Source organism: Chlamydotis macqueenii, chromosome 9 (genome assembly GCF_036417535.1).
Source record: "Chlamydotis macqueenii isolate bChlMac1 chromosome 9, bChlMac1.mat, whole genome shotgun sequence".
In the NCBI taxonomy this organism is placed as follows: Eukaryota; Metazoa; Chordata; class Aves; order Otidiformes; family Otididae; genus Chlamydotis; species Chlamydotis macqueenii.
Window position 1 is genome coordinate 23,483,515 of NC_141564.1, and position 144,179 is coordinate 23,627,693.

Here is a 144,179-nt window from a genome sequence, read left to right on the forward strand (position 1 = left end):
ACACAAACTAAACCCACCTTTCGGCTGCTCCACTTTGTTTTGCTCTGCCAGCTCCATGCTGTATTCCAGCAGCTGGGAAACATGAATTTTCCTTTCTCTTTGACTCTCACTGGGGGAAAAGGGAGGCCCTGTCTTCAGCAGGAGACATTATGTGCTGTTGTTGCTTCCTCAGGCAAACAAAACTTATTAAAAAACTAAGTGACCAGGTGTAATTCTCTTGATTAAGGTAGTTTAATATTTCTGCTGATATCTTTAATGTCCTCTTTCAGACCTCATAGTTTTTAAATTGTGAAAGGTCAGCAGCTGAGCTTCAGTAGTATTCCTTCCCATTTTGCATGCTGCCTTCACCGTTTTGTAGAGCTACTGAATACAAAATGAAGCTGCAAGAGTGTGTTTGCTCTCCTGCTAGCAAAGCATGAAGTACTTCTTTCTACAGCTGCAGAGCACACCCCGAATATTCATAGCAGTGTCGCAGGAGATGAGATATGATTCAGTGTGTGACATTTAGTGTGCTATTGTGTGACACCAGATGATTAATGCTCACAGCAAAACAATTCAAACCACAGGCTGGTTTAAATAAACAAAATTAAATACATTTTTATGATTATAGAAATCATGTGTTACATCTCTGAGGGAACATCAGCTGCTGCTCCCAAATGCTTCTTATTTGTTGGCCTGTTTTTAAATGCTTTGATTGCATGTTGGGTTTTCCTACCACGGAAATCCATTGACACTTTGGCCCAAGGCGAGTAAGTGATTTGGACAGTAGCTTGGGACACAGTGGGTAGCTGCCCATCAGTCTCCATCTTGTTTTATGATCAGAAATTTACAGCATCATGGTGTTCCCATTTTTGGCCTTAGAAAGATATCATGAGAGTTTAAAAAGGCGGGGAATTTATCCCAGTGCCAAACTAGCAAGATTCTTCCTTCCCTGCCCCAAGGGCATTAGACAACTGTACTTGTCAGTCACTCAGCGTGAGGGTTGCTGTCTCTGCTCCAGCAATGTTATTTTTCTGCAGAATGAGTCACTTGGGCTACAGTCAAACAGGCGGATTAGAGGCCAGTTCTGAGCCCAGTGCGTGTCCTGGTCGTGCTCCAGCTGCGTATTGGAGCAAAACCATCTGATCTAAACCACCATCCCTCTGCACCTTCCCCTCCGTGGGAAGGAAATGCAGGCAGGCGAAGCACTAGATCGTGTCACGTGCTAGCCAGGTCCTGTCTTTGGTGACCACAGGCACAGGAGGTGAGGGGAAGCCAAAAGGAGTGGCAGCATCACAGCAGAGAGAGAGGCACCATCTCTGCGGGTAAAACAGCCCTTTCCTACAAAATAGCCTTGCCCCACGCGAAGCAAAATTTTAACCTGTGAGGCCGTAGGTATGTTCTGAGACTGAAGACAGGGGCAAAGATTGTGATTTTATACTCCTCTACCAACTGTGCTGGGGAAAACCAAGTCCGAACTGCCATGTCTGCGCAGATTTAGTGTTACAGCAGCTGAAGTAATCAGCAGCATTGTTGCCAAACTTCCAACGGCATGGCACACAAAAGCACGACACTGTCATTGATACACCGTAGTTTATCAGCAAATTGTGTCTTCCACATGTCTGTGCTGGATGTGAACACAGTTGCAAAATAATCTCCAATTTAAAAAAAGGCTTCGCACAGAAACTCTAAAAAATAAGCAGGGCTTTACAGCACTGAAGGAGATACAAACGTAAAAGCATGGTTTCCACTTGAAAACCTTTGTTTCTGGAGTCGTCAGGATGCATTCCCTGGGGAAACAACAAAGATTTCGATCTCTTTTTTTCTGGAATGCTGTTCAGATTATCACTCTAACAAGGAAGGGTGGAAAATGGGCTGCTAGGTGGTTAATGGCCCTTCTGAAAAATAGCATTCTATATTGCTTTTTGGAAATCACTTGTCATGGAACTGCTATAATATAATCTCTGCACTCCTGTTAGTCACAGAAGGAAGTATATTTTAAGCAGGTGTCATCAAGGCTAAGAGAGCCTGAGTTAACTTGCCGTAAGATACTTCTTAGTGCAGTGCAAGTAAACCTACTAATAAGTTGCTGTATCTAGAAAACACAGGCAAAGTAATACAAAGGCAGCAGGTAAGGGAATGAGTTCTACCAGCTCCTCAAACAGGGGTTGTGGCTCCCCTTCAGGGCTTGCCACTACCCATCGTGTTAAACACCGATAGCCCTTTATTTCCCCAGGATTCTCTGCCTTCATCTGTCTGCTTATATTTACCTTGTGAGTTCTCTATGCAACGATTGTAGGCAGAGGGATATGCTGCCGACTGTCTCAAGAGGCCTGAATTCATCTTATTTAACTTTAGAGACCTAAAGACGGGAACCAAGCCGAGCTGGGCTCCCTAAACAGTTACTGAGAAAGGGAGAGGGGTAACGGTCTTGTTACTCCATGACAGGCATCCTGCACCAAGGAAAAGTCCTCCAGCTTTTAAACCAAGAAGCATAGAGTGGCTTCAATATTTTATACTGCATTATCTTAAGGTTTCATGCAAAGATACTTAGGTTAGGTTTTGCTTACTGTCCCACACAGTTCTTTGTATTAATGCCTCACGGCATAGCCCGAGAGAAATCTGCACATGGTCCCAAACTGCCTGAAACTAATGGTGATCTTATTTCTGTGGACTACAAAGGGATTTGGAACAGGCTCCAGCTGACTCTGATTAAATTTAGCTTTTTCTGATGACACTCTTTGCTATGGGTGTTTTGGACAATATGTGATTGTTTGCTTGATTTAAACATTTAAGGTTATGGAACTAGACATTCCCTAATTTCTGCTTATAGGTAACTGCACTTTCTCCCTTAGGACGGTTTACGCCTACCTTGTTGTAATCATCCTACTGAAGAGGAAGTACTGGTAACGTCCTTGGCTTTTCTAAGTGCTCGATACAAAGCAAGCTATTTTACTCATGGTTCCAAGCTTTCTGTCCCATATAAGCCATGATTCAAGAGGTCAGTAATCAAGAGATCATCTCCTCAGGACACTTTGTTCCACAGATGTATACACATTAAACTTGGAATGACACTGAAAAATAAATTAATTTTAAAGTATTCAAGGTTAGCCTGATCAACTTGCACTGTATGAAACTGTAGCAGTAAGAGTAGCAGTGAAATACTGTGACAATTCACAAATAATTTCTGTTAAAAAAATCTGAAGGGAACTTATAAACATGGTCTCCAATCCTCTTTTGGTTTAGAGCAAGGAGAAAATTCTGTAGAGGAAAAATCAATGGAGACATGTAAAACAGGCAGCAGCAACGTGAGAACTGGCCTCTTTTACCTCTCTGAGTTTCACTGAGGGCTTTAGTAGCAGCTCAGCTAATGAAGAGATAGCCTTGGTTCAGAGCTGGCAGGAGATTTTTATTCATTTTCAGGTCCTGCCCCTGGAAAATGACAGACTGTCACCACACACTGGTAATTCCAAGCTGCAGCCTGACCCAAAGAGAACGTTTCCCAGGAGAGCCGATGAATTTTAAGACCAGTATTTATCTTGTAATAATCTTGGCAAGTTTTATTAACATCTGTGTCAAACTATGCCAAATTTCTGGCTGTTACCTTTAGAAATATACCATTTGCAACGAATATTGACAATTACAAAAGCCTCAAATACATATGCTTTTTGTATCCGACTGGTGAGATTTGGCATTGTCCAGACCATGATCCTTACAGGTCCCAGGGCAAGATGGCCTTCTTGATGTCTTTTATTTCTTAGCATGTTTTGACATAGTTCTTTCACTGTGTTCAGGAAATGCTATTACACAGTTAACTCCTGTAAGCATTCCAGCACTGCAAGTTGCTTGGTTTTAAAACATGACTCTTAACAAATACACATAAACAGAGTAAAAATGTTAAATGTGTTGGGTCTAAACTCTTTTGATAGCATTAGAATACTTGAAGGAATGGTTGAAGCCCATCTAAACTGTTCTAAAAAAAAAAAAAAAAAAAAAAGGATTTTCCCATGGCCAATTCCAATCCCTTAATGAGAGCACAAAAAACTTTTTCATTCCTTATTTAAAAGCACTTCTACACAAATACAGAATCATTTTTTTTTTCTGTAGGAATTCTTCCCTCAGTTTTTCCAAAAGATGACTCTTCCAAAGGAAGAGAAGATCTGTGTTTATGAGAGCTAGATAGTAAAACAACTTGTTATTGGTAAAGCATGGGTCATATCAGACACATCATTCATACTGTGATTCAGTGAGGCTGAAAAGATAAAAACTCAGGCAACAGGCTAAATTCCCCAGCTGCAGGAACAATTTCCATTTTTTTTTCCTCAGCCAGTCTGTAGCAGACGCAGAATTTTACTACCGCTATCTCCCAGATTAGTTTCCAGAACACAGAGATGCAAACATGTCATTAAGAAAAAAAACTTTCAGGCTATGTGATCACAATCAAAAATAGAGAGTGCCATGAAGACTTTTGCATACCATGCTTTTTAGGAAGAGCTGCCAATGTTTGGAGCTGCACCTATCTGAGAATGATTAGCTGCCTGACTGCCAGGCACAGCCATTAATGGAGTTTGGAAGCTGCATTTGTAAAGTGTTCTGAAAAAGTCTGAATAGTTTCTAAACCAGCAAGTGGAACTGAGACTCAGCTACTGTCCGGAAATTACATTTATCTTCACCACCTTTCTCCATTTACCTACCTGCCAGAGTGACTGTGAATAAGTCTGATATCCTTCATTAACCTTACAGCCTTGATTATTGCACTATGCTATTGTCTATAAACTGCATTAATTTCACTAGGAGCAATGAACTTAATCCAGCAATCTGTTATCAAGAATCAAGAGAAAAGTTTGCAACATAAAGCAGGGTCTTTGTTTGTTTCGAGCTCCTCACCCTGTCCCAATTATTAATCTCAAGCACCTGGGTCTAATTATGCTCTCAAACTCAAGCAACTCTCATTGATTTGAAGACCTACATAAAGCTGAGTCCCATTCAGGATATTCAGCTTTCCAGCACTCCCACAGGATTAATGTCAATGAGAAAGCACTTCTCAGCTTCTTAGGATAGAGTGACATCTTGTGGTTTCTTCTTTTGTCCATCATCGAAAAATAAAAATTAGTCACAAGCTTTCACTTTTTTTTTTTTTGTTTCTGATAGAACACTAAGATCTTATTTGTTTAAGGAATATCATGTACGTGATTCACAGAAACCAATTGTTCTGCCTTTTTAATAGTTAGTCTAGCTCCCATTAAGTACGGGTGTTACTGTCTTAAACAACAGTTTCCTTTGCCATCATCAAGGCTTTTGGAAGGATAATGAAAATTAGTGCTTGAAACAGCAACAGAAACATTCTAATGCATACAACATAACAATTCTTTGTTTGATCTCAGTAGATGCTGTCACAACATGGGTCACTTACACAGCACAACTATAGAAGTTTCAGTAATTTATTTTCTGATATAGCCTCCAACACAAAATACAGTTCTTAATTTTTAAGACTATACACCTAAACTCACATATAAGCCACTATTGACAAATTCCCCTTACAAAAAAAAACCAAAGAAAATTATTTTGCTAGTTTTGTCTCAAAAAAGCAATAACATCTTTGAAAATAATATTATACAAAATCTAGATTAAAAACCGCAATGAAATAGTATTCATATACCTCAATAAATTGGTAACAATATCTAAGATATTATCACTACTGAAAACCAGTATTGTTTGAGAGCTGTTCTCATGATCTACATATAGCATCTTTGCATAATTTGGTAATACATCAATTCATGTTGTTGAAAACTAGGTAATTCTCAATTTTCAAGAAACATGAAATGGCTATTTTGCATATGTAAGGACCAAGTCAGTATTGAGTGAAATAACTAGCGTTTGCACATCTGTTTCTGCTGGTTTTCCAATACGCCCATTGAGGCAATACTCAGGATCAGATTTGGAATATGGCATTCTGCATCATTCCACTTAGTACCTAAGCTTGGTCTAACTGCTAGGGAAGTCTCTGCACTTGCCTGATATCCTCTATAAATACTTCTGACTGGCAGCTGTCCTTCCATAATTCCATATCTTTAGATCAAATTTATCTTCAGTCCTTCCCTTAGTAAGACGCATCTATGCTGCAAGGAACTAAAGCAAAGAAAACACAAAATTGGTCAGGAAAAACTGTTGATGGACTGAAAATAAACGTAATTGAGGGTTGTCATCTGCTTTTGCGTGTCTTTCCAAATCAGAGTGAACACCTCAAAATGAAAAAATGTATCAGCTTAAAATTCAAGCTCCCATAAGGTTAAAACCACAAGCAACCCTCGGCATATGGGTCACTTTTACAGACGTTAGGTGCTGTTCATAGAATCACGTAAACATGAAGAACCAGCCCTTGCGTAACTCCCTGTCAAAGGAGTTGGTTTTACCTGTAGTGGACTAGTCTTAGAAGCACTCCCTTTTTTCCCCTCCCAAGCATAAGATTTTTAGCTATTAGAGACGTAAAATTAGAATTTTTGTCTAAATTTGAATACAGAAACTGTCTCACCAAGTCCAGACTATAATACACTAAGGGTAATAAGCAACAGCAATACACTAAGGAGTTCTATTTTTATTCTGTGCAATAGAACTAAACAATCAAGGAGGCAGGGCTAGAAATGAGTTGAAATGCTCTTACTCCAAGGGAGCATAACCAGCCCCCACAGAGAACATCCATCACTTCACAGTTTGATCTGCATGCCTTGCACCAGCAGTATAAAAAAAGTGATCAATGTGTCAAATTTTGGAAGTTCTCCTTGCATGAACAACTTGGTGAGCAGTATCTATGCTGTTTTGAAGTGTATGTATGCCAGAGAAGCCTATAATTACAATTAAAGCTCAGCCAATATGCATTTGTTCCCATAGAATTCAAAAGACAAAACTCCCATTAACTGAGAAGAAACCCACTTATTATCAAAAAGCCTGTATTTATGATCTGTTTCAAAGGAGCTCCTCCCTTCTTTTCTCTTATTCTCTCTTACCTTTTTAACAACGTCTGGTGTTTTTTTGTATTTTGCGCAATGAGGAAAGAAATAATGATATGCTTCTCTGGTGACAACTGGTACTTGCAAATGAAAACAGCAACTAATTCTCCTTGCTAATATTTACTTGTGGTATGTGTCATTCTTCTCTCTGTCAGTTTATTCTACATAAAAAGTTAAGGAATAAAAAGGATTATGTTGTTCCTTTAGATATTTATTTATGAATAGAATATTTTTAGACACTTAAAGGTTCGGTGTCTTTTTTTTTTTTTTACTTTGAGAAGGATCATTCTAGATCACTGAAGTGAGATACTGCAAATCTTAGGTTAAAGTAGAACAACTACTTTGGGGGAGAAAAATACGTCCACACAAATGCCATTACTATTCAACTATTTTACTTCAGTCACATACATAGTTATTCTACACTGACTAGTCTCAAATATTCATGCGATCAAATTTTATTGGCATCAACAGTTACGGAAGGTGAATTGCAGAGTCGCATGCAGGAGCATTCATAAAAGCAACATTTTAGAATCACATGTGGGAGAGTTCACACAAAGTCTACCACAGTTATAGAATAAAATCCACTAGGCTTCATTTGTTCCATTAGCTTTGATGATACAGCATGTTGCAGTCTGTTTACTGCTTTTACAGGAACAGGAAGAGCTCACATGTCCAGATTCTTCAATTCTATAAGTTACCATCAAGGTTTGCACACACTCCGCTCCTGTCTCATTGATCAAGTCAGTCTTTGGACTGTAAATAAATGATGAGTAATGAATTTGCAACTTTTTTTGCTTTACAATTCACTAGAACAAGAAACAGTTGTTGACATGTACACAATTTTATTTTAAGAACACAGCAATCACAATCACAGAAACAGAACAATTACTTTAATACTGTAAGCTTTCCTCGGGAAACTGACTTGCACAGAGTTAGATCTGAAAGCATTTTAAATAATATCTTGGGGGAAAACACAGCAAACCTTAAATATATTAACTTCAAACTTTATGTGCTTATATCCTCTTTATGGTAGCTGGTGGCAGCTAAAGCTCCTCAAAGTCATGGCCACTTGTATTCATTCCTTCTGGGTGCATTACTCTTCCCATGAATAACACGGTACCTGTGGGAAAAGTGGGAATGGAGGAATAGAAGATGTTAGAACCAAAAGGACAAGCTGAAATTGTAAGATGACAAATACTGGTAAGTTCTAGAGCATGTGGTGCACAATTTTTGTAGGAACATATGCCTGGGAGAATCTGGTAGCCACGAAAGGCAATGGATCAATAGCCCTCGGGAAGAAGACATTGTAGTATTCAGAACTGACACAGTATAGACAAAAACAGTGAAATCCTCTGCATTTCAGTGCCCCTCTGCTTCTTCTAAAGGCTTGATGGAAAACCCACCAGAAATCAACACAAAGGTTCACTCTCATTTCAATACTTCTGATGAAGTACTGCCACTGATGGCAAGTGGTTATGAGACAGTACTGGTCCTTAATATACTTGGAGTTCACAGCTCTACTCTGCTCTGATTTAAACTTTTCTTTAAGGGGAAATGTTTGTATATCAAGTATGGAAAAGTCAGCTACACTCCTCCAGACACACTTTTGTCTAATTGTGTGTCTACAATAGGAAGGACACTCAACTTAGTTTTGGTCAAAAAAAACACCGTAAGAGTTTGTATTGTGCCTTGCACACAAGTGACCCTACCTAGGCAGGCTGTAAGCATTATTGCAATCTAAACGGTTTAATAAACATTGATTCCTACAACGGGGAACTCAAATACAGAGAAAAACCCTGTGAAGCTGAACCTACCAGAGTTTGCTTGCAGAACACGCAAGATCCCACAACACACAGACCCGTATGATAGTCCGTGGGTGCACAGTCACGTTCTGTCACCCAGTCACATCCACATCATGAAGATAAATTACAAGTACGAAACTAAGGAATTAGTCATTGCCCATTTAGCTAGTTAGTGCTGTTCTTATCCCTTGCCTGCCACAGAACACTTCAAGAGCACAACAGAATTATTCATAGCTGTAATATCTATTCGTTACGCAAATCACCGGGTACCGGGAACATATCTCGCTGGACTTACTACAGCCAAACTCTTACAGAATACAAGGATTATAGACATTCAGGGCAGTAACACTGTGTTCTCTAAAGAAAAATGGTAATTTTTTTTCTTTCCCAGTGTTTTAAAGCATGTAATTGTGAATATTTTTCAGGATTACGTCAGCTTTTCGGTGTTTTACTTGGAGAAACATTAAGGGGACATAGAAAAGGCCAGCCTTTCAATATTAGGTATTTTAAGACAAATTAAGGAAAATTCATAATACAAAGCCACTTCATTGATGAAAATATGCAATTTTCTTTTGTACACTTGATGATGTACTGTGAAAAATGTGGAAGAGTCTGCAGTGTTCTCACCTGTTCTTCTGTTTCTGACCAAAAAGAAAAAGGGATGATCAACTATAACTTGGGGATACCGCACTGCCATTCTGCTAGTGGTAATCATTCCTAAAGGAAGAAGAACACAGGCAACCTGTTAAATATCACTGCACATTCTCCTCACCTTCATGAGAGATACTTTTGAAGCTCATGAGCAGACACTGAAGTCCCACACACTCAGCACTAAGCGTCATCAAGAAATAGCATGAAAAATCTAACTGAAAATGAGAGAGACCTACAGAGTAACTGGACGCCTATTTCTGCTTTAAGAATGATTAACAATGGAGAGTGGAACAATCGCCCAGGCTGAGCGAACGGCTTATAAATCGTAAGACCCAGAACCTTAAGAGGAGTTATGACTCCCGCTCACTCGTAGAAGGAAAATGCACGATGTTAGACAGCACTGCTGACCTGTCTCAAACAGCTTCAAGCCTGCAGTTGATAGTGAAAGGTAACCCTTAATAACTACAGAATATGCAACAACCTCAACGGGCTGATCTTGGAGCTTTTAGCTTGAGCCTTCAAATAATTTAGAGGCTGAAAGCAAAGTTAACTGGGCATCAGGCAGAATTTGGCTCTGTTATTATTATCTGGAGATGCATGAATTTCTCCAGAACACTATTATTATTTCCCAGTGTTTCATTTATTCTTACATTTTCACTGCACTGTTAATAAAGACTCGTGCATGCCAGTAATCTCTGTCCATATTAATGTTACAATTCAGCCCAGTTACTGATATTCATGACCAGGGAAGTAATTCTTCCTTTCCTCAAAGGCTGGTACAGTAAATTAGAAATCACCTGATGATACATATTGGCAACTAACGTAACTTATTTTCAGGAAAAGCAGGTGATAACCAAGTAAACCAACCACCCAGCCTCCCAGCATTAATAGGGGCCAGCTATGTCTTTGCATTTAGCACTTCCCATCTTGCATCTCTGTATATGAGCTTATTAAACTGCAATTACAATGACTCTCAACTCCTTCTAAATATTCGGATCAAATGTCTCTGATCATCACAATTAACAGACAAAAAGTTACAATTGCTTAAGTTCCATAAAGAAAATGTAAATTGCAGTCTGTACCCTCCTGACAATGACAAGCAAAATATGGAAGACCACGCTTTCCTCAGAATACTCAAAATTCTTCGTGAAACACATCATGTTAAAAAAAATGGCAACACTTCTCATTTCCAGAATCCTATTCTGAAAAGCAGTATACTTGCTATGCTGTGTCTTCATGCTACACACTATTTAGCTTTCCTGGCTGTACAGCAAGTCAGTCTTAAAAATTAATTAACACAGAACAATCAGACATGATTTCGTTTCGCTTTTCAGTCAGGTACCTGAGGCGGCAGCAGCTTCTGATCCTTCCTCATTAACTTCTAGGAATGCCTTGTGAAATGCCTTTGCAAGGTAAAGTTCTTTTTTATCTGGAGAGGAAAAGGAAATGTATTTCAAGTGGCTCAGTAGTAAGACTGTAGCATTTAAAAAACAAACAAAAAAACCCAAACACTGCCAAAAAACCCAATGCTGTTATCCACCGTCTATACCAAGCAGGGAAGGATAAGAGCTTTCTGCTTAGGAGTAGCATTGAAATATCTTCTGCCAATACCTTTAACAGCACCATTTACCCACTGAAATTTTTAGTGCTCTCCTACACTATGGATATTAGAATAGCTTGGCCCTGCCTCGAGCACCGGTATACCAGAGTGAAAGACAATTCTGGAACACAAGATTAGGTGCAATATAGACTTTCTCCAGGAAAATTGAGTATTTTCTTCCTTCTTGTCATTATATTTAAAAGAGGTTGAAGATAAATATTTATTGCAAAAACCAACACTGAACTAGTTTTTTTCAGTCTTGTTTGTTTTCCATCCTTTGTCAGTATTTAAATTTCAGTCCAAGCCTACGCCCGCTTAAGTCAGTGGATGTTTAATTAGTTTTCTTCAGTGGCTAAATGATCAGACCTACTGGAGTACTCAGCACCTTGCAGGAAGCAAGACACAAATTCATTTGTTTGACTTAGTTTCATCAATAATGAAATAATAACGACAGAGCACAACTAGCAGTTAAGAAAGAAACAGAACCATTAAAATCTAATCTAACCACCCCAGTGAGACCAGAGGAGGGCCATGAAGATGATGTGAGGGCTGGAGCACCTTTCCTATGAGGACAGGCTGAGAGAGTTGGGGCTGTCCAGCCTCGAGAAGAGGAGGCTCCAGGAAGACCTTAGAGCAGCCTCCCAGTACCTAAAGGGGGCTGATAGGAAAGATGGGGAGAAACTCTTCAGCAGGGCCTGTTGTTGTGACAGGACAAGGGGTAATGGTTTTAAAATAGAGGGAAGTAGATTCAAACTGGACATAAGGAAGAATTTTTTTACGCTGAGGGTGGTGGCACAATGGCCCAAGTTGCCCAGAGAGGTGGTGGATGCCCCATCCCTGGAAACATTCAAGGCCAGGTTGGATGAGGCTCTGAGCAACCTGATCTGGTCGGGGATGTCCCTGCTCCTTGCAGGGGGGTTGGGCTGGATGGCCTTGAAAGGTCCCTTCCAACCCAAACCATTCAACGATTCTATGAGACAGGTACACCATTTTGCTTTTCTAACCCTTCACAAAATGTTCAACGCCAAAACTCTGCCTGAAGGCTGACTAAGGAGGGAAAGCTTGGGAGTATTCATCTAATTGTTACCCATTTATTTTGGCTCTCACAATGATAGCCACTAGTTCTAGTATGAATCCAGGCCAAAACCACAGGAGAGCACAGTTTAAAATGTCTCTCCTCAGCAGATCTCATTACTGCTACACACACTCAGAACTGAATAAACCTCCTAGTTGAGCTGCTTAACTTATATCTCACCAAAAGCTCCAAATAATTTCCTTTGGGAACGTGTGTAGCAGAACATATACTAGATTGCTAAATATTGTACTAGTTCTAGGCTTCAGTTCAAAGCCTCCAGTAAAGCACAGAGGTGTGATTGCTTCCAGAGACAGACAATTAAGAACAGTTATTTCCCATCAGCTAAGGATCTATAGGGCTGACTAGGGAGTAACCTATAGAGCAAAAAAATAAATATACAGGGAGCAGTATACAAGCATAAATTAAAAGAACAGCAATCTTACGCTGATGTGTGCTTCTAGTCAGACGACTGTGTTAGCAGTCTGTGTAGACCTGAATTTTGCCAAAAAACACTGCTTGTGTGGCTACTTTTGTTACACAAAAATGAACCAAGTTCTCAGGCAAAGATGACAACTACCTTTTGTGCCACTTCAATACCTTTCAGGAGGTATTAAAAGCATAAATACCTAATTAGCACCTGAATTTCTAAATGTATTGGATATTTCAAATTCTGAAAATAAAGTGTTGACAACATATTGAAATAGGCAGGCAGCATATGTGACTACATTGCTTTTTATCTCAGAACTCTCTTTCCTGTGCTGCTTCTATACAGCAGGTATCTGGGGAGATGACTAATTGTACAACAGCTTAATGCTCATAATACTGTGAACAAACAGCCTCTGGAGAGAAGAGATGACAACCCCCTTGTCGTGCGAATCCCATTTGCCACCAAGGCACTGAAGCCATATATTGCTCTCTGTGGATCTGCCTCTTGCGTAGTATTACACTTTCTCTACATTTCTAACGTGATCCAGTTCTGAAATACTTAAGAGTGTGATTTCCCCCAAATCCCCCACCCCCCACACAAACCCTGATGGATTTCTCTCTTGCCCCAACCACTCTGAGAGCGAGCACACTCTTACATTATACAAAAATCCCAAAAGATCGAAAAATTGCTAGCAGTTTTTTTTTTCCTCCATAAAATCACTTTGAACAGCTTGTTGGTTACCTTTAGGTGATTTTAGTACTTTCTCACATGTCTTGAGAAAGCACACAAGAACCTCTTACCAGACATGGCAGTGAGATCAGCACTACTGCTGAACAGCTCTGTAACTCCAAGACCTCTCCAGACGTCCTTCAGATCAATTTCCTGTTCTACTGTGAACCTGGAGAATGTAACAGAAAATGACAAAAAGCCCAGAAGGTAAGCAGCACTTCTTGTTATTAGAAGGTTAAAATTTCTAGGTAATGGCAACTGAAACACCGAGGTAAATAATGTAAAGTAGGAGATTCCACGCTAGGAGTACAGCATAGTGACAGCTTCTACAAAAATGCTTACAAACTACTTGGATTTTTTTTTTCTAATGCAGAAGCAATAAAAAAATATGCTAATGGCATGTATAGTCCCTGACCATAAAGCCTCAGTGCAAAATTACGCAGTAGCTGATGTAAATGCTTACTGTTTTTATATGAAAGGTTTACTATAAGAACTGAATTTAATTGTACACATACTAGAACAGAGTAGCTAATAAGGCAAAGCACAGCACAAACTTCACAGACAGCTGCTGGCAAAGAAGTAGTGGGAAAGTAAGACAGACACTCCATTTTTATTTAGACAGTACAAGCAAAGACCAGCAGTTAGGAACACTAATATAAAGCTGACTCAGCTTCTAATTACTCTAGTGGCAAAGTTTTAAGTGCATTTTGATTGTGAGAAAAGAACAGGGAGAACAAATAGTTGTTAGCATAAATGCAAATGTGAATATAACCTGGCAGGATTTCAGGGTTAGCTTGCAAAGCCACGTTCTAGGCTATGCTACTATGATGGAAGGACAAATTGAGATTTATCCTAAGGGCAAGATTTTGGGCAAAAGCTTGTTCTATTTACAAAGACTGCTTTTCAGACATTATAAAAGTTATGCCTACTGTCAGTGTTCTGGTTCTGGCAGGAGCCGGAAAAAGACAAAAAAGACTCAAGTCCTTTATGTATAGCCACAAAGAGACTAGGCTAGAGAAACAAAGAAATATGCTCACAACAGTAAGAATGGCAGCCCCAACCAGAAAATACTGGAAGTCTACAGACAAACACAAGAAACTAATTATAAATGTTTGTTATAGGTGAGTTATGAGTTCTTTGTAGAAGGACCAAACAAATTATTAGTGATTTAAGTTATGCTGACAGTGACTGGTTATAACTGTACAACGCAAAATATGTAGTCCACAAGGTGTTGTTACAGTTTTTCCAGCACGCCATTCGACCAGAAACAACTCTGCAATAACACTGCTGTCCTTAGTGAAGTCTTTCCTGTGCTAGAACTAAAGAAAATAAAATGTGCATCTGTGCAACTGCTTGTAATAATTCTTTTCAGGACAAAACTTCCTTGACTACATGGAGGAACATGTTATTTTCAGAAGAAAGTACAGGTCAGAACTCTGAACGAAGAACAGCTGATGAAGAGCTGAGATGTATGATACCTTGGCACACAGAAGCCCTGGCAGCTTGAAAAAGAATTATCGGGATATCAAGAGACAGCTGGATAGGAATCAAGTGGATCTTCCTCATCTACAACATTTACACAGAATGAGAAAAATCCAATACACAATCTACATTCATAATGAACTTAGAAGTGCCATTAGAAGCCAAAAACCTATGATGGAATAGGTATTAGTCATTACTCAGAGAAGAACTTTATGCAAGTTAAAATAAGATCTGGAGATACTTCAGGATTGATAAACCACCGGTGGCACCATAAATCCAGATGAATTCCAGGATATGCCTGGAATAAAAACAGAAGAACTGATTCTTGTGATTTTATTGTTTCGGCAGTTCTCAAAAGTATCAGAAGAGATCAAAGATTTATGTACTGGAGGAAGCTTATGGCCTTCTGGCATATTCTGGGTCAGTGTGGCAGGACTTTAAAAAAAAGGCATTATCTTAATGAATGAGATGTACACAGATGAGATGACCAGAAAACAGCCAACAAGTCTGTAGGAAATAGAAATGTGTCCTCTTAGCTTTCTTCTTCAAAAGGAATCATCACTTACTTTCCTCTCAGAAAGCTGTGGACACCCACACTGATCAAAAAGCATTGGCAGGGAGCTCACAAGTCCTTCTGCGCAATTTTAACTTTAAGCTGAGACACCAATCTGCAAGTTGCTCACTCAAAATGATGAAAAGATGAATTAAGACTTGATTCCTCATGCCAGAGTTAGAGTTAAACAATATAGAGGTTCTGTCTGTGCACATTGAATAAAAATATCCAGAAGTATTTCCATCTATATTAAAACTACGCTATAACATTTTGAAAGCCACATGCAACTGTATCTACCTTACAAACATGCAGAAAAGACAAATTAACGTTAAAAGGTATTTTATAAAAAAAATCAGAATGGTGTATATCTCCCTTTTTTGGCTTTTCATCGCAATTAGTATTAAATGTATCAAGCTTTCAAGATAATTTAGCTATTAAGTAGCAATGTCAAACTAGTGAAGATATCAGGATAGGATACTAGCAAGAAAAGTCTGCATGAAAAGCAAAATTTGAGGTCACAAATAAGAAAACTAACTGCAAAAAAAGATTTTTTTCCAACTGCAGAGAATCACTGTCAGATACAAATGGAAACCAGGTGGGTTTAAGTCTCTGGACCACAAGGCAGAAAACACACTTATCTGCTGGGCAATGAGCTGTGACCCAGAAAGAAAGCATGACAGAAGATGCTTTTGCAGAACAATCAAGGAAGAGGTTTAGGAAATGTTTTTGAAGGGAAAAAAAAAAAAACCCAAAACCTGTAAAGCCTTTGCTGAATATGCATCTGGAAAAAGAAAATGCAAACAAGTTGATTTGTTATATTACGAAAGAATACCTACATGAAGGACAGCAGCGGTCACTTAATTACTGGACACACCTCTGACCTAAACCTCTGGGAAAGCAAATGCTGAGCCGATGGATAAGTGAAGGTCTCTACACAGTCTGTAAGAACGAGTTCCTGCTGAAAGTAGACTGAAAATACCATATGAACTGTATAAATACCAAACTACCCCTTTACAAAAATAAAACTAATTACTTCCCTTCTCTTTTAGTTTTGTCACACAGTAAAACCCCACACTAAACCTCTATTCAAAACAGCATCTCCCCTCCTTTCTCACATGCTCTGAGGAGCAGCAAGAGTTACAGATAAGCTATTATTAATGATATTTCAAGTATTTCAGCTGACATCAGAACGAGCCCCTTTTGAAAAATAATAGGGCTGCCTTACACTCTGAAATACAATTTCAGGCTATGCAAACAGACATAAACATTCGGTACGAGTTATCTTCCAGTCATATTTGGATTTCTTTGTGTTCCTTATATATAGTGATCTAGGTATTCAAAATCAAAGCTGAAAACCTAGAACACAGAAGAGACATTCAATCTCACTCCCCAAGCCAGGCATTTGCTGTACCTCCAGCCTTTGGAAATGCCAGGCTACGTGACGCTACCCCCGACACATGGTTATTTGCAGTGTTTGTCACGTATAACAAACCAGATGGTCACATTTTTTTTTCCCCCTAATCTTTTAGGTGCTTCTGATGCTAAAAATACTACGAAAAACCAATTTAAGTCTGAAAAGGCTCGTGTACTGAAGAAAAGATGAGGTATTTTCACTATAGGACCAGAACAGAAACAGAAAGACTGGTCTGTTGAGTCAAGAGGAGAGCTTCTGTACTTAAGCAGTTCTAGAAGGTTCATCAACACACATGTTCATGGATATGTGCTTCTACAGACCTCCTTAGAAAGCATTGAGCAGAAAGATAAGGGATAGTGATGCTGTCTATCAGCTGTTTGCCAAAGTTAAGGACAAGTCAAAATGTGCGTTAGCTCTATATTTATTTTTACAGTGTTCATTTGTAAAGTCTCCCTATTTCCTACAAATAAAATGCAGTCCAAATAGCTGAACAGAAATGCCTCCCTTGATCCACCGCCTTTGGATCTCTCCTACATGAAATGAAGGATAGAATGAGACACTCAGGAAGTAGAATTAGATTGAGAAACAACTGCTTCCTGGAGAGTTTATCAGAGAATGACAATATTTTCATGAAATTTAGAACTTAAGCAAGCATTAGATTAAGATGCTGAAATTACATCATCAGTCTCCTCCTTAGACAGGTATCTGAACCTTTAGGTTTTGGACAGAGCATTAACTTTAACATAGCATATCAGGCCATCTATCTTCTATTTTACAGACTTGCAACTCAACAAAAAAAAAGATGACTTCATCTTGTACAATGCTGTGCAATCCTTCTGAAATGCTGAATTTTTTTTGTGCAGAGCTTAGATGCTCAGGATCCACAGACTCAAGAAGGATTAGGGTACACTTTCTAGTTATAGAACAGAAGTGAACTAGACCCTCGTGTGATTCATCCCAAAGGCTATAATTTCAAAAATTACTTAGAGTTATGAATAAGCTAAAGCAAGAAATTCCAGGTTTTCAAATAGGTTCTAATACATTACATTCTGCAGAACAAAAAAAACCTAAGAAAGGAATGGCTCTATTGCTTGAAATAAACATGATTCTTGCTTGGAGGACAGGCCCTCAGGATCTGAATCACTATTTTAACCTAGCAAGCAGCCTACAATAGAAAGCTCTCTGATGATACAAGTTCTAACGTTTTGATTGGAATTTCAGCTACGTTGTCCTGAGGTGCTAGAACTAGCCTGCATGATTTAATAGCTTGAAAAGAAACAAACAAGTCACAAAAAAAAAAAACCAAAAAACAAAAAACCAAACCAAAACCAACAAACAACCCCACCAAAAGTAAAAGAAAAAAACCCATACAGCTGCTCTGACTAGGTGAAGCAAGCAGGTTATGGTTCTTTTTCTGGCAAGGTCTCTCTATCCAGGGCTAAATATGGGCTGCAGAAGTTGGGTAAGTGTGTATTTCAGTGGGACAGATTTATGCCTCTTCCATGCCTGTATTTCAAGAAAATCAGCACTAGCCTATTCCTCATAAAAAGGGCACTCGAGAGAGCATGTTAAAAAAAAAAAAAAAGAATGTCTGGGGTTTTTTTTTTTGAAAACAACCTTCATCTAAAGAAACTAATTTCAACACTGTCTTAAGGCATTTGAAAGGTATTTTATATGTACAAAAAACCAAAAAGGTCATTGTAGAGAGCCGAGCATACTGGAATTATCCTTAAGAGATCTGCAGACTGTAGGCACTGCTATTAGGCACTAGTTCCTCCTCTGCTCTTCAAATAATTTATGTTAGAGAGACAGCTTTGTAAATTAGATTCACGGACTGTTTCACTCCTATGCAAAAAGTGGATTAAAGTGTTGATCACTTTAGTCTGGGTTAAGCTGGAAATAATGATTTGAAAATGAAAATGAGAAAGTATAATCTAACAATTCTGTACAAATCTCTCCTTTGCTACTGAGAGAAATAATACACAATTTCATTTGCACACAGATAATGCAGACAGAAATTGGAAAGTTGTGATTAACTCCGCTTTGGCTAGTCATTCAGGTCCTATTACAAATGTATAAGTTTAAAAAATGTTCACTTTATAATTGGATAGCATCTTTAAGGATATTAAAATTTAATTTTATTCCACTGCTGCTTCCAGTTTCTCAGTGGACAGAGACTGTAGGCCACATTTCATAACATGCCTTTCTGAGTCAGAGCATAAAATATTTATGAAGTGTTTATTTAGAGCATTGATAAAATCCTGCAGAACACCTCTGAATCCCTAATGGAAATCCAGCACCTTGGGAGCATGCAATTAATCTTTGGAATTTTTGTAAGCAAACTGCAGTATTACTACAGGAATTTCAAGCTCATGATAGTTATCTCCTATAATCTGAAAATACTACAGGTAATCAGCACCTGGTTGTACCTGTTGTGCCTTCATATAGTTTTAATTCACAAATGTTCACCAAGTTCTTTGAGGCTCTTAGATAAGAGCAGCAGGCATGACTAGCCTGGGGACAGAATAGATAAGGGCATTATATGACCACAAAAAACCAAAGCTTCAAACCCATGTCTGAGAATCTGGCTACAGAGAATCCTGGTCTCTCTGCTTCTGCTTAAAAGCAAACAAACCCCAAAACTACCTCTATAAACTTAAGTCATAAACAAAATAAATACATGGATGTCATTAAAAACATTATATTTTAGATACCTAAGCTTCCTAAATTCGGAAGCTAGTTTTCACTGATCCCCTATACAATCAATGGAGAGACACTTTTGGTGTGGATCTCACACTCTAGAAATTATTTGAGAGATCTCTAAATTCAACACCTGATGCACAGGCTGTGAAATGCTCCAGTTATAAAAAGAAAGCTTAAAGGATGGAAGAATCCTCATGTTTTTCTTCTCATTAACATCTAGGTAAGGTTTGCTGAAGCCTGCAGGAGAAACAACCCAGGAGAAATGCCCCTCCCCTGCATCTTAGTGGACTGTTAACGCTAAAGCTCCTGAGACCCGAAGCTCCAAAACAAAAACAAAACCAAACCACAGGAATAGTGTACAGTAGGTTCAGTTTGTATAAAACCTGCAATGCAGCTCTTTGCTGCTCTCCTTGCTTCTTCAAGGGAAATGCTACTTAAAAAAAAAAAAGGTACTCTTACTAGGGCAGAGAAAAATAGGCCCAAAATGCTGCTATTCACTCACCACTCTGACTCCAAGGATAACAGCTTTTAAGAGAAGTGGAATTTCATCTCAAGTTGGAATCAGAGCATGCTGACAGAACCAGTCCATCTCAACCTAATTTACCCTGGCTAGCCTTGTTTTGTTGTGCTCAGCTGCAGCTAGCTTCTTGAAAGTGGTCTTTGCTTTGGGATGGAAGGTGATAAACTGCAGGGATTCTTGCCCTGCTCTTTACACGTGCAATATAACAACCTCAAATCTCCAAGACACCTGAAAACAAAGAACTATTTTGAAGGATTTACTATAGTTTATTTTTTCTACTGCCACGTACCCACTGCACACTGCCACAAAAACAGTGTAAGTGTAAGTGATCCACATCAAACTTGTGCCGTATTGTTATCTAAGCACTTCAACAAAATCATTATGAATCACTTGAAGGACATTATGATCCAACTATAAACTATTAGTGACGCTTAGTAGTAAACAACTCTGTTACTAAGTCAAGTGTAGGGCAAGTATGAAAAATATTTGAACGTAGATGAAAGAATTCTAAGAAAGATAACTAAGTTGTATATTTGAGCAAATATGCCACTGATCGCATACAGCTTACATCTACAGATGAACCGACACCCTTCTGGTAGTAATGTCTTATTATTCCATTGCTCCTCTAAGGAAGAAGAAATCAGCACTTATTACAACTAAGACAAAAGAAACAAATTGACTGGAATTCCCTCTCAACATTCAACCATTTGTATCTAAACAGACGCACACCATTAGAACTTTTTAATTAGCAGCATATACAAATCTAATTAGGACCTAAAACATTTTAGCTTTCGTTAATTCAGATTTGCAATATTTCTATGGCTCCTGTCTAAATGGCACTTATCCATAAAGAATTCTGCAACGCTCTGAACATCATTCAGGGTGGATATATTCCCGATGATGAAATTCTTCTTCCTGGAGCTTACATATGAAGGGAATGCAAATGCAGTGCTCGTTTGTTGTTCAAACAACCATCACTCTGCACTGCATCCTCCTTGGGCTTTCTTGTCCAAGCAAGCTTCACATGGATGCTACATAACTGCAGACTTGACCAGGATGTTAAAGTTTTACCTGCTCTGCTACTCCAACCAATCTGAATGCAACCTTTCCCCTTCTATTGACATGGGAGCATATTCTCACCTTGGTAAATACACTTCCACTTTTTGCTTCTTCACAGAAGTAGCCCATTCATTAATCAATGAGGCTTTGACCAGTGGTTCCAAAGTGACTAGTGGAACTTCCTGTCTGGAGAGAACAATCATCATACTCATCTCGTCTCCCTCATATGGTATTTCCAGAACTTGATAGATACCACCTGCTTCATTGGAGCCATCACTGAACTCGCCTACAGAAAAAAAAAAAACAACAAAAAAGTAATTTTAATTATTTTCTTTTGGTTTTACTGGAGATAAGTGAAAAATAGAAAGCTAATATTAAGCAGCATTTACTAGATAGCAAAGATAAAAATTACCCTCTTTATTCTATTCTGTATAAATTTTATATTGGTTTCTTCATTGCAGGATTTAAGGCTTACATCTGCTTTCTTAAAGAAAACAAGCTTATGCAATCATATAATTTGTAGGTATCTTACTTCTGAATCTATTACCTAACTTCCACTGATTAGACAGAGAAGTCTAAAAGCTGTTAAGGCTGCCGAGACTTTCATAGAAATGGGCAGAGATTTTGTTTTTTTTAGGAGGAATAATTTGTCAAGGATGAGACTGAGTGAAATAGTGCCAATGCTAGACACTGTAGAACTCACTTGGAGTTCAAGCTCAAGACAAAAACAACCACTAGTTCTGCTCTTCAAAGAATCCCTATTCTACCTTTCCAACATTACAACAGTAACGAGCAAACTTTATTCATTTTAGTATTTGGCCCAAGAAATCTTTTAGTGAGAAGCAGGCCTAGCTCAATAATTGTAAAGAGGTGTAACCATTCTGAAATCCACCACGTGCCACCAAACACATAGCTAAAAAAGTAATCAAGAAAGAGGTCATTATAAATGTTGCTATCTAGCTATAATACACATGCACACACACCACAAAAAGATACAAAAATCAGAGTTCCAAACACTACGTGTAAAGTTGTAGGTGAGAGAACACACAACCATACAAATGAGTATTACTGCAACAAACTTAAGGGAAGACTTGGAGCTTTAGCAATTTCAAGCTGATAACTCACCATAGTAAAACTCTCCCTGCTGGTACATCATTGGAATCTGCACTTCACTTTCATCATCTTTAGTGAAAGAAAAAGTTCTTGTATTTTCAGGTCTGAACTGTGATTTCCAATTGCCTTTAAAGTAGATTGCGTTGATCAGAGCCAAATGAGTTAGGGGACCAAAATCTCTTGAAGACACAAAATCTTTGATCATATCTGAGAAAAAAACCAGCTGTTAGTCTGCATGTCAAATTGAGCATTAAATCAAAACTTAAGACAGCTTGAAAAATGCAAGAAAATAAAAAGCTATGCTAACATGTAATTTCCAATTCAGATGTTCCATTAAATCTCACATTAACTGCCAGTGTTTTGTAAAACTTAAACACAGAGTAGGTGCATAAGCCCTTCCGCGAGTACATGACAGTCAAGTGTTTCCTGATCGCTACTTGAATAAACCCCACAATGAAACCACGTGGGAAAGGGATCACCTAAGGAATGTCTGAACTGTATTATAGCACCAGTGTAACAGTATCATCTTAAGGTTAGAACTTCTACAAACTTTGGCTCAGATTCAAAGAAGCACTTAAATGGGTGCTTAATTTAAAATGTATAAGTAAACCAATTGGAATCTCACCTCGGCCAGTTTGGAAGAAAGCGTTCAGTTTCAGTAATGTCCTACTGACTTCAAAGTAAAGACTAATCATAAGAAAGCCTCCATAAATTCACAGCATTTGTTGCACTGACATTAGCTCTTGAAGAATAAGAGAGAAAAAACCATCTAGCATCTGCTCTGTTCATGGGAGGTATGTCAGCCGAGCATGGCAGCTGCTTTGCTCCTACTCCTCAATAAGTCATTTACATCAGAAAACAGTCTGTTACCTGCTTTAGCTCATCTGAAATAGCTTGCTTTTCAGCAAAATAATTTTGAATTTGTTAAATTTGGTGCACTGACGAGATTTGTCATTATTCTTGAAGAATTACAGCCTACTTCAGATAGCTTTCTTGCATACTTCTATTTTTAACCGACATTGCAATGCAAGGTGTTAAAATAAACATCCCTCAGTCTGATTATTACTTCTTAATCCATCTTTAAAATACAGATTAATTCTGCTTTCTGGAGCATATGACACTAACTGCTGTGAAATTTGTGTATCACAGGGCAGTATTTCTTCTGGGTTGCTGTTTGTCCTTAGTTTTACCTAGAACATTCTTAGAAATGAGCTATGACCCATACTGCCATACTCACTCTCTGTCGGGGAGAAAAAAAAAAAAAAAAAAAAAGGAAAAATTAGTTTTTCCATTTCTATCTGGTACATCATATTCCCTTACATTTTTCAGTCACATCTTGTTAATACACTAATGTAACGTTAAGAATTTTTCTGGGCAAAGAAACCTTGACAGTTATGTTTTCTACTCTGAGCCTCTCATCACGCTTAACATGCTGGAATTGGAAACCTGCCTGTCTTGTGTCCCTTTCCTAATCAGAAAAGGAACCTTCTCCGTCAGAGCTGGCAGGCAGGAGAGAATCAGATCTAGTGGTCAGAGACTACCAGGCTGAGGGACTGTTACTGTCGCAACCCAGTGCGAGGAGACCTACAGCTGTCTTTGTTCGCTCTGCACAGCTCCTTTCAGGGCAACGGTTATGAGCTTGGGCAGCACATGTGGCAGGTATTAAGTAGGAGAACTTGCTGTTCTTTTGAAAAGAAAGAGAATTCTACTTTTCCTTCAGACAGATACTACATTTCTCTAAAAACACCCTGCAATCTGCTGCATCACTTACTACATTTCCTCTATGTCTGTAGCTTGAGATAAAGGGTAGGATTTATTATTAATATAATAGCTGCCATTTTCCCTTGGAAAAAAACCAGATAATCTCCAAAATGGAATAAAAGCATTCTAAGTGTTTTTCCACTTTGGTGCCATACATTTCCATAAAGCATTATGAATTCTTAAATGCTCAGACTACATGGTGATAAGTCCTTACAGGGGATTCCAACACTTGCAAATTTACAACGGTACAACTGATGTCAGAGCCAGACCCCTGCTGAACTACCCTTAAAATACCAACCTCCAGAGCGTGCCAGATGAACAAGAACGAGATTATGCTTTGATCCCTACAACGGGGAAGCAACTTCACTCCCATACTTCGAGACTCTGCATGTATTCAGAAAGTGTTGCGTCTCTGGGATTCCACAAGCTAAGCGAGCACTACATCATGCAGATCTGAATACGCGTATTTACACTGGTAATTTTGTGCTTACTCCCCCACTGCAAATTTTTGTTGTGAAACTCAGTGACAGTCATCTTAAAATCAACTACTCTCAACTGCTATCTAGTTTCCTCACACTGGAAAAGATTAAACTACAAGGCCTGATTTTGTTGTTCAAAATTAGTTATTGTATTTCTTAGTATTCTATTTCTCAGCACCTTGTAACTACGAGATCCTCAGAGAACCACTGATACTCCACACATTCAAAGCATAGGCCAGTGACCCCTTTGCAGACAACTTTTCTGCAGCGAGCAACAGTACTTATCTATTTTTTTGTCATTTAATACCAAAATCAGTATTAAAATACTATTAAAAGGCCCACCATTAAAACATTCTCCTTCAGTGAATGCTACAGGTACTTTAAGATAGTAAGATGGGGGATAAATTCAGACAGATACTACTGTATGATTAGCAATGGCTCATGTGACTTAACACAGACCATCCCTGCACAGGGAAAACCAAAATAATTTCACAAAGAGTTAATAATTTTCACAAAGATACTAGAATTCTTTTTATGGGAGGAGATACTTTAGTCTCAAATAGAACAGATAATAGCCAAGGCAACAATTCAACAACATTCTATAACTCTGGAAACACAAACACATACTGCAGGAAGTATATAGAAGAATCACGCGGACTCACTATTTGTGTGATTCTCAACCCACTTGTTGATGTGGGTAGCTACAGCTGCACTTCGGCTGAAATCTACGTTCTCTACTTCAGCTTTAAAGTATTTTTTCACCAACTGCAGAAATTTGTCGCTGATATGAAATCCATTCTGCACATAGAGAGCGTTAGCAATATTCAGAACATAGTGACTTTCTTCAGTAGTTGCCATATCAGAAAGGTCCTGCAAGAAGGTAAACTCTTCACCTGAGGAAAGAAAAACAGATTCAGTGTTCCAGAAAATGTTATTCCATGGTTTTTCTGCTGGAAATTCAAAAGACATTTTATGCAGAAAAAAAAAAATCTTTTCCTTTTTTAACAAACTTATCTCTAAGCCTACACACACCTTCAGATCTGAGAGAACAATCTACAAGGCAGAACTTATTATTTAGAGCTTATTTTTCTACTACCTGTAATTAATGTAATTAATGAGACACTTGAATCTTATCACAGACAAAGCTATCAATGGTAATCCTTTAAACACCAGAAGAGTAATTAAAAAAAGTTATTTTTATAAGTCACACTTTTATGTTTTGCCACCACAAATCCTTAACAGACTTTTAATTACATCCTAAAAGCCAGTTGTTTAAGGAAAAATTAACTGCAAGTTTTGAAGCCAGTGACTTCCCCATAGACTTCTCTCTGCACAGACAAGCCTAGAATTTCCTGGGATCTTGTGTGTGGTAGTACAGAATCGTTTGCTTGGCTAACAAGGAATCCTGAGTAGAATTAAAATAGTCTGCTTTGAGACAGGAAGCTTGTACTGTTGCATCGTCTACTGGAAGCTGAATTTTCTAATTTGAAAACAAAAAACAAAAAAAACCCAACAAACAAACCAACCAACCAAACAACCCCAAACATAAAATTGAAAGCAATAATATATTCCAAGCAGAAATTCGCTTGTGGATCTGTATGCAACTTTATGCAATGCAGACAGAACATTAGCAACGTAGAATTAGGGTAAAGAACCTACAGGTTTTACCTACAGGAACCAAACAAGTTGTGTCACAGTAAGAGACATTTCCAGTTAAATTACTCATATTTCCATACTTAACTGCCTTCCTTTTCAGGTTTCATTATAATCCCTAAAAATCTTCTTATAACTCTAGAGGCAAAGACAAGCTTATTTTGCAGAAGGAAACCCAGATCACCAGTTAACCACAATTGCTTAAGAGATTCACATGCTCAAGCCAGGATCGTATGTTAGCATCTCTCAGCTTATACAGAATCCACCTCAGCATGCTCAGGCCATCCAACAGGATGCCAAGAAGTCTACTGATTAATAATCCATGGACGTGACCAGGCCATTTCCATCGTTGTTCAGGCATTGCCATCTGTTTCTTTAAGACAAAAAGCTCCACAGTGAAACATGGCTGAAAGATCTTACCGTTTTTTAAGTTGTCAAAACCCAAGGAATGCCGAATTTCTTTCAGAGTGGTTCCATGGGCTCCGAGCTCTACCATTCCCATGGCTATTACAATGCTCAGAGGAGAGAAAAGAATATTCTCATCTTCTCTTGCAGCTCGCAGATGATTGTAAACATTCACAGAGAGCTCAGCAATGGTTTCATCAGGGAAATTTGTCTTGAAGGCTTTGCTTTGCAAAACAAGCAAAGACAACAGTCCAAGGAGATACATGTCTTGAGATTTTATGATCTGCAAGATAAGTTTTAGAGAAACTAAAGTTAGACTTCTTTAAGTAATAAAAGATTCAACTTTAGAGAGAAAATAATAAACTTTTTAGTCTTAAATCCGCATGGGAAAAAACCTAATCAGAGTTCAATGCACAATTCAGTTATTTGGAGGAGACACCAATACATACACTGTTCAAACTGAAGAAATCATCTATTTTCAAAAAAAAACCAAAAAAACAACAACCTACTTCATTATGTAACTGTGGTTTTGAAATCTTTCAGTCACAGAATAACAAAACACAGCTTCCACAGAAAAAGACTTCAAAGACATAGCAAGACCTTTCTTATTTTTACTTTTTAATTTCGCTGTTGTTGCCGTTAAGCAATGCTGATCTGGAATTAGTATGTGTTTCTGTACTTTTTCACCAAGGAGACATACAAACCCGCATTTCTTTCATTTGACCTTCCATTAAGATGCAACTTATTCATCTAAGTCACTCTAAGCCCCAAACTATTTCAAGCACTGTAAGAGAGCCTGCTGACACCAGTGACAAACGAAATGTACCATGATGTTGCTCAGTTGCAAAACACATGGCAAGCAGACAAAAATTCTTTGAAAGAAAAATAAATCAATGCCTTAGTTACCAAACTAAATCCCTTTTGTTAGTAAAAAATGGTGAAAAGTTATGCTAGCTAAAAGACAGCATCTGCTCAGAGATCTTTAGAGGATGAAGTTATTGTATCCACCAGGGAGAAAGTACCAACAGGGGAAACAAAGAACTACACAGAAGAAAGGGTTAGCACTAACGCTTTTGACTAATCCATCCTCCAAGCTACTCTGAACTGCTTCAGTAAGCACCAGTTCTCACTCTATCGGTTTGGCTCATCACACAACTACTGGTATTATTAAAATTCCAGCTCTCGGAGTAGTGTATTTATATCTCCATCCTTCAGAATTTGCATGCAGTCAGCCCAAGTGCCTCTGCCTTACGCTTCCCAGCTCTCCTGGGTCTGCAGCTGCCACGGGTTGCTATACACCTGACACAGAGACCCTCGGTAAGCTTTGTACAACATTTGCATTATGCGTTCAAAGGACCATGCAGCATTATCTAATTAACGTGCACAACACTGAATGAAATACATAATTTAAGCATTATTACTCAAATTTTATAGCTGAGAAAATATAAAAAGCAAGAGCACACAAGCGTGCCTTGGCAGCAAGCGATGCAGTCACTAGTTAAGATTCCTCCAGTCCCCTAACCACGGATCAGCCTTTTGTTTACTTTTTCACGGAGAAAATTAAATAGATGAACCAGTGCAGCAATCACACATGCTTCAGGGGAACAGGACGGGCTCTCAGCGCAACGCAGTAGCTAGTGCCTTGTTTCTCCCCTGCCCCACACCTCCTTTCTGCCTACTGCTTCCATACAGGTATGAAATATGCCCCTTTTCTCCATTTCCAATAAGCCCTCCTCTGTGCTGGCATCACTTTATCTTTCTGGACTACCTGAACAATCTCCCTCTGATTCTTAGCAAGATACCAAAAATCTCCACCGAAGGCTCTGTTTCTATTTAAGAATGGCACAGAATAAGTCATATAAGCCTAAAGCACCAGCTTCACACTGTGCTTTTTATTTGATGACCACATATTTCAGTACGCTTCTAAAACTATCCAGCACTTCGCTGCTGCCCGATGGAAAAACACTTCAGTCTGAGCCACGACCATTGCTAGTCACTTCATAAAGACTGAGACAATCTTTTCTTGTCCAAAACATTATCAACACACCACAAACTTCCCCAATAACTGCTTTTCTTTTACACACAGAGCTAAGCTTTTCCCCCACGTATCAAGAACGATTTGAGCTCACTTTGTGACCTGACAAAGTTACAACAGACATAAGATAATCTCCAATTTAAAAAAAAAACCAAAATTTCCCCAGCCTGTTAGTTGGAGAGACAGCTATTCAGCACTCCATCGCTGACCTTTGTCATACGTGCTATTGCCAGACAGGCTTAAATAATCGTAGGAGGGAGGGAGAGGGGAAATCTGTACATCTTAACGAAGTGCTTAACGTGTAGGTTAGACTATCTGAATGCTAATAGAACATTTGGTATCAGACAATGCTACCCCACAAAGTTTTATACAAATCAAAGTCCACTCCTGAAAAGCTCCTCATGTGAAATAATCAAGTTACATTTAATTATTTAGTTGGACAGAAAATAGAGTAAGTACGAAATGAAGACAAACAAGATTTATATTGAAATCCTCTTGCAAGACAAAGTACTCAACTCAAACTTTAAATACATGCTTAAATCCTATTGATGGCAATGCAAGAGTTTAAGCTGTGCAGAATTAAATTTCCTAGTAGGAATGAACTGAAGTCAGAGAATCAGAATCATAGAACGGTTACAGTTGGAAGGGACCTTCAAAGGTCATCTAGTCCAACCCCCCTGCAAGGAGCAGGAACATCTCCAACCAGATCAGGTTGCTCAGAGCCCCGTCCAACCTGGCCTTGAACGTTTCCAGAGGTGGGACTTCCGCCACCTGTATGGGCAACCTGTTCCAGTGTTCTACAACTCGCATTGTAAAAAAATTTTTCCTAATAACCAATCTAAATCTACCTGCCTCAATTTTAAAACCATTACCCCTTGTCCTATCACAACAGGCCCTACTGAACAGCTTCTCCCCATCTTTCCTGTAGGCCCCCTTGAGGTATTGGAAGACCGCTATCCGGTCTCCCCGGAGCCTCCTCTTCTCCAGGCTGAACAGCCCCAACTCTCTCAGCCTGTCCTCATAGGAAAGGTGCTCCAGCCCTCTAATCATCTTCGTGGCCTTCCTCTGGACCTTCTCCAACTGGCCCATGTCCTTCTTGTGCTGGGGGCTCCAGAACTGGACACAGTACTCCAGGTGGGGTCTCACCAGGGCAGAGTAGAGGGGGAGAATCACCTCCCTCGACCTGCTGGCCACACTCCTCTTGATGCAGCCCAGGATGCGGTTGGCCTTCTGGGCCGCAAGGGCGCATTGCCGGCTCACGTTGAGCTTCTCGTCCACCAGCACTCTCAAGTCCTTCTCCTCAGGGCTGCTCTCGATCCATTCTCCGCCCAGCCTGGATTTGTGCCTGGGATTGCCACAACCCAGGTGCAGGACCTTGCCTGGTTGAACTTCATGAGGTTGGCACGGGCCCACCTCTCCAGCCTGTCAAGGTCTCTCCCCTCCAGCGTGTTGATGGCACCACACAGTTTGGTGTCATTGGCAAACTTGCTGAGGGTGCACTCTATCCCACTGTCCATGTCGCCGACAAAGATGTTGAACAGGGCCGGGCCCAACACAGACCCCTGAGGGATGCCACTCGTGACCGGTCTCCACGTGGACATTGAGCCGTTGACCACCACTCTCTGAGTGCGGCCACCCAGCCAACTCCTTATCCACCAAGCGATCGGTCCATGAAACCCATGCCTCTCTAGTTTAGAGAGAAGGATGTCGTGTGGGACAGTGTCAAAAGCTTTGTACAAGTCCTGGTAGATGATATCAATTGCTTGTCCCTTGTCCACCGATGCTGTCACCCCGTCATAGAAGGCCACCAAATTGGTCAGGCACATCAAGTCAAACAATTTAGATTTCCCCCCACTTCCCTTTCCACATCACTTTTAGTCTAGAGAGGTTTTCTAATGGAGTTCACAGTGAAGTTCTACACAGGTCCGGGGAAAAGGAAGAGAAGCGGAGAGGCAGGAACAAGCACTCAGGTATAGGCAGAGGATGCGACCAGCTCTTTGGCTGGAAGTGCTCTTGAGATATTTGTGAAAATATAGCTTTCTCACCATGCAGGAATAAGAGTACAATGTAAGGGAAGGTGTTTTAAAGCAAACTGAAGATCTGTGGGTGAAGGCTAGTGGGTAGGAGGCTGTGAAACAGAACAGACATCTGATCAATCCTTGCTAGCCAGTGTGAAAATGGTCTAATTTTATCCATCTAATCTAAGATGTCTCTGGTAAATTCTTCAGTTCAGTTCCTCTTGCAGTTCTGGTACAAGCATACACTGTTCTACTGACAACTGGGAATCCAGCTCTTAATTATTATTCTGGTCATAACAGTTACTGCTTCTCTGATTCTGCCTTACTTCAGGCTGCATTACTTCTGGTTTTATGCTTCCTCATGCCTCCTCATGCAGCAGGTCTTCACCCAACCACAGCTGAGCACTTATTATGGTGCAGCACGTTCTCAGCACCTCTCTTCAGTAAGAGTCAAGGGTACTCTGTTTTGTTTCCGCAGCCATACAGAGAGCATTTTTTTTTTTTTTTTAAATTGACTGCACCCTATTCACAAACATACTTTAAGTGAAGGAAATGAAGCTCAGCATTATGTAATGTATGTCCAGGAAGTTAAACAACTCCCATGGGTATCATCAAACTTTTTAGTCAATCTTTTTAGACTGTACTGCCGATGACTGAGGAAGAATCTGTCATTGCTGTTCTGCATCACCGAAATCTAGTTAAATAATACTGCATCAGCTGAAAAGGAGTCAAAGTCCACATTGAACAATGTTTACAAATCAAAACCCATCAGTTTCAAATGTTACTGCATGGCTACCTACATGAATAAAAAAGCTGTTAAAATTACTTTTACTCCTCAATCACACAGATGTTAAGACCAAAGATGTTAACTTCTTGTTTGGGAGCCAGTCTCAGACAGAATCGAAGCTTTGTTTTATTTTATCTTAACTGATGTGTGAACAGCACTTTTTCCTACCAGGCAATCGAAGAATCAGTGCAAATAGACACTCTCCTTGCAACAGTCTCTTCTTGAAAAACAACTGTGCATCACAAATCATCACTTGCTACAGAGGTTTGTCAGAGTATGTTTTGTTCTTGCTTGCAACTGTTCTCGGGGGGAAAAAGCAGCAACAGAACACTAAACAATGCAGCATCACTTCAAAAACCTGAGAAGTACCTGTACCTCCAGATGAGACATTATTGCACAGCTATACCTGGCAAATCTGACATTTACCACAACCTCAATGTAAATGGGCTTCCCTAACACACATATACTTTACTTGAACACCAACTCCACTCAGTTTGACACTCCTACATAATTCTTCTGGTGTTTCTGCTCTTGGTACAGAGACACAGTCATTTTGTCTGGGGGCTTCTTTTGCTTTTACACAATGTTCTGTACAGGATTTAAGTTTCTTGGAGCCATCTTAAATGAAGGTGCTCCTGTCTTTGATTTTTCTTTTTTTTTTTTGTCACTTCTATCTTAAAATAACAAGAAAGAGATTCCAGATATATGTTGTTCAGTAGTTACTTGTATTGAAGTAACAGCTAGTTCAACTCCTGTGAAATTTTTTCATTCAAAATTTCAGACACTTTCTATAAAGATTCCATCAGTCTCGAAATTCAGCCTACCACGTTTCCAGAACAGATCACAACCAGCTCAGTGTAAAGGCAGCATCGCTGTTCGTTTGCCCTGTGGCCAGCACAGATGTACTCCTGTACACGGGCAGAAGGTACATCAGTTTGAATAACGTTTGAAGCAAAAGATTCCTAGGCTAGGATACAGGTCTGATTAACTACAGCTCCTGCCTTTCTCCAAGCATAAGGCTGGAATGACTAAGAGGAAGCAGAAAAACATCGCCCCCTCACACCCACACCTCTGAACTATTCAGTTCGTTACATATGCTTTCAGAAAAATGGAAAAGGGACAAGCATCCTCCGTAAGCCAAGATATTTTGAGAGATATCATATCAACAAACTCAAACTGAGTTCCCAGACACAAAGTACTGTGAATTTTGAACCAGTAAGAAGAACTGGACTCAATGTAGGAAGGTGCCAAAAATTCAGTTAGGGGTTGAATTCTAGTACCTTTGTGCATGCCAGACAGGTTGAAAATAGGGGTTATAATTTCCTTGTCTTTTACACCTTTACAGACTGTGGGTTTTATGAAGAAACTCATTTATGGCTTTAAAAACCTATGAAATAAAACTGTGATACATTGCCTTAGTTCTTCAGCACACAGACTAAACTAAGATTAGTTGCTTTAAAGATTACTCTTGGCTACATGCAAGCTAAACACGAAAGGTGTGGGAAGCACAAACGAGAGAAACTGCTGATTCCTTCTGATCAGCGTATAGAAGAAAAGCAAGTGTGGTAACAGGACTGATTACACTCTCTCTTGTAAAGAGAAGCATCTGCAAGAACAGACAGAAGTCTGGCAGAACAATTGTATAAAGTGAGAGACGAATTTACTTAAGGAGCAAGCCTCGCTGGTCAGAGGAAAAAAACATTATCTGGGTAGGAGCTAGGTGCCTCCTCCTTCCTCTCAAATCCAACCACAATTGTATCATGCTTGTGACAGGTTAATCACAAAAGGATAAACAAGTTCGGTGCAATTCAGCCACTATTACTTTGCCAGTTAGTAAAAACATGACAATTGCTGCAGGCACCTTTACCCTAGACGATTTCTTGTTGGCAATCTTATCAAACAGGGAGGGACTGTGTAACTAGTAATAATAATTTAGAAAATCAACACAACTCTCTCTCCAAAAAGAAACCAGTGAATACCAGTTGAGCAGAGGAGATGCACTGAGCAGTTAAGAGGATCGCTAGCGGTTAACCAGGACCAGGTGGTGGTTGTCATGGCTACCCTGAAGGATGTGCAAAGGAGGTACAGCAGTAGGGAAGAGCTCCTGGTCCGGCTCAGGCTTGCCTCAGGCACGCTGCCCTGCAACAACAGGGGCATGTGGCTGCTACCACAAATCTCAAGATTCTTACAAAACCACTCAAAACTGCATCACCAGCTAGCGCTACTGGAGCTAAAGTATTCTCACTGGAACACTGTGGTTTTACCTCTAGAAAATCCCACAGAAGTAACGCGGCACTTCCTCCCGTGAGTTGCTTACTTTGTTCATCGTCCTCTTCCTCCCAATCATTCAGCCACTCTCTCCCTCCAGCACAGGGAATGACAGTGTACTCTGAAACAAAGCTATAACTTGAGTCGCCTTAACCTGAAAAATTCTCTCTTTTACACAACAAGTGAATGCAGGCAGGTGTAGAGAGGACAGCAGTGCAAAGGCTAATCACCATAATCAGCCATCTAAATGGGCAATCTACATCCTAGGAGGGCTGTACGGTCCACTTACACAGTTCCCTAGGGCATGCTTACACGTGGAGCTGAGATACAGGAGAGCCTGCCTGAACGTGACAGGAGCTAAAGGAAAGTACCAATTGTCAGAGCAACAGCTATGCAATTCATGAGGCATTACTGCTTACAGCCAGGAGAGTATATCCAAGGAAACGGGAAAATAACTAGATGTCCATAAAATGTTTTAGGTTACAGCCAGCATGGACAGTGCAAGCAGTACATGAAGGTATCTATAAAGTACCTTGGTTATTAGAAGTAGTTTGGTTATTGGAAGCAGTGACAATAATGCAAAACCAAACGTGCCTCTTGATACCAGGCAGGCACATAAATGCTAGCCATGACATGCATTACAGTTAGCCAGCAAGTCAACTCCATCATATTAGGGTATGCATTTACATTTTCTGTATGGCAAAATATGTTTATCCCTAAAAATGTTTATCCTTAGCTTATATAAGCATATGACCTTGCCAAACAGAGATTCTACAGACACATCTAGAATCATTAAGCTTGTTCGAATCTGCTTGTTTCAGACATGTGCAATGACATCCATATTTCCATCTGCACAAACATCAGTAATAAAGTTATGGGATTTTATCACCGTCTGTCAATTATGGAATCATTACCGTCTGGAGCAGGAAACCTTGAGGTTAATTTCATTAGAAAGCAGCACAATAACAATAGAGCAAATACTGGAGTATTTAAACCTCTACTATATAGTGACCAAGACAGAGTCATTCTTTAAGAAGTGTTTGGACCATATAAAACCTTGCTCTCCAACACACAACAAGGCATGCCCCTCAGGATTCTTTATTTTCATTTTTTAAATGAACCCAGAACACCAGCAGCTTCCAGAAAGCCTGAAAAGAAAATGGTGCACTGACAACTTTCATATTGACAACTTCTACCATTAAATCCCAAATGTTTTTAAACTTTCATGGAGCTTGGCACTCAGTCACTAACCTGCTGAGGCAATTATGCAAGCCAAAGTTGTCTTAATTGAGCTTCCTCAAGCATAATCCCTCAGCTCCAATTAAAAAATAAAAAGAGATGCTGAGAAGCCATGTCCAAAATACTTAAATTTGAATAGCCTAAAGCAAACATCTAAATCCATGTCTAGACAATTAAGAAAAGGAGGTCTTATTCCAAAAACTACTACTATAAGGCCTGCAATTGTGAGGACCCATATACAATGTCTCTATTTGTTTCTTCTGTCTAGAAGAAAAAAAAATTCAGAAATTCTTTGGCAGAGTGCTTTTATTTGTGACAGTTACAATGTGCCCCACAAAGGAGAAGCTATAAATAAGAAAACACAAACCAGCTCTGTGAAGGAGAAAATTCAAAGTATTACAGAATCCGGGGATTCTAAAGGCTCAGAATTTGGGGTGCGCATGTGGCCCTTCCGAGAAAGTCAAAGTCTGACTGGGGAGAGCTTCAATGCCAGAGATTGAAATATTACATAGGATCTGCTGTCAACAGCACAAAAGGAGGGTCTACCAGTCAAGTTCCACAGAAGCAGCTTAATCAGGCATAGCTTGATTTTTTTTTAACATACATTTATGTTTCAGTGAGGGCTGTCAGTCCTGTACCCCACTCTGAATGAACGAGGTCAGTCTCACACATGTTGGTCTTGTGGTGAAGATGGTGACTTGATTTTACAATGGAAGGAAGGATAATGTCTAGGCACCTTTTGGATTTTTTTTTTTCCTTTTGAATGAACAGGCCAACACAGTACTCCACTCACAGTGGAACAATCTAGGGATAACCCAAACGAGACCGTAGCATTATTTTTCCTCCCTCAGATTTTCTTAGGGTGGTTTGAGAAAGGAAGGGAGGGGAAGCGTGTGGTCTGATTCTGTAGTCGTCATTTTCTATCAGAAGCAGCAGAAATAGCACACTGCAATCAGTTATTTTAAATACAAGAACAACTTCTTGCCTGCTCTTGCATGTACCGCAAATTCCCTTACTTACAATAAGTCACATTTCTGTTATTTTACTGTGAAATTCAGTTGATCAGCCAGCTCCCAGAAGCAAGCTCCCACAATAATGTAACTAAAAGGGCAGCAGTTAAGCATCACCATATGCAACTGCCAGATGCAGTCACTGCAGTTTAAGTCTAAAGGCGACGCTACTGCGTGTACTGGGCCATAGTTTTGTAAGCGATGAAAGCTGTCACTTATGTCACAGACATTGCTGTAATGCGTTATGATATTACAGTTTCAGCAGAACCAAAAAATATCAATAATACATTTTGTGAAAGCATTTACAGTGAGTGGAATACAATGTTTCAAGTGCAATACACTTTTTCTTGCAACTCCACATTTATGCATAAAGTCACTTGAGAAACGTTACATTAAACTATATACTCTGCCGGGCATTGTACAAGCTCTCACAGTCAATCTCAAGCCTTCAAAAGCTGGAGGACTGAAGGACACAGCTCATCAGGGACAAGCAAAACCAGAAGAGGAGCTCTTTACTATTCAGTGATTCACAGGAATATGGAATATTGCAGCAAAAGTACCTTAAAACTGTGTCTTTTTGGAAGAGACTTGCTGAATGCATTTCAAAGGCCAATCAACCAAATCAGGAAAGTTTTTAAAGGACCTTATCAAAATATAAGGAAGAATGTCAGTCTTGAAATCACCCCAAAATAACTAGATAGACAAGGTATATAGTAGCTGTGAAACACTATTTCAAAAGTTCAAAGCAGAACTTATTTATTCAATCCATTGTTCAGCTTCTTCACAAGGACTTCAGAAGAAAAATATCAGACTATGGACATAACTATGTCAAGAAGATGAGGAAAGTTAATTAAAGTGTATCGGGATTTCAGAAAAGGAGTCTATCACTTCATAATGAATGCAAGGGTAACAAACAAACCAGCTTGCCTTCCTACAAAACAGTATTGGCTTCAGACTTGCAATCAACATTGGGCTCTGTTTACATTTAGGTAAAGTCAGAATTGCCAAGAGAGTTCTTATTCACTTATGTTATCACTACTTAGAGGAGAATTAGTTTCTTACAGTACAGTAATAAGAGATACAGATTGCTTTAGGAAAAAACCCAACAATTAACCCTAGCATTAAAAGTAGGTGTTATACCCTGATTAATCACAAATGGCAGTCCATCATTACAAGGATTGTTATTTATAATGCACAGATATTGTTTCTCCAATGCTTCTCAGCTGCACAGTCTGTTTCTGCACATCAGATGCAAGACTGCAGCAGCCGCAGCCGCTGGTGAGCTCCCAGCCAGCTACAATTTCTCTTAGAAGCAACTGCATATATCAGACTGTCCTGACAGCCAACATCACAGCGGTATGAAACGCCGGCCCACGCTAACTCCGGAGCTCAGCTGCGTGCCAGCAGCGCCATCCCGCAGCCCTGGCACCTTCCTCGCTGGCAGCTGCTCTGGATCAGCCAGGGGACCGTGCTGGCAGCGGGGCCGGGCCATTACCAGCCAGTTAATAGAGCTGTCCTGGCACAGCAGCCGAGGCCGGACAGGGCCTGTGAAAGACCGTTTTTAAAACCAGTTGAAAGAGCTGTTTTGGTAAGTGTGCTGAGCGTGACCAACAGAGCCACAGTTGATAGAAAAATGGAAATGAAAACAGTCTGTAAAGCTGGTCTTGCACAAAGACTTCAAAAGACAAAAGGATGAGAAAGAAGAGTCGCTCTGATGGTGTTTACTTCTGAATCAGCAAAATCTAGTCAATTAAAAAGTACGTTTCATCAAAATCAGTACCTCTGAGAAAAAATTAGCACTACTAGGTAAGCTTCACCACTTCAAATGTTACTCTAAGATAATATCATAACATCTGTTATAAAATAAACTTTTTTTTTCTTAAAAACTGCAGAATAACCTGGATGAAAAATTCAGCTAGCAGCAGAACTTTTCATTCTATATTTCACAGTAGAAAACTCCAGCCAAGACATACGATAAGAATTTCTTTTTGATGTAAAGGGTGCTGATCACTGATATTCCCAAAGGAGTGAGAAGCACGGAAAGACCACGTGCAGAAGAAAATTAAATTTCTTCCTCCTGCCCCAAGGCCGATTCCAATTTTGCTTCTTAGGCTTCAACATCATTGCTATCTGCTCTGCTAGTAGTTTTCGTATATTTTCAAATATCTACATTTGTCTCTCTTCCTCCATGATTTCTTCAACTACAGAACTCCAATTTTACATTGCTTTCCCAGGAGAGTAGCCCTACAAGTATCCTTAAAAAATAAAAACAAACCGGAAAGCAAGCAGAGCATCTGCCTAATTACAGACACCAATGCAGGCCACTGATCAACTCACACAGTGTCTGGACAGGAGGAAGAATCAGCTAGTGTGGCATACTGGACAAAATCCTCACTTTTTTGTCCACATCATCATTCAAGTCCTTCCTCCCTCTCGCTTCTTCATAAGCGTCCATGAGCTTATCAGATTAAGAAAGAAAAAAGGAAAAAAAGAAAGGAAACAGTAGCAGCCTCATACTGTCTAAACTGGGTGAGCTGGCAGAATATGAAGACAAGAAGCAAATTCAGTGCCCTGCATGTTTTACTGAAATTGTTCACAGAGAATATCTGGAACAGCAGCAGTTTCAAGGGATAAACGGGAAAGCTGGAAACAGAAAGAGAGGAAAAAAACCAGTCCCTGCTGTGCAGGTATCTTACCCACAACAAGAGATATGCAACAACCAAAGAAATGCAGCTTCTTCAGTTAGAGACAAAAAGCAAGGCTCATTTTACTTGGGAAAAAGAAAAAAGAAAGAAACTATTCACATTTTTATTCTAATAGTTTTGTTTTTCTTGGCCTTGGAGACCTATAGCTGTCAATATATCCCTCTTGGCTCACCATGGACAAAACAGCTCAGTTTAGAGGCCAGTATTCAAGCTGCGCCTGAAAGGTGGAATCTGGCCTCGAAGCGCACTTCTGCGGATCACTGTTCAAGCCTCGTTGGTTCCTCTTTACGAGCACTGATGCTGTTCCAAGTATCCTCTCCATGATGAGCCATTTAAGCAACACATGCAGGGAGCTGAATTTGTCTTAATCCCGCTTATTCTCCCACACAGAGAAGTTTGGTTCATGTTAGATCTGATTCTAAATGCTGAAGCAATTCACATCAACAAGAGCAATCACAAAGCACTGAAGAAACAGTCCACTTCTGCTGCTCGCTGGCTCACATCTATGCAATCTCCCTGTGCCTGTATAAACACATCCATGGCATGTTTTACAGAGAGTGTTTGGTTTCTTTTTGTTCGGTTGGTCGATTTTTACTTTTTATCATTTTTTTTGCTTAGGTTTTTTTTTTTTTTTTAAAGATTTTGAAATGAGTTTTTAGAATTCTAAAACTCCCAATACCTTACAGAAAGTAATCAAGTAATTTCCAACACCCAGAATGAAAAATGAGAGTTGAAACCCCACTATCTCCTCCCCCCAAAATAGACTGTTTTCCAGCAAGTCTTAGGTGATTTTCCTTCTCTCTTCTGCTCTCCTGAGACCTCGCCTGGAATATTGTGTCCAGCTCTGGAGCCCAAAACATAAGAAGGACATGGACTTGTTGGAGCAAGTCCAGAGGAAGCCACAGAGATATGAGAGGGCTGGAGCACCTCTCCTATGAGGACAGGCTGAGAGAGTTGGGGCTGTTCAGCCTGGAGAAGAGGAGGCTCTGGGGAAACCTTAGAGCAGCGTTCCAGTGCCTGAAGGAAGCCTACAGGAAAGATGGGGAGAAACTCTTCAGTAGGGCCTGCTGTGACAGGACAGGGGATAACGGTTTTAAACTACAAGGAGGTAGATTCACACTTGATATAAGGAAGGAATTTTTTATACTGAGGGTGGTGGAACACTGGCCCAGAGGCCAGTGAGGTGGTGGATGCCCCATGCCTGGAAACATTCATGGCCAGGCTGGATGGGGCTGTGAGCAACCTGATCTGGCTGGAGATGTCCCTGCTCCTTGCAGGGGGGTTGGACTGGATGGCCTACAAAGGTCCCTTCCAACACAAACCACTCTATGATTCTAGGATTTCCTCTAGGATTTCCTACGGCAAGTTAGTATTAATTCAACCTTCTGTTAGAGAGACTGCAATACTACTCCCATTTTTTGGTATTATATGCTATGACTCATGTGCATCTAATACTTTACATTGGTAGGTAATAGACACATTCTTATTAAAAATTAGGTTAATCTTTTTAATTAGCGTGGCTTTGAAAACTAAATAGGCTAACCTGAATTCTTGTGCTTGTGTACAAGATTCCAATTTTCAAGCTTTCCACAGGTTATCTGACTGTTCTGTTTAAATTAAGTTGTTAAGTAGGCAAGGTGGACATCTGTACCTCAAAGTAAAGAATTTAGACCCAGTTTGTACCAACCAGTTCCATTAAACATAGCCACAGTAGAAAAGATATGTTAATTTTCAATCAATATATCTCAGCAGCAAACTCATGAGCCAACAAACAACCAGAACGAGTTGCCTCACATAGACCTCCTGAAGTTGGTGCAGCTGTATGCAAAGCGTTGCCCAAAGCGTGCACATTTTTTTAGTTACTCACCACAGAACAGTTACTCTACTGGATCCAAATACACCCCAATGTGCCAATGGGCAAAAGCTCATCTCTAACTGCACAAAGAATCTGATAATCCTTGAAGAAGCAGAGATCAACTGTAGACCTTGGGGATACTAGACTCTATACCTCAGCCCCCTCTGTCTCATCATCAGATGAAGTTTATCACTGCGATACATAAGATATTGCTTCTTTTAAGTTTATTTCTTCTTTGTTGAAGGTCATCCAAGGCAGAAGATACAGGCCCTCCAAGTGAAGAACAATGCTCAAAGATGTGTTGTTTTAAGCAGTAAACTGCCTGCATACAGGTGAAAGCGCTCAACTGTACCAAGTGTCCAATCCTGTTTGACATTCAATGGCACAGATTTCTGCACGGCTTAAAGAGCAAACAGTAATCAGCTGAGACATCAGCTTTGTGCTTGTTTTCATAAAAATAGAGGGAAGCCAAGTGCAGCAAACATCAAACCTTAGACAGGACACTTGTCTCTTCCAGCACTTAAACCACCCCTATTAATAATAATGAACAAAAAGTTCACTACACTTTTTTTCACCAATGCTAAATGAACAAGCTAGACTTCAAACAATCCAGTCTTCACTGCACACAGAACTGTAGTATTTGCCTGCTTACTGTTGCTACTCAATACAATATTCATGTCAGACATGACCACAAACTTGCCTAGGTGAGACTTAAATTTATGTCTCTATATAGCCAGAAATTATTAGCCTAACATTTGTTTTCCCAAGATTCACGAGGTTTTAGGAATTGTTACGATGTACTAGGAGGGGCAATGAAAAGCCTAGTAAAAGAATGGATTAAGAAAACTCTCAGTACAGCAAGACTTGAAAACACACTTGCCACAGCTGTAATTACAAGCCTGAATGGCCACAGCTGATCCCTAAACTCAAACACTGCTTACGCTCCCATTCAGTGAGTCTGTATTAGGAAAAAAAATCTTTACTGTGGCCTTATTAAACAAACATTTCCTTGAACTTGTTTTAAAGGTTCTACTAGTTTAACCTGTTTATATAGAAAGAGGCAGACCATGACATTACAGAATTGGAGCACTAGCTACCTCCAAGTCCTCAGGTTGTCCAGATTTTCATAGGTCTCCACTGTTTTTGCTGAAGTGTTTTAAGAAGGGAACTGCAACTACACTCACCTGCTCTTTCACAACTCGCCACTCCCTCTAACCATTGCTGACATTATTTTGTCTAGACATGCGTGCTAGAAATTTTTTCCTGTAATGTCCTGATCAAACTGCAGATGTGTCAGACAGCATATCTGGTTTACGATATCGCTAATGAATTGTCAAAGAAGTAGAGCTGGTCATTGTGAAATGAAAGCAGTGCCTTTCAAAACCAGAAGTATTTTTTATGTCTAAGTAATTTTCTCCCAAGCTTGACTGTGACACCAGTTCAGCTATGAATTCTTTAAGACAGGTCCTTATTTTTTAATTTGACTAAAAATGGTGCAGTTGACGTAGCCAAGTATTAAAGTAATGTGGATTTAAAAGCTCAAATTTTGCTAGTTTGAGGATGTTTTATTCCAGTCTATATTTGATATCAATCATGGAGGGAGAAGGAAAAAAAAAAAAAAAAGGAATTAAAATACTCTTCTGATTCTGTGCACATAGTGGATGGGACAAGAAGAGTCTCAAATTGTTGTAACAAAATGTTGGGCTGGACTTCAACAATAATATTTTGCTGGCAAAGACAACAAAGCTCTGGAACAGATTGCCTGGGGAGGTCTCTAGATCTACCCATGTCCACTAGATCCCTTTAAGAAGGTTAGACAAGCACATCAGGAGTCAAGAGACAGTCACCATGACTTGGGAAAGCAAGCGGACTAAAGGAGGGAGTTTCAAAGTTCCTGATATACAGCCCACATTTTCTCCATGTTCTGAAAAAGATACTCACACATACAGGTACACATACACATCCCCACCCATATACATTTGATGGCCCCATTTTAAGAACCATAAAACTACGTACCTCTTAAATACTGAAAAACAGTGCTGAAGAGGACTTTATCTGCCTAATGAGTAGTAATCTCACATGGAAGATGCACGAGAGGGAAAGCAAGAGAAGACGGCTATATAAACCTGCTCCCAAACTACACCCTGTACAAAATGAAACGACTGTTAAGGGAAAACCAACAAAGGTCCAGCCCAGAATCTCCTTTGGTTCGATGATTCTGGTATTCCTTGGCCAAGCAGGCAAGCAGAGTTCGAATCTCTCTTTTGCATCAGGTATGGAAACACATAAGTAGTCACTGTTTTGTGAGTTTTATGACTGGCACGTGAACCCCGTTAGCAACCAGGTTCTGTTCACTGTGCATCTGTGCTTTATTTAAAAGGCGTGACAAATGAAAATTTTCTCCCTTGGCTTGAACTCATATTACAGAAATATTTTGGAGCTACTCAGAACATTTTGCATGTTTAGCCTCTCAATCCATAGAGGAAAAAAGTTAATTATGCAACCCAATTATGCATTTAATGTCCCAGGGCCCAGTCACTATGTCCACAGGAAGCATTAATAAACATGGTCTATCTCACTTTATGGAAAAGTTGTGATTACCATTTTTCAATAACTGAAGCTATCAGCAATATGATACTTTTCATACCTGATGAAATTGAACCAAAATGGCAAAGCCTCCTTGAATTTAGCTCAAATGCCAGTTTATTGCAAACACGTTCTCTTTTTGTTCCTGTACATGATGTCAAAATTCAGGGCTGGATTTCTGAGAGTGCAGCACACCAGGGCTCAGCTGAGAGCAAACCGGAGCAGCCAAGCACATGAGACAATAAGCCTCTATTTTGGTGCCTAAATGGGAGGTAAATATTCCAGGGGAGAAAACAAACAAACTAACCAACCACACAAAACCAACCCACAAAAAACTCCATCTTCTTGTTTTCAGAGCCATCGCATGTTAAAACTATATGTAAAAATGGTCCACGTCACATTTCACTTACTGAACACGTGAAAAATATTAAAGAAGTTTTTTTCTATGGATTAGAAAACACCCCAGTGCTATGTACTTCTAGTCCAAGACCCATTAAAGTCAGTTGAAATACTCTAATTCTATCATATTCTGCACATATGAAATCTGTGTGTATACATTAAAAACCTTACATAAGTTCATATAATTCTTTTTTGTAATGAAAAATGTAAAGTCTACTTGAGGAGGACTGCATAACCTTTCTACAACTGCAATATAACGTACAAAGTTCAAAGACTTAAACTGAAGACAAACATCCTTGGTTGCTGATACAGAAAGAATTTAGAGATAGACTAGACATTTTATTTTCAAATGTAAGAGACAAAAGAAAAAGATGCTGAAACTACCTTGATCTGTAATAATACAAAAGCCACTCGATGCTTTTACCTCAGCAACCTGATGCCTTTGTTACAGGTTATGATATTCCACTTCTGAACTGCTACCAAAATACCACCAAGCTGTTGGCTCCCACTCAAATACTGACCGAGCTGCATCTTTCTTGTTTTGAAGACAGACAAAATAATTGTCAGTTGGTATGTATTGCTCTAGAGTAGCAAAACCCTAATATTTCAACTACTAGTGAAAGTGAAGAGATTCTTACAAATGATAATATATAAGATTATATATAAATAAATAAAATTTAACATGTAAGTGAACTTCATGAATTGTGTATTAAATTATCTTCAAGTGTAAACCTTCTAATAAAATGTACATATAATCAGCCTTTGATACGCTTAGTTTGATGCAGAAACATGTTATCAACTCATCAAGTAATCACTTCCAACATATCAGAATACAGAAGGTCTAAATACCAGCTTACACAGTACGTATTAGTGCCTGCAATCCTTGTTTGCATTACCAGGTATAATAATGTCACGATTTTTGAAAGGCATTTTTACCACATAAAGGCTGCTGCTAATATCTCTACGCCAGGCTAGTTGCTACTAGAAACTTCCAAAACTTAACCAGTGCTTTATCCAGTATATGCACATAAGATTAGCCCAAGATCAAGTCTTACTACTTTAACAGTCTTTCCGAATAAAAACATTCATATTTTTACTTAAAGCCAAGACAAAGATCACATTCCCAGAGAAACAGTTAATCTCAGGTGAATTTGTTTCAGAGACTACAACCCAATACTACTCAGGGCTAGAAATGTTCTAAAACAAATTAAAAAAATGTACCAACAAGAGAAATAAGTGATTTCCATAAGCATTTCCCTAGCTTGCATAAAGACATCAATTACCATAGCTTGTCTTCTAAATTAATGATTCACAGTGATGGATTATTCATGCAAGACGGCCAGCTGAACATTATACTTTGACTCTGGGGAGAAAGTATAGCATGTCTTAATTAACTATATTTTGTATAAACCAGAAGACAGTCAGAAAAATTTTATTTCTCTAGTCAACTAGGTAAAATGCAAGAAAATAAAACTAGTGGTAAGTTAAATATGAAAAAATATTCAGTAGTCTCCATAATCCATACTTGAAGTGAACTAACAAGAGCACGTTACCTCAAGTGAGCTCTGTAAAGTAATGCCAAATTGCCATTTTGTTGAACAAACTGACTTCAGATCTACTCCACTTAAGTGCAAAAAAAGGATGGAAATTTCATGTTAATATGCCATTTCCTGCCTATGCACAACCTTGCAAGACTTCAATGATGGCACAATTTCTTGTTTCAAAAGGATATCAAGTATTTCCACAGTCCTGACTGAAATGCAGCTCAACATTGAATCTTTCTATGAGTGAATGATACTCTCTCAAATATTTTCTAAATAAACCCTGTATTCTAACAGCCCCCTTGAACATACATAACATTTAGGTGTTGTGCAAGTCTATAGATTTTATTTGTTACTTTGATCAGGACAGTGCAAAATACCTCTACAATTCAAACAATAGCTATGATTTGCAACTGTTCTCTTTCAAAGTGTTATTCAATCACTGTATTGAAAGATTTACAAGATAAAAATGGGAAGTCTATGATAAAAGTTACCATTTACCCTTAGAATATGCAAAATGAATCATCTCTCTAAAAATCTATACCAAGCTGCTCTAGGATAGCAAAGACCACCATGCCTGATGAATTATATGACAACATAGTTGCTTACATGGCTTATATGCAAACACATGAAGGTTGTTAAAAGTATTAATCACATTCAAGTAGACCTTTACCTTTTAACAGACTAATACTCAGATGCCTCACCCTCATTACTGGATTTTATGAGTAGGAAGAGTCTGCTTTCATTTTACATTGGAGAAACGCAAGCTAAGTATAGATTATAGGACTTGTCCAATACCAAATGATCTGAAAACACGTAAGCTTTATTTCTTCTTCCTTTAAAACTATCCTATCCATTGGTGTTACCTTCTCTGAGCTCCCAGGAGAATTCTAGAGCCTCTGAAAACAAACATTTAATTTCGTCCTTGCTCTCCTGGAACTTCAGCAGTATTTCTGGGGATTCTTCCAAAGCACTATGATTCTTAAGGAATTAAGTAATAACTCAAAGATAGGATAGTTACATAGATAAGGATTAGGGAAGGATGCTGAATATCAACTCAGTCTCTACCAATACTGAAATGACAAGTAGTTAGAAAACAAACTATCATACATCTGCCTCCACAGGGCTTTCACTGGAGGCAGTGAAAAAGATGGTAAAGATGATACCGTATTAGGGCAAGCTCCTTGTAACAATTCTTCAATGAGGATTTAAGTTTATGGTGCTTTCCTCTCCTTCTGAATAGAACAGATCCTAGTGTTCTTTTTGAGAAATATGCCTCCATCACTTCCAGAATTTATTTCCATTGTGACTGAGTGAAAGCTTGGCCTCCAACCTAAAGGGTAGTTTGCTGTCACTTCGCATATGAAGACTTGGTATTAGTTCTGTCACATTCACGACTGTACTGTGTTTTGACATTGTATGTACATTTTCCTCCCTCACATTTGTATATGAAAAATTACCAGTGGCATTTCTTCACTTCATGCATATCATCCCCTCAAAATAAATCCACTTACAGTCAATTTGTTTCTTACTCACTTTCATGGATATCTTCTCTATATGCCCTGCTGCTCCATATCCCCCATCATTAGACATCTATGCTTGCTTGTTCTTCTGATATTTGTTTCTCTTGGTATCTCCTCATAGATCAAATATCCTGCTCTCTGTAGCATTTTCATACATGCACCGTAGGGAGAACAGATGGAAACTGCCAGCTACAGATGACGCCAACTAGCTTCTGTGCAAGTGGAGATTCCAAAAGCTCTAAAATCCACATGGGGTTTTGTGCTACCACGACATTTTCTATGCCTCAGAGATGTTGGGGAGGACTAATCAAAGGCAGTCTCCTATGGGAAACTGAGAACAAGCATGGCTGTAGCATGCAGTGACCACACAGGTGGCAGTGAATTGTGGAGCCATATTCAGGCATGCGAGACTTCAGAACCTGTCCCCAGGAATAAGAGGAACACTTGCAGCTACAAAGCACCACAAACATTGTTTCAGGCTGCTTAGTTCTACCAGGCATCATTCTTCTCTTAAGAATGTTACATCACATCTTGCTGAATTCCCAACAGCTATTTAGAGATGCTCTTTGCACACTAGAGTTTGTCAGATGAGGGGCAGGGGGAAACATGGGAAGAAGTTATTCAGCCGTTCTCTTGTCCCTGGCTTAACAAAAAAAAAAAAAAAAAAAAATTAAAAGCCCCCATTTCTGAACAAGTTCAGAAGGCAGAAGTAGGGGGGTGGGCAACATCCCCTGGAGATGAAAAGAAGCAGAGATTTGTATGCACACGACAGGAGCACAGAGCACCAAAGGCATAGCAGAGGAAATGCTAGAGCATGCGGAGGGAGATCTCTCTGGTTAGGCCTGGGCACTGAGGGAGACGGATAAGGCAGGCAAGCAGATGAAGAAGAAAGGCCCAATTCTGGTGCAGGGGAATGACATAAGGCAGAGGGAAAACATCCCTTCCAGACTTGCACTGCTACCAGCCACGGACAACACAATCCCTATCCCGTGACACTTAACACTACTGCAGAATGAAAATGAGATCATAGCAAGCAAAGACCAAAAGAGTGTTGAATTCAAAGGGTTCAGCTCTGCATCTCTTATGTTTTCACCATAAGCACTAGATGGTTGTCCTTTTCAACATCTTGTCTTACTTCTCTTAAGAGATTCTCAGACAATAACGTCCTCTTCTTCCCAGCTCCTCAATTTGTAGACCTCCAATAACAGCTTCTTTGGATAGAGAGAACTGGGAGATCAGAAGCACTCATGAACTCTGTGACTGGACTACTCACAGTCAGAGTCACAGGACAAGGAGACGGGGGGAAGAAGAGATGGTCCATAGCACATGCAGTTGTGCGATATTCTTTTTCACACCAGACTACGGAGGTGTAGCAGGCACATTAAACTAAAAGCCACTTCTGTCATCTTCAACTTAAATATCAGTTTTGTCAAATATTAGCTGAACCTTTATTTTAGAAGTGTGGAGCCACCTTTGCTTTTTTTTTTTTTTACTTTTTTTTTTAAATAACAAAAACCTCTTGCCTGTAATGTTATTGTGAATAAATAATGTTACTTTAATAAAGAGGTTTTTATTCACCATATGCAAGTGCACATGCTTTTAAAGACAAAATAGAATTACTACAGTGTTTTAAAAGTCCATAATCAGTTTAATAAGAGACTAGTTTAGTCTTCTTTAGTACTTGTAAGAACCATTAGACATCTTTCAACTCCTACTAATTACTTTGTTTTTGGCAGACATTACTGTTTCCTCCTTCTGCTTTTTTGAATAAATCTGAAATTAACAAGTCAATAAACTGACATATTTACAGTAAAAATAACTTGGCTTCCCTCTCTCTTTCCTCCTACTTCTCATCTTTCTCTTTGCAGATGAAAAGGTTATCCTTCACCTACAGGCTTTACATGTACTTGCAGCAATTCGAGCAGGGACCTGGGCATCTCTCCTTTACATCAACAGGATCTCAAGCTGAAGACCTGATATTACAGTAAGCTGCTCGTGTTGTCTTTGGTTTTGATTAATAGCTTTAAATAGTTTAGAAACTAGAGCAAATGCTTTCTTTTGAAAAGACATATCCAAGAAAGAAAACATGAGTTGCTTCAGTGAACTCAAATGGCTACATGAAGTACACAGTCATTAAACGGTCCAAGAACTGCGTTAATTTAAAGGCGGAAAGAAAAGCATTCAAAAAGGGCAGTTTTAGTGTACCAATTAAAAAAGAGGTCTTAAATCTTTAAACCTATTTTCTTTCTAACTACAACTTCCATAACTGAGATCTGTGGGGAAAATTGGGGCAGAGAACATTACCTCAGACATAGAAACAGTTACTGAAAAACGACGTTTTGCTATACTGTCAAGGAAGGAGGCAATCTCCAGCGGCTAAGTGATCGTGAGGAGTTCCGACAGGCTGTCTTTGCCAAAGCACCCATGTTCCTGACGTTACCTTGACGTGTGAAGGTCAGTTTAAAAAAAGTGTTGAAAAGTAGAAGCCCAAGTTCTCCAGTTTACTCCAGACTTCTACATGAGAATCAAGGGCTGGAACGGCATCGCTGCACAAAAAGCACCAGATGCAAAATGCAACTAGTGAGCAAGTGCTTGGGCGTATTATCGCAAAGGGAATGAAAGTGTTTGCTTTCCTGTAGTGTCTAAGCCAAATTCTCAGAATCCAGTCAGAACTTCAAAAGAAAACAAAGCCTTAAATATGCTGTTCAGAAAAATTAGAAAGGAAATGACAGCTCTCTCTCCTCGGATGAGGAAGTTCCCCAAACTCACTGCGCATACAGAAACATGGATGACAAAAACAGATGAAAACAGAAGAGCACAGGAACTGAAGTTCTTCCGAGGTTTGGAGAGATCATTCCTAGATAACAAGTGCCTGGTTCTGTACATTTAAGAAATCCCCCTGCACGCATGGTACAGTTCCAGTTTCAATTCTGACAGAATGGATCTTTCTAGAAGCAGACAATTGTCGATTAGCCTCATCAAGTCAACATGAGTTTAGATTTGTCAGACATACACAGCAGACTAGAATCACTTTACATTAAGTAATTCTTTGTTTAGATGTAATGGTAACAGTGGAAAACCATTCAGCAGGGCTGAAGTACATAAATAAATGGAAAAATGTCTTCCAATTAATAGGCCAGCTACTCAGTTAAAACTGAATATAATCACATTGTTTAACTTCTGGCTGGAATATTACTTGTCATTATTGATTCTTCCTGAAAGAATAGTCTCAAAGTCTGAAAAAATATTTCTCAAGAATTACCATAATATTTAAACACTCAACTAAACCAAAAATACTTTACAACACAGGAGGTCGAATCTTATTAACCCAAAAGCCAGATACATATTTAACTCATTAGCTTGTATTAATCCAAAATTTTCTCTTTTCCCATCTCGTCGCTACAGCTGCTTTGCAATGACTCTAAAACACCAAAAAGGATGCAGATAACTCACGCAGCTTTTATCACATTAGCCACAGTCTGCAGTTTTCATAATCATTAGCTTTGAAGTACATTAAACAAAGCAGAACATGACCTTACAGTCGGTATTTTAAACACACCACATAAGAACAATTCTTTATCGCACATACTTTATTAAGGCCACCAAATGAGATGCTATTCAGAACAACTCAAAACACAAACAGGCAGACAAGAACACCACTGTTGCACAGCCAAGTGAAGCCAGGCAGCGACCGCACTGCAAGGAGGGTTCGCTGCTTGTAAATGCAGAGTCACCAGACAACTTCCAACACGTACCTCCGATGCTGGCTGGGCTGAGGGATCAACAAGAAGCCGAAAGCGTGCACGAGTCCAAGACTGATAGAAAAAAGAAAATGAAGCTTTTCGTTTTAAAATAACGCACTGCAGCATAGCTTTACTTATTAGCAAAATGCACAGATTATCTTATCCACATTTATGTTTTGTGCAATATGTAATTACCTTTCTCAAAATAGGATTTCAGGGAGAGAAAATGGAAAAAGATGACATGGCATTCTTTCAGTGAAGTCAGGAAACTGAAGGGATTTTACAGGCATTCCTCCCACTTGAATTCTCACAGTACTGTGTTGTTACAGACCTCCAGCACAAACCTCCTTTCTAATGACTGCACTGAGCTATTTATGTTATAGAAGATACATATTCCTAATGTGATTGATGCAGTTTACTTATACCCCTGTCCTTTTGTACTGCTTTAAATACCAAGTACTGAAGGAAAATAAATCCAAACTTTACCCTTATTATTTAATTGTGGGGTTTTGTTTTTTTTTTTTTTTGTCTTGAAGTGGACATCTTAATTACCTCCACCACAACTTTACAGTGATATTTAAAGAAAATGCATTGTTCTGTCAAGTCAACCATTCAAGGTTCAAAAAGTATTTCCTTTTCTTCTGCAGGAATGCATGTTACATTATTTCCACCCCAAGTTCCACTAACCTTTTGTCATCCAGTTCACAGGACTAACAGCACTCAAAAGACACAAATTAAGCCTTAAAATTTTAAAGATATTTCCAAATTTAACTACTCTGGTCTTTCATGTATTTAAGGAAATCAACAAAGTTATCACTAACCACAGTTGACCACACAGACCACTGTACTGACACGTAACCAGAGACACTGATCATATTAGACATACGCAGGCATAGATAAAATAAAGAAAATCAACCATTAAATTCATGTTTACACACAAGTTTTTGACATTATTTTGAACACACAGCATAATGAAGATAAGGACAGCCTAAAGACTAAGTCTAAGACAGATGTACCGTGCATCAATTTATATTCAGCCTGCGTTTTACAAAGACAGAGTAACTATTGCCTGCACAGAACACGGATTGTCAGGAATTATTTTAAAAGGTATTCAGCCACGCCAAAAACGTGTCTTCGGGATGATGCGCCACCAAAAAATAAATTTGAAATTCTGCAGAAAAAAAACATTAGGTATGTTAGTTGAAAAAAAACTTTAAAGAGCTCTAAGTAGCTAGATCTCGATGTGAAGAATCCTGCTAGGACTAACTCCTCTCCACTGCTACATTTTATGATACATAAGATTAGAAGTTGAATTAAACTATGCATAAATAGGACATACACAGAAAAAAAATTCAAAAGAGTTATGACAATGATGTAGTGTTCACAGAAACACGCTCCTAGAACTCTGCCAGGCTACGCATGAACACATAAGCATTCTTCCATCTGAGAAGAAGAGATGAGAAGAGGTAACAAGAGACTCAAGTCTTAGGAGCGAGCACAGAAACACATCGCACTAGCACGCTCTTGCAGGAAGCAAGTCACTTAACAGCTCAGAAGTGTATTAATCCAGGCCATTTTTGCGATCAACTTGAGCCAGCAGCACTGTAGCTAAGGCGTTCAACAGTGTCAACAGTCACAGGATATTGTGTGGTTTCAACAAGGAAGATGAAAGTAAATGAGCGATAGCTTCATTAAGACTTGCACATACATGTGAACAAATCATTCACTGAAAATAACACATGGGGAGACAAAGGTAAAGGAAATTTAAAAACCCAAATCCTGTCTCAAACTTGAGTGGAGAATGTGAATACACAGGATTGACGGTCTTGTGAAGAAAAATTTTGGAACTCATGACTGCATTTAATAGCAAACTTAACATTGCCACAAGCTTTCACTTCATATCACGTCTTCACTTGCTCTGTGTAATTCTTTAGACAAGCCGTACCTTAAAGAAAAAGCCGTACCTTAAATAAAAAGCCGTACCTTAAATAAAAAGCCATTCCTCCTCCCTCCTCACCTCCTTGACAATTATTCCTCATCACACTCAACTAAGACACAACAATTCTGCAAAATACAGTGGACATAAAAATAAGAAAGTATGAATCTGGGCTAAGACCTTACTCCTTTAAAACAAATAATAAAAAAAAGACAGAATCTGGAAAAGTATCACAAAATTGATGAAGGGAGATCGTATATTCCATTTTAAGTGTTAGAGCTGGCAGGAATGAAGCTTTGTAGCTTTATTTCAAAAAATACTAATTTCAATGAAAGGATAAAATACCATAGACATATTTCTCTCAATCTATCCTATGACATTTTGCTAAAGGACTCTCACTGAAGCAGAATAGCATCATTTTCCATTAGACTGGAATACTGATCACATCAAAAATGATGAGACAAGAATTGGGGAATCAGAGATAGCGAGTTATTAATAATGCACAATTCAAACACACAATGCAAGTTTTAAGCAGCCCTTTAATACCGAGATGCATGGAGTATGTGACAAATGAGTAATCATACGTACATCTGATTAAAACAAAAAGTGGTGCAGGGAGGAGAAAATTCACTACACATAATAAAGCAAAACAATCCAAGTGCTTTTTTTTTTTTCTTTTTTCACTCCAGTGTTCTTGCTTACCTACGCGAAGGCGATGGGGACTGCTAACAAACACGAATACGTGTGCACGACCTGTCTGTTCCCACTTTGCCACCTCACTGCTGCAAGAGGTTACAGCCAATGTCTGATAAGTTTAATAATTTACCCGCTAATTCACCTGCTTGCACTGGAATCCGTGTGTCTTGTTAACACGGGTAATGCTAATCAGTTTTTAAAAAAAGGCAACTTTGCACACTGACGCATCAGAAACGCAGCTTCAAATCCAAAAAGCTATTTAGCAGTTCAACAATATATTTATGAAATCTTTCCAAACTTTAAATCTTCAAGGTTTCCAGTAATACAATCAGCTCGACAAACAATACACAAGTTTACTTACATTTTTTAATAGCCAAAAGACTGTTTGTTCATACCCGTACAGGCTGCAGAGCACCGAACAGATCAGCGGAACACAAGAGAAACCCCTCAGAAAAGGGGCTGGAGAAGCAGAGCTCCGGCTGGAGCCACACAGACCGCCACCTTCCCGGGCACGGGCGGGGTTTTCCAGCACGACGGCTGCCACGCTTAGCGCCGTACAACTTGGGAACGAGCTGCTCCCGCCGCAGCGCAAAGGCCGGCCAGCGGGGCTGAGGCCGCCTCGGCTGCGGGGAGGCGGGAACGGCTTCCTCCCCGCCGCTGCCGGCAGGTGGAGGGGCAGAGGCCGCCTGAACACCTGAGGGGCTTCGGGTTTTTGGGATTTTTTTTTTCCCCCCTACTCCTTTTTTAAGTTCTTCCACCGCCTCCTCTTCCCGCGGCAACGGGCGCAGCCCCCTCCCTGAGGCAGCGCACGCTGCCCCCCCACCGCCCCCCGCGCGTTAACGGAACCCCGCGGCAGCGCCTTCCCGCCCGGCGGTTCCTCGCGGGGCAGCCGCGCAGCCGTTAACCGCCGCCCAGACACGCGCCCCCGAAGCGGAGTGATCCTAAAGCTCCGCTTAATTTCCGAAATAAACCGTGAGCCGCCGCCGCCGCCGCCGCCCAGGAACGGGCGCACTCACCGGCCAGCTGCACCACCTCTCCCGCCCCGCTCCGCGCTCCGCCGCGGTTCTGCTTCCGACCGCCGCCAACGCCTGGGTACTCTCGCCACCCCGCCCCTCGCAGGCTCCGCCCACCTCGTCGCCGGCCCCGCGCTCCCATTGGTCGCCTCCGCCTCCTTCGCTCCGCCTGTCTCCGCCCATCGTGCCGCGGGGCATTGTGGGGCTTGTGGTCGCGGGAGAGGGGGTGGACTACAAACCCCAGGGGCCCTCGCGGCTGCCGCTTAGTTCCGGACAACGCCTGGTGTGTGGTAACGGCCGCTTCCTCCTCGCAGGCGCTTCCGGCGGGGCGGTGGAGCCCACTCGAGAGCTCCGTGGGTCGTGGGGAGGTGAGGTGCTGTGCCTTGCCGCTGCCTTGCCCTTCTCGGCGTGTGTGTCCGCGGAGGAGCGAGCGGTTGGGAAGAAGGCGACTCCGCGCAGGGCCTGGCTCGCCCTTCGGGGCTGTGCCGCCTTAGAGGCGGAAAGCTCATTCCGGCGTCGGGGCCTGGCCCGGGGAGTGCGGAGGGGCCACCGGTGAGCGCGGCCTTGGGCCTCGCCGTGCGGGGAAGGCCGAGGGTTCCCCTTCCCGTCCCTTGCCGGGGAGAGGGTCCGGCCGTGCCGGGCGGGTGACCCGTTTCCTCACGCCTCAAGGCCGGAGGTGCAGCCAGGCGAAGGTTTGTCCTTCTCCCTGCGCTTCCCGCATGCCCAGGGCCGCGGGTGGGGTTGGGGCCCTCCCCTCCTTGGGGTGAGGAGAGCGGCCGAGGCGGGGGCTGCCCAGCTTGAGGCCCCTCGGCCTAGGCCGCCCCGCGCTGGCCTGGGAAGGGTAGGCCCGGATTTGTGTTATTTTTAGGTTGTCCTAACGTGGGAGCGGAGCGCTGTCAGGTGGCTCGGCAGGTGAGGGAGAGAAAAGGGCGTCTGGGCTCCTTCCCCCAAACCTGGCGGCTCCCGGGCCGGCCCGCTCCGTAGCCGAAAGCGAAAGTGCCGGACAGGGACAGCAGAGAGCCGGGGCTGTGCTCCTCTTAGTGACTGGGCGATCTGGGGAGATGTTTACGGCTTAGCCGGCCCATTAAGCTGCTCACTGAACTGGTGAGCTTGGCTGGTGCCTTTCTATAGCTTACACATGCTGGGGCACAGGTACATGGCTGAAACCTTGGGCCAGGTTTGTGCTCTTCCTCTTATCACAGGAACTAATTGCCCTCTGGTATTTGTTTACTTGTTAGAATGTATTTGTGTATTTGAAATTGTATTTTACCTGTTAATGTTTGCTGGAGTAATAGTTTTACTTCCACATTCCCAAAAAGAGCTTGAAAGAGGAGCAAGGATATGTTGTTGTGGTCATATCTGCTAAAACCATGAGCTGTTTCAGTTATACGATATAGTAATTTAATGTTGCTAAGTAGTGAAATTGGGGCACAGTGCAGGAGGCTGTAGTTTTTTTTTATGTGGTAGGCAGACACAAAAACTGTGGGTGTATTAGGACAAACTAAATCACATTTTAAAGTTCAGCATTGTAAAAGAATATGAACTCACTGTAAACCAGACTTCAGAGCAGGCTTGGATTTTGTTAAGTTGATCTGATTCTAAAAATAGACATCTTGGGTTTATGGTGAGTTTGTCCGATTTCTGAATTAGTCACACGAATTGCTCTTACAATAATAAAATGTATAAGCATTACGCTTTGTCAGAGTGAACTCAGCTGTAAGTGGCTATTATATGTGTGTGGAGAGGTTGGAAAACTGCCTATGTCTATTCTAGTGAGAGGTACTTAAAGATACTTTAAAAACTTCAATGCTATTTTCTGGTGACATTGCTTTTATTAACTCTTCAGTGACACTGCTGAGCGTAAGAGTTAGTCGACTGGGGAATCAGCACCGTAGAGTACCTTTTCTAAGTTTCTCATTATCTTTACTGGTTTTAAAATACAGAGGTTGTTTTCTTAGCAGTTGCTGTATGCCAATTCCAGTGAATTCAGCCATGCTATCATGAAGTCACCTCAGTTTTAGAAAGAAGGAAAGTAGTTCTGAAACACAAAGCTTTGTACCATATAGTCTAAATTATACAATGGGAAAAAATGATGATCTATAATTGAAATACAGTGCTGGCAGGTAAGTTATCGTCTGACACGGAAAAAGGGTGTGGGTTTTTTGATTCAAGTGACCATTCGTAAGGGAGGCTTAGTTACCAAGCTATGCATGGGGTATGCATATAGTTCAAAGAGCATACTCTGCAATTTTTTTTTTCTGTAAAATTTGCAACTATAAGTAGTAAATTACCTAAACTCCCTCCTCCCATGCACATTAGTCTTAAAAACAGAAGCCAAGCTCTTTGCCTCTGAACTCATGATAGAATTCATGCTGCTATTGCCCTTCCCCTACTCTTTCCTCCTGAACTTAAATTAATTTTTCTAGTAACTCAGAGGTCTCAGATCAGGTTCAAGGTAAAAACCTCCTCTCTCTTGAATCCTCACAGCAAAATTGAAGCAGAACTTGTCAGTAAGGCTAGCCTTTTCTAGCAGGAATAGAGCTGTAATTTTTGCTAGAAGCCAACCATTAAAATACTCATTCTGCTGGATCATTGCCTCAGGCTTTGTTCCTCTTTAGTCCTTTTCTAAGAAAATATTAATGTCTAGGTGCTTAAAGTTTTCCAGATCTAAGATAGGCGGAGCCTGGAGGAGGGAACAGAGACAACATGAGTGTATAGGCAGATCTACTGATGGCATAACGGAAGATTGAAATCCTGCCAGTTGATAGCGTAGGTTTCTGTTGTTTTAAAACTCTTTAAAAGTTCTGCTTATGAGACTGCTCTCTTCTCTTTGAACACTGTTTCAAAAGATAGTGTTAAACACCTTTCTTTCGTGGATACTGTGCTTGTTTTCACACAGTAGCAGATGTGGTTTTTGGGAAGATTACTGCCCTCTGTGACGATTATATTCTTATTAAGTAGCTCTGCAGTTCTGCTGCTTGATTTTAGTGCGTGACCAAAAGTCTGTCAGTAAATAACAAAGATCAGAGAAACCAAATTATCACCTTAGGTAATGATGACAGTAGCTGTACATTTTGAGAAGTGTGGTGTTTTTTGCTCTTTACCCTTTTTGCTTTACAGGAAGTTTATCTTAATGTAGTTTTTTTCCTGATACAGCTCAGTTGAAGGATTTAAAATGTCATTGGATGGATATGGGGGAATAGGTCTGTCAAAGAATCCACCACATTTATTCCTCATCTAAAATGTACCGGTTCCATCACTGTTTGCTGGGATAATATTTTAGCGCTGGAACTTAAAGTTTAGAATGTAAAATTTTTACTGACAGTAAAAGTATGTACGCCATATTAAGTGCATCTCTTGGAATACAGCTTGATGTGTTTGATGGTTTAAGACTGAGATGCCGGGATTGTATTAGCTGGCACCTTAGCACAGTTGTCAAATTTAGGTTATCTTTAAATTCTCTATATCACTCTCTGTGTTCTCTGCAATGGTTCACTTCATCTGATGCAACGTGAAGCATGATTCTAGGGTAAACTTGTCTCAAATAAGACTCTTGACGTTGTAGTGAACTGAAATTAATCTTTTAGAAGACAGTGTTGCCGTAAAGCTTGGTAGCTATGCAGATGACTGCTTTTGATCAGATACCAAAAGAAATACTGAAAGCTCCTAGTTGCTGCATGATAATGTGGATTAAACTTTGGCTTTAGCCAGGCCATTTTGAAGGCTAGAGGACTTTCTAATAACTTACCTAAATAATGGAGCAGAATCTTCAGTTTTCATGGGTCCATAATCAGGAGCGAGACCTTCTTCAAAGATACTTGTATGTGGTTTAGTGCAGCTATGACAAACTGTCTTTCTGTAATGCAAATAAATGTGGGAGTGCTTTTGTGGAGATTTTCATCCCTGCTGTTTAACACTAGCAAAGACTGCGGTGCATCTAAGTTATATCTGAAAGGTGTGAAGAAGCTGATCCCTAGCTGCAAAGGCAAATAGTGTGGCAACGTTGGCAGTCAGATACTTGCAGGACAGCGTGACACTACCTAGTGTTGTATGTCCTGGAAAATGGGCAGATTTCTGGAATAATGATCAACTGGTGTGATATATTGAATATATTTCTCTTCATCTGTTGGCAACGGAAGTGTTTTATATTCTTATGTATTTCTTGTGTGCGTGTATATTTAAATCTACCCCTTGTCTTCAGTCACACTGCTTGTATCCTTTAGTATAGATCCAAGGTTTAGTATTTTGTTTGAGGAGTGTCAGTGTCAGGTAAAGAGGTAATAGATGATGCATAATTGTTTTTATGTGAGGGGTTTAACTGTACTGTGGATTAGTAACAATAGCTTATGGCTCTTCAGGAGACAATGAGTTCTTCATGGTAGTCCACAGTGTAATAGGTTTTCATCATCATAAAAATCCATCATTTCGGCTAGTGTTTCCTTTTCTTTGTGGATACTACTAACCCATAAAAACAAAGTAGTTACATCTAATGGTTGTTTTGTCCTTTTTTGCCCTTCTTTCTATGATAAAAAAATATTTTTGGTAGACTAGAACACTGTTCAATGGCCTGATTTAACTGTTTTAAAAACTTACTCTGAGAATACAAATACTCCTCATAAAAACTTGCAGTAAATTAATCTGTGAATGCTGTCTTCAGTGGTACTTGTTAGTGTGGTATCTTGCATGAGTATATATTTTTCCTGAACTTCCAGAAACACAGAATTAAAAGGTAAAACAGACAGCTCTCCATCCTCTCTGCCCTTTACGTGCCAGAGTCTTTAGTGCAGGGAGTATGCCTGTCTAATGGGACAGCTTGTACTTGCCCTTGTGAGGGAAAACTTGTTCAGACAACTTCCACCCCCCCCAGCACCCCGTGGTGAGCAGACCTCGCATGAATTTACGTAACTGAAACAAGTTATTTAAAGATATTCAACTTTTTGAGGAATGACAAATATTCACTTCTGTTCTTCTTCATGTTATTGACAGCCGCAAAATATCTATGGGTAGGTGATACAAATGTGCAAGTCCTGAGTTTTGCAATTCCATCCATGTGGACGTATCTCGTCTATACGGACCTCTTTTTAAAGCCTCAGTAATCCTGTTCTGTGGCTATGGGAATCTGCTCATGTATGTCCTGTTGGAGGGTTGGAACAGTAAGAAAAACAAAAATGAGATTTTGCAATAAGTAGTCCATGTCAGAAGACTTGAATAAAAAGCTATTGCTTGTTACTATAGTAATGTTTAATTTATTTATTTTTTTTCCAAATCATGTCCTAATTGTTGGCTGTTTCTGTAGTGTGACCAGTTCTTCACTTGTTTTCTCACTTTGGGGTACATTCATACTGCCTAATCACATGCTCAGATGAGACACGCATGATATTTGTAGTCATCCAAGTTCTCTAATCAATAACAAATTTCACTTGTATAATTATAGCTGAACTACTATATTCCTGCCCTGGGCAAAAGAGAATATCTGTTACTCTGTTTAAACAGCCTGAAGATTTTTAGCCAGTGCACAGCATGATAAGGAATACAGCTTGAAAAAATATCTTGGCATTTTTTAACATGTTCAAACTATTGGAAAGTAATATTGATGACTGTAGTAGCTTCTACTGTTTCTTAAAAATTTCACTTTTTTCACTTCTTACTAAAATATCAATAAAATCAGTATAAAACATACAAATGCCTGATGTCTGAAGAAAACTCCTCGAGTGCATTAAATACTCCAAGCAAATCTAAAATTTAAAACTATTAATATCTTTCTGTGTATCGTTATTCCTAATTTGGATTTTAGATCTTTAAACTCAATTATGTTATATAAAATAATAAAAATAACCTTATGAACACAAAATGTAGCAGGCTGTAACAAAGATTTCTTACGAACTGTAAGGTTACCGTTTTTGTTTTCCACATAATTTCTGGATCTGAGCAATGATCACTCCATGTTGGATATGATGAGCTGGACTGGGTGGAGAACTTCCAAAACCTAGGTTCAGTTACTGGAACAATAATTTTCCATTGATTTAGCATAGCTATGACACACCCTCAGTGGAAACATGACTTAAGACTTTTGCTTATGTAAAAACAAAGATGTAGTGTTTGGGATTCAGATGGGTAGAAAGTAGGCACTGATCTCCAGCAGAATCACAACTTGATGCATATGCACAAATATGGAGTATTTATAGGTAGTTTTGATGTTAATTGTCATAATGCATCTGTGGATTTCGGGTTAACAGCATGTAATGCATTTCAAGCTTTTTATATATGTGAGTTGTCAGGAATCTTATGCTGCTCTACAAGTAGTGGCAAGATTTTTGTAGTACATATCAATAAAACCACTTCTTTCAGGAAAAATAATTCCGTAAGAACTTGGAGCAAAACATTTTTGGTAGTACCTTACTCTTTAAAGTATCTATTCACTTAATAGATTTCAGTTAGGGTTTTGAAGTTACATGAAGTAGTTATGCCATACTTAGTCAATTCATGTAATTCCTAGTTTCTAGGCAGTAACAAACTAATGTTGTTTTGTGCCTCTTCATTTTTAGAACCTGCCAGTCATGAGCATTCATAATTGTTTTGTGTTGTTTTTTTTTTTTCCTTGCACAACCTAAGGACAATATATTTTTCAAGTTCTTCAAGTATTCTTGCACGACGAGGCAAAAGAAGAAACATTTTGGTGAATGAGGAGTTTTTTGCTTCTATAGTGTTTTCCTTCAGAAGTGGGTCTTTGAATGAGGATGACAATGGAAGAGATGAAGAATGAAGCAGAGACCACTTCTATGGTTTCCATGCCTCTCTATGCTGTTATGTACCCTGTCTTTAATGAGGTAAGCTACGTTTTGCTTTAGAATGTAATAACCCTCTTTACATTGGAAAATATGATTGCAGTAACAGGTTGCTCATCTTGACTGGGAAAGCTTTGTGTCTGACATAGTCTTCTGCATTGTTTTACCCTTCTTTCCATGAATACAATTTAATGCTTGTCAAAGATTACTGATTGTCTTGCCTATGATCTTTTTTCTTACACTTTACAGAGGGTTTTCTCAAAAATGCTAGATCCTACATTCTGTGGCAGGAAGTATGACTCAGACCAGGTTGATTAGCCATACAAATGGCGAGAAGTAACATACAGTTGAACATGTACCTGTGAACAGCTTGATACATTTTAATTTGACTGCTAATGGCTATAATTTAATAGGATTTTTGTTTTTCTGTATCAGAGATGGTCAAGATGTTCTCAAAAGCTTCTGTCAGACTTATGCTGTAGGCTGGATAGATGCAGAATATGTCCAGTGACGTGTTTGATTTTGGAGGGGAAGTCTTTCCTTTGGGATCAGACTTCATAGTATTTCTCCCTCAAATGAAACCAGTAATTTGAATGCTTCTGTCAGTTCCCTTTTGTCTTATGCTCTGTAAGGCACGGCATGAGTACTTGACTTGTTTTGTTCTGATAACATTAGACTTGCTAATCATTCTAAACTTTTATTGCAGCTAGAAAGAGTAAATCTATCTGCAGCTCAGACACTGAGAGCAGCTTTTATTAAGGTGAGAAGTAACCTCTATTGAAGAGTGATTGCTTAAAAGGTAAACCATACATGATGAAGCTAAAAAGTTCAGCTGTCTTGTTTCCTTGTATCTTCATGTTTGAAGACTACATCCTTGATCCAACAGCCTAAAAATAAAAATCAAGTAGACAATTGCATGGACTGTGAGTTTGAGACGTCTGCAAATGTTATGAGTAGAAATCTGAATGATACAAGCATATTGAGCAGCTCTAAGCAAACAGAATCTTGTCCATATACTACAAAAGCTTAAATGAGGAATCAGTCAGTGAAGGTAATAAACTTAGTCTAAATGTGACAAGACTATGTAGAACAGGTGCTCATGAGAAACAGACATGTAGTAGACTTTGGAAATAGTTTGCAAACTGAATGGTAATGACACTTTTTTTTGGTGGATGAGAACAGGTTCAATGTTTGTATTTGCATCCAGCAGTAAATGTAAAAAAGATTCTTATAACTCTTATTATTTTCCTAAAGAATCAAAATACAGATATTCCTTTATACTGCTTTGTTGAAGTGGTGATCTTTTGAAATTCTTCAAACAAAAGTAATTGTAGATATGACATATCTTAATATGTGAGCTATGCACAAATAATTTAAAAACAGAGGTATTGGTGGAAATAGTAGTGCTAGCTAAAAAAACCATGCACCCTTATTCTTATTCAACACAGCAAAGTTCTCTGATAGCAGCACAGGTAATGTGAATACCTCCAAAGTTAATCTAGCTTAGCTTTACTTAGATATGTCATCAATCAAAAGGTTTTTTTTTTTTTCTGAAAAAGCAATTCCAAGATGATGTTTGAGCATATGATGTGATTCATAAGAGGCAGATTCATAAAATGTCATGTGAAAGATGGGGGAGTAGCACCTGTGTTTCGGTGAATTAAATCCCAATGGATACAATAGCTTTATCTCAAAGCTTAGTGTATATGGAAATAGAATATCAAATTTCATGAAAAACTTTCTTATTCAAATTGAAGTTAATGAAAAGGCTTATTGGAAAAGTTGTTTATACAAAACCACTGTGCAGTCTAGGAAAAATAGATATTGTAGTGAGAGAATTCTTTTTGATGTAATCTGCTAGTTAAAGGCCGTTAGACTTTTAAAGTTTCTAGCAAAGCCCTGCAGTATATGAAGCAAGTTACATGACGATCTGCCTTTGTGCTTGCAGTATTCAGGTCTTTCATATTTAAGAATAAAAATTTTCTATGCCGTACAGGCTGAAAAAGAAAATCCAGGTCTTACGCAGGACATAATTATGAAGATTCTGGAGAAAAAAAGTGTGGATGTGAACTTCACAGAGTCTCTTCTGCGTATGGCAGCTGATGATGTAGAAGGTAATATCTCTTATGTTGAATAAGTGTATTTGTCATTACACTGTTAACTAGGAACATGCATTTCTTTATGCCTATTTTCAGAAGGGATTATTTGCTTCTTAATAGATTTATTTTTTTAACATGATAGAAGAATATTTGTATTTTCTGAATACCTATTTTGAAGAAGTTAAATCTCCCTAAAAAACATAATTGAGTAAGAAAGAAAATGAACATTTAGAAGTATGTTTATGTGGGTGCATAGTTCACCTCTTGCAATGCTAACAACCAGAAAAAAGCACGTACGGAGTCTAATATTCACCTTCCTTTCCTCTGCTTCAAATTAAAAGCAGTAGTTACACTGTCAGAGGAGTATACAGTAGACTTTAAGTTATTTTAATACTGCATTTATTAGTGTAGTGTCTTCAGTGTCTCACTTAAATAAAGATAGGCTCTCTTTCCAGTTTGCAATAATAGAAGATTATTGTTGCACTGTTTCTATTGATGCAGAGTGTATTCACTGCGGTTTTCTGGTCACCTTCAAATGTAACACTGCTGCATTTTGTGAAGTAGTGTTTTCAGCTGTTGCTAGAGAGTTGAGAAAAACTAATGGTATTTTTTGAATATATTCTTCTTACTAGAGTATATGATTGAAAGACCAGAACCAGAATTCCAAGATCTTAATGAAAAGGCACGAGCACTTAAACAGATTCTTAGTAAGATTCCCGATGAGATCAATGACAGAGTGAGGTTTCTTCAGACAATCAAGTAAGTACCGTTTGATGCATTTTTCTGCAGACGGAGGGGTCAAACTTTGTATTTAAATCTGAATGTTGAAATGCTGTAGATGCTAGGAACGCTGTTCCCATGGGAAAGGAGCCTGATCTTTGCTTGTAAATGAGCAGACAGAGTTGAGAATTTTTAATGGGAGCACTGTGTTCCTAGACCAAACTTGACTTGCTGTGATTCCTAGTTTCAATTCCCGTATCAATGATCTAGCTCTTTGCATTTGGTCTTGCTTCGTCCTCTCTGACACTTACTCTGTAGAGACTGTTTTAAGAAGTGTTTGACTACTAAAAGGGCATTAAATTCTAACATGTAAATAGGATAGCTTAAGGATATTACAACTATCTTCTTATTGCTAAATAGGGACATCGCGAGTGCAATAAAGGAGCTTCTTGACACAGTAAATAATGTCTTCAAGAAATACCAATACCAGAACCGGCGGGTATGTGCAATAACTTTTTATACAATGTTTTTTAATAGTATAGGAGGAAGTATATCCTTTGGATCAAAGGATGAGTAGGAGAGCTTAACTGGTCAATGACATACGTAATACTTGAATAGCAGGATTGTTGTATGGTAGGTCTCAGCAGTTTTATAGGAAGAGGGCGATTTCTCTGCATGGTTGCTAAAAAAGCCAAATCTGTCAGTATCTGTCTATACTGACATAATGTTAGCCCGTCTTTTCAGTTTAACATCAAGATGCTGATGGTAGCCAACAATATGTGAACTAAGACTCTGCTCCTGTTGTTTTTGTTTCTTAGGCACTTGAGCACCAAAAGAAAGAGTTTGTAAAATACTCCAAAAGTTTCAGTGATACTCTGAAAACCTATTTTAAAGATGGAAAGTAAGTATGTTTTTATACTAACTTTTTACATAATGAAAGGTCTTGTTGACTAACGGGAAAATAAGACAAGCTTTTGGGCATAAATACCTTATTCAGGACTTGCCTATTTTTTTTTTTTTTTCCTCACCTGGGTCCTCAGACATCATGGCTGCTTTAAAATACTTTAATTCCTTTTGTAATGGCTTTGAGGAAAGGGAAGTCTGTTAAATGCACCACCATACAACACCCATATGCAGTATTAGCTTTGAATTTGAATGTATGAAGTTAAATTTCCTTGTGTGTGTTTTTCAGTGTATATGCAATAACAGAAAATTGAAACAAGTAACCTACTTATTGAAATGCCACTTGCAAACACTAAATTTCTGTGCGATCTTTTCCTTGATTTGCACTTCTTTATAGCTCCTTATAGTGCTTTGCAGTATTTGGAATTACTCAGCTGATTAATCTTTTTATAAATGAACATTTTAGCCTTTGAACTGAGGCTTTTTTCAGGTCTTCACCTCGGGTTTTGCAGTCTTTCAGATGAGTGACTCTTTCAGATAAGGAGTGCGTCCCCCTCAGATTTTGACAGGGCCAAAGTGTTTGATGTGCTACTGTTTTAAAGATGAGAAGTAACTTTCATGTCTGGTCTTGTTGACCTTGGCAAAGACTAGGAGCACCCAGGGGATGGTGTGTTACTAAAGGAGAGAGAAGTTTTGAGACCAATTGTGACTGCTACCTTGCTCCTCCCAAAGCATTACTGGGTTTTTTTTTTCCTGCTCTTATTCAAATAAGGGCTAAATTTATTTACAGTACCAAAATAAGAAGTTTAGACTTGGTAGCTTTATGATGACTCAACAGATATGTAGAAGAGTTTTCACATGAACTAGTTCTAAACAGTCGCAGTTGATGAGAACTATTTGACTTAAAAAAATGGGGAAAGAGTGGGATGTGTTGTGCGTGTACCTGAACAATACTGAAAGAGAGCAGCTTTGTTTAGCCTCACGTGAAGTGAATGCTGTGCTGTATATTGGGAGCATAGGCTTTAAGTGTGTTAGGTATTATAAATATTGCAAGAAATCCCAGGTAAGACTTATATTTCGTATCCTTCTGGAATAAGAAGTAATCTAAATGTCTGAACTACGTGTTGAATAAGATACACTGTTCCCACCAGAAAGTAACAACACAAAAAGTCATGCTCACTGACATCATTACTGAGCTGAAAAACTCAGTGACTCCACACCTCTCTCTTAAAAAAAAGATAACTAAAATACTATGTTGCTTCCATATGCATGCATATTTAGTATTTCTTGAGGAAAGCGTTGCAAATCTTGAAATTACTAGAGGATGAAGTGTTCGGCTTTGAAAAGAACAAGTGTTTAATGATCATCTGCTCCATTCTGGTTTTTTTTTTTGTTTTTTTTGGTTTTTTTTGTTTTTTTTCCTCCTCTCTCCAGTTAGCTAAAACCCCAGAATGAAATGATTGAGCTGTCTGTGATGATTGAGAGCCAAAGTCCTTAAGTTTCTGCCAGTAAACATTGTCTTGCTAGGATTAGCTGTGCAAACGAGTTTATCTGTTTGCCAGCGCTAAGCTTCAGGTAGATCACAATATGGTAAAACATCAATATGCTTCCAGTCTGCAGAGCCTAGATGCCAATATATTTAGTTGCCCAAACTTAATGCTGTACTTAATGAATGACTTATTTCTAAAAATGTCTGAAGCAATCTCTTTCTCTTTTAACAGGGCAATAAATGTGTTCATAAGTGCCAACCGACTAATTCATCAAACCAACTTGATACTCCAGACCTTCAAAACTGTGGCCTGAAAACTGTATATGTTGAGAGTTGTACTTTTCAATGGTGGATAGGGTACCTTTATATGTAAATTTTAAAGTTTTGACTGTATAAATTATCAGCTCCTCTTGAGGGGCCTAATGCAGGATTTTGAATGGGATTATTGCCATCTTACACCATATTTTTGTAAAACACTGTAGCTTAATCATAATCTCACAATGAAGATTTTGCATCACTTTTTGCTATTATCATTCTTTTCAGAATTATAAGCCAAAAGAATTTACGCCTTAATGTGTCATTATGTAACATTCCTTATAAGAATTGTAAATATTTGGTGTTCTGTTTCTGACATTTTAACTTGAAAGCGGAAAACTGCAAGATTATGTATTTAACAATATTGGTGGCAAATATTCAATAAATAGTTTACATCTGTTAGACTGTCTTTTTGTATGTGAACAACAATGCTTAACTCATCTTTCTAGAACTGCAGAACATTCATTAAATGGAAGAATTACAATTATTTGGGTGCTTAAAGCTACTGGCAGTTCAAATCAGTATAGAATGAGGGTTTTTCCTTAAAGCTGAGATTTTTAGCCGTGATCTAATACTAGGCCAGAATACTAGAGTAATTCTATTTAAATGTCTTTGGCAAAATGATGAAGAACCTCAGAAGTGAGGTGTGCTTTTGGTTTTGATAGAAACTAAATCCCACTTGTTTCTTAATCTTCTCTTGGTGGTGAGTTAACAGGTTTTTACTCCTAGACTACTTTGAGATTTTGAGCAGGGAATTACTTTAAATATATGCAGCTGACTATGCAGCAAAGGGTAAATTTAAAATAAGATAACTGGGTTTTATATTGGTACCCTTTTGGGAGGGAGGAGGAGAGAAGATAGAACTCTTCCAGGCAGCACTAGTGATGTCTATACTATGCATGCCAATAAGGCAACTTTTTTTTTTTTTTTTCAGGGTCTGAAATCATGTGAGAGCTTGATTGATGAAACTTGTCTATGTAGATGATTAAGAACTGCTGATGGACAGATGCAAATTTTATCATTGTGATTTTCATGGTAATATTTCACCAGTTCTAATGAATATCTTTGAAGTGCACCCTGAGTTTATTTTGAAATAGAATTGTTACAGAATAAACTCCTGAAAGTCTTCAAAATATTTACATGACCATAACTAGTAAGGCTAGGGAAGAATGTGAAACAGTTTATAAAGCTATACAAGCTGTTGGAGGAGGATCACTTCAGACTGAAAGAGCACAATTGCTACAGAACTATTCCTTGTTTAGGTATAAATGATGAAGAAAAGGTACAGCCAGACTTTTCTTGCACACTGGCCTGGTGCCGTATTGCTCGTTCGGGGCAAGTGCCTTATCCAGAGTACAACAGCTGGGTCTTTGAATTTGGTTGTCTGCTTAAATGATCAAAAAGGGGGAAATATCTGCAGCCCTCCAAAACAGCACTGGATGTTCTGCTGTGTATCTGTGCACAGAATTGTTTCCTGGATGAAAGCACTGACTGTAGTGAAATATAACAATGTGAAGGAGAGTATTATGTAAAAATGAGTTCTTGGGAATGTATGTTGTGAAGCTCTTGGTTACATAAAGCTAAATGGGACTTGGTCCTTAAAGCTTGCTATTCAGACTGTTTTCTCTTTTGACAGTGGTATTTTGTTTACTAGCAAATTGAGCTTAGCAATGTGACAAAGGGATGCACATACAATTTATAGTTAAAACTTTTTGGTATTTATTAAAGCTTGGCATACTAAACTGTCATGTCTTGGAACGTGGTAGAAGACAAGCAATGTTAGCTGTTACAAAGGAGCAGTCTAATTTAGAGTAATATTTTATTTGCATCTTCACATTCTCTAAGTAAAAACATTGAGTCGTCTTCCTTGCAGATGATGTTAATTTAAGTCATAGCACTAAAGGACTTAATTAAAGCTAATTAGTTAGGTAGAAGAAAGAGAAAGGTACTCAGAGTTTCTGATACTTCCTTTGTCTTGAAAAGAGTGATACTGGGGAGACTGCACCAGTGGCTGTAAGGAGAGACATGAAAGCTTGGGTTATACTTGCTGAATTAGACTTAATCCCAACAAAATTCTGAGATTTTTTTTTTTTCCTATCTTCTTGGATTTAGAGGGACAATAGCTAGGCTAGTGTTGGCAATCCTTAATAGTTGCATTATATCATGTTTAGATGATTTAGGGGTAGTAGGAAAAAAAAACCAAACAAAACAACAAAAAAACTGTGACTTGGATCCCAAACAAGATGCTGTGTTACATCCTGCTAATTGATTCCTTGAAATTAAAATCAAAGAGGCTATCAAGAAATGAACTATTCCTGTTCATCAGTTCTTCCTAAAACCTCTATTGGGTAAAAGGTACTAAGTACAAGGCTAAGCTTCAGGTAGTCTGGCCAATAGGTTTTATTTGTAACCTTATTGTGACTTTTTTTTTTGTTACCCTTAAAAGTAATGGAAAATTCATTATAATCAATGTCTGGTAATGGGAAAACTTGAAAACTCATGTCTTCAGGTCATGTTCTTCTAATGTGTGCAGCGAATCCATATCTAGTGGTCTTACAAACTGTTTTCCACTGAGTATGAGCTGGGGCATATGTCTGTCAAATTTTATTGTTTTGCACTTTATTATTCAAGTTACCTGAGTAGCTAAAGATAAGTTTCTCTTAAGGATTTTTAATACAGCAGTTAGTGTTGCAAAATGCTATTAGAAAATTTCTGCTGTGAATGTGGGTTATAATTGATATGGTAATGTTAACATACAGAAAAACAATCTAATAAAATAAAACTTTGTATATTTGTTAATGAAGCAAAGAAATGTCTTAATCGCTTGTTTTGATCTTTCTCAGCCTATAAAGAAATGAAGAAGAGCTTAGATGTACTTATGTCTGGTGAGAAGCTTTTTGTTTTAATACCGATAAAAAGTTTTGTTTAAAAGTCTGTAGGTGCCCAGCTCCATGTAAGCTTTACCTTGGGCTGACATAAAGTGGTAAGCATGAAATTGGATGGTACTGCGGTGTCAGAACTTTTGTTTATCCAGACAGTAAGATGAGGTATTATCAGTCTTGATTAAAGCATCATCTTTCCATATGATCTTATCTAGATTTAGATTCCCACAGAAGTGTTCCTTTTAAATGTTTTTTTGATCATCCTTTATGTGTGAAGGGAAAACAGGACTTGTTTATTCTGCAGGCGTTATCTGCTCTCTTCATTTTCTAAAGCAGCTGTGTGTGCTTCTCTGAATGGGGTGGGGAATGACAAGAAGGTTGTCTAGACAAGCTTGCCACAAATCTAAGTTTGATTATTCCATTATGAAAGAGATAAAATAAATGTAACAATGTATGTGATACTAATAACTGGATTTGGCACAGCAGTGATTATCATGTCGCCTTGCAGTAGGCACTGACTGTTCTGCTTGAGAGTGTTGCTTTGCTGCGCTCACTCTGGCTCATCTTCCCGCGGAACCAACCAGTGTCTTCTGGAAATGATATTGCAGGCAGTTTCTATTTGAGAGTTGTGGAAATCATAGAATGGTTTTGGGTTGGAACTCTTCTAGCTTTGCGTAATGATTCAGTGCATTTGTTTGCTTTGTCATTTTTTCACTCCACTGTTTTGCTTTTCCTCGTACTTTTCTGGGAATATGTTGCTTTCAAGAGACTGGTAGGAAATGTGCTTCAGGAATAGAACCGCTTCCTAGCAGCAACCTTAGTGCTCAAAAATAGGGCTGCAAAGATGCTCCTGGGTCATCAAGTTTGGCTTCCTATTGCAGAAGTTAAAAAGTACAATATAATTTTGGTCATAAATCTGTCAAGTTCTATTTTAAAGCCAACTTCTTTGTCCTCATTCCTCATGTGAGATGTCATTTTAAAACAGTCTGAAAGAAAAAAAAAAAAAATCAACCTTCAAATACTGAAGTTTAATATGCTGCATAAATTTAATTTATGATGAAGATTTCACTAACCTTGTCCACAACCAACTGTTCTTTTCCCTTCTTCACTTAGTCTTGGGATGAATTGTATACCACCTTGGGCTTCACTTTTTAGAGATACACAGTCCCAAGGTTTTGTTCCTGTCTGTAAGGAGTAGAGGTATAGGCAACGCTAAATTTGCTCCTTTGAGGCTGAGAGAAAAATTTCCTCCTTGTGCTTGTAACACAAACTTGAATTCAACAAGTTGACACCAGGATTGATTCCTAGGTGACCATGTGTGATTTTCTTATCTATTTTAGCATATATTGCATGTCTTCACAACAATTTTTGGAAGATCTGTGCAACTGCATGGCTTTTTTTAATGCCCATTGTAAGGATGAGATACGCAGCGTGGCAACATTTGAGGTGCAAGAATTGTTTGTACCTGCATTGCACTCATCATAAAAAAACCTCGAACTATGGTGATGCTCCCTGGACACTATCAGAGTACACAATTACAGGATAAAGGGTTTAATCTCTTCTTTTTCTGCCACCTTGCAGTACTTCTTATCACAGGTCAAACAGTGTTAAGATCAGCAAGGCTTTACCTGGCCGCAGATGCAGTGAGAATGTGCAATTTAGGAGTCCACCTTTCCAGAAAATGTGCATTGTTGGGCAAAGATTAGTTTGGTCAGAAAACTTCAGTTAAAAGTTTGTCTTTGTTAGAGTTGGCTATTGCTATTCCTTTGCAATTTGTCTCTTGCTATTAAAAAATTATAGGTTTGTTTTTTTTTTTTTTTTTAACAAATAACTAAAAGCATGGAGGAAAGCTCAGTTGTTTTTGTAGGCGCTGTCAGGGACTGTAACACTTGCGAGCACCAAGAGGAAGGGAAGCAAAAGACGCAGCGTTGTTGTGGATGTTAAGCTATTTTTACCCTAGAGACGAAAGTGTTCCTACTTGCTAAGTGTATTCAAGAAGGAAATGGAATTACAGCACTAAGTAATACATTATTGGTGACAAGGTAAGCAAAATAGATTTTCAATTGCTGATTTCTTGTTGCACACTCAAATCTGCTGTATAAATGTTTGTGAATTTGCATTTGGTATCACAGTCAAAGGGGTCATTGTACCTGATGGATATAATGATTTTAGAAAATATTTTGTAGTATTTCACTAAACTAAAAAGTTTAAAACCCTATATCTAAATTAGGCATGCCTGACACTTTATTATTCCATAATTGTAACTACTAGACTTTTCACAGTAGGTAATAGCTTTTTTCCCTAAAGCTGTGTTAGTCTCCAAGGACAAGTGATGGGTGAAATAGAAGCCTGAGTGCCTGAAGTTTTAAAGTAAAGAGAATCAAGTATGAGGTACAAGTATAATTCACTTAAACTCCCTTTTAGCTGCTGGGTATCTAATCTCTGATAAAGCCACAGTGAAAATGTAGAATTTGAAAATACACTGAGTTATAACCCTTAAGAAAATGCAGAACACTTTCATAGTAAGTGAATTTTCTAATTAAAATGTTAATTGGAAGGATTTTGCCTTGCTTATTGAGGAAAATGCGGTAACCATTTTTCACTGCTATTTGCATAACCATGTGGTGTTAATAATTTTGTGTGGTTTTCTACATCTACTTAATGAGTGACAAACAGAATTTTCTGAAGTGGTTTGAAATGGGAGATGACAAATTCCTGTCAGGGATGGAATGCAGTAAGGATAATAAATATTGCCTATGAAGGTTAAGAAGCAAAACTCAATCCTAGCTGTAAGCTTCCTCGGAATCTAGACAGTCTCTGCAGTAGCTGTATCTAAGTTCGCTATATCTATGCATGCAACACTGCGGCAGTAGACAAATTGTGACCAGTTAACCTAAACACTAGTATTTTGTGTTATGCTGTTCATCAGAATCTTCTCAAAGTCAAATTTAATGCAGGTTCCTCTGAAGCCTCACAAAGAGCCTTGGTTGCTGCAGATGGCGGGGGGGGGAGGCGTGGAATCCTATCTATGGCTATTTGATAAGAATTACAATGTTTAAGGGGCGAAGGAAAATACAATTGGAGCTGCGTTTTACTTGCATTTTTTTTTTACATGGTTTTAAATATCAAAACCAAAGCAAACATTTAACAGTAAAACCTTGTGCAAGTCAACACTTTCCATTAGAAATACCTGAATGAGAACTAAGATGTTGTTTTCAAAGGGAAAACAAATGTCTGTGTTACCAAGACAGAAGCTAAGTATGGGGATTTTATCCTTCCAGCATAAAAAGAGACCTTTATATCATGAAATACAGGCCATAACAACTGCTGATGATGCCAAAGTAAGTGAAGTTCAGCCTGTTGACCTCTTTCTATCTGTAGCTTTTTCTCATGAACATGCAATAATGCTTCTGTAATTCTCTGCCAATATTTGGAAGCAACTTGGATTAGCAGAGTAATGCATAAGAAAAATACAGCTGAGGTGCAAAAAACCCTGTTGTAATCATGTTTGTTAGACACAAATTAAACAGCAAGGCTGATGCTCTGGAATAATTAGAGATCAAACCTGCCGTTTGGCCAATTCTCATTTACTGAGGTGTCAAGTGTGATGTGTAACCTTGTACCGGTGCTTCATCTGCAAGGACACGGAGCCCAGCGGGACATGCTCGGTGTTCTCATGCTGCTTTTACTGGGGGAGGGAAACCAACAGCCCCCATAACCTGAGCTGATGATGTTCCGTTCAGCCAATTCTTGAAACAGCTACCACATCTTCCTCTCCATTATGTATATTGCAATTACAAAATGTAAGAAGAATCAAGTGCAGAAGAATCCTGACTGTTTGTTTAACTATTTTGGTGCAAAATCATTCTTTATTTCTATATACCACAAATTTATCTCTCGGTATAGCTCCTGAGTTTAGAGCAAACACTTGGGGTCTCTGGGTCTAAGGTTGAGGTTGGGTGGACTACAGAGTCCTCTTGGGTCCCTGCTCCGCCTACAGCGGAGGCATAACTTTCAGCACAGACTTTTCATTTGTTTCCAGACTCTTCTGCTCCTGTAGCCTTTGAGGCTGCTTAAAATGGATGGAGTTCATTTGTACAAGGTACACCTAGACACTGCCATTTATTTTCATAGCAGCAGTCAGTGTCTGTGTGTTCAGACAGCAAGCTCCAATTTCAGTTCTTCTCCAAGCTATTAGTCACTGCCCTTTGAACCTAACTTTAGGAACAAGTGGAAAAGTTCATTAAAAAAGGCCTACAGTAAATGGATTTTACTAGCAGAATGGTCCAGCTGCAAACTACTGTCGTTTCTGTTCATCTCTAGATTGTCAGTCTCTCTGAATGAAGTACCTGGAACTAAATTGTAGGAGTAGGCAGCTTTGTGGGTTTTCTGTTAAGATTTTTTTTTTTGTTATATATAATGTGTGTGCTTACTGTTTGTTGGGATGACATTGCTTCTCATAATTGTCTTTTACTGTACTGTTGGTAGTCTAACTACACGGTATATGCATTGCAGACTACCGTGTATTAGCACAGTTTAATGTGTTGGGATTGGACATGTTTTGGGTCGTTATGTTTAGGATCAATTACAAGGCTGTCGCTGCTTTGCTGAAATTATTTCTCCTTCCCATGAAGCAGAGTTGTAAAAGCTACAGCATATCTCAGATTTTTGTAGCTGGATTAGCAAAAGAAACCAAATAAATAATTTTATATACATTTTTATCCCTAAGCTATTAGAATTCAAAAAGCCAACACATAATTTACATCTCTCACAGATCTCTCACCTCAAATTCTCTTGTCTTTCAGTCTCTGCAGTAAAAGGCTGCTTTTCTGCTGATACATCTTGGTGAAAGACCTCAAAGTTGGACAAAAGAATTCATGCTATCAGGAATGGAACTTGAAAACTAGAAGCACAATGTTTGAAATTCCATAATTAAGTATTAAAATAAGGATTGACATTTTCCTTAAAAAAAGCATGAACATTATTCCTGAGAGCTGCCTCTGTCGGTATTCAAAGATTTCCAGACATGGCAGAGTTGGAAGCCTGTTTCTACAGGAAAGTGTTGGTGTGTAGGGAATCTGCACTGGCTGTAGTGTGACTGGAACTCCTGCTTCTGCTTCTCCACAGCCTTCAACAATTGCTTCCTAGCTTAAACAGAGCGTTGGTATGCCTGTAGCTAATAACGCTGCATCTTTGTTTTGCAAACACTATATAACTGTATATCCAAAGTGTATCAACTTTTTCCCAACGTGTAGAACATCACTCAATAGTTAACCCTTAAGTTGAAAAGGGAAATCAAATCCAGTATCATTTGCAGGTGCTGGGAGGATTCAGTTTCCTTTTTCTGTGGATCGCTGTTGTTAGAGGGTCAATTTGCTTACTGTGAAAAATCCCTTCTTTGCACTACAGTATTTAATACTCACGTCAGAATTGCCATCAGTGTGGCACTTGTTGAAAGAAATGTAAAACCCCTTTAATATCTTTTAACCTTGCCCTGAACACCTAGTCCCCATTCCTAACCCCTCTCAATGACAAAAATCAAACATTTGTTCTTGGCACTGCCAACAAATTTGTGGCACCACAGGATTTATTTCCCATGTTAAATGAATGCAGTCAGATCCTATTACGTGTGACACAACTGGAAATGCCTGCTGTGAATTGCCAGCCAGCGTCCCTTCGACCCAGTGGGCAGCTTGAATTCGTACCTGTTCTGGCACGATAAAGTAAGAGCTGGGACCGAGCCTGGAAGAACAGGAGCATGTGGCCATGTGTTTCTCATCCATACTGGAGCTGTGCATGCATTTGTCTCCTTTTTCTCCTATTTCTGCTGTATGGCTGGCATCAGTCGTCCCTTTTCTTACGAGCGCTAGATCTGTTGTTTTTTCTCTAGTTTCAGTGCAGTTCTGGAACCAGAGCAAAGACTGGCAGAGAACAAGAGTGGCCTTGTCTCAAACAGCGGCTGTCGTTCCAGCGATGCTAACCTTTGCCTGACCTCGATCAACGTGCTTAATTTCTCCGTGCCTCAGTTCCTTGTTCATTATTTAAGGAGTACACACAATGGGGCCCTGATCTCAGCTACATTACTGTAATAATAATAAAATTTCCCAAGCATAAAGGGAAGATTTGCAAGCCGATGAGTCTGTCACATTTTAGAGTGCTGCACAGTCTTTAGAATGAGAAACATTTTAATGTGAGCAAAGGCAAATGGCTTATACTATGGGAACACTAAAAAAACTAGATGGGATACTCTAAATATTTCAGAATTGAGGTAAAATAAATAAGTCAGTATCTTTCAGCTAAAGTGCTCAGATAATTTTCTGCATGGATTATATTGCTCAAAGAAAATCAGAGAAGCAAATAATGGGGGAGAATAGTCATCATTTGTACAAAATGGTTGTGTGGAAGGTGAAAATCTTTACTAGCTCATTAAAATGTCTGCTGCAAGTTTTCTTCCTGGAGCAGGAAAATGCTCAGGTATCTTCAACTGCTTATTTCTCATGGCAGTACCTGCGGAGCTGCCAGGTGGAACTGATCGGCCATTCCCTGCAGCTCTGTGCTGCTCTGTGGGCCGTGACGTTGTTTGCACATCTTGGGGCCACCCATTGCTACTGCCCACATGCGCATCCTCTCCTGGCTTCACATGGTGGCATCCGTAAGTACCCTAACAGACATCTTCCTCCAAGACAGTGCTGGCTGAGACATCTGCTTTATTCCAGATGGAAGGCTTCTGGGGCTGCTGTATAATCCGCTAGCTCTCTTTTGCCACAGAGAGGAATGGGAACTGGAAAAGAGGGTCTTACCCACCCTCACTATATGGTTAAATAACTTTTATTTCTGTCATAGATAGAATTTCTGAGCTGCTTTTTTCTAAAAACAAAATGTCTTCTTTAGCATCTTTTCTATTTTAAGAATGCAGTAGGAACTCTTGATCTGTATGAAAAATTGTTCCTAGGTGGTATCTATTTCAAACTTATTCCAGAAATACAGCATTATTTATTGTATTGTAATACTGGAAGTTGTCAGTTCAGAGTTGGGGTCTTGTTAACGCTTCATTTTGTGCAGAGATACAAGACACATTAGAGGTGAAAGAGCTTGGAGTTCAAAACAGTATGACTCACAGAACAGGAAAGGAAGTTTTGCCAAAGATCACTGACACAGTGTAAGTAGAAACTAGATTTCTTTTGTCCAAACTATTGAATTATGTCACTTCTTTACAGACCAACCTGTCTCTGTAAGGGAAAAAAGTCCTGTTGCTTGATTTCAGCGATACAGACTGTTAGGACAGAATGTCACAGAAAAATCCTGCAAAAGTCATATAACTTGCAGTGTCACATTTAATAATAATTTTTAAAATACCTCGATGTAAGGTAGTGCTGGTGGGGACCAAACTGACCTTTGACTTCAAGCTGGCGCACAGTCATACGCTCTACCCCTTCCTAATCCCTGGCTACCATTACGTGCTGATACCAGGGTGAAAACAGTGGAGAGCAGGGCAAAATGGCTCTGTTAGTGCAATATATCTAATCTTGTACTTCAGAGGCTGTTCATGGGAGATGGCAGCAATTCTGCTGTAAATTCACTTTAAAATTTCATTTAAAAACTGTATTTTGTAATTGAGACAAGTTGATCAAAGAAGCGTGGAATGGAAAAAGAGGAAAGTGAGAGGAAGATGGTGGTGTCAGAAGGGATAGAAGAAAATGTTCTTACATCAAACACCTTTGTAGGTTGGGCTTACGGACCCAGTTCTGAAGATATTTTTGGCACGTACAGGCTTTGTGGTTAAATATGTGCTTACAATATGGCAAGTTGTTTCATTTCTGCCTAATCAAGTCTTAAATACTGTGTCTATTGAAAATAAAAAAAGAAACTGTGGTGCATATCTTGGGAAATCATCGCCCTAACACTTTTTTGATGTAGTATGCATGTAGCAACTAACAATTACTATTTTTTCTCTTTACTACAGAGTAGCACTTCTAAGCAGCCTGACCACTGGTAGACCTGAAGATGACATTTTGAGTGTCCCATGCTGTAAAAGAGGCAGATTTTTTTTTCATATCTCAGTGAGTCTAGGCAGATTGGTTACATGCAGAGCATCTCAGGGGTTGCTCTTGACCAACGAATGATTGTGGTCACCAGTGTGAGAGGCATGAGAAAGCAACGCATTATTACTTTTTCAAAGAGAGTAGATGAAGCATCCCCAATACTTTTAGAGTCAGGGAGGTATTGTATAATTATAATGGACAGTGGTAAGATGACTTGGAAAAGTGCCTGTATGGCTCTGTCTATCTCCGTTCCGAAAGATTGCCTTGAATGGAAACGGAACCAGAGAAGCGCAGTTAAGAAGATCAAGGGAATTGCTTAATCTTTTTGTGAAGAGAGATTAAAGGTTTGGCTTGTTCAAAATCTAATCAAGGTCAGAAGAGAGATTATGAATCCCTACGTAAATATGTGGGATAGATAAAAAGGGAATGGTTTCAGCTGGAAGCTATGATTGTATGATTGAATTATTATGACTCTATGATGACTACAGTTGTGGTAGCTACTAAAAGGGGGGTTTCCTCCTTATTTGAGGAAGAAGTTATGTGTTCTTCTGAACACCTTATAAGGAAAAAGAGCCTAAATGGCCTTAAGGTGCAATTGGAGTTCTTGGAAGACATTGTGTAACTGAGCGGGAGAGTCTGGGGACAGGAAATTAGATAAAGTCTATAAATACCTGAGGCTTATCCATACGTAAGGGAAGAGGGTTAAAGGCTATTGAGTGGCTGCTTTCCACACAAATATTTGCACTGTACGCAGTGTACCCAGCACATTCTTTTACTGGTCAGTGTTTAGGACCAGGAGTTCACTTCTCTGCTTCCTTCAATACTGTAGTTTGGTTTTTTTAAAGTAATTTTTGGTGTGCATGTGTATGACAGAGGGGGATGTGTGGGGTTTTCTTACTTCAAGTGAATAATTTGGCTGCAGCCAGCTAGAGCATATGCTGGTGGTCCTACTTGGATAGTGTAAACCCATTGTGCATGTGATGTACTACAGGGGTGTAAGACAACAGCAATTCCCTCTATTGTTCTCCAGAGGTCTTATAAATTGTAAATTGCTTGGAAGAGGGTTGTGACCTGGAGTGTGTGATGATATATGGAACGGATGTACTGAAACTCCATTCGCATGTAAAGCTAAGTGAGCTTCTTCGACCACAACATTCTTATGACATTAAACATACCACTTTGGACCGATTGGAACTAGCTGTAGAAATGGATCAAAGTTTGTACTCAGCTAGCAAAGTAACAGTGTGCATATGGGGGAATGTTACTTTTTTTTTAAAAAAAAATATTATTTAGCTCAATTATTATTTGGAAAAGAAAATTTTACCCCTTAAAAAGACATTGCTTTTAGAAATTTTTAGACATTGATTTTTTTTTTTTAAAGGTCTGAATTAAAACGTTTCTAGTAGAAGAAAACTCATGATTCAACTTAAAGACTTTTTATACAATGTAGTGAGGAAAAACGATTTTGTTTTGTTTCCTTTTGGCTTCAGGTTTCAGCCACCAAGACACCACATGAGTTATTCTGTCTCTGTGCTTACTGTCCTGCTGGCAAAGCATTTAGTATGGATTGCTTAGCTGAAAATCAGGGTATAATTACATTTCATAAAGCAGAGATCCTCATTCTGATGAGTGAAATCATTTATTCTTCCAATATATCCCTTGCAGTCTAGACTATCATGATAATGTAAAATAGAGACTAGCAGAAATAGCAATAAGAAAATAATAGAAGTGATACAAGAATTAGTTGTGATTTTTTTCTACACAAACATTAAGAACCTGAATTTACATTAGTTCTCGTATTTTTATTTGATGTAAAAATGAAAGAGTCGGCATTCCTGAAAGAGACAGGAATAGAGAGAAGTTTGTCACGAAGAGATGGAATTGTATTCCTAACTTCATTCTCAAGTGCCCGCCCCTTACCCCCTGCCCAAATTAAGTGCATACTTCCGGCTGGTAAAGGACAACTGAAGAAATGGAGGCAAAATGTGTGCTGTAGGGTAATGGCTTAGGAGATTATTAATAAGATACAGAAGCTTCCAGCCAATTTCACCAGATCAGTCAGATTGAGCCCAGCAACCAAAAATCATTACCATCCGACAGCTATTCAATAGATCATCTGAAATAAGCTTGTGGTCTCAGGTGTCCAAAGCTCAAAAGAAAAACCCCAACAAACCCCTCATTAGAACTGGAACTAATTTACACCTTTTGGAGTTTCAGCAGACTGTCCCACAGAGGAGGCAATACTGTGTTATTCCCCTGGGAATTGAAACGTATTGGAATTACCTTTTTTTGAGGTAAATACAATGTATGAAATTCACTCTTGTCATTACAGTTGTAGATTATAGCAAGTGGTGGCATATATGCTTCATCCCTTACAGAGGGGTAAACTCATGTCTGAATGCCAGGGAAGTCTCCAGGCCTATCAATTCTGTCTAAAGTTCAATATATATATTTGTATATGTGACTTTTTTTTTTCCCCAAATACTGATGTCACCGCATCATTCTTGCCTGTTGGCACAGCCTTTCAAAATTCATGGTGAGATCGGGCGGGTCTTCTGAGTCTGAACACTCCTCTGTCAACTTCAGAGCTCTCTCTCTAGATTGAAAGATGAGAATTATTATTTGAATGTGTTTTGGTTTTGTGCTGATGATTAAAAATGACAGATGGGTTACTTTAAAGACCATAACAATCAAGGTATTTTGGGTGACATGGATACAACTCTGAATAAAACTGGTTTGGCTCCTTGGTAAATACAATTTTAGATTTGTGAGCAACAGAAGACATATTGTAGTTATTTTTTTTTTCCCTTTTAGAGTCCCCAGGGTGAAAGATGTCAACTGAGAAGAGGTTAGAGGAGATGCCTGTAGCAATCAGATTATGCTACTGCCAGTTGGAAGCAACAATAACCAGTAACCAATTCAAGGAAGTTTCTGTATAAGCCATTTTGTTTTGTAAGTTATTGAATGCATTATTTTTTTTCTTTGTGATGGCTCTTCTATATCTGTTGTTTTTGCAAGTAAACAGGTTTGCTTGTGTAAGCCAAATTCCAGCAAGAACTCTTTTTGGTACAAACTGTACTGGAGTACTGCTCCAGATAAGCTTTGATATAAAGCTTATGATCAGCATGAAGTCATTCTAACAGTTGGAGATACTAATGTTTGGACACTCATTAGCACTTTAAACGCAATGTAATAATTATATTTTGATAAAAATTCTATAGTAACTTTATTTCCTTTTAAAATGAAAAATGTCTCATTGACTAAATGAGAAGGCAGACTCCTCGTTCTTCTCATCATTGTTTTTTGCAGAGAGTGTTTTTTTTTGTAAACCTAGAGCTTTTTGGTTGTGATGGCATTCATATATATTTTAGGGTAATAAATGGGGTGGAAAAAATGTAGTCAGGTGTAAGGACAGCACTGGCACAAGAACATAGGTAAATTGGCCATGAGTGATTTAGATATGCAATTATCATCAGGGCAGCTAGTTTTGGTACTGCTGTCCAGTGGGAACTGTAAGAAAATACAAACTATCAAACAACAAGAAAATATCCAGCTGGCATTACTGCACTTAAGTGAAAGATTATTAACTTTCTGGAAAGACTTTATAATGTATTGCTCACAGCATCAGAGGTTTCGACCCACTGGCTGAGGACGGTTGTTCTAGTGCTGCACCTGTGCATGACCTGAATGAAATGCAAAGGTAGGAAGGAAATATGTCACTGAATCATAAGATGATGGAAATTACAGGAGGAAAGAAACCCTCTCATGTCATTTAGTCCATTCCCTTGACAGCACAGAACATGAATTCAGTCTCACTGTTAGAGCTTTTGCTCATATTGAGGATAAATTACCCTTATCCTAGCTGCATACCATTCCTCACATCCATAATCATTGTACGACACTGAACAGGTTTTTCCTATTTATGCTGGCTGCCTTCAATGACTCTCACACTTTGTCACCCCCTTATTTGTCACACACCCAAGCTGTACATGTTTAGGTCTTGCAGTCTCTCGTAAGAAACCCTCCTTCTGTCTCATTAAGGAGAACAGCCACAGCAGTGATACTAAAACATAAGGACCTGCCAGACAGGGATTGTTAATAAGATGGGATCTCCATGCTGCAGTTGGTGCCACTTCTTTGATAAATGTCCTGATTTGAAATGTCAAGGTTGACAGAACTTGGTTTTTTTTTTTCTTCCTCCTCAAGTTAGGTCTGTCTTTGGCAGGTGTAAGTTATTTTCTTCACTGCTCCAGTTTCCTTGTTCAAATGGATCAGCTAGTTCTTCTGAAGAGGAAGGCTGCAATTTTTTTTCTTGAATGGTCAGATGATCTTTCCTCTCAGAATGTGACATTATTGCAGAGAGCAGGTGTGATTGCTGCAGTACGTGGAGGTTCAATCCTTTACTTAAGATGTGAGAATTGTTTTTCACCTTCCTTATCATAAGATAACTTTGACGGCCAGATCCCTGTCCAATGAAACTCCCAAACCGTGGAGGCTACGCTGGTGTGTACCTGTCAGGAGTCTGCTCCTTGGGAAACATTTTGCTGAGTATCTGGACGCTGCTGAGAAACGATTTCTAAGAATGGAGTGAGACATTGCAGAACAGCTGAAAATGAAGTGCTGTGCTTTTTAAAACAGATTTAGCATTGCAGTTCTCAGAGCAACATCTGAGTTGTCCCCTTTTGAGCACTACCGTAAGGAAATTTGTTCCATCTCAGCCTGCTCCTTTTCCCCAGCTTTCTCCTCTATGAAGTTTTTAATTTGTTGCATAGTTTGATGTTATGGAAATTACTTTAACAGCGCCTTTTAGTCAGGCATTCTCAGAGGAGCATGACTTACAATATAATTTAGTCAGAAACGAGTTTATGTTTTTGTAACAAACTGCAAATTACCGAGCTTGTGAAACACAACTTTTCATAAATGCCACTTACAACCTTGCAGATTTGCGTCCTCGGGCAACGCTCAGGCTTTTAAACTCCCTCATTTGTCTTTCTGTACGGACTGCAGAGCAAAAATTAAAAATGCATTTGGGTTTTAACCAGAAAAAATAACACGGGGATTTCTCAGGTAGTTAGGCAAGTTGATCCCATCATCATACTGTAGAGTAACTGGATTTGCGGAAGAATAATTAGTGTATACTGTTAACATTAGGTACCAGTTTTGCTTTGCCGAGTGAAGAATAGCCCAGTAGGGTGGACAAAATTGAGGTCGTTTATGAGAAAGCACTTCAGAACTGTGTTTAGAAAGAAACAGCGAAGGGTTAGACGTAGTGGTTCCCAAGTCAGTTGCCAGCATTCACTCTTTCTATATGGACCCTAATTCTGTATGCGAAATCCAGCTGCGCAGTGTGTTTCACCACAGCGGATTCCTTTCTTGGTCCATTCTGAAATGGAGGATCTCCTACAACTTTGAGCCCATAAGAGCTGATGCTGCTGAATACCTCGCAGGATTAAATGTGCATTACCCAGCCCGTTGTCAAGTACGTGTCCTTGCTCTCTAGCCATCTAATATATGTGAAGAACCCTGGCAGGTCTCCAGAAACACTCTTAAGCGTGGAGCACTCTTGAATTGGAGCATGAGCACTGGGGACCTTGCAGGATCCACCGTCTCCGGGACTTACTGAAGCTAAGTGCAGTTCATTTGTAATGCGGGGAGCTGCTTTAATGGTCTTGGTATCAGCCTGCAGGTGAACTTTAATGTCTTTTTTTAATTATGTGCTTAGTTCTGTATGGATCAATTTCTTGGATTTTTTTTTCACAATTGCATATAGTTCTTCATTAAATGCCTTTATTTCAAATGCAATCAGTGTTAATAATATACTAGCACTGATGTGGGGAGAGAGAGAGTGTTTCAGAACTCTGTTTCAGAATTGCCCAAGGAGTTTATGCTCTTGCTTTCCATTCTCAACTCATCCTAATTGTTATGCAAAAAAATTTAAAACTAATTTTCTCTACCAATTTACCCTGATTTATTATGATGGCTATGACTGTGTATTGTACCAATATTTCTTCTACCTGTATGCAGAGTGAATTATTGCATCAGTTAAACGGTGGCTGTGATCTCAAAAGACAAAGAAAAAAAAGAGAAGATTCAGTTTGGAAAATAAGTTTGGTAAGATTTCAGATAAATGAAGGTAGAATTAAAAGAAAATGCATGATGTATGATTACCACTCATAAATGTTTAGATTTTAAGGTTATATATCAAGGACATCATCCACTCATTTTTTGAGAAATGGAGTGGTTCATTAAGTAAAATCTCTGTCCCTAATGGATGGCAGAAAGGGATTTAGGGAACATGCATGGCGAACCCTGTTTGAAGGAGCCTGCATGTCGATTACTTGTCTGCATTTAGTTATTACCATCTTGCAGCTGTATGTTTTCAGGACTGCTACAAAGAACGGACCCCTGGTCCCTGCAGACCAGGCGGTTTCCCATGTTCTGTAGCAGTTACTGCCATAGACTTGTTAAAAGCCCTTTACAATGTATCAAGTAAATATTGGTTTAGAAATTGCTTATTCATTTACATGCACAACAGACCATGATATTTCCATCTAAGCCGCCAGTCCCTTGCATCAGCCTCCGTACGATTCCACAGGAGATTTTTACCGTATCGCTTCCTGCAGAGCTCACGTATCACGTCTCCAGGTCTTTGGAGACCCTTGCGAAACGCAGATCTGCCAGAGCTGATGTTTCAACTTTTCTCTGATAACTCTGATTCCTTTCTGAGTGCAAGAGCAAGGAATTTTAGACATAATGGCTTTGCTTCCTCTCATTTGCCTGATTGTAAAACAAATACATTTCAATGCAGACGCATCAAATGAGAAAGGCAGGAACTGTGGAAAAGCAAATGAGTGTGATTCATTAGCTGAGACACTGTGTGAGATCAGAAGCAGGACTGAAAACTGTGCTCTTTATCTACTTCCTGACCTTGGATAAATCACCTGTTTGCTTTTTTTCCCTCACCCTTTGAACATGCAGTACCTAAGTCTGTCTAGGCAAAAGCTACGTCTTAAAAAGAGATGACGGGAAGGGCTAACGGGGATCATCGGGCTGATGCCGTCGCGATTACAGGCACCTCAGCGCTTGGTGATTTGTTTTGGGCGTCCCCATCGCCATGTGGCTCACAAGTTACAAACCTCTCTGCAGCTCCGTACAACAAATGCGAAATCTTTTGTAAAGGAATGTGAAAGCCACAAAATCTTAAGTGCTGGAGTAGGAATAGTGTATCACTGGAATATATTGTGTATTCATGCGGTGAATACACACAACGGCCCCTGGCTATTGATACAAAACAAATAATAACGGAAAATGGTGGTTGACAACTCTTTATAAAGCAAACCAAAATGTGTTTAGTGGCAAATGAGGAAAATAATAAGCGAGGCAGACCTTCTGCAGTGCGAACTATTCATTTCGGAATCCCATACTGAAGCAAAAACTGGAGATAATTGGTGATTTCTCTATTATGTTCACAGGTGTTGAGGATCTGGGACATTCAGCATCAGCTGCACATCCAGAAGATTGCTGGCTTGTTCCCAGAGATCTGAAATCCCATTCTTCTCTCTATTTTAATGAAGCTCAGAGATGCCCCTTTGCCTCATTTAATAATGAACTGATATTACTGGAAATGGAGCAGGAAACTAGTGGAAGGGTCAGAGGCAGCGAGAAAGCTGGTAGTTGTGTCCTGTGCAATTCGGTCCTGAAGCAGGTGAAGGGAAAAGGCAAGCCAATCTTTCTGCATTTCCCTTAAAAAAAAAAACTTGAAAGTGTGTCCTTGTGTCGTAGTTCAGCCCCGATCGGACCAGACTACGCAGTCTCTCTCTCACTCCCCCCACCTTCTGAGAGAACAGTGAGAGAAAATATAAGGAAAAACGGCTCGAGGTTTGAGATAAGGACAGGGAGAAATCCTTAAAGTTACCGTCACGGGCAAAACAGACTCGACTTGGGGAAAACTATTCATTTATTACTACATTACAAACAGCAGGATAATGAGACAGAGAACAAGATAACCTCCCCCCACCCCTCCCTCTTCCCAAGCTTAACATTATCTCTACCACCTTCCCCTCCCGAGCGGCACAGGGGGGAAGAGGGAATGGGGGTTGCAGTCAGTTCATCATACGTTGTTTCACGCCTCTGCTTCATGGTCGGGGGAAGAACTCCTCACATTCCTCCCCTGCTCCATCATGGGGTCCCTCCCACGGGCCACAGTCCTTCGTGGAACTGCTCTGGCGTGGGTCATCTCTTCCATGGGGTGCAGTCCCTCTAGAACAGCTGTCCCAGCGGGCCCTCCACGGGCCATAGCTGCCTTCAGGCATCCACCTCCCCCGGTATGGGGTCCTTCATGGGCTCCAAGTGGATCTCTGCTCCTCCGTGGACCTCCATGGGCTGCAGGGGGACAACCTGCTCCACCATGGTCGTCACCACAGGCTGCAGGGGAATCTTGGCCAGGAGCCGCATTACTCCTCCCCCTCCTTCTGAACTGACCTTGGCGTCTGCAGCCGTTCCTCACAACAGGCTGGTAGATGTCTCTCAGGATCCTTTTTACATCTTATTCACTTCTCATCTCCTTTCCACTTCTTGCAGCCGGGCTGGACCGAGTCGGGCCCAGTGGGCTGCCTGGCGAGAGGCCAGAGGGTGAGGCCTGCAAGGCCCATGAGGCCTGCGCCTCCCCCTCTGCGCCTCTGCCCCCTCTCAGCTTCTTCACATCTTCTCTTCTCTCTCTCTCTTTTTTTTCTGTTTTCCCATTCTTAAATACGTTATCGCAGAGGCGTTATCACGGAACATTCTGCTACCAATCGGCTCGGCCTTGGCCAGCAGTGGGTCCGCCCTAGGCCCGGCCGAGTCCACTGAACAAAGGGGAGCGACTTCTAGCAGTTTCCTACAGAAGCTACCACCTTAGGCCCCCCCTCACTAGCAAAACCACGACACCTTGGAAGAGATTTCAAAAAGTTCAGATGGATGAAAAGAAAAAGCCCTTTACTTAGGATAGGAAATTATCTCATACTGAGGTAACCTAATAGTGATTATCTGTGATGCTCCCTGGAAAGAAACAGAGGTAGTCTGCTTCTCCTCAATTTCTGTGGAACTGGCACACTAGCCGAAGTCCTCCAGCCTTTCTTTTTTGAAAGGGCTTTACTTTCTGATAAAGGTTCAGCATTTCAAAGAGATACAAAATCTTCATGTCCTGTGCTTCAGTGAAAGAACCATAATAGGAATAAAACTCCTCATGATGTTCTGGGGTTATCTCTGAGGAAAGCTAGTCTTTGTGTGGCTGCCAATTTCGAATGAACCTGGTTATAAAATTCCTCTTTACTACCACCTTCCCGTATCCCTGTGGTTAATTTTGAAATATGCGTGAAATGTAATTAGTGCAGATCCATTTCTGCCAGCACGTTTTACACAAGTGGCTCGCAGTGGCAGACCTGGCTGTGTTCGTAGGAAAATGATTTGGTTAAATGTAATACCACTTGGTATGCAGCATGAGTGTTGTTTGTCTTCACAGTACTTTAATGATGCACTGCAGTCTTTGGTATCGAAGCACTACCTGCATCTCAATGAAGAGCCATGGTTGCTGTACGGGGGAACGCCTCTGATAACATTTTCTAGAGCTCAGCCCAAACAGCATCTTTTATCTACTGCCTGAGATGCAAAGCTTAGAGCATATTGTGTTCTGATAGCGGGTATCGTGACTTTTTTCATCACTTTGTTTGGTGTAAATGAATATTTACAGCATGGCAGCAGTGCTGCAATCTGATTAAAAAAGGGGGAAAAAAAAACAAACCAAAGAAAAGCAGGCAGTGATCTAGTTTGCTGTCAGAGCCATCTATTTGTGCCCACCTGCCTGAAAGCACAATTCAGAATCCTCTCCCTCTGGACAGAGTGCTTTCAGGCTAAAGAACAAATGTTTCTTAAATACGTCTCCTAAAGCTTTAAGAGAAGTTAGGATTATTCTAAACTCTGTTTACAAGAAGTTACTTTGCTGTTTCATTAATGGGACACTAATACAATCACTTCTTAGGAGCCTAGTGAGCAATTACCCCTTTATAATTTTTTGTCAGCCATCACTTCATGCTAAAACAGCTTTTAGAATCGTTGGAGCGTACGTTGGTAAATTGTAGGCTGAATTGTCTTTCCTAAATAGCTTTCGGTGCATGGGAAATCGATCATCTTCAAGTGCACCTTGTATTTGGATCAGGCTCTGAAGGTGAGATCCATATTGGAGAGTTTTTTCCTGTCTCGAGAAGCTGAATCTAAATGTCACTTGCCAGCACATGAGTGGAAAATTGTTTGTCTCTAGCCCAGTACAGATGCATCACGCTGTAACGGGAAAAAACGCGGTGCGGGCTCAGAGCCAGAAGAGGTAAAACCCCCGTCTGTGAGATCCTGTAGGGACACGCGTATGGACTAAGGCAGTGAGCAGATAAGGAGATAACGGACCTGGACTCAATTTTGAGATAAATGGGCTATGGAAAGGAGTGATTTTCAGCTCTGGTAGGTCAGCCTAACTCTGTGCAGTAGTTGGAGAAGTTAACAAAAAAGCTGAGTCTTTAGCATTGGTATTCTACCTGGTTTTCAGCTATGACTCTTGTATTTGGGCAGTACAAGTCCTCTTCCACTTCCACCTGGCTAAGAGTTCTGCCTTTACTGCCCTGATGCTATAAAGCATACGTATGCGTTTATCGTGGCAGTAGCAGGAAATCCCTTGGCAATAGATTATTTCCTGTATGTTTTCTGTTTAAGACTTCAAAGAGATTTGGAATATTCAGTATAAATCTAATTTTGTTATTAATAGAGTGTTACTTAGCAAGAGTAACATTGTTTTCAAGGTACATATGTCTTCAGTTTAGCTGTTAAAATTGAAGGCTCAAAATCAGCCACAAAATCAGAATCAGAAGGAAAGGATGACTGAGTCCCTTGAGACAGAAGCATCACTGGATGCTTGTATTTTGGGGACAAAAACATCTATAAAAACCTTTTTTGGTAGGACTGTTCAAAAGTTAGACATATCCCTGAATTTGGATAATCAATTTGTTCTGATGTAACACTGAAAAGTTAAATCCCCGAAGCACAGAGAGTAATTTGTGATACAGAATGCTGCCAAGAAGGTGATACCAGCGTGACAGCCCTGAGCAGCCCTTGACGTGGAGACCTGTGTCAGTGACGGTTCTTCATCTCAATTTCTTCAGCCTTTTGGGCCTCTTACTGCATATTTGTCATGCCTAAAACAGGAGTAATGGAGGAGTCAATATATGTGAATGGGAGAAAAGGTACTTTATCCTTCAGGATTCTAAAATACTGCTGTATACAAATCTCATGGAAAAAAATCTTCCCCTGGCCAAATGGAAACACCTACTGCTCAAATAGTCTGTGCTTTCTATCGAGAGTATTCCCTTGTGAAATTAAGCCTAAATTTAAAATTTGAAAAATTCCATATTTGAACTTGGGAAAAAAGATAGTCATTGGTTAGAAATCTTTCAGTTTGCTGTGTACCATTTATCCATCTGTCTTTTTTTTTTCTGCATATAGCATTTCATGTAACTACTGAAGAGGCTCAGAGGAACAAGAGACAGTATTATTGCTGCATGGTGTTTTGGAAATAGAAGCTGAAATACCACAGCTAATTTTGGCTGCGATAAGCATCATGGATTTAATATGAAATGTTGCATTTTAAGCTCATTTTTCTCAAATTAAACATGTCTTCAAGAGAGCTTGTCATAAAATAATACCCATGTGAAAGAGAACAGAATCATCTCAGAAAAGCTTAAAATACAAGTCTGGTAGTCTGCTTAGATGAATCAGCCTCCTCCATAGAGTGGACCTGTCTCGCATCTATAAATGGATGTGATCTAGATTACAGATTTATTTCCCTCATGTATTTAGGGTAGCTAGTGTCTAGATTTAAACCTCATTTCTTGCCCTGTGGCTTGCGTTTTTTATTACTAAAGTAAGTTTTGCCTTTTAGTATCTGGAGCCACGGTTGGATGTGAAGATGGGCAGGTACATGTGAAACTTGCATTTTCTGGGCTGTCAGTGTACATCTTCACTTACACTGGGGTGTGGGCCTTTGATGTGCCTGTGGTATTTTTTTTTTTTTCCCCCCTCCTCTGCTATTTATTCTTTTACTCATTCAATTTTAGATGCTGATTTTCTTGAACAGAGCAGTGTCTGTCTTCCGGGAAGTACGTCTGTTGAGTTTGGCGTGTTCAGCATCACCCATTACAGATACAGAAGTGTAACACATAAAAGTTCATTTCTCATCATATGGAACAGTGCCACCGCGTGCAGAGGGTCAGCCAAAGCTGGGCGATGTCCCTCATTTCCACCGGTATGTATTGCAAAAAACGGAGTTCTTCAGTTCAAACATTGTCTGCCTTGTTTGAAAGGTAACATTTAACTATCCATCTATACGCTGAAAATTGTTTGCAATTACCAATAAATGTATTGATAAAAATACCCATTAAAAATTGTTTAGAAGGGGGGTGTCGTAGTTTAGCCCCAACGGGGACCAGACTACGCAGTCTCTCTCTCACTCCCCCCACTCTCCGAGAGAATAGGAGGAGATTTGACAAACAAAAGAAAACCAGAAAAAAAAACAAACACGCGGGTTGAGATTGAACAAAAATAAATTTAACAGTAATGACAGAAGAAAACAAGACAGTGATGGAACACAAATACAGTACAATAGCTCACGACAGATCTCCACATCCAGTCTCTTCCAACTAGCAGGGGGCCTCCCTTCAGCACCCTCCTCACTTATATACTGAGCACGATGTCAGATGGGATGGAATAGCCCTTTGGCTAATTTGGGTAAATTAACCCCAGCTGTTAGCTAATTAGTTAACTATCCCAGCCATAGGGGCTACCAGCTTCAGTTCTCCACCCAGCTCAGGTAAATATTAACTCTATCCTGGCCAGAACCAGGACAGGGGGAAAAAAAAAACCACTTATGAGCTCTCATCCAGAAAACTGGTCTTTGCAAAACCTAGAAAGTGAGGTGTAGAATTTAACGCTAAATTCAATGCTACCTTCTCCATCCCAAGTGATCATTTCCTGAATGGCTCCCACGCTGGCCATGCGTGACCTCAAATAGGTAAACCTTCACAGAAGTAACCAGTCTGCTGACTTCAATGTGAGATCCTTGTTCAAAACAAGGTCCTTGTTCAAATTCAAAAACCTTGAATTTTTCTGCTTTGGTAATCAAATCTTGCAATTCTAATAATGAAATTTTATTCTTTAGTTTCCAGAAGTTGTCTGGAGCCATAACCATAACTGCCCAGTCTTAAACCATTTTCCCCACCTTTCTGACTCTCTCTCATATCGGGGTACAACCACATTTTCTGGGTCTGTTGTGCCTTTTGTCTGACAACTGTGACATAGTCAGCAAGAGAGCTTACATTTCTTGGTGTCAGTTCTTTTAATTTATCTTTTTAATTTTTTTTCCCCATGTCTTTCTCACTATATATGAATGTCTCTCTTGCACTTCCTGTTTATGAGGACGAGTTAATCATAAGCCTCTGCCTGCCAGACACCAGCCAGCGAGGAGAAGTGGGGTCTCAGGAGGCAGTCCTGAGCCATTAAAAGTTGTTCTAACATATTAAAAACTTGGGGTAACGGAGTCTCCATTAGTTCCTCAAATAATTTAGTGTAGACCTATGTTCTCTTTATGTTCAACTAGATTTTCCTTCCTTTCAGGTCCCCAGTGCTTGCGTATCCTCCCGTGGTCATGGACAACAGATGATTCCCTTTTCCCAGTGCAACAGCCTTCAGGTGATTTGAGATTGTTATCATATCTTTCCTCACTCCCCTCTGTACTGAAATAGTCACGTACCCACGCCTCCTCGCTCTCCTCGATCCATATCATCTCTGGACCTCCCTCCAGCACCGCACTGGTGTGGCAGCGGAAGCCTACCAGTTCTAATACTTCCCAAGTCATACATATGTGTAACTATATCAATAACTGCTGTGTTTTCTAAGAGAATAACAGCTAAAATGCTCATGATTTCTAATTCTGTCTCCACTGGCAGGTAGTACCTCCCCAGTCTGTGTCACCAGCTCCTTTCCATCACCCAGATGGTAAATGAAGTCACCGAAGGGACCCAGACCTCTGCCCACCTTCCGACACGCAGGGACGTAGCACGCCCTCCCACTTGGCTAGTAAATCACAATAGCTATCCAACTGCTTTCCCTCTCTCCTATAATAGTTTCATCCTGACAACTAATTAGGAGAATGTCTGCCTAATATCAGGATATATGAAATTAACTGCTGCTTTCTGCTATGGTGCTGAGAAAGGAAATGAGAGATGCTTTGTTCTTGATGAGTGAGTGATGGCCACTGCTCACCTCTTGTTACCCTTTGCTGCTTACCAGTAATATGATTATATTATTTCTAATATTTTTTTTTTTCAGGGATGGAAGTAATGCTGTCTTATTTGTGGGTTTTTTTTTTTTTTTTTTTTTTTTCTTTTCTTTTCTCACTCTTCTAGCAGACAGGGAAAACAATTGCCTCTTAAAATTTCCTGCTATTGCACTTTTTTCCATCATTCCTCAGTTAGAGTCATCAAGATTTTGAGGTTCTCTGGTCAGACTTTGAAAACATCTGTCTTGTCTGATTATGACCTGAGATATTTCAGGGAGAGCTCTTACCCCTCTGTCAGTGATGTTAATCACCTGCTTGACATCTTTAATAAGACTAATTAAATAATGCATTGAACACTTTGGCCTTCTTGGCATTGCCAAAATCTTTCTCTCTAATGGACCAATATTTTTCCCTGGTTTTCCTCTTATTCCTGATGCATTTACTGAATAATTTCTTATCTTTAACTCTGACAAGTTGCTTCTAATTTTAGTGTGCCTTGGATTTTTTTAAATTTAAATTTTTTAAAATTAAAAAAAAAAAGTTGTCCTTTCATTTTTATGTGATTGTACTGTTCAGTGTTCTGGATTTTGCTAGTTGGCCATGAAGCACTATATATATTTTTATATATATGCATGGATGTATAAAATCTTCTGAAATCAGTGATCTGTGGTGAGTCATGATAGCTCTGTTTTTCCCTTTAACTTTACCAGCATATTTTTGAGAAAGTGTAGAATTTCTTAATATATGAGATAATATATTCTCTTTTTTTCCCCCATTCCTTTCCTTTCTGAGCAACCTGTCCCCTCTCAGTATCCTTCAGTAATCAGCAGAGAGCTTAGAATGTGTAAGACAATACCAACATTTGCGTTAAAAGGAAATTTGCGTATAATCAGAGTTTAGTTTTTGCTCTGCTTGAGTTGTCTTTAAGGGCAGAAGCAGCCTTGGTAATTTGGTAAGTGTGAAGTGTATTGCTTCTCAAATAGGTTTCAGTAATTAAGTAAGACCTTCTAAAGGGCAGCTTCGCACTGCCTCATGTCAATGAATTTTTTTGCAAATATACAAGAAAATATTTCTGATAGTCTTGACCAGTTGTTGTTAGAATAGGTTAGTATTATATTTATGGCCTTAAGTACTAAGATCAAACATTAATTTCTGCTATAAGGTTTCTCCAGTTTAGTTGTATACATTGGCTGCAAAACCCAGGATATTTTCTTGGGTTTGAATTGCATTATGAAGACATACAACTTTTAAATTTGTCTTTACACAAGCAGTGGCTCAGTCATGAGGTGAGATGTGGAAGACTCACTGTGACGCCTCTTAAGCATCAAGGGCCTGACAGTTGTATTTATAACAAAAGGGCTGTAACTGTGGTTGTACAATTAGAAATGACCCTTTCTGATGTGTTTTTGTTTATCTTTGAGCAAGTTCATGTCTACTGGCCAAAACGCAGAAAAGAAACAATCACTGTGGATTTTAAATGATATTTCTCCTAACTTGTACGTTTGATCTTACCAATGAATTCTAAAGTACAGCTGCTGTCTTCTCAGTCTCCATGAATTTTACTTTCCTGGGGCTGGTGATTTATTGCTGAAGGTGTCGGTTATCCGAGAGAAATAAAGATCTACCTAACCACCAAAGAGCTGCTGTTAGACATGTTCCCAAAAGTAATTGGTGTGCGGCTGTATTGGCGGCGGTGCCCTGCCTCAGCCCTGCTGATGGCTCCAGGGAAGCAAGGCTGCTGCCTTCCCGGGAGCTTTACTGTGGGATCAGAAATCTTTTCAATGAATTGAAAAGGGGGGAGGGCACGAAATCAATGCCAACTGCTCTGTGATTTGCATTTCAGATTTTAGTATTTTCCAAGTTCAGAGCACACATATATGAGATTATTGTAATGAAGATGTATGCAGCAAGACTTTCTATTTCATCACAGTTTCTGCTTTTCCCTAGGTAATTAGCTCAAACACAGGATCTCCTGTTATCTTCTTGCTGACTGACAGTGGGCAGAAAATCAAACCTTTTACTGGTTGTCATGGGGATGCTGAGTTTTAGCACTGTGACACTGGATGAGAGTGAGACGAGGCTTTTAACCTGGAGCACAAGTGGAACTGTAAAGGTGTAGGAAAGCCCATCCTCCTCCTCTATCCTTTCCAGGTATCGCCTTCTCTTGCAGTTTTACCCAAATACAAAATGTCGGAACAACAGCGTATTGTTTTCCACTGCCTTGCTGAGATGTTGAAAGATGTTGAAGCCATAATGCTGTGGGAGAAATGGAGTTTGATTTCATTGCTCGTCTAAAACCCTAGATATACGCATAAACCATGACATATAATCCTTGCTTTGAGGACTGTGCAGCATGTGGTAGAAATCCTGCTTTTCTTACTCAATTATTTCCACTCAGCTAAATGAGAGAGGCTGTATCAGAAGCCATACAAGGATCTGACCTCAAGGGGTTTTGCTGCCCTTGGGCGCAGCTTTCTAGCAGTCCCTATAACATGCCATGCCCTGTGTAGTATAAGACTCTTGAAAACCACAGCAGGACATTTAATTGGAGTGCTCCTCAATTAAAGAGATGTGTCATCAGCCTGTTAGTACATTTGCCACTGCAAGATCAGGGTTTGGAAATGGAAGCTATGTTGGTAAAGATCATAACCTGCTAGTTTCTACACTGGCAGTGTGTATTCAAATGCTGGTGTGTTAAAAGGCAGTAACAACTGGACAGGTTTGTCATCTTCTCCAAAATTTGTTCATGTCGCAAACCACCGCACGAGCTAAGGAGACTGCAGCTTTGGACCTTGGCATATATGCTCCAGGTGAAAACACCAGCTTCACAAAGAACTGGCCAGTAAACAGCCCTGTTAATTTTTAACCTGGATGCACACTAAACTCTTCTGAACTTACCGACCAAACTGACTACTTCAGAGCGGGCCAGCTCACACCTCCAATTTCATTTACTAGCTCCGCAATAAAACACATTGTATGTATCAGCAGATGCTAGCAGAAAATGCATGTGCGGAGAGTTTGTGGTGCTGCAGAGCAAAGGGTGGTAGTGGAAAAAGCACTGGCTTAATGAAAGTAACGCACAAATTCAGCAGCGGAGCTGGCCGAGGAATCAGCCTCGTGGTTCTCAGTGCGGTGCTTGCTCGCTAGACCCTGCTGTTGCTTAACTTTTCTGGTGATGCTTGAGAAACTCACTAGATTTGGCTCCAAAAATGCTGTCTATCTGGCTTATGGTGGGATAAGGCAAAAGGACTGACTTCAGACCACCACAAACTCACTGAAAGTTGGGTGTAGCCGTAGGAAATACGGCAGCTTAAATCGAATCTACCAGTTCAAAGTATTTCTGGTAGTTGGTGGTAGCTCACAGGCAGCAACTTCTCTATATACTGGCAAACTCTTCTAAAAATGTCATTCTTGCTGCCTTGATCTCAGTCTTGTAACAGAGACCAAGCTTATGCCCTTAGACCTTTCCCCATTATCCAGAATGCTGCTGTTAATATGAATTAAACTTGGCTTTATCTAATAAGAACTGCTCTCAGAGGAAGGTTACTGCAGAGAAGTAGGAAGCCTTAATAAATAGTAATAATAATATGCACTCCTTGGAAAAGAGGCTTCTCTTAACGCTACGTTAGGACTTGTCTAAATACAGAAGTTCTGTCTTACAACATTAGGTCCATTAGGTCTTCGATGTATTATACCTGTCTTCCATTTAGACTCTTAAAAAGTAGCGTTACAAAACCATAGCCCTATTTTAAATAGTTATAATAAGAAAAAAAAAGCAGATGCAATGGTGGTGCTTTTAGAAGAATAAACTAGGGAAGTGCAAATTTTAAGGACAGTCAGAGTTTTAAGTCGGTGTCCTGAAGCTGAGGTCAAGTGTTTCCAGCAGGGATGGCAGAGCAAGGGAATTCCTTATTTATTTCAGTTTTTCTGTTTTGTAATTGAAACTTGAAGATGAAGCCTCCCTGAATCTCATTTACATAAAACAAATGTATGCAACACCTTTGAAATATTCTCCTGCCGTGAAATATGCAGAGCCGGAACACCGAGAGGTGAAATGCGTTCCAGCTCTAATGGCAAATGCATCTCGTCTGAAATTACCGACAATATAAATTATTGCTGCATGAATTATGTTACGTTTAAAATGAGATGTACTACCAATATTTCCCCAAACTGCATCTTCTGAAAAGCTGCTTTATAGAAGCCAGACTGTAAATGAATGGCTGTCAGCCTAGCAAAAGCTCATATTGGTGTGTGGCAACGTACAGACCCTGTTTCACTGGGTTTTAGCATGATGTTGGGCTAGTGTAGGGAAAAACTCAGTTATACAAGGAAAAAAAATAAATCATTGCATGCAATGTGAGCATATTTGAGCACAGATGAGCATTGATTTAGGAAGGGGCCTGTCAGGCACCTGAATTTTCCCTCAGTCGATGGAGATGGGTAGGCATCTCTAAAGCCCTACGAGCAGCGATGGAGAAAACAGCGAGGCGTTGGGTTGGGGCGATGTCTGCAGCCCTCCAAAAGGGGCCCAGAGGCCACGTGTACCTATCAATGCCACTGCTTGGGGAGCAGAGTACTGATCACTGTACCACTGGTTAGCATTTTAACGTGTAAGCCGAGCTGACAGCATCCTACAATCCCAGACCGCGTATGTAGCCAGAGAAATCCGTGTAGCACATGCTGAATCTCTTATGTCCCAGTACACTGGTTTTACTGCACAGGAAATAGATGTTTCTGTGTAAAAGCAGTAAGTTTGCCGTGTTCTGGAGATGCCAGAATTGCTGAATATGCATAGGACTACCTGAAAAACAGAGGAGTTTCCGTCGAAGCATTGAATTGTGCAAACAGAAGCATGGCAATTTGGATAGAATTTATGTCTTCTATCATATCACTGGCACACATCCTGCCTCTGATGCACAGTTCTCTTATTGTCTTACTTTATGGCCTGCAACATGTAATTTCATTTTTGTCTCCCCATAAAATGGGGGATACTGTCAGTGCTCCTTTCCTCTGTGTCTTCATGGAAAAAAAAATCCATAATGGAAGGTATGTGACTTAGTAATTGCTGTCACCTATTTTTTTTTTTTGCTTGTATCATGTATTTTTTCTATATTCCTTCATTCCTTTATTGACTCTGAAATTACTAGAACATTTTTCTGCTTTGCCTATATTATTATTTTTTTTTTTTTCTTAATTAGAAGTTTGATTTTGCTGTCATCATAAACTTAGTGTTGGAAAGGACAGAGCAGTTGTCATCTCCCAGATCCTGGTACTAAAGAGGCCGATAACTGTTACGTGTTGGGACAGGTAATGTATATGTTATAAGAAAAAGCAGGAAAAAAATTGTTGGAATGTTTTGTTTGCTTCAGTTTTGTTTTTTTTTTTTAAGATAAAAATCTATGACAGTCTAATTTTCTTGAAGCTTAGTAACTCACTGGCTGGTTGGCAACTCAGGGGGGGAAGAAGATGATTTAGGTCTGGCTGCACATCACTGAATATTGCTTTGAAAGTTGCAGCAGAGTTGAAGAGATTCCTCACCATATCTCTTGCAAACTAAGGCACCAGCTCTACACAACAAATCCTGTTTCAAGCCACGGGTCTGTTCATCTCCAGGCTGTTGTAAGACTGGCGTTTACAGCACGGGATTGCCACAATATTGATTTCCTGAGACTTTTTGTTATCCCAGCTTTATAGTGGGGGAGAAAATGCACTTTAAAATTGTGCAAGATCATCAAAGAACTGAAATTGTAAAAAGCACTTTTCTGCTAAATTTTTCTACCATTACTATGAAAAATATTGAGACATAATTTTCAAACATTTCATTTGCAAACTTAGAAATTCAAAGAATACAGATGTTTTATCAAAGACTTGCTCAGAGCCTCATCCAACCTGGCCTGGGATGTTTCCAGGGATGGGGCATCCGTCACCTCTCTGGGCAACCTGGGACAGGGTTCCACCACCCTCAGGGTAAAAAATTATTTTCCTAATGTCTAATCTGAATCTACCTCTTTCTATTCTAAAACCAGTACCCCTCCCTAAAAGCAAATGGTAAAATTAAAGAAAATATTATTGTTACTGGTTGTTTCTACCTCCTATTTCTATCTGGCAAAGTGTTTTTAAATTATTATAGGTACAAGACAACCGCCTGTTTGCCCTCATTGTAAGTTTGGCATGCCCACTTGTATCCTCTATGTTCTTGCTAGTGTGCTCCCTTGGGGAGTGATAAATTTTGCTATCTGGTTCAGTTTGTCTATTTCCATTTCTGTTTATCTATTGATTGGAAAGAATTTTATCAGTGAAATGCTTAACTGAAGTTTCCTTGGCTTTCATACCATTCTGTGTAAGTACTGACATAGTCCTAAGCACTGATCATTGACAAAGCCTTGACACCACTTCTTCAGGCGGTGAGATCAACCTCTACCCCTGCTGTCGATCTGAGCATCGTCTGAGGTTGGGATGCCATTGTGCTTTGGCGGTATGTTACGAGATACTCGTATGATTATATATCTCTTTGGTCACTGTAGCCACGATATGTCTGCTGGTAAGAACATACATCCCGTACTGCTGCAAGCTGGGTGCGGTGTCCCGTGCTGGTATGGAAACGATATTTGTGGCAATTACCATTTAATCCTTCGATTTGTCAGCAGACAGAATTTTACAGCAACTCCGTTCAAAATTCAGTTCAACCTATTAGAAATAATAATCGTGTTTAAGACAATACTGATAAAACACTTCTCTGTAGTAGTAAGGCGTGACTGGATTAATTTGTTTGCGACTGGTTTATTTACGCATCATTTATGAGGTAATTACCGCCTTCCACCTGAACAACCAGAAGCAATTTTCTGTTCAAGCTGAAGAAGAGAAAGGGGGAGTCGGTATCAGTATCGTGCCCTCCATGCTGCATTTTACTGCCACGTCCTCTCGTTACAGATAGCAGAGTGTTTATTGCCTAATAGATCAGCCGGGAACGTGCCGTCGTTATCACAGGAGGCTAGCGCTATCGCTGCGCGGGAGGACCGAGGCTCTGGCTGGTGGCCAAACTCTATTACTTACCAGACGTGACCAAAGCAGATCGTTTCGAGAGTCAAGGACAAATGTATGTTTATGTTGAGTTTGTGTTTTGTGGGCAAGTTTTTTCCCAAATATAAACTTTTTTTTTTTTTCCCCCCAGAGGTGTGTAGGGATGTGTGTGACTTCCAGTGGAGGGACTGAAAGGACAGTTGGGTTCATATCATACAGGCATCAAAATAATATTTTCTGTGTAGCACATTATGTATAAAAGTACAACGTACACACAAAAAAAATTTAAAAATATTTCAAGTGTAGTGCTATATGTAATCTTTACTCCTCATGGATTCCATTTTGAATCAGTATGTTCTATCTGTTCAAACAACTCAGTGGCTTAGCTGGCACGTGTTCCCTAGCAGCTCGATGAGCAGAGGGAGCAGGTAAAGCATTTCAGCCTTTAACATAGATGCTTTTTGATACTGAAGATTGCAAGTTCAATTTTTGCTAATAGAATTGGCAATTACACAGGCACCGAAAGGAGAGACGAGCCAAAGCTCATGTCTCGACTTTAAGGAGACAGGACTGGAAGCCCTTGAGAATGTTCCTCATGCCTGGGCTAACAGGCAGTGAGGGATGCTTTTTTTTTTTTTTTTTTTTTTTTTTTTTTTTTAGTGACCAGTGTTACATCCATATAGGAATGTGAGTTCTGTTTACCTTTTTAAGGTGAACTTTCATATAGCACATGCATGTATTAAGTTTAGAATTATTTTTTTCCTCTAAGTTTGGCTCAAGATTGGCTGAATCATTTAAAGTTAGTGTTGTTTAGTCCAGGGAGCTATGGTGGAAAAGTTGTTTGGAATAGCAGTATGGAAAACGCCCACCTTAAACTTCAATCTTCCAAAGCCTCTGCAATCCAAGTCAGGTGAAAAAAAACAACTTTTCCAAGTGATTTTGTTGAGAACTGGAGGTGACATTCTATATTTTGCTGTGCATATAATATCCTCGGTGCTACTAAATTACTGATAACTGAGCGTAGATTGGGGGGGATTATTTACGACTCTGTCCTGTCAGTGTGACAAAAAAACAGCCTTGAGGTGGTGCTCGCTCTGTTCCTCTCCATGCTTTCGATATATTCCCAAGGCTATTGCTTCTCTCTGCTGTCCCAGACTTATATCGGCATTTTCACATCATTACCTGCAGTGAGGAGCATTCCCTTAATTTCTGCCTTGTTTAGTTCTAGACTATAAATACCACAAACTGTCCGTGAAACAAGAGTTTTGCAGAGCCCTGCCCTGGAGGCTACTCAAAACGTGAAAATTTCATCGCTTTGACAGTCATTACAGCCTAACATCTAATATACAATAATCATCACGCCAGTTGGAAATACGTAATTATGACCCACTCTAAACTGTAGCGCAATATATGAGAAATAATGCTGCGCGCTCCACCGCAGGAAGTGTACCGAGAGTATTTGTCGAGCCATTTCCTCTATATGATTCCTATTCTGCCTCCCTCTCCCCAACTCCCCAGTCAGTATGATGGGAAAATAAATGCAGATATTTATGCCCATTTCTAGGAATGCAGTTGTCTCCGCGCACACAGCACCCGGGAGGGCTGTAAGAGATAAATTAGTGATCTGCCAGCGAGGATGCGTATCTGTTGGATTGCTTCTAAGGAGCTAAATATTTCAGATGAGGAAGGCTTAAAATATGGTGAATGTCAGGGATATGTCAAAGGAACAATGAGCTTCCTGAGCTTTTTAGGAGTTTTTTTTCAGCCTGCTGCTGGTATCCGGAGTAAGCTGGTGCAGAGCTGTGGCCAGCGCTGCTGGGGAGCTGGGTGTTGGAGCCCTGCGGCTCCCTGGAAGAGGTTCCTGCAGCCCCACGGACCTCCTCCAGAAGTCATCAACCCAATATTGAGGTGACACAAACTCTCCGTCTCTGCTGATCTACAAGGAGCAAGGCCAATGTACGTATAGCTGAGGATCTGGCCCTGTAATTAGGCAACGCTTTTTCCATTCAGGCAGCTGCTTGTGTGTAGACAACTCACTGATGTAGCGGCTGGGATGTGCAAATGAGGTAGAGACTGTTTTGTGCTCATTAAAGGAGGCACTAGAAATCTCATACGGCCACCATCTGTTGCCTTGTTTGTTGAGTTTGATCATTAGTCAGTGAATGCTTCTGCTGAAATTCAGCGATTAATCTCTGGGATATGATTCTCTTTATCGTGATGAAGGATGGCAGAATTTCGCTCGTTATAACAAAATTGTACGAATGTGCAACGTCTCTTCAAAAGAGACTGGGATTCATAAAGTACAGAAATGGGGAAATGAGCTGTGAGTTTTTGTAATGCCTGTTTACAAGCACAAGCTCCTTGCTGAAAGCTGGGAATATCTCTTGTAGATACTCAGTGACTAAAACAGCAATGTGGTTGCGCTTAAAGAAGAACTTCTAGAAGGCACACAATGTCTGCAGGCGATTTTAATGACCGGCACTGATTTCAGCAAGCTATTATGAGGCTTTTCTTTCTAGACTGCAGAAGAAATATTTCCCTGACAAGTGTTTTAAAGTATTTTCCATCCACTGGCTTGGCTCAATTTGTCTATAATGAATAAAATGAAATTTAGTGAAAAGGGAGGTTATTAATGGCCCTGAGTTATTAAGTCTGCAACAATCTTTAATTTTCTCTTCGTAAAAAACCCAGTTCAATTAGAGACCTTGGAGTTTTTAATTGGATGTTGGAGTAGTTTTTCAAACAACAAAGCATTAAGTCTTATTATGGATCTATTTCACTTTTTATGTGAAATGATTTGACCATAACTGACACTGACAGGGAATTTAAATAGTCTAAACCCAGCCTGGCAACAAAGGTAGAATCATAATATGTAGAGATTTATAGCCCATGAAATCGCTCTAAAGTCAGCGAGGTTGCATTGGATATATGTGATGGCATATATTGGTTTTATATTGCTATCTTCAGCTGTTTTCTGCCTTGAGAATGTAAAATATATTCTCTGTTTTTCACTTTTACTGGACGCTCTTTGGGGCTGCATCCTCTGTCTACAAAACAATTTGAAAAGCAGTGGATTTATTTACTATGTTTGAAGAAATCTGTTCATAGGGCTATTGATTTCCCCCCCGCATCTATATGCAGTTTTACCGGTTACTTTCACTCGTATAAAGAAAACTCTTTACACAGAGATTTACTTAGGACCACCGTATTCATGAATAGAAAATAAAGGTTAAATTTCTGAAAGAGCTTTTCTCGTGCTCTAACTGTTTTGTATTTTGCATTGCTCAGGGAAATGAATGCCTCTAGCAACCAACTTGCCATATCTGTTTCACGTGGATGAAATTTATTTGCGGATTTGTCCCATTCGTTATTTAAAAAGTGGGATAATGAGTTCATGCACAACAGAGGCTGCTTTTATATTGAGTTGCTCAGCCTCCCCATTTGGCCACAGTTGCATTTTTGGAGGAGCGCGGAGTGAACTCTTCCTGTGGAAGCTTTGCAATACCCTGGGAGGCAGCCGATGGCGGGGTGCGATGCTCAGGCTGGAGCGTGGATCGTGGCTGCTGGTACGGCGAGTCGGTACCTCCTGTCAGATGGTCAGGCAGGTGAGAGTACGGAACATACAGGCAGAGCACAAAGAAATCAGTCCACTTGATTACTTGTTCTCTAATTCCATAGGACAAGTGCAAAGGAGTTGGGGTTTACTTGTGGCTTTTAAAATTATTATTAATATTATTTATTTTTAGCAAAGGGAAAAATGGAGCAAAGCTTCAAACTTCAGGTCTAAGCTACTGAGTGAAGTTCACAGGAGCCCTTTAACTGAGTATTCAACCAGGCAGCTGCAGAAAAAAGTATTTCCCCCTCCCACCCACCCCAAAAAGGCATTAAGTGGAAGGAGACCTTTCCCTGTCCATCCCCCATAGCCAGGATCACAAGCAGCAAGCAATAATCCTCAGGAGCCTTTCAGACTCCTCCTGTCTTCATTGAGGAACCTGGATTTTTTTTTTTTTTTTTTGACTACAACTGCTGTCTGGGTCGCAGTGAGAAGGCACCCAGCCCACCCTGGGTATGGCTGGAATATCTTAGGAACAACTTTAGACAGTGCTAGGGTAGAAATCTGGACTAGAAATAAAAAGTAGCTGTGGTACGGTAGTTATTCTGACTTTTAAAACCAACACTTTTAAGAACTACCATGGTAGTAATAAATACTGTAGCTCTACGGATGTCTCAAGGGAGAGACGCGTTTCTTTCTTTGCTCTTTTTTCTTCTCAGAAAAGGATGTCAACTGATATATTTATATATAGGAGAGTCTGCCTAGTTTATTTGAAGACTACAAGAAATTATTCAAGCTTCAAGCAACTCGCTGCTCCATACTTTTAGGAAGAAAATCAGCAAATTGAAAATTTTGCCTTTCACAGGAAGGATTGTTGCCAAAAACAAGTACAAGAAAAAAGGCTGACGAGGATGGAGACACAAAGAAAAACAACTCCTTTTGTTGGAGGAAAACAATTCCTAGAGGAATCTCCTAATTTTGGTATGGAGGATAAACAGTAATTTTACCTGGAAGTAACTTATATAAGGTGGGTTTATACAGTAGTATATTTTGACCTATTATGTAAAAATTAGACAAAAAGACAAAAAATATAGCACACTTCAGACCAAATTTTTCAGAGAATGTTGGAAGACTTCAAGATTTTATGTTAAAATAAAATATTGTCATTGTCTCCAATTGGAACCATTTATTTGCTAACCTAATAGAAATTATATTTTAGGTAAATTCATGTGATTTCTCAAGTTTTTCATGCTTCACTTTCCCCACCCTCCAGTTAGGAACACGGATTCATGCGAAGTGCAAAGAGCAAATGGAATTTCCAAGCATCGCCTAGATGTCAGGTGCTGAGTGCATCTTCTCTGTGTGCTAGAAAGTGTCTCCTTGAAACGGAAAGGGAATGCTACAGTGTAAAGCCCGCTTGCTAATACGTTGTAGATGGCTTTTTTATTACATTTATGGATTCTCTTTTCTCAAAAAATGATGTGTGGTTCGGTAGATGCTATTACGAAAGATAATATTTAGTCCTGCTGACAATATGATGTATTAATCTTTATCGCTTTGCTATGCTTTTAAGCATTTCATTCTTCAATAACCTTCTGTAGCATGGATGATACAAAATACAAGCAGAGTAAAATGCAATTGTACTAAAATATGTCCTTGCATTAAATTTTCCGAACATAAAATCTTGAAACACAGCATGAAAATACTTTTTTAGATAACATTCATAAATTTAATCTTAGCAATACCATCTGAATCATCAAAATGAATTAAAGTGGAAGGTAATTTTGTTATATGTGGGGTTATTTCTATATGGGATAAAGTATTTGTTAAAGACTGAACAGCAGATAAAAAGAACACCGAGTGAGAAAAACATTTTTAATAAGCTTTAAATCTAGGCTCTAATTTCAGAGCATTCCCCCTGGATTTCACTGTGGGAAGCAGTTACAAATCAGACCTGAACTGCGCCCAGCACCACAGGTTTTAATATTCGGATAGGAAAATAGCAAATTGCTAAATAAATGCTATTTTGTGAGGTCTGCATTTTTCCATGGCATTGCCATTTTTTTTTTTGCCTATTCCCAACCATGGCAATGAGCACGGAAAGATGCCAGCCCCCTCTTCCACCTTCTAGCCCAACGGATGCCTTGGGAGATTGCTTTAGGAAGGGGATGGCAGAGGGTTTTTTAGTCGGAGTTTTAGAAGTGCCTAAAGAGAACTAGATCGAGTTGTGCCACTTTTGGTACATTTTTACAAGCACATGAAAAAGAAAGTGGCTTTTGGGTGTTCTTGTAAATATTTTACTAGAAAGTGGCCTCGCGAGGGACTCTTTTTTGTTAGAGCCAGATTCCTCAGAAATAGTGCTTTTAGGAAAACTTGCTTTGGGATCACATCAGCATGTCCTAGTTTCCAATTCTGCAGTGATGCGAGGCGTTTCTGAGAGCGTGTTCTTTTTTTGGAGACATTTATGGTAATGTGTAAACCTCTAGATCATTTACTAATTTTTACATAATTAAAACTTCATTAAAAAAAGATGATTAGGAGACTTATTATGTAAGTTGAATTTCTGGCTCGCTTGCTAAACATCTACCTTGTATTTGCACAACAAATTCATTTCGCATATGATTTACAAATAGCCATCTACCTAATCTGAAGCCCTCCAAAATCATGAAGAAACTTTCTCTTGGATGTAAAGGGCTTTTGAACTGACCGTAAATTGCTACAACTCGTTGTGTTGCATACGCTGACGGAAAGAGAAGCTGCACAGACCTGCAAACACATCTGTACGGCCCATCCCTTCATCCCATGGTGCGAACAGCAGCTCTTTCTGAAAGCGAGGGCCATCTCAGGGTAAGGATAGAGTACATGCTACTCTGGGTTTTCCACTTATATTTTAGCCAAAACGTGTTTTGTTTTTGTGGTAAAAATTCACAGGGGAAAGAAAATTTGAAATGCCAAAACAGCATGAAGCAGTGGAGTGGTAAACAGCTATTCTGACATAATTTCCCAAGATAGATGCGTATCTAAGCATAGAATATTCTGGGGTTGGTTTTTAATTTGTCTTTTCAGAATGGAAAAAGCAAAAGAATAGGAGCCTTCCTGCTGGAGGAGTTATAGTTTCAAACCTCTTTCTTCAGCCGTGTTATAAAAAGTATCTGCCTAAAAGCAGAGCACTACTTAAGAGTTCTTGTGGCTGTTTCAGGCTTACTACTTAGCTGGCAGGCAATAAAACTTCTATTCTGCGGCCTTCCCTAAAAGTCTGCTTCATGCTCTCTGTGTGTGTGTGTATATATGTATATGTGTGTGTATATATGTATATGTGTGTGTATATATGTATATGTGTGTGTATATATGTATATGTGTGTGTATATATGTATATGTATGAAAAATAAATATATATGTGAACTATTTCCCCCCAAAATGCTTTTCAAATACAGATGAATCTCACAGTTCCATAGCTAAGAAGAAGACTGAAGGCAACAGCACGTGCAACATCTAAGCGTAGATATTGGCAAGCCAACGGTGGATAACTGCTCCTCAGATCGATACACACAGATTCCTCCGGTGAGCCTGACCTTGATGGAGATGCTTGCATTCAGTTTGCTGAGTTCGGAGAGTCCACGAGTGATGTGACTTGTGGGTGGGTAGACATTTATTTCAGCTGGCATTTTTACACTTTATTTCACAGACATTTTTGCTTTTGATACAGGCTCCAACTGATCCTCAACTGACTCTCTGAGTACCACTGATTCCAATACCATCTAAATATTTCAGCAACAAATGAAACGGCACCTGATTTTTTTTTTTTTTTTCTCGGTACAGACTTGTTTTCACAAAATGAAGTAGTAATTAACACTGTCAGTTGTCTTCAAGAGGCTGGCCCCATTTCCCAGCACTTACTGTAGTAGCTGCGTTTATCTCATTTAGGAAGGATCCCATTTAGAGCAGCCAGAGTTTTGGCTTTTAACTGAACTGGAAGCTGCTTTTAGAAAAGAAAGGTAACTTTTTTTCCCCTTAAAAGATAGTAAAGTGTTGACTGTGCCTTAAGGAGAAAAAAATAATAATGTGTTTAACCTACAGATGTGTTTAGAGGTCCTGAATATTTTTTTTTGCCTGTATAACTATATTGTCTGCCTGGTAGAGAAATGTTATGAAGATTAGATGAGAAAAGTTAACTTATAGAAGCACAATTGCATTCATTTCTTAGAATCATAGAATCATAGAATAGTTAGAGTTGGAAGGGACCTTCAACAGTCATCTAGTCCAACCCCCCTGCAAGAAGCAGGGACATCCCTGACTAGATCAGGTTGCTCAGAGCCCCATCCAGCCTGGCCTTGAACGATTCCAGGGATTCCAGTAAACCTGAATTTTTAAGGTGCATGTAAGTCATTGAATATTGGAGCCCTCAAGGAGATTGATGGCATGAATGAGTCCGACTTTGTTCTTCTCCCTGAGAAACATGTTAGGGAAAAGACAGAGAAGAGGTGCTCTGAAAAATCTGAGTCTTCCTAGCCTGCTGGAAAATCAGTAGACCTTCATTATATTCTCATTACTTCAGCTCTCAGCAGAGAAAGGCAAAAAAATAAAGGTCACTAGCTTTTACCATCTGTGCTAAAATGAGATGAAGGTAATAGAGAACTCCAAGATTTATTACTTAGCAGCTGATTTGAGGCTTCAAGTAAGTAGTAAGACATATAATCCTATCTCAACAACTTCTTACTCTGTAAGGGCATGTTCCATAACCCACTGAAGTTGATTGGAAAAATCAGAACGTCTTTCATCAGGCACTGGATAAGGCTTCACAGGTGAACTGAAAAATGAGTCTGAAATACTGACTTCTGATTTTTTTTTTTTTTGGCTAAAGAAAAAGTATTTTAATTTGTGAACAGATTTAAAAAAAATATATCTGAGAGTATGAGAGGAAAGTGATATTTGGGTATTGTACCAGATGATTTCTGCCCACGTATGAGGTTTAGTAAGATGAGAGACTTCCCTCAGTCCGTATGGAAAACATAAGCTTCATTCAATTGTCAAATGACTGAAGATGGGAGAATGAAAGCTGGGCAAGAGGCTGCTTCAGAAAACTTGAGAAATAATTTTCTCCTTAGTGTAGTTACAGTCAAAACCTAGCAGCATCAGACAACTCCTCATTTCCCTGACAGACGCTGAATGTGCAAGTGCCTGGTGATGTTTTAATTGCTCATTAAAAAGAAATTTTTGATGAAACAGAACAAAGTTGGAAATGTTTTGAAAGGAAACGTAGTACTAAAAATAAGACTGGAAAAACCCAATTACTTCTGTACTCTGCCATTACCAGGCAGCTTCAGACACAACTTTCTGCTGTACGTGCTCCTACTAAACAAGCGAAGTGCCCCTAAGACGTCAGCAGTACCAGTCTCCCTAGAACCGGTATTTGCTATCTAGGTGTTGGCTTGGACCAGAGACACCTTCCTACTCTTCAACTCAAGCTGGCTCTTGGCAAGGTTCATATAACTCCTCAGTGTGATTAATTAAAGATGTTGACTTGTGCATTCATTAGTGTCTTTGCATCCTTGACGAGGCTTTCTGATGGCTTTGCAATTTGCTTTGTAGTTTCTCCCTGTTCTTTAGAAAACTTCCTCTCAAAACAGAACAGCTAGCAACGTGACTATGCTATGAAGGATACGTGACACCTATAGCCACCCACGTTGTGGCGTCCGATCGATCGTGGTTTGTAGATACAGTATCAGCTCTTCGAAGGGCAGTACTTGGTGCTCTCCTGTGCTCTGGTGAGATGGATAGCAGAGGTCAGTAGCTAAGGTAACGGCAAGAAAGGAGGTGAAAACCTGATTGTGTCAGACGCTGTGCAGCTGACTCAGCAAGGCCAGACGTGCAATCTTGACATTAAATACTCTGAAGATTAATTAATTGTCGTACGAGCTTTAATTTTTTTAATCAGGTGCCTGTTTTCATCCCCGCCTTTCTGCTTTTCCTGTGAAAGACGAGGTATGAAATATTGTGCTTTTAATAGAGACGATGCCGGCATTCCAGAACTTTTCCACTATTTCAGCTTTAACTACACAGAGCTTATCCTTGTCGAGCACAAGAAGAGCAAGGCTTGCACTTCCACGTTACTGCCAGTTGCTCGAAATGAGAGATAAATGAGCGCTAATGCCATAAAAATAGCGTGGGCAGTGCAATTTGAACAGCAAACCATGAATGACGTGTAATTGCCGTGTGTGAATACCGCCGTTATCAAACTCAATCAGCGCAGCTGTTAGTAAACCTGTGTTTTATTTCTAAGTGGACTTGGCTTCTCGGTGACCGCTACAGCGAGAGCAAGCAGCTGGGCCGTTAACACAGATCGCTCTCACGCCGGTCCAGTTTGTGCCATTGAGGTTTGTAGTGTATTGTGGACGCAGCCCTGCCTCAAGTGTGCTGATTACCGAGATTTCTCCTGGGCTGTGGACACAGGCACTGTAAACTGATTTGTTTCTGAGGCTTTGAACCATCGCTCATTAGAGTCAAGAGCCGCCTTCTGCATTGGGGTAGCAGTGAATTCGTATCAGATCGTTTTTGCAGCTAACTTTTAACAATTCCCAGTCAAAACTGTTCACATTTAAGCGTGTGTTTAAATTGTGTTCTTGTATCTGAAATTAAGTATTAAGCTCTGGTAATGTATTAATTAGCTTTTTTTTTTTCTGAGTTTAATGTACCTTTTAATTAACTGAAGCCAGAAACGCAGCTCACATCTTTAAAATCCTAATCCTTTAAATCATTCCTTACAAGTTTCATCCTAAGCTCACTGAAATCAATAGATACACTCCCGTAGCTTTCGCAGGAGCTGAGCACCTGTAATTATAGCTGTAAGGTGAGATTCCAGTTCCAACAGAACCTTGTCTTGAATTTTTCGCCTCTTGGTTTTCCCCCTTTGCACAAAGGGTATGGTTTCCTGCCTGAGCAGTAACGAGCAGGGCTCAGGGAGTACTGTGAACCTCTGATTGTGGGTTTTTGAATGGTCTCTACAGCGCTGACGATCACTGGGGAATAAAGTTCAGTCTTGGCCTACTGGATTCGGAGCTTGTTAAACGCAAGTGAGCTTTCAGCTTAAATGGTCGCAGCAATTTTGATCTCTGCAGCTCATCCATGTTCCGATGCGCTAACGCTCGTCATCTCGTTAACAATATACGAGCGCACGAAATTCCGAAGAAGTTAATTCCTCCGGCCTCTTTCCTGAAGAAAGCAGCGCAGACTTCCAGCCTACACAGCTCAAATGAGATACTCCCAGGTGTCACAGTAACACCTCAGTGAGTATCATTTAATTCTTATTCATGAACTGCTCTGACTTTAATGGGGGGGGGATGTATACGTACGAGAAGAAAGAATCTTGTCCTTAATCTGGGGCTGGAGAAATCCCTGAAGATCAGCCTGCTGTATGTATGTAAATAAACGGCTGCAGGGTAAACCTGCTCAGTCATGCGGGAGCTCAGTGCACAGTTTTAATGCTCTTGTTTCAATAGAGGATAATTAGAATTTTTTTTTTTTAGTCCTTAATGGCAGGATAGAAGTTATAATAAATTAAAATAATGGAGATTTGGAGAAGGGGGAAAAAAAAATCAAATCAATCTAGTCTCCCTGAGTCTAGAGGGGATTAACTGCCTCTGTGAAAAAGTGAAAAGCAAAGTTTTGCTTGCTGCTGGAAGGGTTTTGGTATGGGCAGCACATACGGGGAGGGAGGCCACTCCCTTTGGTGGTTTCAGGATCTCCAGCTAATTTTTAATACAGAGATGTAAGTGGGGAAGAAATCAAATATAACAAGCAGTTATAAAACCACTGGTGAAGGCACATTCCCAGGGATTTTTCCCTAGAGACTGACTGGGTTTGACTTCAGTGCCCAACAAGGTGCTGGCTCTGGCTGAGGATTTCCCGGGAACGGGAGCATCCTCAAAGAAGGGCTGCCCTCCTCTCCTCTTTCAAAGGCACCAAAGTTACCTTGCTGTACTTCTCCAAGGGGAAGGCTTTTTCTCCTCCATCCAGTCCATCTGTTTTTCTGTTTTGTAGGAATTACGTTCTCCAAGACGTTTACTCTTCCATCAGACTTGTTAGCCTGGCCAATGAACTGAAAGGGTGCAAGGGAGAGATGGATACGGCGTGGTCCTCAGGCCTGAACAAGCCTTGGTTCCCCAACTGAGAGAAAAATTACCAAAAAGCTAAACTTGTCAGTGGAACTGGAAGCAGAAAATGCAGTGTTGTTCTCTGTGAGGTATAGTACTTGAGGTCTGCCTCTTTTATTTTTTCTTTTTCCTCTTCCAGCAGCCTGATTTTCACAGCGTACCTCACCAAATATGTAATTGATTTTGATGTGGCATTCACTCCTTTTTTGTAGCCTTGAGAGCTGCATTTGATGAGAAGAGCCTGTTCCCAAAAGAAATTCATGATCATGAACAAAAAGCAAGGCAACTCTGTGAGCCAGCGTGCAGTGAAGGCAAGATAAAAAGAAACAAGAAGCAAGCAAAGCTGGAAGAAAAATAAACCTCCTTAGACAAAGGAAGGTGTGTATAAAGTGCACCATACACAGAGTCAAACTGCCTTTGCTACGTGCTATTAGTTTTTACAGTGCACTCCCTTTTTTCTTAGGGGCAACGTTTTCAGACGTTGCTTGAGATCTCGTCCTTACGCGGCTCTTAGGTCTTAACTAGGATCCCATCTCTCGAGCTTGTCCTGTATTTTCCATCAAAGTAACTCAAATCAATGTTATTTTTATGCTTTTTTTTTTTGTATGTTTTGAATATTTTTTTTTTCTGACCAAAGTCCACTTCAAGCTTCTAAGCATTTGGATATTCTACGAGTCTTTTAAAACTGAGAGCAAGCAAGTCCAGATCAGATTTAACCCAAATAATTTGGGTCCAGCGAAGGTATTTGTAGTTATTTACCCTCTTTCAAATGTAAGGTTTTCTGTAAGACTTTCTTGTTCTAACCCCAAAAAGAGAAATGCAGATGTGAGGGCAGAGAAGAATCTGATGTTTGCAGGGATTTTCTTCCTAAGCATCTGCTGTCCCCAAGGTTTCATATTCATTAATTCAGATTAAATAAGTACTGACCCCAAACTTGATCTCGCACTTCTACCAGACCTTTCTTTGTATCTGTGAAGCCGTATGCAAATGACAATTAGCAGCTGAGCTGGTTGCTTGATTGGATAAGGTGGTGTCAAAACATTAATCATGGCAATCATGGACTAAAAAAATGAAAAAAATATGTTGTGTTTCTTTGGATATGGAAAAACCCTCTCATATTCTGACACTGTTTAATCTCCTTTTTGAGTCTGAAGGACAAGAAATCTCTGTAGACAACCCAATTTCCTACACTTCTTAGCTTAATACCTGTTCTAGATAAATCTGGGGAAAGTAATTGACTATTCAAGTGCTTGCCTAAACTGACGGTAACGTTTTAAGAGGCACTTTTTCTAAAAACTCAAGCACTAATTCTTCCTTCACCAGGAGCTTTGCTATTCATTAAGGAGCAAGGTCAGATGATAGCAAGAAAATAACGAGCTGGTTTCCAACCTCAGACACAGCTTCTGCTCAAGAAATACTGCTCTCTGCAGTATAAGGTTGAGTGTTTGTCTTATCATTTCTACTGGAAAATATTTTCTCACTACTAAATGGACTTTATTCAAACCAATTTACATATCTGACTGAAATAATGTCAGTATTTTGACTCATCCTCAAGTTTAAGCCAATCTGCAAAATATCCTGCTGTGGAATAATTTGCACGTGTAATTTGCCAGACCAAATCCTGCAAAGATTTGAGACGTCAGTCACGCTGAATTCAGTAGGGCTATTCAGGTTTACATATGCTTTTAAAAAAATAAGTCTCAAGCTCATAATTGTTTACAAGGTCAAAACTTTTTTTTTTTTCTAGTATCATGTAAATTTTGAAGTCAATAAAATCTCCTCCTACAAGAACATAGTTACATAGTAACATGACAATGGGTAATTTCAAGTATGTGCTCATTAATTTAGAGACATTTTAGCACTTAGTGGCATGGATTTAAGAATCAGTGGATGACTTCAGAAAGCAAAGCAAGCTGAGGAGAGTTAAGTAATTAAGCCAAAGATGGAAGAATAGAACTTTAAGTTTTTGTTAGGTGTTTTGTTTTTTTTTTTTTTTCAGAACTGCATCTCTTATCTTCTGTCTGTGTTTTCTCTGATAATTTTTTACAGCTCTCCTGCATTACTGCCTTAATGACTTTGGGACCTCAATTACACGCATAGTAGATGCTTGATGCTTTCTAAGTGGTGAAAAATGATCCTTGCTCTGAGAAACTCTAAGTTAGATAATTAAGATAATCCAATGGCATAGCGAAATGAAACAAGCTGTTCTTACACACGAGTGTGTGGGTAGGTTTGTAAGGGGCACGACGAGGCTCAACAGGAGGGTCGTGGCTGCACGGTGGAAGCAGACAGGCTTGGGCTGCCAGCTGTGCAGTTACGGGGTGTGATGATGATCATTACGAAGGGTGACAGAAAGATCTATCTGCCAGCACCGAGGGAGCACACGGTCCTTTCCCTTTTGACTGCCCTGTGCTCCCACCAAACATTTTCTTCTTCATATCAGTTAAACTTAATTTCAAACCTGAGGAGTTACAAGCGGAGGCTAATTTTTAAAAATTGATCTGCTGTAGCGATGCCCTTTCTTGCCTCCCAGAAGTGGAAAGCAATTGGTGCACATCTGCCCCAGATCAGAGCTATGCAGGTCTGAGGGGCAAATGGGCAACAGCTTTGCTGTACCAGCAACTTATTTCTGTCCTCAGGGCTTGAAATTAAATCTCTATACTCTTGAACAAAGAAGATTCCTGCCTCTGCCACACCTGCTTTTAGGAGATGGCAATATATTGGACTGTAAACTAGTGTCACCTTTATCTACAGAACGGCTTTTTGGTCAATTTCAGAAGTTTCTAAAACGTTATTTATGGTATTCTCTTCCTTTAAAGCTTGAGCAAGCTCAAATTTAAAATATGCAGAGTGACAATGAGTGTTTATAAAATGGCCACAAATAATGGTTTTGGTAGAGATACAGCGCACGCAGACTGGATAACGTATTACTCAGGTGACACGTGCTTGTGACGACTCCCGTAAGTGACAACAGCCTTGTCTGAGACTCATCCAGATTAAAAGCTTTCTCGATGTTCTATCATATATCCCCAGCGCTTTTAATGTCACAATATTTCTCTGGTTCAGACTAGATTGCTTTTAGGCTAAAGCTGTTTTGTTCACGTGCGCCTGTTCAGCTAGTGATAGATTGAGGAATTTTTTTTTTTTTTTTTTTGCTTTTGCACAGTGTGCCCTGGGTAAAGACTGGGCTGAACTGCAGCCCCTGCGCTGACGAAGGAGGATTTCAGGAGTCACTTCTGGTGCCCTGTCCTGTAGGAAGGAAGAAAAGGGGCACGGGGCAGAGCAATTCCTCGTGGAGCCACGCAGGACAAGATCATCACCAACCCCCTGTAATATCTTGGTTTCAAATAGCTCAGAACTCTTTTTCAAAAGTGCCTAGCAAGCAAACAAAAACGTCAGGTAAATTGGGATAGAAGTGCGTATTTCTGAAGGCCCCATCATCCCATTAAAATGAAATGTTGCTCTAGCCATGAATTTCTTCTAGAAGGCAGAGCCGGCAGCCCCGCCAACACGGCGTGGCTCAGGTCGGCAGCCTCTCGGTACCGGGCTGGCGCAAGCCCGTTGTGGGCCTTGGTGCATTAATCAAAGTGCTTTTCATGACAAGCTTTGCTGTTTCCTTGGTTTAGTCTTTTTTTTTTTCAAGGCAAACCTACTGTAAAACCAAACGGTGGGGAGGTGTGATACTGTTTTCCAGGTACACGTTAATCCTTTAAACAGCTTTTGGGAACAGTTAATGTAGTAGTGATGGTTATTCACATGAGAGAGTGTTGCAACAGTGGTTAGTGACAGCTATTAATAGAAGACAGCTAAATATTTTAAATTGTGTTTGGTATTTCCACTGCCTAAATCCAGGTTACCTTTGCTTAAGCTTTCAGCCGTACAGCCGAGCGGCGAGCGCGGGCATTGTCTCTTTTCCCAGAAGATAAGTAAGTTCGCTATTGATCTCAACAGAAGTTGTTTTGGAAACCTTGACTGAATTAAATACATATTTATCTCTGCAACTTAACATGTTTGGGCGCTGATCCAAAGCCCATTAAAGTAACTGGGAAGAGTCCCACTGGTTTTATCCCTTTTCAGAGGATGCCTTTAGGACAGTGTAGGTGATTTATGCAGAATTATAGGTTTGGGGCAGGATTATCAAAAGAACTGAAGTGAGATGCTTTTAAAATCCCTGCCTTCAGCTCCCTAATGTGATTGAAGTTTATACTCTAGGTTAACACATTAGAGAGATCCTATTTCTTTGTATAGTGCTTGTCCGGTGTTAAATAAGATTCCATAAATGAAGATAAATACGCTGTGGCAGTTCTTTGAATGGAGGAAAAAGCTGTGTGGGTGCTGGTGATCCTTTTGAAGTGTACATCTGAGTCAATATCTGAAACTAGAATTTCTAAAGGAAAGTTTGACTTGGGCTTCCAAACTTCAGTGAAAAAAAAAAATCCTTTAAATGTTACTTAAGGTCAGATTTATACCAGTACCTTTGGTCATCTTGACTTAATTCTGGATGGAGGCACTGTACAACTGGAAATCCAGGTTCATATTTCATGAGAGCCATTCTTTACCTGCAAAAGAATACTTCAGAGTAATTAAAATAATGTACAGGCTTGGTATTGTACATGTAAGAGTGATACATCATTTCTGCTTACAGCATTTGCTGCTCAAATCAGGGAAACCAGTCAATCATCTCACCTGTTTTACAGAAGGGAAGAAACTCTCTTCTAAGTTGTGAAACAATTTTGACTGTGTCCATGAGTGTGGCATTTAACGAAATACATTACCTTCAGCCAAATGATACTTGTAAGAAAGTTATAAATACGAATATTAACTCTCGCTTACATGAATTTCTGCATTAGATCTGACATCAGTTCAGACACAGAAGTTTACTTCAGGGGGGTGATGTAAGCAAAGTCCTGTTACAGGCCAGAGATAATGCTCCCGAAAGATGCAGACAAGTTCCTTACGTATGAGCTATAAACACTCAAAGCAATAAAACTTCAGAAGAGTCGGTATTGTTTTATCCAATTTTCTCAGACAAGAGTAGTACTTTGAAGATAAGTCACTTTTCTAGTTTCAATAATTTAATTGATTTCAATCATTCAGAGGGGAAAAAGTGCAATAAACCGTGCTATAATGACAAGTGCTTAATAGCAAAGCTCTGCTTGCTCTGTTACTGCCACGTCCCTGGCTTGGAGATGAGCTCTGTCTCTGCGACTGAGCGCTGTGCAGCTGGCGGTGGATCTTCATCAGGCTCTTCATCCTTTCTGGTGCTGCTCTGGTTCTTGAAATGGGGCAGTGAGGGTTAGAGGGACAAACACCTAAAGCAAGCTTTGAGATGACGTTGAGCATCTCCTGATCTCCTGTGGTCTACACTGTGTAGCAAAGATATGGGTTCCCTGCTACTGGTGTAAGTAGATTATTGTTTTCAAGTGCTTCTCACATGGTAACAACAAATCAATGTAGCAAATAACTCTAAACCAAACTTATTAATTTAAAAGTATGTTAAAGACACCTGTCAAAATGATCATCTTTGACGTCCAGAGACACGCTCATTATGTAGACACTTCTGTTGAATGCATTGTTAAAGAAACAAACTAAAAAGCACCTGGAATCAAATATATATTGTCTAAAGCTTGATCCTACATCTCAGAAGTTTTGCCATTGGCTTCAATACAGGGAAAATAAAATCCTTTAGGTGAGGTAGTGGATGCCCCATCCCTGGAAACATTGAAGGCCAGGTTGGCCGGGGCTCTGAAAAACCTGATCTGGTTGGAGATGTCCCTGCTCCTTGCAGGGGGGTTGCACTGGATGGGCTTTAAAGGCCCCTTCCAACCCAAACCATTCTGTGATTCTATGATTTGCTACCCAGAACATCTCTAGCAAAGGACTTGGTCCCTATGAAGGGATTACGGCCACACATGCACAGCTACGATCAGGGTTACTGCGTGTACAGACTTTACCCCTGAGCTCCTCACTAAGCCTGCTGGAGCAATGAAACATTCGTTACTATCACAACAGGTTTCTGGTGTCACCTTCTGGTTCTTTGTAAGAAACTGGCTGTAGCTCCACGCTCTTCTCAACCTTCCCTAATGAGTATTTTCAACGGTCTTGTTTCAGAAAAGAAAGACAGAGAATGCAAGATTAAAAAAAGACTTCAAAAGGCAATTTGACAGTTTCTGATAATACTTTTTAAATGTGTGCAACCTGCACGGAAAAGATGAATTCATATTTTTTAAAGCATGAGTATTTGCTTCTCAAAACTCAGGCAATAAGTCTATTTTAATTACTATTTATCATTCTAATGCACTCTTAACAAGTACAGCCACTGATTTGTACTTTGAACAAAAAGTCTGCAGCATATTTAATACTGCTTTGAACCACCATTTCCTACCAGAGACCTTTCTAGACTCGCCAAAATGCTAACTTACCAAGGGATAACCTGGCTTTTATCACGTATTCGCAGACCAAAGGTCCGCGATGCAAGCCTGTTCATGCAGACAGGTGATTACTTGCTATGACAATTTGTTCCCCCACCATTAGAAATATTTAACCTGCCAAGCCGCACTAAACACCGTCTCTGACTGCTGCTGTGTGTCCTGCAGTTGGTGCCTGGTGGAAAGGTCTCTTTCCCGGCTGCCTATCGATACCACACGGCACGAGCAGAGCGCCGAGAGTAGGTGGCTACGACACTAAATGAATTTCGTATCGTGCACAGGCTGTAAAAATGAGAACATCAGAAGAAGAGAATAAGATGAGTGTGGAACCTGAGAGAGGGAAAAATGGGCTGTAATAAAGGGGATGACTGACTGGCATCAAGCAGTCGAGCTGCAATGCGGGTAACATCAGCAGAGACGCTTCAGAACTGCACTGGATTCAGGCTTCAAAATAAAAATTAGAATAAAATGTGTAATCAATAAGGTGAAGATTTAAAAATGCGAGTACTCTCAGTAATGACAGCCATAGCACACAAGTGACTTAAAAAATCACCTGTACCTCCAACGTGCTACCCGCACTGAAAAGCAATCAGTCAAACGCTTTCTATTTTAAGCTCCTGGCATCAATTTATTAGAGAACCAAAAGATCTCACTGGTGCGCTATCTTTAAATTGCTTTTTTTTTCATGTTTTGGTTTTGAAATTGATTTTCTTTGGTATTAACCTTTGAAGAAACTCATCAGGTTCACAGACAGATTTGCCGTGCTTATGCTGAGCCGCGTTTTAATTTTTTTGAGTAGTCCCTGAGCCCGTTTCTGATGTTAAGTGCATTTTAGGGGAGGAATGAGTTTGCTCGTAAATCACTGCACATGTCTGAGTTGCAGAAGGATAGATTAGATCTTAATGCTGAAGGGGTGGCTTCATTGTATTTTCCACTCTACACAAGCAGGGTCGATAGCGGCTTCAGTAGCCAGCGGGTTGTATTTCTAGGAGGGCTCTGAGTGGGGGGCAGCATACGAAGCGTTACGATGTCTGTCTTTCTGTTGTGCTGCTTGTCTTGAGGGTCAGATCCTGGGGTACTTTTAGCTGGAGCTCTGTTGGTACGCAGGCAGAGAGCGTGGATAAAAAAAAAAAAGATGGGGAAAAAAAAGAAAAAAAAAAAAAGAATGCTTTGTTATCACATTCTTTTCACACTCTCTTCAGCCTTCATTACATTGCTTGTATCCCCAGGTAGCTTCCACCTGCTGCGGTTTGCTATAAAATGACAAGGCATCTCCTTTTCTGCAAACCTGACGAGGATGCTGCCAGTTTCCACAGACATCTAATTTTCTTACCTATCGCCTTCACAAAGATGGCACTAACGGGCTGTTTGGAAGGGAAGATCATTACTGATCTCCTTCAACTTTCTGTTTCATTAAAACAGACCTCCAGGCATAAAGGCAACATTGAGAACATTGCAACTCATTCACAGAGCAGCGTCGGTGGCACCAGCCCATGAGTTTCAGGGGATTAGGGATGCGTTTTGTGGCTGGCTAACAATGCCACTGCACAGCTGCTTGATGGTGTTCAAATGAAGATGATACTCGTAACGTTTGTTTTGGGGGTGAGGAATTCTCCCGGTTCCAGCCACTTCTGTCTGTCACACCACCAAAAAAAAAAAAAAAAAAAAAATTATATTTAATCTTGCCAATGTCCTCTACCTTCAAGAAGGATTCATCGTGAAAGAATGGTATTGCCATAGCAACGAGGAGTTTTTTCAGATGGCTATAAAACTGGTGGATTTCCAAGACACAAAAGCTTGTTTGGAGCCCAGAAGTACCTGGATAGAAAACAAAACAGATGGTAAATTCTCTACAGCTTTTGCAGAATCATTTTTTTTGCCAGTCATTCCCCACTTTCCCCTATGTCCTAAATGTTTGTTTTACAATGAATTTGTGATCCGTGACAGATTCAAGACGTTGCTCAGTGGAACTGGAAGTCAGTGCCGCCATCGCCTCTTCACACGAGTGGCTGATCTGCGAAGGATAGGAAAGCTGCTAAGCTGCTCTGAAAACATCTTTAGATTCCCAGCCGTCAGAAGCATTTCCAAATGCTGTTACACAGAGTGATATTTTCTAAAGCTTAAGCAGTTGCGATATTGGGAACTCACCGAGCAAGAAGTCCCTGTCCTGTAAATGACTTCTGAAGACACCTGGCCATTCCTGCAACCTGACATTTGACTCTTGGCAGGGAAATTCTGACTCTAGAGGGCTTTAAACTCTGAAGGATGGTGCGTTACCAACACAAAACCAATAATCTGCTTCTCTAAAAGGATACATACTGCCGTGTATCACAACTTCTTGCCATGAACACAAATTATCTTCACATGCATCAACAGTTCTGCTCATACAAGCAAAGGAATTCGTTCTTCTGGGAGGAGTGACAGACTTCTGTAGACAGACTCCGTGTGGTACCTGCCTTTAGATTTTAATTTTACTTAAAAGATAATGGTTGATTTTTTTTTAATAGGAAATATTTGCAAATTTTGTTACAACTCTCCTTCTGGGCAAATAATAATAGAAAATCATTCTGCGTGCAGCCTTTGGTTTGGTTCGATGCGTTCTGGTGAGTCCCACTGCCAGGGAAGTGAAACAGCATCAGGACGGAGGCTGCTCCTAAGCCGCTTTAGTAAGAAAGAGTTTTCCGTCCCTGAGGAACCCATGTGCCGTTTTTCCCAGAGAATGAGAACTGGCATTTTAATATAAGCAGCGTTCTCCATGTATATAAAATATTAATTATTGCCTTGATAACTAGATTCCTAGATATAACTTTTTGCCTTTATTCTAGCCATTTTCCTGTCAATCATGAGAACTATCAGTTTTTGCCACAGCCACAAATAGGAGGAGTTCAGCTCAGTCTTAGCACTTCTGCAAGCAGTAGAAAAAAGGTATTATGGCTCAGCTGGTTTGAGATTGGCTTACTGAAATTCAGGAGGAAGAGGCAGAAATAAGTCTTCAGTTAAGCAATTATTTTTGGTACTGTACTTCTTTCCATTATCTTCTGTTGCTTTTCACAATGTGAAAATTGAAGGCTTAACATAAAGAAATTATGAGGATGTTCATTGTGTCAAGATCTCATCTTGCTTCTCATAATTTAAATTAATTTTAATTTTTAATTTAATATGGGAATTTTTCCATTGGTTTTGGTAAGCAGATTCTTCCTGGACTCACTGCCACCCATCCCAGTGAAGACAAGAACTGGGCACACTGAGAACCCTGCTTGCCTGATTTCTGAATATTGCAGACTGGGAGCAAAGAACGTGAGTAGTCCTTCACCGCACCGCACCAGCAAACCCTGGCCTGCTGGGCCTGGACACTTGGCACGGGGAATGTTGATTTTTGCCTTTAAGTAAATTTCTACTCTTAGTTTTCTGGTCCTTAAGCTGCTTGTGAACTTGTTTTAATGCAGAAAAAAAGTTATTTACTACATCCAGCAAGGATGCTAATAGGGAAATGGAGATGACTTTATGATGGAGTTTGCCAGTATCAAATTTTAATTCTTACCCAGCACATTTTCAATTGTAAACCGCTGTTCTTGAGCATATCCATCATCACTTAAATGGGCCATTTAACGTCTTCCATTTGCCAAACGCCTGCAGGGGTCGTAATAATTACAGTTAAACTAGAATATAGTTACAATATGCCCTGTGCATACGTTTTAAAATGAAATGCCATGTCTTGAGTGGAAGAAGTTACAACCACCTGCTACTTCAAGCCCGTTACTATCAATGACTGCGTTAGCTCCTTAAAGAAAATGCATTTACACAGTGTCCATGTAAAGACTGAGGCAGATTTTCTCCCTTGTAATTGTTCAGTTGTCTTTAACTCATAACTTAACCCAGTATTTTACGGCAGTGTGTCACTACTCTTCGCTGCACAATGAACTACACCGCAAGAGTGATGGTGGCAGTTTCTGAGTCTTGACCGTACTTCCCACTCACAAGGAAGAAATGTTCTCCTGGTACCAGCCTGTTCTTCGTGACCCAAAGAGGGATCCTGGGTACTTGATTTTAAAAAGGGGGACATAAAATTTATTTCTTTATTCACTGGAGAAGTGACTTACAAAAAAAAAAAACAAATCATAGACTCCTGTATTAGAACATAGCAGAAGTCTATTAAGTTATTTTCTTTATTATATAAGATTTAACTGATCTTCAGCTACTCTTCCTTCTCACAGCAGTCCTTCTGCTGAGATTTTTCATGGTCTCTGAATAAAATTAAGCATCAAACCAAACAAGTACGTATGTTGGGATATTTTTCAGAAAGAATCCTAATTCCTCATCCCAGCTTTTCTTATTCATCCAGAAACAATTCAAGGCCCTTAGTACAACTGTAGTGGTGTTTGGCACTGCTGAACTGGGGAACAGTCATCACGTTTCATTTCACACCCTTTCACACTGCCATTTTTAACAATAAGCCTTCAATGACTGAAAAAAAATATTACTGTGTTATGATTTGTACTGCATTTAAAATGTGAAAACTAAGATCTTTCTTAAATTACAGGTTTGAACCAATGACAGATCATTTGGAGGATATGCAAATGGTTGCCATAAAAAGAAGAGGAATTTCTGTTTTTAATGATTACACAATTGATATTTTTATCGGAGTATCTTCGGAAAGGAATTATGGAGAGTCTCCCATAATGACAGGCATTTAGAGAGCTATGTAGGTCTCTATGAAAGCAAGGAACTCTACGAAGAATGTAATATCAGTAATTGTAGCTTAGGTAGTAGCTCTGTACTGAAGAAAAGCTGAATAAGCCCCAAGGTGCAGCACAAAAGCAGCTAACTTTACATCAACTTGAGAGATGTGCAATAATAATACACATTATCTGTTTGGATGTTTCTTGTTGAAATAAATAATAAAGGCAGGTAAGGTCAGCTTAATTGGTAAGGAAAATGGAATTGTTAATGTTCTGTGACATTACATTTCACTGTGGTATTTTTCTAATGCCAAGGACATTTAACAGTTGATGAAAACCCAAAGTTCACAGTGATAATTAGCATTGCATACTTTTTCTTTTCCTTTGAATAGGTAGGTATCACCCTTTTTTTTTTTTTTTTTTTTTTTTTAATGCTGGAAAAGCCTGTTAGACCACAAAGTGGAAGAGATAGAATAATCACATAAAGAGAGAAAGATGTCATTTTCTGAAATCACAATCTAATTATTAATAGTTAAGTATGGGTTTTATTTATTAAGTGTTAAAAAGATGAGAAAATTTGAATTTCAGAATAAAAATTCTGTTTCTCTAGCAGCTTATTCTTTGCCTATGCAGTAATTGTCTGTTCACCTTAGTACAACTATCACGGAGACATATTTGAAATCCATATCGATTAATTCATGCACACTGTGACTTGATAGCTAATTCTTTTTTTTTTTTGTCAGCCTGCTGGCACTGGAAGAAAATGTCTGATCTTATTTCTCTGCCAGAATGATTTTTACATGAATTTCTAACAGCGAGATCTTCACTTGTATTTACTTGCAGGACTTGTGTTTTAGTCTGCAACCCTGGCATGTCAGCAGAGATGATTAATTTCTGCTGCTTTTTGGGACAAAAAAGGACTCCAGCTAAGCTCTTCTGCAGTGAACCTTTTTTTTGTTCTTTTTTTTTGTTCTTTTTTTCCTTCTTTTTTCCTAATACAACAGCTCTTTTGTGCTTGCTTGTTTATTTGTTGATTTTTTTAATAGACCAAATTTGAATCTTTTTCTTCTTTATTTGCGGGATTGTCAGCAATTTCCTGATAGATATTGTGTCTTGTCTTTTCTCAGTAATGATCCAATAACTAGACTACAAAATTTACACTATAAAGACATCTTTGTTTGTAGCCGAATACCTAACACATGCTAATTCCTTCATCTAAAATTCCAGTGGAGCCAGGACCAAGGCTGTAATTTTAACACAGATGTAGCCAGCAGCCACCTCCTTTACGTAGGTAGGAGATGGTACTTTTGTGTGGGCTCTATGAGGATTTTGGAGGCCGGGCTCATTTGTAGGGTGCTGGTGTTTACAACGATTACATTCAATTATAGCATTTTGTAAAGAGTTTTCTGTGAAAAGCGCAGCAAGAAATCTATCTACTAAAGGTCCTTGGCATCTCTAGCAGTATTTAGGCACAACTCAGATACTTAAGTCCAAAACAATAATGTAAAAACATGGAAAATAGATCGTTAATATTGATACTAAAGGTCCCTAAGCATCACAGTTCGGTTTCTGATTTGCCTGCTGTTCACAATCACCTAACACAACTGGGCTCCAAAAACTGTCTCTTTTTGAAGTTCTTATTAATTATTAAACCAGGCACAATTGGAAAAAAAATAAAGGTGGTTGCTTCAAAAGAGGCCAACCATGATGGTTCAGAACAAAGCACTGGAACAGAGCCTGAAGGAGACTGGGGAAACGCACTTGCTAATCGGAAAGAAAAGGATGTTTCTATCTAAATTGCTAATTGTGGAAAGGAAGCTCTGCTATGACGTCAAAAATGTTCATTTGAGACCTCTTTGGTTGAGATGATCAAGAGACAAAGTTTTCCACTTTTCTGGAAGGATATGGCACAAAATATTTCAGAGGTGGATATATTTACACTTGTAGCTCTTAAAATGAGAACAAGGAAGAAAATCTCACATAGAATGAAAGAATTTGCACAATCATTGCTTTACATCAGCTCCCTGAGATGCTTTCCTCTCCCATCATCATGCGCTGCATGTGGAGAGCTCACCCAGAGCGATGGACACCGGTCTAGGAGCCATGGGCCATCTCTAGGCTTTCTGAATTCTGAAGGCCTGTTGCAAACAATTCCAGAATTAATTTCAGAACTGAAAAAGTTGCAAAGATTCCTGCGTTTAAGTTGCTGGGAAACTTTCCATTATAAAAAATTGAAAGTTTCCCAGCAACTTAAATGCCGGAACCAGGCGAGCTCTTTCTGAAACATAACAAAGACTCTGACGATGCACAAATCAGTTTTTCTGACCCACCTAGCACCGATTTCAGTGTCAGTGACTCCAGTAACATTTCTGTTGATCACAGTGCTTTCTGTAACAGCTCGTTAAAAGTTATTCAGCAAGTCAGAAATGACAGCAATAAGAGCTGATATCCCTCCAAGCCCGGAAAAACAGGATCTGAGCTTTTGATTTTTCTCCTTTCAATGTGCCATTGCAGTGGTTTAGCAGACCAAACCGTCCTTATCACATTTTGCACATAGTCTACAAAATACACACGACCTGGAACAAACAAACAAAGCTGGCAAGGTTGCAGTCTTGCGAAGCCTAGCAAAAGCAAAATGTCAAACTTTTGCTAGACTGAATTATTTTAATGATTATATTAAAAACCGTCTTTTCTAGAGAAGCATCTCTTTCCCCTACAGATGTGCTAAATAAGCAATATTTCCTCATATTTGTAAGCAATTCCAGTGAAAGTTCTTTAAAAGACGGTGTGTTAGCATTCTGCCTGTACAACTTGACTGTGATCTACATTCTTTTTTTGTGTGTGTGTCTTATTCTTTCTCTTTTTTTTTATATATGTGTTCAACTATTTCTACTAGGGCTATGAGAAATAATTTGGTATCACTGTTTAAGCTAATAATTATTGCCCATTTACTGTTTCTCACATCCAATTTTTGACGAAAATATTGATGATGACATAGAAACACCTTGGCAAGGCTTTGAAGAAGCTCTACAAAGCTATTTCAGATATAAATACCAAAACTGAGGTGCACTCACTAACCATGTCAAATGAATGCCTATATGTAAAGTTCAGTTGAGGATTTCTTAGTTTCAGTCTTTCTAGGAGGTTTGTGGATGTTATTGCAAACAAAACTAATCTTAGACAAGCTATCTTCTTATTCCTGCTTTTTTTCCCATTCCAGAATGGAGAGAAACTGAGGCGCTGCAGACCTATATGAGACCCATATCAACAGCAAGTCATGGAAAGGCAGCAACAGTCTTACAAATGGCCGGGTGAAAAGCAGCATCGAGAGACTTGGGGTATCGGGTAAGAAAAGTAGTGCTGTGAGTCTGAGGAAGAGAAGAATGGATGCAAAGTGAGTTTTGGCTCACATCTGTATGACCTAGGGCATTTAAAAATGTCGCCTCGCAGATCAGTAACTGGGGAGGAGAAGGAGCAAACCCAATTCAGCCTATCCTTCCGTAAAAACCCAACTGCCACTTCCCTGTCTACCCAGAAAAACCTGCCGTCCATCTGTCTGAATACAGTACTGACGTGGTAATCTTCAGGCTTGATGGCTATATCTCATGGTGCACACAGCTGGAAAAAGCCATTGTTGGTGCTAAACCTGACAGCAACAAAGCCTCTCAACAACGGATATCACTGCGCTTATCTTGCCATCCTGCTCTTCATGCCGGTTCTCTATTGAAAAGCCTTCAAGAAAAGGCATTTCACATCCAACCTCCTCAGAGGTTTGGGCATAAAAGACCAATGTCACTTACGATGGTGAAGCTTTTGAGCAAAAGGGAAGGATGATCCTCGGCAGAGGTGGAAATTTCAGGGGGCTAAAACGTGGAATGTCTTCAAGGCAACGCTTGCCACCTGGCCTCACCCTGTGATCGGCGAGTAACTCTTGCTTCTTCCACTCTTAATATCTGCACATGAACAAGAAGCTGTGTTTTCTCTTTCCTACAATTTGGGAAAAGTGCCATTTCTGTTTTTAATACCTGACTACACCTGAATGCTTTAACACACTTTTAGATGAAAGGCAAAGACTGTCTGACCACCCAGACAAACAAATGGTTAGACAAAGGAAAATGGTTGTGTTGTCTTTGGCTATGAAAGAGCAACTAAACAGTTAAGTCCTCATAATTTCTTAAGCCATTTTAGTACATCTATGACTTAATTTTCCTTGTACAGACACTAGCAAAGGCTGCTGTTTTCCTCCTTCTGTTCTTTTATTTTCTTTTATTTTCTCAGGGCTTTTCTATGAAAGCTACTTTAATCTTCATAGAAAAATCTTCAGGTTTTTTTTTTTTCCTCTTAAGACTTCAGCTGTCTTAAGTCTTTCCATTTCATCATGTTTAAATATTTTAGACAATTTGAAGTCCTATTTTTAAATGGATATGACTAAGATTAGGCTCTAATAAGTGCTAATCTTTCCCTCCAACCAGGGAGATAAAGCCTGTCTTAAACCTGAATGGCTTAAGACAAGTTCATTTTTTTTTATCCTTACTAAGTGAACAAATAAAACACTATCCAGCAGCTGTATTCACTGCAAGCACTGAAGATAATCCCTTCCATTTATTACTGCAAAGTGCTTTTCTTTGTGGGTATCAGCTTGCTTTACCTTCAGACGTGGAGGCTGCAGATTATAGAGCTGCCTGAAACTTGGTAATGCAACCTGAAACTCACCTGATCTCACAACAAACCCAAAATGTGGCTCCACTTTTTAATACTTTTGATTGAATTTTGAGTGAAGCAGGGCCAACAAAAGCACTAGTGTTTTTTTTCTTGAAGGCATTTGTAAGGAGAAATTAATTATCTTGTCATTGCATCACTCCTCAAGGTGAACAATATCTCTTTTTGTCAGGTAAACTCCGATGCTTTGATGCGCGTTCCTCTGTGCAGTTTTGAGATCGTTTCTGCGTGTGCTAGGCTGAGCCCAAGGCTGAGCCCAAGGTTTTTAATCAGAGAAGGTGCTCTGGCTGAGCAAGGAAATCCTTATTTATGAAGAATGCTAAAAAATTATCGAACATGACTGCGTAGCTCTGGAGTTTTGGGAGTTGTGAAGGGCAGTTCGGACAGTAAAACAAACATGTAATAGAGACTTTGATCTCAGGGTTTACTGAATGACAGGCTAAAAAACCGGGGTATTTTATGACACAGAGCATGAGCTCACTGACCACATGGGTCAAATAAGCTCCTTGGGTAACTGGCATTATCCAAGGTGTTTCCACCACCGTCTTCCTTGAACATGCACCCTGCTTGGGTTTGTCTTCCCAGCAGACTTAACCAGCCCTCTTCCTATCAAGCAAAGAGGATTACGCTGTTCAGGGGTTGGCCTGCGTTTAAATAGCTTTAATACTCCTGAACATCTTAAATGGGATCTGATGTGACTAAAAGGACAACATGCTTCACGGCTGACTGATTGGTAGCTTTCATTCCGCGTATGTGTCTGCAGCCAAAAACGGTGGGGGAAACAAGGCTCTTGCTGTATTACAAAGCGGAGCAAATAATTCACAACTAACAACTAATGCGGTCTCTTCTTGAAGACTAAAAATACTCTACTTTTGTTGAAAGTGTATTAAGAGTTCCTGGTCACGTAAAATGATGTTATTTCCATTTCTTGCCTAGTCATAAGAACAAGCTGTTCCAGAGCAAATTTGAAGTTCATTTCCTGCAAATACTGGTTTATGAGATTTTAAAGCTGGCTTTTGGTAAATGTTCATGGAAGCGGAATTTGAACTGCATGAATGTTTGTGGAAAGTGAACAAAGGGAGCTTGAGGAAAAAACTAGAATTCTATTTTCTCTTCCTTCTTCACTTTCAGTAACTCATAGCTCTCCAACCTCAGAAAGCCCGAAATCTTGGGTCTGGGACCTCACCTTCACAGGAGGCGGTGCCTCCCTATCGATCAGTCTCTGCTGTAGGAGTACTGGTGCTACAGCCCACCACAGACACAGGAATGACGGGGACAGAGGCTTTTCTGAAGAGGAGCCTTCTCTCTTCCTTTGGGAGCTTTCTCTCCAGACTGGCATGCAGCTGTACGCAGTGACTCATCTCCTCTGGGAATGGCAGGAGGCTGGATGGAAATAAAATTGGCCAAATCAAGCCTGCCTAACAGTCATCGATGTCAAGGGCTGAGCCTTACGGTACAGAAATGTGGTCCGGGATCACGATGCAGGGAGTTGACTAGGAACCCAAATGCCTGGTCTTCATCTAACTGTAAACTGCCCAGTACTGAACTCAACAGACCTTCTTGCCGTCCCATGCATCTTTCAGCTCTGCATCTTTCAGCTCTGCAGTGAGCGGGCTAAGTCCTGTGTCCTTTACCTAAAGTTAAAGAGGAAACACGTTTAAAAACATCTTAAGAGTTTCAGAGTTCCTCAGTCCTGATGCAGTAAAAGCTGCTTCCAGTCATTCCACATTAGGAATAAACACCCTTTTATTTTATTTGAAACTGAATCTTGAAACAAATTTAAGGGACTGCCAATCAAAGTAGGAATGTGGGTTGGTACAAGCCCTTAAAATTCACTCTTGGTAAGGTTCTTACCTCTGTGCTCAGGTGTTCTTTCTAACTGTAGCTTTAAATACAGAGTTTCAAAACTTGTTTACAAATATTTAAATATCGACTGAATAGCCAAAACCCTCAAAGTTCACAAATGTGGTTTCCCTTGTTGCCAAGAGCAGCATGAGAACAAAGGTAGATAACGGCAACAGGAATAGCCTTAAGAAACACAGAGGGTTTATAACTTATAGCACAACTCCACCAGATGGATTTGAGTTGAATTTCAGCTGGTTTTCCCCTTATAAACTTTACATTTACTTTCAAGAAAAGTGGCTCTGGGAGAAATTAGGCATGCACTCCTTTCTTTGTGTGATCCCCGTTTGTGAAAGTTGATTGTAGAAATACAAAATTATGTTTAATTATGAAAATCAGATCTAAGTAAATGAAAAGAAAAGTAGAACTGAACACCAAAGAAGATGCATAGAATGGCTGAAATGTAAATAATCTGATTATAAATGTGGTGACGCATAGAATGCCACCATCAAATTCTGCATTATTTCATCTCCCATGTATGTAAATCTAATGATCCGAACCTCACACAGAACAGGCTCCTCGTACTCTTCCAGCTAAAGTACTTCATCCTAAGCTCACAAAGTTGGTATGAATCATTCAAGTTTTGGAAGATGAACACCAATTTTTCAGCAGAAAATTATCTTACCTATAAACTAAAAGGAAAGTCTTGCATTTTTGCTGGTGGAAACTTTGAAATTAAACATAGTCTTTAGTACTGTAATAATGACTGGGACATAATTTATCTAGAATAATGTATTACTTTTACATTCTTTAAAGATAACGGGTAAGTATCCCTTGCACAGTGCCTTTCAGTAAGGCATTATTATAGAATACGTGACATGAAGAACTGTATTTATGTGGCCTCTAACAACATGGTTTTTCTACAGGAAAGAACATGTCTAAATGCTACAAAACAATGGTCCAAATAAGGTCCAGAATACGCATCGGCTACTGCTAACGGCATGGTTACACCGTCCACACTGCCCTGCTCTACCACAACAAGGACAGGACAGAAGGATGCAGACACCGGCGTTTAGGACGATATGGCCTCCTCTGTATCCAGCTACTGGTTGTTTTTATAGGTGAGCTTTGTGTAAATATCTTCTAAAAATAATTTTTTTTTCCTGATGCTGATGTAACTTTAATACTAATAATAATAATAATAATTTATTTCTACTTTTTCACCAAAACATTTTTGGTCAAACAGAAAACTCCAAATTTGTTTCAAAGAAGAGAGCATTACCACATATTTTTAGATTCATACTCATTATGCAAATGACAGTTCCCTCTCAAGATTAAAAAATCCGTATGTGTTTCCACAGGCTCTCAACTCAAATTGCTTGTCAGGGTAAAATCTTGCAAACTGTACTGTAACCAGGACGATGAAGGAAAATTACTGCCAGACAGATTATACAGTCAAGAAAAACAGTGTAAGTGATTTTGTGCCTCCTAGCTTGAATACATATGGGACAAATGCAAATTTTCCAAATGAAATATAGCTTAAGAGTGCATAAATTTCAAACAGATAATAGTTTGCACTTATTAAAGCTTGGCTTGGATCATAAACAGAGAGCTTTTTCCTGAAATGCCAGCTTTTCTGTAAAGACTGTTTTTTCCCCTAAAGGAGCATCAATTATAAACAATGGTCTAGCCACCAAACTTGGAAGGGTTAGACCATTGATTAGGGCTGATTGATCTAAAAATTATTATCTCACCATGCATTCTAGGTATCCTTTGAGGGAATGGCATGGGGGTTATTGCTTATTGGCAGATACATAAATTTCATGTCTGGAATAGCCAAGAGGTGACGCACAAAATCACAACTGCACGTATCTACAGGGTGGGCATAGATAGAGCTTTTCTGGAAAATTAAATGTCACAAGGAAGCCCGATAGCTCTCTGGGTCCTGAGCGCTAAAGGTTAGTGTTATCCCAGTGGATAATGGGATAACTTGTACAAAAAGTGATTCGAGGCATCTTTGCACTCAGCTAGGTTGATTTAGATTTAGCTGCTTAAAGCACGGCACTGAATCAGCAGGAAGGGTACATTGGTTCCTCCAGAGATGAAGTTCTAAATAAATAATAAGTTAGAATGAAAACACAGAAGAGCCCAAATACAAAGATAAACAGAGGCGTGTTTTGTAGTGGGACTGGGAATAAAGGTTGAAAAGACGCTTGCATCAACAGCAGTTGGGTGTATTCCTGGAAGGCGGATCCAAGCCAGCTCTAGCTCAGCTGGTCCATGCAATTTGAGATAAATCCCCCGTGGCCTCATTTTTCAGGGCACCATCCCCTACCACTTCTGCTGGGAGGAAGCACTACGCCTTGCAGAAGCGTGAAAACACCAGCCACGCTTTTTTTTTTTTCTTCCCACTGTAGAAAAGCCTTTGCACTTATTGTGGGGGAAAAACCATGATGAAAGTACATCCTGAAAACCTAAAAGTCAGGGGATAGAGGTGCTGTAAATGCGTTATTGTATCTCCAGTACCTAAAGGGGGCTTATAAGAAAGATGAGGAGAAACTTTTTAGCAGGGCCTGTTGTGACAGGGCAAGGGGTCATGGTTTTAAAATAGAAGGAGGTAGATCCAGACTGGATATAAGGAAGAAATGTTTTTTTTGCGCTGAGGGTGGTGGAACACTGGCCCAGGTTGCCCCACCCCTGGAAACGTCCAAGGCCAGGTTGGCCGGGGCTCTGAGCAACCTGATCTGGTTGGAGATGTCCCTGCTCCTTGCAGGGGGTTGGACTGGGTGGGCTTAGTTCCCTTCCACCCCAAACCGTTCTGTGATTCTCCCTCAGGATTTTTGGAGGGTTCCGCGGGCCCGATGGCTGTTGATGGCGCCTGTGGCAGCACCAGCACCAGCTCTACTTGAGGCAAAGGGACTCCGAGGGCCAGCTTTAAGACCCGTGAGTGAGCCGCCGAGAAGCTCGGCCAGCCCGAGGGCCCCGGCAGTGGTGAGGGCTGGGCCTCGCCCCTCTCCCAGCCCCCGCGGTACCCTCCCTCCGCAGCCCCCCCCCAGCGCCACATGGACTCGTCTCTCCCCTCAGTGCTCCCCCCACCCGCGGCCTCAAATGGACTCTCCGCCTCCCGCTAGAGCAGCGCGTCGCCGCCGCTGCCATGGGAACGGCGCGGGGCGGGCAGCGGCGGCAGCGCGGAGGGGACACGGGGCCGCGGCCGGGGCCGTACCGGAGCGATCCCCCCGGGGGGGTGAGAGCCGCAGAGCGAGGGTTGGGACCGGCGGGAGCCGGGGTCGGAGGCTGAAGCCTGTGTCGGGGCGCTAGGGGCCCGGCCGTGGGGGTTCCTCTCGCCCGGGCAAGCGTTTCTCTCCCCGGGAGCAGCCGCCAGGCCGGTGCCGAGGGGCTGAGGGAGTATCTGGGGGCAGGGGGAGGTGCCCCCGCCTTCTGCCGGGAACGGCCTCCCCGCGCACCCTTACAGTCTGAGTTTGTACTTGTTCTTTACATTTTTCTCTTTATTCCCCTCCTTCCGGCTTTCTGGTTTTAGCTGGCAGCTGTAGGCGCTTTCCTTCTTCCCTGCCCTTCCTACCTTTCATCGGTCTCATTGCAAAACAGAGCCCTCGGTAGCCAAACAAACAAACAAACAAAAACCCCACAGCTTTGACAGCAGGGTGTTTTTACACCATCTTTTTTTTTTTTTTTTTCTCTTTTTTTGTTCTGTGTTTTCCTAGAGCTGTTGCCTGGCCTGTTTGAAATCCGTAAGCCCTGCTTAGCGGGGACTGGAGCGGGAGAGAAGCGTCCCAGGCAAGTACTGGCGCCTGGCCCCGCGTATTCGCCTGTTCTTGCCCCCGACTGCTGCTGCCTTTGCACTGCTTCTGCAGGAGTTCACAGGCCAGGCACTGCAGCCATAGAGTGTGGATGGTAAGGCATTTATCTCGGGAAACATACTCGGTAATGGGATTTCTTTTTTTTTTTTTTTTTGAGTAGACTATACGGAGAGACAGAGACCCATTCTGCTAGCGTCTTTCATGTTTAAAGTTACCTGAAATATAGTTAAAATAATAGTTCTTGGTTAAATAGTGACAATACACAACAGGTAGAAATAGGTGTTGACTTGCCAGAGGCATTGAGACAATACATCTATCCAACGTGTGACAAAATTGCTAAGTATAGGAAAATAACTTAGGGAAAGTATCATTTAGCTGATTGAACCTGGTTTTTTTTTTATGATCTTACTTTGTGCGTGTTGTACAGCATTAAAGACAGAAATGGATAGTTTGTTTAAAAATAGAAAGTGAAGTTTCAAATGGGTGATGTCACAGATAGTGGGGCATGAATAAAAATTTATCCCAAGAGACTGATATTATGTTACCACACCTGAGAGCTGGATTTAGACTAGCTATTAGGAGCAGATTTACAAGGCAATTAAACTTTGTGTGATTTTTTTTTTCTCCCCTCCAATTAGTACAGTGTTCAAGGGTGTTGTTTGGAAGGACCAAAGCTGATATTATTTAACAGCAAATGGGCGGAGAGCAATGCTAGACAAAGTCTTTGTTACACTAAGAATTCTTCTTCAAAGAAAATAGTTTGGTTTGAATTATTGGTAAGTGGATAGGAGTCAGTCTAGCATGAAATCTACGTTCATGGTTATGATAATTGGATGTGAGCTATTACGTATACGGTAGTATCCCTTTGGATTTTATGGGCTTATTGATGTGAGAAAACTGTTGGAATTTAGTCTGCTCTAGTTAAACCCTTGTAGTTTGAAATAGACTGCAGCCATCTTCAGCTGTCTTTAAGTTATAAAGCTGTCTGTAAATTGATTAGGAAGAAATTTGAGCTAAGCTGAGATATCGAGTACATGGGATTTGTGTTCATTTAGCTATGCAGACTTAAAATTTAAATTAACTTAAATTTCACTTAGCAGAAACATTTCTTTTTTTTTTTTTTTTCCCCCCTTGTTGCGCTGTGTATCCGTTAGCAGCACAGAGGAGCCTGCTAGAATGATGAAATTTGAGTACTAGTGTGTGTGGAAGAGCTGGCAGAAAGGATGTGGATAATTAATGCTTGATTTATTTATGTCGATGAGTTGCTTTACTCTGCCTCACTGGAAATTCATCTTACAAGAGAAAAGGATTCATAAGTAAACAAAAAGCACACAGAAAAAGAAATACACACTCTAGTCTATATTTAAATTACAAGTCTGTCTCCAAGTACGGAGTTTGTTTCTGAGGAAACGTTAGTACTTGCCTTTGGGGGACCTCCCTGGCAGTCCTGACAGCCCCTCTCATGGGTACTGAAGGGTGCCTTACAAGCTAAGGGTGCACATTTCCCTAAATGGAGTGTGTTTAACTTTGAGTGTTACAGTCTCAGTGTTTTACAGCTGTTCTTATAAAAACAGAGTTATGCTCTAATAGCTATTAAATGAATTCAGGTATTTTCTCAGAACACGTCAGGTTTTTTATCACCTTCTGTCTATCTGCATCCCCTGTTATCTATAACTTGATGCTTTTTTTTTTTTTTTTCCTACCCAGTATCACTGTATTCCTGAAACTTTGTAGATAGTGTTATCTCTGATACTGTCACAACTTTTCAGTTACCACATTAAATATTTCCTTCCAGTGGAGTATGTTAAAGTTTATAAAAACCCATCATTTATACGAGTTAACTGCTTTCCCTCCTTGAGCTTGGTGAGCTGGCTTCAGTCATTCACCTCTGTTTTTATTTTTGGGTGGTGTTTGGGCTACATCCAAACCAGCGTCTAGATGTGCTAGTCCTGCTAGCACACATTTGCCGAGAGAAGAACCGTCTTCTATTCTATTCTATGTTAACAGAGTCTTCTTTTATCTTAGAATGTGAGAAAAGAATAATTTATTTGAAAGGATAAGGAAGAATGGCGTGCTTGGTTTTTCCAGCACAGTTAGAAATGTATTTTGTGCGCGTGTCTGATGTTTCTGTCAGCACTGAAATGTCATTCCTTTCAGGCTCTGTGGCACCAGATGTTTTAACTGTTTGCAATGTGCCATTGACAGGAGTTTTGCCTCATGGATGGAGGGATTATTTGGACACATTTTAACTGTATTAATGGTAATTTTCAAGTTTATGTGCAAACAGGCAGCTGAGCTTTTTCTCTTCAGTTCAGTTATACATTTGATGTATTTCAAATACTAAGCTTCTCCACATCATTTCAGTTAGGTCCTGCTTTCAGCTGGAATCTGATAGCCAACAGTTGAAGAACAGTTTCCAAACGTCCTGTCAGCTGTAAGTCTCGGGACTATAAAGTTGGTTTTGTTTTTTTTTTCTTTTCCATATGCATCCCAGCAGCGCGAGTAAATGTTCAGCTTTGGCACTGTGCTTGAAATCGAGCGTTGGCGTGTTTCTTCCAGCAGCCTGCTTAATCTCTACTAGTTACACTGCAAGCATTCCAGTGGAGGAGGGAGGGGTATGGATGCTAAACTTCAGTTTAGACTCCGTGCTGCATGAACTTGCTTGCTGGAAGAGTATTTTACAACCTGGGGAAAAACCAAAAAAGTCTTCAAAATACCACTGTCTTGAAGTTTTGAGAGAAGGGAATAACTCTGCTCTGTGAGTTATCCTATTCTTTTGTATCAGTTTGTATATGACAGAAGATGTTTATCTTTCCAAATCAGTTGAGAGGGTTTGACTTCGTAGCCATTGATACAATTTTCTCCTTCTCTGTGCTTTCTCTGGGTCTGGTTGAAGAAAGCTGTGTTTTATTTAATATTAAACTGCTTTCATTGACCTTTAGGGAATTGCTAAAATGAAACAGACAAGTAAATCTTTTCCCTGGTTTCATAAATGTAATAAAAACTTTTTCTTTCTGTTAAATTTAATTTAGAGTTGCTCTAGGATTTTATTGGCACTTCATACAAAAAAGTTCAGTGTTCCATTTCTCTCCCTCTATACACTAATGTATTTAGATTTGTAACAAGTTTTTACTGTTTTAATTTCAATCAAATTCCCATTTCAACAGGTTGCTAACTGTAGATCATTGAAATTCTCTTTTTTAGAGGAGATTGTACTGGGTATCATGAACATGAATGATTTTGTAATACTCCCAGGCTCAAAAACTGGAACTTCAGTGAGATTAAAAGCAAAGTAAGTGCATTTTATCTGATTGTAATAGAGATTTTTTTCACGATTTTTATTAAGTTTTAATGCAACATTAAGTAGAAGATGTTTGTGTAACAGCAAGAAGAATCATGATGTGTTTCTTTTCTGGTATTTTCCCTATGCTTTTATCCTTAAGCCTTTCTTTTCTTAGTCTTTAGCCTAGTTTCTGAGTAAGTTTATAGGTCTTATAACTGCATATCTAACATAAACGTTGTAACAAACAATACTAAAGAATTCACTGGGTTAGTTTATTTTAATATAATTAAGCAACAAACCTTTCTGAATGCAAACACAATTGTATCATTTTTAAATACTCGAAAGCTGATATTGGAGTAGCTGTATCACTGTCAGCATGCCCCTCTGTAATGAGGTATTCTTGGGTCCAAGGAACTTGCATCTGACCTGCTCACAATTTTCCACAGCTGTTTTCAGTCTTGCTGGCAGATAGAAGGGTGATGTGCCTTTTAATGACAAATTTTTCCACTTTTTTTTTTTTCTTGCTGGTTTAAACTTCTTCAGGTGCCTTACTGTCTTTCATGTAATTTCTAATGAATATTTTACTACTCTAACTTCTCCAGAACTGTCAGAGAACTACAGTTGGAGAAAGTGCAGTTAGAAAAAGAAAACAAAGAGATGGAGAAGAAATTACGGCAACTACAGTCAAACATGAGGAGAGAAAAAGAAGAGAGAAAGTAGGTTAAACTTCTGTTTCAAAAAAAGAAATCCAATGAGATGCTCTCTCCATACCTGCCCCTGCCCCAGATAGGAGCTCTTGCAAAGTTTGGAATTCACAATAGTGTTCATTCTCCTCTCCTCAATCTTTCTTCCCAGTGATAAACTTGCTACTCTATGAATTTTTGTTTATTTTTACACTTCTGTGTAAAATTTTTATTTTTTTTCTTCTTTAGGTAAACTAACAAATCCTTCCTGGTAGGGATATTCCTTCAGCAGCAAAGATCCCTTTTCCTCATTGATTCCCTCTTCTGCCTTTTTCCCCTTGTCTAGTTGGATTTGTCACCTTAGTTTTAAAGCAGGAGAGAGAAAGTAATTTCTCTTGCGCTATTTCAGTCTTATTTCTGAAGTTTCTAAAGAGGATGCTGTTTGTAATACTGCTTTGATCCTGTTTTGCGTGCATCTGTGTAGCTTCCCAGAAAGTCATTTTCCATATCATGGAAAACATGGCTTGGAAAGTAAGCATAATGTAATGAAGCAAGTGCTAGGGTGGAAGTTTAAATCTCAGCTCTGTTACTGGCTCACTCTGAGCGTTAGCAGATCTCTGCAACATCTGCTTCCCTTTCTTCGTACGTCTGCCTGACGTATTCTGTCACTGGAGAGACGAGTGCCTTGGATACCTTGGTGCCTTAGTCTTGGTAATGCCAAGGGCCTGCTCTTTAGAGCTCTGTAAACTTTTGCTCGAGCTCTTGAGTCAGTGTTTTCCAGATAGTGCGTGGCACTTTTTCCCCCGTTTTGTTCTCATGCAGTTCTTGTAGTGTTCTCATGGCCTTGTACCCGCAAGCCCTGACCGTGGTGGCGGTGTGAGTTCAAATGGCATGAATCACGGGCATTTGCACCACTGGTGGGAAGATCATCCCTCTTCCCTCCCATATGTTTTCCTTACCTCTTGCATTTTATGCTTTAGTTTGTTTTGCACTGTGTTTGGTTTTCTCTAAAACAAAGTAGATCAGTCATTTCAATACTTGATAAATATGTAATAGTGTATTAAGCAGTGTGCTAAAGCTGAAAATCACAGTTTAATCTCCCTTAGTCTTAAATTCTTCCCCACTATCTTCCATGTTTGTCACAGTAGTCAATATCTGATATTCACTGAAATCTTAATTGTAGGTATGTGTTCCTGGCTTATTAAAAGATTCTGCATTTTAGCTGTGCTGGATGAATGCCCTAGAGTAAATTGAGGTGATGAAGATTTATCTAAAGCATGCTGCTGTTGCATTTTTATTCTTCTAAAGCCAACCTTAGAGAATTGATGGGATTTTCTTACGTCTAAAAACTTAGACCAATTTGATGGTCTAAAAATAAGTACTTTTTTACACAGTTGATGATTTCACTACGATTAAAGTAGATGTAAAGCAGGTTTCAGTGGAAGGGAGGTGTTTGTGTTTTGGGGAATTGATGATCCTATAGACAAGTATTTTATCTTTGTGATGCTCTATCATTTAAAAACTTGAAGGAAAACCTTTATGCTTCTCTTTTTTAAAGAAGGCATAATTTGTAAGTTCTTTCTTGCTCTTGGTTCATAGGAAATCAAGTGCTTATCATTGGAAATCTGGACAGGCAGCAGCAATGACCAGCCATGCTCGAGTTTTGTCACAAAGCAAAGGAAACCATAATAAGGTAGTAAATTATCAGTATATTGGCAGTAAAACTATTTAAAACAAAACAAGATTTAGAACATTTAAGCTATGGAATGTGGAAATTTCAGGTACTGTAAAAATAAAGCGTTAAGCACCTTCTGACTATAATTTCTGATTGTTTATTTTTGCATGCCAAGCTTATGGTTCCCTTTCTGCTGGAGGAACACCAAGTTCTGTTTGGTGATCTGTTGTTTTTTTGATTGCAATAGATAGCAAATTCTCATTGCTTCTGCAGATTTACTATTGTAAAAGTCTCATTAGGTATTGACAGAAGTCATCGGGAGCCTGTCTTTCAAATTAGGCCTTGTCTAATGTCCATTATGAACCTGAAATACAAGGCTACAGGTGACATTTTGAGTAAAAGTTATCTATCTTCATAGATAAAAGCTATGCAAAAGGCACACCACATTAAAAAAAAATACTACAGTTAAAGTTTTTTCTTTAACTCAGTCACTGCGTAATGGCATCTGCATTCACAGTAGAACTTCCATATGACTGTCTGGTTCATTCTCTCTTTTCTTTTTCCCCACTTCTGCATGTCCTGTAACCTTTCTTATGATTCTTCTGGGTTTCTTTCCTCTCAGTAAGTATACCAGGAGACTCAGAACTTGACTCGCCACTTGGTCCACAGTAGCTGGAAAAGTCCTACATTAATCCTGAGCACTGATGCTATTTGGTCAAGTGTGGGTTAAACAGATCTTTGAAGCATTCTCATGGACAAGGACTGGGATCAGGCCGTTCTTTTGGACTGAGACTGAATGCTTCTGAGTGTTTTAAAAACTAGATTAAGCTTATCAATTGACTCTTGTTCTGTGATATTCTTGCTTAGACCTAAAAGGAATGAGGTTGAACTTTCCTGAAAGTCATTGAAAAATTTGTTTTCTTTTTAATATATATGTACACAGTGGGGTATTTTCCCCTTATTTCCTTCTGGAAATGACCAGGGCAATTTTGCTCAAACTCTCAAAAAATATTAAGGATAAGGCAGATGTAAGGGAATGGTAAAAGTTGGTCAAATTTGTAAGTAGCTGAAGACTGGACCTCGTAGGGAGTGTTATCACTTCCAACTGTAATAACCTAGTCTTAATAGTTCATTCTCTAGTGAAATAAATTAATCATTTTAACAGCTTAGGCTCTTGTCCTTGAGGCTTCATACATCATGGAAGCAAGCATTAGGTGTATCCGTCACCAAATAGTGTTCATGAGTGCTGTTAAAATACCAATTGTGATAACAGAGCTTATGTTCTTTACTTGATCCATGAATTAGTAAGGATTTGGGGATCCCCTACAGATTTTCCAAAGTAGCTCAACTTACAGATACTTCCTCTTTCCTATAGCAGACACTGATGTGTCTGGAGAGGCACGCAAATTATACTGAGTGGGACATAAAAAGGGAGTTTTCTCGTAGAATTTTTTTTTTTTTTTTTTTTTCTGGGAGCCATGCTATGTATGCTGTGTTGAAACGAGAGCTGTTAGTGAAGAGAGACCACTTGAAACTGGCTGAAATAAAGCTTGTGTAAGTCTGAAGAGAAGAACAGACAGTGACAAATTCAGACTAAGCCATCACAGTTGCTATTTGAAGTCTTTCGAAGCAGCAGCAGTTTGGCATGAAGCTCTTCTTGGCCAACACACTCAATTTCAATAAAATTGCCTACTTGCCCATGAGTAGAAGAGAGGATCAGAATGAAAAGGTTTTCTTTAGCTCGCCTCTTTCTCCTTCCCTTTTTCTGAGACAAGTAACTCAGAGCTGTTACTACTTCAAAGACCTCAAGATTTTTGCTGTGATGGCTAAGGATAAGATGTATTGGGCAGAATTTTCAGAAGGGCAAAATTAAAATGTCTGCAGGTGCATGAAATTAGGAGGAGGGAAAGTGAGGGCACAGTGCGGACTCAGCTTGCGGGGAAAAACTGAGGAGCAAAACCATTGGAAACGATCAGTTACTGGGGTGCTAGATGATGGAAGGGTAATGAGGAGAAGCAGAAGAAAACCAAACTGACACCTACTGCCCACAGATAGGTAGATTTCTATGCAGTTTATATGTGCATTAGGCTTTGCTGGGCATTTGAGCTTAAGTCACTGAGGTCATGAAATTTCTGGAGGTCTGTGCTTGTGGAAAACCCTTGCTATGTACGTTTTGCTGGGCAAACAAGGACAATGTCATTTCATGAATGCGGAGGGAAATTGGTCACAGGCTGAATGGCTGTCATGAACAATACAGGGAGTTTACTCTTTAAATACATGCTTAGCTATTCTCCTAGAAATGGTAACATTTTCATTTTATGAAAGTTAGTCTTCTATTAATTTTCATTTAATATTCATAGTCCATCTACCTTGATGTTTATATATATATGTAAATATTCTTCTATGTAGGTTTCTTCAGGAAAAGTGAAGTTGCAAATACTCAAAGAACAGATTCAAGGTAAAGACATTTTTGTTAACTAAATGAAAACTCACAAACTTCTGGTAGAGTATCTGGTTCTTGGAGGTTGCTGCAGGTAAGCAATAAAGAAAATATAGACTGGAGTACTGGATTTGTTTTTTTGTTTGTTTGGTTTTTTTTCCAGAGCCAGTCAAAGAACTATCTAAGCATGAAATGGCAAATACTGTAGCTCCTGAAAAAACTGAATTGAAGGGGACAGCATGTGGACTACATGAAATTAAGAGTGCACTGCTGGTAAGAGATCGATGTATAGAAATAAATATGTGCATGCCTCAAACACAAGTGCAGATCTAAATATTACGTTAGCTTTCTGTATGTTAGTTTTTCTGTACAATGCAGCTGTATGATGGTAGTCTGTGGATGTCATACTAGCTGCCTCTGCCTCTTCTGAAAAAGGGAATAATTTTAATGGCAATATTGCTACTTTGAAATAATAAAGTCAAGGAGCTCATTTGAACTTTTAGCCTTAGCTTTTCTTGTGAATTGAAGATGATTTTTAGTACCTTATTTTTGCTGTTTGTTCTGCTGGGAGAAAGAAGACCTTTCTAAGATGGTCAGCTTGAGGCGCCATACTGACTAATAGATGTGCAGCAACTTAAAAAGAGGAAAAAATTACTTAAGTATTTAAGATTAATTTCATCCAACTTTATTTAAATATCTTTCTGGAACTGAAATTATAGGAATAATTTTTCTCATCTGTTTCCCAAAACATGTTGATGATATCCACTTTAATTCTAGGATTTCTTGCTGCGATAACTACTTGGGTTCCATAGAGTAATGGGAGGTTTTCTATGCTGATCTCCCAGAATGCAGGGAAACAGATTAAATGATTATGTTATCAGAACTGTTACCAGTTCTTTAACAGGGAGTTTCTTTAAGCTGTATTTTTATTACTTTGCCCAGCATGTAAATGTGGGTAAAGACTGGTCTCTGACTTAACTAAACACTACCATACGATTAAAATAAGATGTATGGTTTCAGGCAAATAGGGCAAAATTGAGTGGTCCTTGAGTATTTTGTAATTTTAAATACTTTGATAAGCACCAGGGCACATTCTTACTTCTGACTGCTCTCTGAGCTGGTACTTGCTGGCTATGTGGAAATTAGCATTATCAAGTATGAGGTGATTTATATTTAATAAGATATGTTTGCCTTTTTAGCAAGCATAAATAGGAAACCTAGCCTCCAAAATATGATATAGTGCCATATTATTTTGGCAGCCAAGAGGGCAAACCGCATCCTGGGGGGCTTCAAAGGAGCGATTATCCCACTGGATTCAGTGTTGGCGCGGCCTCGCCTGGAGCACTGTGTGCCGTTCTGAGCCCCACAATTTACAAAGAATGTGAGGGTCCTTGAGGGAGAGCGGCAAAGCTGGTGCTGGGGCTGGAAGGCATGTCCAGTGAGGAGTGGCTGAGGACTTTGGGCTTGTCTAGTTTGGAGAAAAGGAGGCTGAGGGACGACCTTGTTCTCCACAGTCCCTGAGGAGGGGAGGTGGAGATGGAGGTGCTGAGCTCTTCACCCTGGTATCGAGCAGTAGGACTCGTGGGAATTGTTCAGTGCGTTTGTTCTTCGTGCGAGCTTTTAACGCGCAGGCCCGGCTGGGCTGTAAATCCCCATTTTTAGGGAACAGGGAGCTGTTCCCGCCTGTCCCGGGTTTGTGGGAGGCGGCGGGGGCCGCTCCCGCTTGTCCACGGGGTGCGCGGCCGGGGCGGGCCGCCAGGGGGCGCTGCGCACCCGCGGGACGCTCCCGCCGCGCCGCGCGTGCCTGTGGCCGTTGCGGTTGCCCCGCCCGTGTCTGCCCGTTTGAAGTAACGGGCGGGCTGGAAATCCTCAGTGCCGCGATGGGCTGGGCTGCCTTTTGCTTCTTGCTTAACCTCCCCCTCCTCCGTTCAGGCGGAGCGATGCTTCTAAATCCTTAATTCTTGGTCCCAGAAACTCCGGTATCGTGAGCAGCACTTGTAAGGCCAGGGCAACGCTGGTCGATAGCAAGGCCGTTGCTTGGGTTACAAGGGGATTACTTTCATGCTATCACATGATTTACTTAATCAGTAGAAAGTTTTTAAGCTAAAAAAAGTGTTTTCATAGACGTAAATAGCATAGCTGTTTTATTGCAATACATACAGGGAAAAAAAATCATGCTGGCTTTCCTTGTGCCTTGATGGGTTTTGTAGTTGTGCAGTTCCTGCTTATAATTATGTCCACTCCATCAAATGCCACTTTCAGCATCCCCGGTTCTTTCATACTTGGATTCCAGTCACAAAGGAGTAAACTGTGATGAAACTAAAATGTTATATAATACAGTGGAGGCTTAAGTTGTGTGTAGTTTTATTATTCAGCACAGTAATATTCAGCTTCTAACATACAACTTTATGTCGCGTATCTGTTATGAAACAATAAAAAATTTATAATTTTATAATTAGGGTAGTAAAGATTCCTCCTAGAACTATTGTATAACACTTAATTGTAACAAACTTAAGTTTCTCGTGCATCATATCTGATTGCATTTCATAAATGGGTTGTAACATCTCTTTATTTGAGCCAAATTGTACATGCATTTTTGATTTTTATCTTTTGGACAAAACCACTATTTTTGTTCTCTTAAGGTTATTCCAAATTTTATTTTGATAAATGCCGTGATTTGCTTTTTAAAATACTTTTCCAAATACATATTATTATGCTTGTTTTAATTCTCTTTCATTCCTATGTAAATGATGACTTTTATAGCTGGATTTAATGAATCAATGAGAAGCCATATGAGGAATGATTTATGAAAAAATGTTTGGATTCGTATTTCATTGTTGTGATTACAAAGAATCAAAGTTAGTTTATCATCAGAATGCAAGCTAACAAATATAGAAAATGTAGATAGGGTCTTGATTGAGTGTAAATCAATTTAACTATTTCAGTTCTACCGTATGAGGTTTTCATGGAGGCAGATTTTACTTTTTGATGGTGTCACTGGCTATGTCATTCTGTTATTCCACTGAAATTTATTTGATATCTCATTCTTTTTTTCCTCAAAATACAATCCTTTTAGTAATGCAGTAAATTGTCAGTTGTTGGTCTAATAAATACGTCCTTGTCGCAATGATCCTTACTCCTAGTATGTTACTAGAAAGATCACATCATTTGGTGGAAAAACTTCAGGTGAACATTTAAGGAAATTACAGAAAGATACACCATCCTGTGAGTAACAAAAAACCAGCAATAAATCATCTGTTTGGGATGATGCATTGTCCTGAGTTATGCAGTGGATATAAAAGTTTTACCATGAGCTGTTTTACATGGATATAAAAATATGTCCGTACACACATCTAAATACAGAGTGTTTAGGATTTTTTTTTTTAATAGACTGTAGCAGAACTTTTAAACCTGGAACTGAAATCTAGGTGGCAGCAATAGTAAAACAATAATAAATCTAGACATTTTTAACGTATTCTCTTTTAGAAATATATATAATATAGCTAAAATTTTGGTATTACTTTATTTATTGTCTTTGTTATAATAAAATTAATATATTTACTATATTTTAATTTTGGTATTTATATATTATTATTATATATTAGCTACCTCCCCCACCTTTTACTGATTCTTTGCTATTCTCTCCAGTCTTACTCTGAAACTATTTAGACACTGCCTCTATTAATAAAAGGAGCTAACAGAAGGGTGCAGAGAGAGATTCCTAAGTTGCTTAGGCATTGAAGTAGGAGAAAATTAGCATGTGAGTTCAGTTTAACATGCAGCCAGAACAAATAAACTTTGCAAGTATTCTCTAAAATAAATTTTGCAATTCTTGCTTAAGTGTTTTGAAGCAACTGAGCAACATCTCAATGAAGATGTTCTTGATATTGTACAAATCATACAGCAGTGTGAGCCTGTCTGTTGTATCTGCGGTTCAATACAGTGTGCTGGAGTACCAAAACCAACCATACGTAATGCAACTATGCTTGCTCAAAGAGAGCAGGTGTATGCAGCTACAGTAACAAAATGATTTCTTTCAAAGAAATGTGACTTCTGCTGAATTATACTGTAACGTTAAGATTATTTTCTTCATGAGGGGTAAAAGAAATTGACATAATCTTTAGGTGCGTGCTTCTGAATGCATGTGCCATAGGAAACAGAATGAGTCAAGGAGAAGGGCAATTACAGAGAGAAATTCCCTTCTTTAAGTGTCTGCTTCTGTGATCTCCATGTAAAAATGTTGTTCTTCTGTAGCTAATTTCAGTCAAACTCAACTAGTTCTTCATACTTTGAACTTGCCTGGACTGTTTTTTGTATGTGAATGGATGTCCTGGTTAGTTCCTTAAATGAATGTTTTCCTCTTGTTGTCCTCTACAGATGTGCTTCTGTCTACTGAAAAGCTTCAATAAGCAGAACTTCATTAAAAAAGTACATAGCTCATAAGTTTGTTTAAATGATATGTGCTGCATAAAACACCTCACTTAGTCTGTCCTGTGTAGTACCTAATGGAATATTCAGATTATTGAATTTTTTCT

General features: G+C 39.7%; 3 protein-coding genes across 7 annotated transcripts in view; 2 read left to right on the forward strand and 1 right to left on the reverse strand.

Moving 5' to 3' along the window:
* Positions 1-5,406: 5,406 nt before the first annotated feature.
* SERPINI1 (serpin family I member 1) lies at positions 5,407-53,900 on the reverse strand. The gene is made up of 10 exons (XM_086754924.1): positions 53,770-53,900; positions 26,428-26,695; positions 25,017-25,247; positions 22,127-22,321; positions 21,083-21,287; positions 13,342-13,439; positions 10,782-10,868; positions 9,416-9,505; positions 6,996-8,106; positions 5,407-6,453 (listed from the first exon to the last, which is right to left on the reverse strand). Exons 2-9 carry the CDS (start codon positions 26,675-26,677, stop codon positions 8,030-8,032), a joined length of 1,233 nt encoding a protein of 410 aa, XP_086611050.1. The 5' UTR covers positions 26,678-26,695; positions 53,770-53,900; the 3' UTR covers positions 5,407-6,453; positions 6,996-8,029.
* A 125-nt stretch (positions 53,901-54,025) lies between these two features.
* PDCD10 (programmed cell death 10) lies at positions 54,026-66,479 on the forward strand. Of its 5 annotated transcripts, XM_086754366.1 has the most exons (10): positions 54,026-54,134; positions 55,725-55,889; positions 58,753-58,919; positions 60,379-60,593; positions 61,258-61,311; positions 62,548-62,665; positions 63,283-63,409; positions 63,791-63,869; positions 64,189-64,271; positions 65,995-66,479. In XM_086754366.1, the coding sequence occupies exons 4-10, from the start codon at positions 60,498-60,500 to the stop codon at positions 66,074-66,076; spliced, it is 639 nt and encodes a 212-aa protein (XP_086610492.1). In that variant the 5' UTR covers positions 54,026-54,134; positions 55,725-55,889; positions 58,753-58,919; positions 60,379-60,497; the 3' UTR covers positions 66,077-66,479. The 5 variants fall into 5 exon arrangements, with proteins under 5 accessions (XP_086610492.1, XP_086610490.1, XP_086610491.1 ...); XM_086754364.1 differs by lacking the exon at positions 58,753-58,919; XM_086754365.1 differs by lacking the exon at positions 58,753-58,919 and having other exon boundaries at positions 55,728-55,889.
* A 67,490-nt stretch (positions 66,480-133,969) lies between these two features.
* The window catches only part of ZBBX (zinc finger B-box domain containing), a 19,601-nt gene continuing 9,391 nt past the window's right edge, over positions 133,970-144,179 (forward strand). Inside the window, exons 1-6 of the mRNA XM_086754946.1 lie at positions 133,970-133,997; positions 134,768-134,855; positions 135,449-135,562; positions 137,129-137,222; positions 139,614-139,662; positions 139,808-139,917. Of these exons, the coding sequence (XP_086611072.1) occupies positions 134,788-134,855; positions 135,449-135,562; positions 137,129-137,222; positions 139,614-139,662; positions 139,808-139,917 (435 nt within the window). The 5' untranslated portion in view covers positions 133,970-133,997; positions 134,768-134,787. The remainder of the gene's footprint in view (positions 133,998-134,767; positions 134,856-135,448; positions 135,563-137,128; positions 137,223-139,613; positions 139,663-139,807; positions 139,918-144,179) is intronic.

Coding starts and splice junctions, on each gene's coding strand:
- SERPINI1 (XM_086754924.1), bottom strand. CDS start 26,677: ATGTATCTCCTTGGACTGTTGTCTTTGCTTGTTTTGCAAAGCAAAGCC. Junction 25,248..26,427: donor TTTTGACAACTTAAAAAACG/GTAAGATCTTTC, acceptor TTCTTTCCTCAG/GTGAAGAGTTTACCTTCTTG. Junction 10,869..13,341: donor TGATCTCACTGCCATGTCTG/GTAAGAGGTTCT, acceptor TTTCCTCTCCAG/ATAAAAAAGAACTTTACCTT.
- PDCD10 (XM_086754366.1), top strand. CDS start 60,498: ATGAGGATGACAATGGAAGAGATGAAGAATGAAGCAGAGACCACTTCT. Junction 62,666..63,282: donor GGCAGCTGATGATGTAGAAG/GTAATATCTCTT, acceptor TCTTCTTACTAG/AGTATATGATTGAAAGACCA. Junction 63,410..63,790: donor AGGTTTCTTCAGACAATCAA/GTAAGTACCGTT, acceptor ATTGCTAAATAG/GGACATCGCGAGTGCAATAA.